Raw genomic sequence first — 144,179 nt, 5'->3', positions numbered from 1 at the left:
ACGGCATGCGGGATCTTCCCGGACCGGGGCACGAACCCGTGTCCCCTGCATCGGCAGGCGGACTCTCAACCACTGCGCCACCAGGGAAGCCCCCATGATTCACTTTTAATGAACACAAAGATCCAGAGACAAAAGGAAGACACCCTCTACAGCCACCAGAAATCTTTAGTATCTTCCTGGTCCCTTATGATTATCTTCAAGGTACACAATAAATCAGCCTCTGCCTTTAATGAACTGAGTAATGGGTAGGAATACAAGAGTACCTCCCTAGTGTAATACAACTGCCGACTTCTCAGAGCAAATATCATACTCTAGAAGCATGAAATTCTGCAAGTATTCCCTTTAACGTTCTAAGAGCAAAGCAAAAAGGGCACTTCTGGTAAACTTTTGTCAGTACTAGCAAATATAATCAGATAAGAAAAATAAGGGTTATAACAATTATAAAGGAAGAAATGAAATTATTATTTGCAGATAATAAGAATGTCTACACTTGAAAAATTTAGAGAATCCATAACTATCAAAATTCATAAGACTGTTCACTAGGTTGTTGGGTACACAGTCAATATAAAACCCCAAAACCTTTGCTAGGCACCAGCAACACCAATTGAAAAGGTAATTTTGAGGACTTCCCTGGTGGCGTAATGGTTAAGAATCCGCCTGCCAATGCAGGGGACACGGGTTCGATTCCTGGCCCGGGAAGATCCCACATGCCGCGGAGCAACTAGGCCCGCGAGCCACAACTACTGAGCCTGCGCGTCTGGAGCCTGTGCTCCGCAACAAGAGAGGCCGCGATAGTGAGAGGCCCGCGCACCGCGATGAAGAGTGGCCCCCGCTTGCCGCAACTAGAGAAAGCCCTCGCACAGAAACGAAGACCCAACACAGCCCAAAATAAAAATAAATTAATTAAAAGAAGGCTCAACATTTTTAAAATGTCTCTTCTCTCCAGATTAATCTACAAATTGAATGCAACTTTAACCAAAATCCTAACAGGATGTTTTTGTTTTGTTTTCAGAAAAGGCTCTTTTAAAAATACCCGTGGAGGAGTACAGGGCTACTGTCCGGGCCTCGCCACTCTGTCGAGTGCAAAGAAGAGGCCTCAGAGCTCAGGACCCTCCCTCGCAGCCCTCACAGCTCCTCCCCCACTTCCATCTGGCGTCTTTGTCGTCCAAACTGATCCCAGCAGGCCCTTTACCCAAGTTCAAATGCCTGCCCCCTGGGAGCCCACACTGTCCAGGTCGCCCGCTTCCTCACACAATGTGTAAATACCCCAAACAGACCACCGTCTCTTAAAACCTTCCTCCCTGTCTTCCTGAACTCACAGCCTATCCGTCAGCGAAGCCCCTCCCCCTCTGGACTTGCCCGCACTGCTCCGCCCTGATGCTGCTGCCACCCACCGTGGATCTCAGATCCCTGCCCTTCCTTCTCCCCGTAATGCCCTGCCTTTGACGTTCATGCCAGCAACTGTGCAACAGTAGCATTAGCCTTAAAACAGCCTTCTAGAACTCATATCCTCCTTCAGTGACCCTTCACTGTGCTCCCCGCCGCGCGCCCCCAGTTACAAAATTCACCCAAAAGAGTTTTCCGGTCATGCTGTTTCCAATACCTGTCCTCTTAGTCTCTCTTGAAGCTGCTCTTACAGATATGCTTCCCTGTCATTACACACAATCAGCTCCCTTCAAGGTCATCGATGTCGTCCCCTCCCCACTGCTGAAGAAATGGGCGGTTCTCAAGCCTCACCTGTCCTGAGCGCTTGGTAATGCTGGGCCCAGCTGGACACCCCGGCTTCCTGGACACCGCCTCTCGGGTTCCCTCCGAGCTCACTGGCCATCCTCACAGCCCCCCTGCTGTTGCCCTCATCTCCCTGACCTTGAAATGCTGGAGTGCCCGGGGCTCTGCACAAGGACCCCTCTCTTTCTGGCCACGTGGATACACATCACGTAAGCGGCAGGGCCCAGTGGCAAATGAAAACGCAGGCCCCCTGTTCAAAAATCAGTAAGCCCCCCAACATAGCAAGAGCAGAGCATGAAGACAAACTCGGGACTCTTCCAAGACTGGGGCCCGTGTGAGTCATGGTTACACACCCGTCCTGAGAGCCCGTGGGCAATCGTGAACGTCCTTCTCTGGTCTGGATACCGGCCTGACTCCACTCTAGGGTAGGCACTTCACACGTTCAAAACCAAATTCCTGACCACCACCCCCGCCAAAAAGAGAACCCTTCTCTTCCTGCAGCTCTCCCTATCTCAGTAAAGGGTACATCCTTCCAGTTTCTCGGACCAAAACCCCTCGAGCCATCTTTGCGTCTCCGCTCTCACTGAGACCCCACAGCCCAAGCATGAGCAAATGCTGCGGGCTGTACCTCCTAACACAGGGCAGCTGTGCCCTCACGTACACCTTGGCACCGACGCAGGGACCATCTGGCACCTGGACGGCGCCCGACCCCCAACCGGGCTCCCCGCAGCACGTCTAGCCTGAGCGCGTCAGCCCTGGGAGCCTCTGACACTGGGATTCTCCGCAAATGTCTCTGACGGCGCCCTTACGTTACTCAGGTTTACAAGACACTGGTCTAAACTGTCTGATAAGTTGTTTTCCTCTCACATTATTCAACTACAGGAATAGGAAAGTCACTTATTTTTATAGGCCTATTTTCTCCAAGAGAGCAAACAAAACCCACGATTCCAAGCGACCCCAGCTCCAAACCGCAAACCCTGTACCTTCCTCGTATCAGAGATGGACCTACAAACTTGCCAAGAGTCCTGAAACGGAATGAAATCTAATCCCTTTCCACCTCTCATTCCCTAAGGGTGTCGACAGCCCATCACGTATCACAATCACGTGACATCCAGCTCAACAAGGCTGGGGTCCCTAAACATGCTACAAAACGAACGCAACACGGCGCCTAAGGATGCGAGCGGACGGGGTGCCGCCCTGGGGGCACCGGGCGTGTGGCTCGAAAAGACCGGCCTCCGAGGCCCAGCCCGGGCGTCCCCAGGGAGGGGGGAGGGTCACCGGCTGGAGCGTCGCTGCGCGAGGCCCCGGGGCCCCAGGGAGTCACAAAGCTGGGGTGCCCCGCCGCCCCACCCCCCAGCGCTGCAGCAAAACGCGCGGCGCGGCGGCAGGGGCGAGAGGCTGGTGCGCAAACCGCCCCGAACCCACCGCGGTGGGGACGGGCACCGGCGGCGGGGGGACGATGGCGGGCGGGAGGGCGCGGGGGAGGGTAGCGGCCGCCCTCACGCGAACCCGCCCGGCGCCCGGGCTCTGACCGTGTCCCCACCCCCGGCCCAGGCCTCCCCGGTGTCGCGGCGCCCAGCCCCCGGCGGGGGCGGGGCGGGGGCGCGGGGGAGGGCGGGGGGCGGGGCGCTGGGTCCTGACCGCGCCCCCGCCCTCTCCCCCCGCCCCGTCCCCCCGCCCGGACCATCCTCCTCCCCACCCCACCCCGCCCCGCCCTCTCCCCACCCCCAGCCCGGACCGTCCCCCTCTCCGCGCCCCTGCTCTCACCTACGGACGTGCGGGTCCACGACCTCCGGGTCAGGGACATCCTAAGAGTCTGGCAGCGGCCGGGGCCGTTGGGCATCGTGCCCCCCGCTGGCGCTGCGCGAGGCTGGGCGCGGGGCCGGCGGCCCGAGGGCCATGGGGGGCGCGCCGGGCCGGGAGCGGGCGGCTTCCTGCGCGGGGCTGCGTCGTCCGCGCAGCTGCAGCGCCCAGTGCGGCGGCGCCGGGGCTGCGGGCTCAGGGCGCGGGCGGGCGGAGGGGGGGCCCGGCCTCCGGGGAAGCCTCTGGAACGTCGCGCAGGCCGAGGTTCCTTGAGGTGCGGAGAAGGCACGCGGGAGGCGGGATCGGTGTTTTAGGGGCTCGCCTAGGAGCCGGGCGCCCCTCAGGGACCGTTTCTCTCTGTGCCCATCTGCTACCTGGTTGCCCCGCCTGCCCCTTGTCAGGGGGTGCAGGTGGGAGTCGTTCGGGCTCCTACTTTCCTTTTTATCCCGCCGCAGTTTGTCCTTCCATGTCCAGTACGGTGGGACCTCTGCGAACAGGTATTTCTAAGGTGCCTGACATGTGGCCTGGAACTCAGGAAGGTCCTGGGTCTCTGGACTCCTCACCCCAGCCCTGCAGCCTCCCTACACCTTTAGCTAGTGGCGTGTTGAAGCTGTAAGAAATTCTGGGCATCACTTAGCGCGCGACACACACACACCTTCTTCCATAGCAACAGAATCGTTGAGAGGTGAGGTGACTGGTCCAAGGTCACTTGATCTACTTTTGCTTGTTTTTACTTTAATGTTAATTTTGAAACTGTGCTTGGTCCTGCTGGGCACCATTCCATAAAGAAAATAAAAGGAAAAAAAGCTGCATCTTTTTAATATCTGATAAAATTCTGACCTTAGAGTGAACACACACGAAAAAACAATTTAAGTAAGAGCCGGCCCCTGCGTTTACCGATGTGGCCGTGAAGCTTCACTGAACACAAGTTAAACACCAGGGGCTGACAAGGAGAGTAGGGTTCAGCATAGAGGATTCTTGCCCGGGAAGGCAGAGCCATGAGGCCCCAAGCTCCCCTCCGGCTGGCCTCTGACTCGCATCTCCTTAGAAAAAAATGCAGAAGGGATGGACAACTTGCTTTGAAAACTGTAGGCTGACAATTTCAGCTTCAAGTAGGATTCCTCCCTGACTATCTTGGGCCTAAAAGAAAACAAAATGGGTTCCTGATAAGAAATGAGTCTCTAGCAGGAAGCTAAGGAAGAAGAAATGTTCTAAATTGTTGAGCCGATCTTCAGGGCGGGAGAAAATGTTTCCTCAGTGGGTCGTCCCAGATGCTGAGGGTGATCCTAAAAGTGCCTAGCAATGAGTTTCTCTTTATAAATTTATACATAAGACTTTAAGCCATTTCCTAAGCCCTTCTTTACCGTAAGCTAAAACCCCATTTCCTTTTTAAAATGTTCATATATGTATACATCTGTATGTCTACCTTTTATATGTCTATGTCTGTCATGTCTATAGACATTTAAAAAAAATTAATTTATTTATTTTATTTATTTATTTTTGGCTGCGTTGGGTCTTCGTTACTGTGCGCGGGCTTTCTCTAGTTGCGGCAAGTGGGGGCTACTCTTCGTTGTGGTGCGCGGGCTTTTCATTGCGGTGGCTTCTCTTGTTGCGGAGCACGGGCTCTAGGCACGCAGGCTTCAGTAGCTGCGGCACACGGGCTCTAGAGCGTAGGCTCAGTAGTTGTGGCTCATGGGCTCTAGAGCGCAGGCTCAGTAGTTGCGGTGCACGGGCTTAGGGGCTCGAACCCGTGTCCCCTGCATTGGCAGGTGGATACTTAAACACTGCGCCACCCAGGAAGTCCCTCTATAGACATTTTTAAAGGAATGGCATATATATGGCACGTTAAAAGGTATAGATAAGCATATAGCTATCACTCATGTCCCTACTCACCAGTTTAGGGAACAAAACAATATAGACACAGTGGAAGCCAACAGTCCCTAATTCCTTTCCTTTCCCTCTGTCCCCAGACCAATTTCCTTTCAGACTTTCTTCACACGGCCTCTCTCCTGTCCTTATGTACAAACTAACACACTAAAGAGCCTCTCTGACAGGATTGGGCGAAGGGTCCGGGAAGGAAGACCATTTCGTGGAAATCTTTATTCTCCTTAGGTGGTCTCCTAAAGCACTCTGCGAATGCATTCTGATGACTCTTGTCCAGATTCTTCTCATTTTTACACACTGTTTTTAGAGAGAGTGGGCCAGACTGGACATAGAACTATCAACATCTATTGATATCTATTAGTAGAACCAGCAATATCTATTTTCCAATGACAAAGGGGCAGTTGTCACAGACCCTGTCCCCCTCAATCATTCACTCACTCATTCACATTCACATCCAGCGTGTGACACCGGCTGCAGCCGGGACCCCTACACGTGGCCTCTTCGGGTAGCCTAGGCTTCCTCACACCACGGTGGCCGGATCCAGTGGTGCCGGGAAAGAGGAGGCGGGTGAAAGCTATGTCAGCCCTTCTAACCTGGCCTTGGAAATCATGCAGCATCTCTTCCACCACATCCTGTTCGTTAAGGCGGCCACAAAGGCTGGATCAGTCCAAGGGGACAGGAAAGAGACCCCATTTATTGATGGAAAAGCGGCAAGATTCTGGAGGAGCCTGAGGATTGGAAACACTGTTGCAGCCATTTGGGGAAGTACAATCTACCAGAACGAGCAAGAAGCATTTTTAATTTTAATAAAATATTATTTATAGGCCTTCCCTGGTGGCGCAGTGGTTGGGAGTCCGCCTGCCGATGCAGGGGACGCGGGTTCGTGCCCCGGTCCGGGAAGATCCCACGTGCCGCGGAGCGGCTGGGCCCGTGAGCCATGGCCGCTGAGCCTGCGCGTCCGGAGCCTGTGCTCCGCAACGGGGGAGGCCACAGCAGTGAGAGGCCCGCGTACCGCAAAAAATATATGTATTATTTATAATGGTACCAAAATCATAAAATACTTATGGAAAAATTAATGAAAGATATGCAAGACCTCCACACTGAAAACAAGGCATCTGGGCTCCCAAAGGACAGAACAGAAGGACTTACACTGCCTGATTTCAGGTCTTACGCTAATGCTGACACTAACCAAGACACTGTGAGGGGACATGTGCGTAGACAGAGCACCGAACAGCACAGAGCCCAGAAATAGACGCTTGCACATAGAGGGAAATGATTTTGACAGGCACTAAAGCAATTCAATAGGGGAAAAGTAGTCTGCAATAAATGCTGCTGTGACAACTTGATGTCCATAGGGAAAAAAGAAGCCTTGACCCCTTAACCGTACACAGCAATTTACTCAACCTGGATCACAGATTTCAGTGTAAAAAACTAAGCACATAGAGCTTCTAGAAGAAAATGGAGGAGAAAATACTTCTTATGCAGGACCGTAAAAAGCCCTGAGCACAAAAGGAAAAACTAATAAATTGAACATCATCAAAAATAAACCTGCTCATCAAGACGCCACCAAGAAAATCAACAGCCCATCCATTGACTGGGAAAAGACATTCACGATGCATCCGTCTGGCAAGGACTTGTATCTAGAAGGTCTAAATAATTCCCCCAGTGCAACACTAAAAGAACAGCTTGTTCATCATCAGGAAAATGCACATCACAACGGACATCGTGTGATGTTGCTTATGTGTGGAATCTAAGACAATGGTACAAATGAACTTATTTACAAAACAGAAATAGAGTCACAGATGTAGAAAACAACCCTATGGTTTGCCAGGGGGGGACAGGGGGAGGGATGAATTGGGAGATTGGGATTGACATGTACACACTACTATATAGATAACTAATAAGGACCTGCTGTATAGCACAGGGAACTCTACTCGATACTCTGTATTGACCTGTATGGGAGTAGAATCTTACAAAAAAGTGGATATATGTATATGTATAACTGATTCACTTTGCTGTACACCTGAAAGTAACACAACATTTAACTCAACTATACTCCAATTAAAAAAAAACAACAATATTCCACCACACACCCACCAGGATGTTGAAATAAAGATAAGTGACTCCAACTGTTGTGGAGGGTGATGAACAAACAGAACTCAGACACCGCTGGTGAGAGTGTAAACTGTTGTGACCACCCTGGAAAACTTGCAGTTCCTGTAGAAGTTAAATGCCCACCTTCCGTAAACCCAGAAATTCCACCTCTAGGTATTTACCCCCAAGAAACGAACGCTTATTTACAAAAAAGACTTGTAAGAGAATATTAACAGTAGTTTTATTCATAATAACCTCACACTGGAAACCACCCTACAGGTAAATGGATAAAGAAATTGCAGTATATTCATAGGCTATGACTCCGCAGTAGAAAGGAACAATTTTACAATTACCAGTGTGTACAACAGCATAGATGGATCTCAAAAGGCTGACGCTGGAGGAAAGCAAGACACAGAAAAGTAGATACAGGATGGTTATGTTAAAGTAACCAGATTAGCCCCAAGATAAGTCGCTCATGCTAAACCCAACATCAGCAAACCAAAACTTAACTAAATTGCCATGCTCTATGCTTGGCTGTCCCAGAAAAGGAAAGCCTAGGCTACCCATCAGGGCTTGTCCGCTCAGCACAAGTCTCCTGACCCCTCCAAGACTTCCCTTTGCTCCTTATAGGTAAGTAACCCTGCTTTAACCAATCAGCAGATGCCCAGTATAACTTCCTTGTACCTGCTCACTCTGGTCGATAAACACCTCTTGCAAGGTGTTCAACATCACTGATCATCACAGAAATGCAAATCAAAACCACAGCGAGATCACCTCACACACGTAAGAATGGCTGTCACCAAAAAGACAAGAAATAACAAGTGCTGACGACGATATGGAGAAAAGGGAGCCCTCGTGCATCGTTGCTGGGGGTATAAATTGGGGGCGCCACTATGGAAACGGTACGGACGTTCCTCAAAAAATTAAAAATAGAGCTACCGTACGATCCAGCAACTCCACTTCTGGGTGTTTATCGGAAGAAGACAAAACCACTAAATTGAAAAGGTATATGCAACCTTGTGTTCACTGCAGCATTGTTTATAGCAGCCAAGATATGGAAGCAACCTAAGTGCCCATCCATAAATAAATGAATAAAGAAGATGTGGTATGTGTATATAAATATATATATATATAGAGAGAGAGAGAGAGAAAGATAATATATATAGGACGTGAAATATTATTCAGCCACGAAAAAGAAGGAAATCTTGCTGGTTGTGACAATATGGATGGACCTTGAAGGCATTATGCTAAGTGAAATAAGTCAGAGAAAGACTGTATGATATGATATCTCACTTATATGTAAAATCTAAAACAACATCAACAACAAACACAAGCTCATAGATACAGAGAACAGATTGGTGGTGGCCAGAGACGGGGGGAGGATGTGGAAAAAATGAGTGAAGGGGATCCAGGTACAAACTTCCAGCTGTAGAATAAGTGTCCTGGGGATGGAACATACAGCACGGAGACTATAGTTACTATTACTGTACGTATATTTGAAAGTTGCTAAAAGAGTGGATCTTAAAAGTTCTCTTCACGAGAAAACAAAGCTTGTAACTATGTGTGATGACAGATGTTAACTAGACTTATTGCGGTGGTCATTTTGCAGTATATACAAATATTGTACACCTGAAACTAATAGAATATGTAATTATATCTCAACTTTAAAAAAATCTCTCGCCTTGTACAGCTCTTTGGGACTTCTTTCCATCTGCTAGATTGGATGCTGCTAGATTCGTGAATTGTTGAATAAAAGCCTACTTGATCTAGTAAACTGATCTATAAAATGTCTGTGAAAATTTTTATTTTAACAATTCCATTTAAATGAAGTTTAAGAAAAGACAAAAATATATCTCAGGGCCAGGGTGTAGAAATTTACTGGGAAGGGTAACTTCCTCGGATGATAGAAAAGTTCTTTTTTTCTATAAAGGAGTAGATATTGGGTGTATGCATTTTTCAAAACTCATCAAACTGTACAGGTAAGATGTACATGTTTCACTGTAAACTATACCTCAACTTTTAAAATACTAATAAAGGGACTTCCCTGGTGGTCCAGTGGTTAAGACTCCACGCTTCCACCGCAGGGAGCACGGGTTCGATCCCTGCTCGGGTAACTAAGATCCCACAAGCCTTAAGGTGCGGCAAAAAAAATAAATAAAATAAAATAAAATACTGATACAGGGGAGTTCCCTGGTAGCCTAGCGGTTAGGAGTCCAGGCTTTCACTGCCATGGCCTGAGTTCAATTCCTGGTAGGGGAACTGAGATCCCACAAGCTGCGTGACGTGGCCAAAAAAAAAAAAAAAAAATTAAAATACTAATAAAGGAAGTGAAAATTTTAAATGCTTGTACTGGGATACTCATAATAATGTTATTTATAATAGCAAAAACCTGGAAAGCAAGGCCAATGGCAAAAGAATGAGCATTTAAATAATTTACAATTCTTTTTAGAAAATGATTCTCTTTAAAAGCAAAATTTTTGAAGACTATTTAATGGCTTGAGAAACCATAATATGTTAAATGAATGTCAAATGTTAAATGAACAAAGGGAAAATGCAACTGTATATGTTGTGATCTATTTTTAAATACACATATATATTATATATGTATGTATATATATATACACACACACACATCCGTATCTAAAGGGAGAGGTATTAAAACTTTAGCTGTTATTACCCCTGGGTGGTGCTAACTTAAAGAAATGCACAACATGAAAGTTGCGACTTAAGTTTTATTTGGGGCAAAATGAGGACTGCAGCCCGGGAGACAGCGTTCAGATAACTCTGAGAAACCACTCCGAGGGGGCGAGGGGGGAGCCAGGTTATAGAGAAGTTTTGCAACAAAAGGGCAGGTAGTCGGGAACATCAAAAGATTATTGTTAATTAAAGAAAACCAGGTATCTCAAGTTAAGGAATTTAGCGCTTTTCTATGTACAGGAAGATGCACGAGTCTGGGCTCACTGACATCGTTCTGTTGATGTGCACCTCAGCTCTCTGGGGTCAGTATCCTGTGTTTTCACATCCTGAGTTTCCTCAGGGCTCACCTAGGGAGTGGCTGCAGTCTGATGGCGGCTAGATGGCAGGTATTCTTTCCAGCCCTGAGTTTCCTCAGGGCTCACCGGCTCCCGCTGGAGGGCTGCAATCGTTGATGACTGTGACATCCTTTCTTTACTGATATGGCAGGGAATATTCCATTTATAAATATTCCACTTATCAGAGGCGTGCTGGCCAACCAGAATAAGTCTCCCTGGAAACTGGGCTTTACCTCCAGGGGAAAGGGTGATCCCAGCAGGGAAGCCAGAGGGCTTTACAGAGAGACACTTGAGGACAGAGAGGCTGTAGGAAGTTATAAGGAGGACATGAGTTGGGGGTTTCCAGCAGCCATCTTGGCACCATTGGGAGAGACCCTGTCTAGCGAGCATTTCTAAGATGCATTTCTGATAACATTGGGGTTTTTTTGGGGGGGTGCACCATGCAGCCTACAGGATCTTAGCTCCCCAACCAGGGATCAAACCCCGAGCCCCCTGCATTGGGAGCACAGAGTCTTAACTACTGGACTGCCAGGGAAGTCCCTCTGATAATATTGTTTGACCTGATCGGTTCAGCTTTTTCTGAAGCCCAGGCCACTCACTGGACTTCACGTGATTGAATAAATTCCTTTTTTATGCACTTCAGGTAATTGTGCAAAAGTTCTACACAGGAAGGATTTAGGGAGGAAAGGGCTAGGGAACATAGCTTGAACTGTGCCAAAGGCTGCATTCCTCACAGTGTAGATGTTGCGGGGGATCATGGAGATGAACGGGGGCAGGGAACTAAACTTTCCCCAAGCCACTCCTGAAACCAGCTACGTTAGTATCACTTGCAACCAAAATATTACTGATTAATACAAATCTCTGCACCATTTCTGCTTCTCTTCTGCTCTTTGTCATCAAATTTGCTTGGAACATGCTGTGTGTAGATGAATGAGTGTCAACTTAAAACAGCAAAGGTTTTTTAAAAATATAAATTTATTTATTTATTTTTGGCTGAGTTGGGTCTTTGATGCTGTGTGTGGGCTTTCTCTAGTTGTGGCGAGCGGGGGCTACTCTTCGTTGCAGTGCACGGGCTTCTCATTGCAGAGGCTTCTCTTGTTGCAGCGCACGGGCTCTATGTGTGCGGGCTTCAGTAGTTGTGTCTCGCGGGCTCTAGAGCACAAGCTCAGAAGTTGTGGCACACGGGCTTAGTTGCTCCGCGGCATGTGGGATCTTCCCGGACCAGGGCTCGAACCCGTGTCCTCTGCATTGGCAGGCGGATTCTTAACCACTGCGCCACCAGGGAAGCCCCAGCAAAGCTTCTTAAAGTGTCTCAATATCTTATTTTTTTTAATTAATTAATTTATTTATTTGGCTTTGTTGCCGCATGTGGGCTTTCTCTAGTTGCAGTGAGCGGGGGCTACTCTTCGCTGCGGTGCGCGGGCTTCTCATTGCAGTGGCCTCTCCTGTTGTGGAGCACAGGCTCTAGGTGGGCAGGCTTCAGTAGTTGTAGCATGTGAGCTCAGTAGTTGTGGCACGTGGGCTCAGTAGTTGTGGCTCGTGGGCTCTAGAGCGCAGGCTCTGTAGTTGTGGCGCACGGGCTTAGTTGCTCCACGGCATGTGAGATCTTCCAGGACCAGGGCTCGAACCTGTGTCCCCTGCGTTGGCAGGTGGATTTTTCTTAACCACTGTGCCACCAGGGAAGTCCTTAGACGAAGAATACTTTTTTACTTCAAAAATAAAATGTGTTTGTGAGCATCAGCTGGTGGTATATTGGCCATGGTGTTCCCATCACAAAAACCAAAAATCCCTAAACTTGTATCCTATGTGTATTTGGACCTTCTTAGGTCCATTGTGTGATGCTCTACTGGGAAGTAATTAAGACCATGGACATAGAGAATGCCTATCTACTAAAAATTCCCCATCAGTGTCTCACTGTCACTTACAAGATTCTCCATAAATCAGGTAACTACTTCCTAACTTCAAGGATGACACAGCTCCTCAAATACTTTCTCAAGTATTTCCTTTTCTTAGAGAAAGTTTAGGGCTCAGAGTCTAAGTAGCCAAGCAGTAGCCTTCTACCTAAGACAAATTTCAAATATCAAGAGGAAATTTCAGAGACTTATAAAAAGCTTTTAAATATGTGATTTCTATTAAGATCTGATTTCGCAATTTAAACTCAGTTACAAGGCCAAGTAAAACAAGTTTTACAGACTCGCTTTTGTGTCAGTCAGCGTTTTTAGTTGATCTCAGAATATTCTCTATCACCAGAGGAAGTTGACCTTTCATGTTTAGATGAATGTGAAAGATAACTAATATGTAATTCTTTTCTCCCTGTTTGCCTTCCACAATTCTTTCTCTGAGTTGCATTCTACCTTTCGGTGAAAGGCTTGTTGTCCCATTTGGGCAGCTTGAACGGATTGTGCTGTTAAGGAAACACAGTGGAATAAAGAAAAATGGGTTTCTCAGCCAAGCCACTACGTATCCATTGGCCTTATTTAGATGAGTAGTAAGTCTCTTTAAACTCTGAAATTCAATGATTACAAAAATAATAAAGTCCATTTGGTATAAAGGGTCTAGAGCCATACTTGTACTCTCAACAGCAGTCAACTGTGGACAGCTCTACACGTCCTTCTGTGTACCTTGGACCAGTGGGTGTAAAGCTTCTGCACAGAAGAGCACCTCTTACTAAACCCAGGAGCTTATGAACCGCTGATTGTCACCCCACCTGATTCAGTAAGTCGTGGATTCCAGTCCCAAAGGTATCTGCCTTTCTGCAAGCATTCTGGGTGGTTCTGATATGCATGGTCTCTGCCCCATTCTAAGAAAACTGCCTTAGATTCAATCCAACTGTCTGTGTTTTGCATAGAGCACAGCAGCCCTTCATCTGGTTGGCCCGTCAGGATGGGACCCGTGTGCCTGGGTTGCCGACTATGGTCACAGCCCTGTCCCCTCGTGACCTGAGAGTCAGAATTGCTCCATTTGGGCTCAGACGGAAAGAACCCAAGAGAGTGACAAGAGGGGGTGTATGGAGGCCCAGAGAAAGGCAGGCACTCAGGTGGGGGCGTGAGCACATGTGGTTGTGATGTAACACGCGTATACACGTGTGCACAAGGATGGGAAGCGTCTTGAAGCTGGCTCTCCTTCAGGCGTGGCGTTTGTTCCTCTAGTGATGAGGGGCCTGGAGCGCAGAGACAACCTCTCATCCAGGACGTCAAAGCCCAGGGACCAACTGAGGAGAACCGGCCTGGACCCCTCTGTCAGCCATACTATAAGGAAGGCGGGTCACTGGGAAACAAACAGTCTTGGAAAAGGAGCTGCCATCCCCCCTCCCACCAGCAGTCACAGCCTGAAAGGCAGTCTTGACCCTGCCCGGCTGCTTCTCAGGAAGACTTAGAGGAGTTTCTTCTCCTCTCTGCCTCCAAGAAAAACGAGACACAAAGGAAAGCATGAGCGTCCAGTGAGAAAGAGAGAGTGCAAGGGTAGATCATGGTGTGAACCGGGCCATGCAGGCAGAGCTTGTAGAAACAACGGCAGTTTGCTTCCAGTTTGCAATTAACAGGTGACTGCTGTGATTCTCGATGCTCACCCAGTGTTTTAAGCAACTGTTAACTTCATGAGTGTTAATTTAGTTAAACGTAGACACGGTCAGTACAGCCACATAACCAGGTATGAATGTGACTACAGGACATGCCAACTGATTTACAAACTCAGCGAGGACACTATAATAAATCTACATAGTACCTAGGAATAAGGTAAATGTCTTTTCACTTCATACATTTTAAAAGAATACTTTTCAACAAAGGATGCTGGAACAAATTGGATATCCATATACACCAAGGTGATTTAGACCCTTATATCTCACCTTGTAAAAAAATTAACTCATAATAGATCACAGAGCTGAATATAAAAACTAAAACCATAATACTTCTGTAAGAAAACAAAGAAAATCTTTGTGACTTTGGATTAGGTAAAGAATTCTTAGATAGGATACCAAAAGCACAGTCCATAAAAAGGAAATAGTGAACTTGACTTCCTCAAGATAAAATTGTTTGCACTTCAAAAAACGCCATTATGAAAAGATTTTCAAATCATATATCTGGCAACAGACTATACAGAACATTTCAACAAGACAAACAACCCAAGTTAAAAATAGGCAACAAGGGACTTCCCTGGTGGTGCAGTGGTTAAGAATCCGCCTGTCAATGCAGGGGGACACGGGTTCGAGCCCTGGTCTGGGAAGATCCCACATGCCGCAGAGCAACTAAGCCCGCGAGCCACAACTACTGAGCCCACATGCCACAACTACGGAAGCCCGCGCACCTAGAGCCCATGCTCCACAACAAGAGAAGCCACCGCAATGAGAAGCCCGCGCACCGCAACGAAGAGTTAGCCCCCGCTAGGCGCAACTAATGAAAGGCCACGCGCAGCAATGAAGACCCAATGCAGACAAAAATAAGTAAAATAAATAAATTTTTTTAAAAACCCTTATGAAAAAGAAAAGGGCACAGAAATGTAATGTGCTTTGCTTCCCCTGAGAGTAAATGGAGTAGCAAGACCTGCTCACTCTTTATGGCTAATTGCATTATGATAGTAAACTACTATACACACCGTGATTGTCATCTTAGCCACATGGAGAAGCTCTTGCAGGAGCCAGGGACACAAAAACAAGAAAGAGGTGAGGGTGGGGTGCGGGTCCCGCCCTGGGTGAGGGGGAGGTCTGGCCAGTTTATGTTCTTGAATTTGCTCATCATCTTTTCAATTGTCGTTTTTATAATGGATGAGGGACCTTATGCCTTACCATTGATAGATGATCTCTTTTCTCAAATCACAAGAATCCCTTTCTTTAAGGGATTAAGCCCAGGGCTTATTTCAGCTGCGTCAGAGCTACAGGTGTGGCCCGTTCTGTTACTAGTGTTGCTGAGACACGGGAACAGCGGCTGCTTGGAATTACGCAGGATTCAAAAGACACAATTTTACATGGTGGGGGGTGGGGGGAAGCTCCTAACATCCTTCCCTAATGGAGCAACCTTCATGAAAACAATACATAAGTTATGAAAAAATAGAAACATTAAAATAAAGCTCGTTAGCTTTTGAGAAGTTAACGTTTAATATTTGGTTTGCTATCTGCTTCATCACCTCTAAAAATATTTTACAAACATTCATGCTCATATAACGTTCATTTTAAACATTTTTTTTCCTCACTATTTTCTACTTCTTTTGCTCGGAGTTCTAAAAGGAGCGGCCACGACAGATGAATGTTTGGACCGAGGCTCTTCCTGAATTGTTCAACCACCAAGCGCTCTGGGCTGCATTTTGGCGGAGTGACCCGGGCACTCGGGCCACCGCGCGCCCCGAGGGTGAGGAAGGGGGAGCCGGCTCCGCCCAGGCTGCTCCAGGTGGGCGCGGATGGGGACGCGAGGGGACAGGGGACCCAGGTGGCGCAAGGTCAGGCTGGAGGGCGGAAGTCTCAGGGGCGCGCAGCCCTGCTGGGGAGCTATCAGTTGACGTAGACCCATTTACATCCTCCCGAAGAAGCGGCAAGATGCACCACTTGTGCCCGAACTTCGGAAAACAAGCCCATCCAATGTGCCCTCAGATGATGGAGAACGGGGTGCACATTTATGGATACAACAGAGCACCCTGCCGCTAAGCGCACGTACCCGGGTGCGCAGAGCCGCTCAGGCTGGGGCGCCTCCCAACAGGTGGTCCCGCGCCCCAGGACAGCCTCGGATACACGGTCACCCCGCTCTCTCCGGCCCCCCCCAACCCCCCGCTGATCTGACTGCCGGAGCCTGGAGAGGCAGGAAAGACAGACCGGGTAAAGGGACGAGAGAACAGGCGAGGGACGGCGGGCACAGCGAGGGCACGGGGCCCCTTCCGCGGCCTCGCCCCCGCTCGGCCTCCCCCGCCCCCCTCCTCACTCTCTGGATGCCCGCGCCCTCCCTCGCCCTCCTCCTGGCGCCTCTCCACACGCGCGTGGCCGCGCGCACCCCTCACCTGCGCAGGTAAGCTTCTCCCCCCCGCCCCCCTAATGGCGGGCTGCCCTGGGCGATGTCTCCCCTCCCTGTCCCGTGCCCGTTCCTTCCCTCCTGTCCTCCTCCCCTCCGGCCCACACCGCGCCCTCTCTTACCCAGGGCATCCCCCGCAGCGCCCTCCATTGTTTCAGGGGACCCGCGGCAAAGCTCCCCAAACAGAACCGCCCAGGTGTGCGCGGCGGCAGGCGGAGGCCGATCTGAGCGCCCCGGGCAGACACGCGCCGACCCGAGTTAACCCGGCTGCACGCGTCCTGACGCAGGCCCGGCCCGGCCCTCGGAAGGTCTCTCCACTGGGGGGCGGACGCCTTAGAGAAAGCGGAGAGCGCCGCGCGGGCCAAGGGTACCCGACGAACAGGGAGCGGGGAGACAGAACCACACAGCCAGCCAGGTTAAGGGAAGAGGGATGTTCACCGAAAAGATTTCCTTGAGAGGGACAACGACAGCGTGGGAACGCAGCCTGTGGCTGACTCTGCCACTGCGAAGATAAGAGGTGCTAAATACGTGATTGTTTAGAGTTTGCATAGCTTTGGTTATTAGAAAGATTAAACATCCTTTCATATGTTTATTGGTATTTTCCTCCTGTGAATTGGCCATGAACGTTCTGCGTCTGTTTTTCTCTGGTTGATCGTTTATCCTTACCGTAAATGTTTTTCCAGTTTGGTGTTTTTCTTTCAATTGCTTTAGAATGTTTTATGAGGTGAGAGGGAGAAGCGGGGCAGGGGATTCCCCTCTCCACCCCGCCATCCAGGTCCCTATTTCACTAGAGTCCTTTGAGTGCAAGCAATAAACACTGACCCTGGCTAACTTCAGCAGAATGAGAATTCGGCCTCGATGACCAAAGGTAGAAGAAGGAGGTGCAGAGCCTCAGGCAGGACAAGCCCCTGCGCTCCGAGGTCCAGGCACTGGACAGTCTCCTTAGGGAACCGTCCCCTTTTCAGTCCCCGTGTCCACAACTCCACATTCACACTTGGGGGCGGAGCCTGAGTGGCCCAGGGTCGGTCAGCAGCCCAGCCTCGGTGGACAGGCAGTAGGGGGCGTGGGGATGGGAGGGGCTCGCCCACCCAGGCCACAGAAACAGCCAGCCCTATGGGTTCAGGTGGTCAAATTGTTTCTAATCTTAGCCCTTAGCTTTCCGGATTTCATGACATTTCAAGAAAGCATTCTTTATCTCAAGCTTATACTTTTTTTTTAAATGACCCGTTTATTTTAGTATTTTTGCGTTTGCCTCTTTCACATTTGAATCTTCATCCCATCTGGAATTTCTTTGGCTTTTTCTAAGAGACGGGGGGGGGGGGTGTCCAGTTTTATTATTTTCTGAAAGGCAAGCAGAGTTGTCCCCACCATTTCCTGGCCTAGCCATTTCTTCCTCGTGGGCGACACCACCTGTAATGTGGATCTTTACTCCGTACGATTCCCACAGAGACCTACGGCTATTCCTGAACACCATCCTTTACTCCAGGGACTGGGCTCTGAGGGCTGGAAGATCCCATGGCCTCTGGGTGGGCTTGGAGGGGGACAGGGTCGAGGACAGAGCCTGTCTGCCTAGCAGAACCCAGGAAAGGTTCAGAGCTCAGAAACACGGACTCAAGGGATAGCGGATGAAAGAACTAACAGCAGGGGAGTTAGTGAACCCTGAGGAGTCCACACCAGCGTGTGCACACACGCTCCCGTATGCAGGCACACGTGTGGATGCACACGTTTGCATACCTGTACACACATGCACGAGCACAGACACAAACCCAGACGCAGACCCCAACACACATACGACACACCTGCCTACTCAACGCACAGAACTTCCAGCAACCAGACATTTAGAGAAATAAAACAGGATAAAAAAATTAGGACATCGATCTGATCGTTAATAGGGGTTCCAGGAAGAGAAAACTGAAAATATTAATAGGTGAAAATACTTTTTATAAAAATTTAAAGAGATATTTCTGGAGCTGTGTTCAAGGGTTTTCTCATTAAAAGGACCAGTCAAGTGCCTAACACAGGGAATTTCAAAAAACGAAAACAAAAACTAAAAACTCTACATCTATACAAAATATTGTGAAATTTTAGAATATTAAGAAAGAAAGGGAAGGAGCAACAGGCTCACGGAAAGGAATAAGCAAATTACTCAAAGAAATGAGATTCCAACAGACAGAGATAACTTTCCTCATCATTAACTTGATGCCAGAAAACAAAGGAATGAGGTCTTCAAATTTCTGAGGCAAACAATTTTTAACCTAAAATTTATACCAACCAAGCCTTTCCATAAGATGAATGAAGGTAAAATAATGCTATTTTCAGACTTGCAATGACTGATAAAGTTTACCTCTTATACATCCTTCATCAGGAAGTGACCAGAGCTTTTTAGGATGTGTTCCAGAAAAACAAGGGACTAAATTAAAAATAAGGAAGACAGGATTTAGGAAATCATAGATTCTACCCAGGAGATTAAGGGGGAAAATCTCAAGATGACAGTTGCGTGTGGAAATGGAAATTGATATAAATTGGTGCAACATGGTGGATGCTTCAGTAAGCAGATATGCAGGGAAAGGGGGATAGGAGAGCTTTGACTCTATTTTTGAGAACGGGAAAAACATAAGGCAGCAATAATAACAAAGAATTTAAAGGAAAATAAGGCAATTAGGATGTAAGAACTAGTCAACGTAGCACTTATAGAGCTTTCTGGAAAAAAAAATGCTAGAGATGAAATTCAAGCAAGCAACAGAGGAATCAAAATGGAGTGCAAACCAACAAAGACTGGTGAAGTCCAAATGATTTTATAATTACAACTAAATAACTGTGGAAGCATTGTTCTGGAAAGGTAAGTGATGTAAACCGTATCAACAAAAAATAGCAATATGACTGTTGTAATATAAAAATTGGGTATAGAAAGATGGGAAGTGAGAGGAATGAGATGGGGTTACTGGCTTTCTTTCACCCTCCACAATAGGAAGCTAATAACACTGTTTAAAATTAACGCATGCGGGCTTCCCTGGTGGCACAGTGGTTGAGAGTCCGCCTGCCGATGCAGGGGACATGGGTTCGTGCCCTGGTCCAGGAAGATCCCACATGCCATGGCAGCGGCTGGGCCCGTGAGCCATGGCTGCTAAGCCTGCGCGTCCGGAGCCTGTGCTCCACAATGGGAGAGGCCACAGCAGTGAGAGGCCCACATATCGCAAAAAAAAAAAAAAAAAAAAAAAAAAAAAAATTAACGCATGCTGCAAAAAATATATATAGTATAAAGACTGTAGCCTCTCATTATTTTTTCATGGTCTTACCTTCATACAAAAGAAATTGTTTGGAAACTAAGTCAAGAAGTTCCTGCAGTCAAGAAATATTTGCCTCTAGGCACTTCCCTGGCGGTCCGGTGGTTAAGACTTCGCCTTCCAGTGCAGGGGGTGCAGGTTCGATCCCTGGTCAGAGAGCTAAGATCCCACATGCCTTGTGGCCAAAAAACCAAAAAACGTAAAACAGAAGCAATTTGTAACAAATTCAACAAAGACTTTAAAAAAAAATGTTCCACATCAAAAAAATCTTTTAAAAACTTGAGAAGAAATATTTATCTTAATTTCAGTATTTCCATCCATTTTAGTTTGGTTATTTTTTTTCATATTGGGATATTTGATGAAACTTCACCACACGTAGCACACCCAATAGACTGAAGTCAGAGACTGGGCCTGAGTGTATGTCTGTGTGCTTCTTTCCCTTTAAAGAGTCCCAGCAAAACAAGCATTTTTTAAAAGTCCTTCCACTGGAAATGTAAAACCTTGCCTTTAAGAAACTCTTAGGTGAAAGGGGAAAATTTTTTTAACCACAAAATTTCTAAAGAATCAAGATATTGAAAAGCACTAAGTATCAGAATCTATGACGTACTGTTAAACATAATGATAAAATGTGTAGTCTTAAACACGTATACCAAGAAAAATAAAAATTGAAATAAACTAATTATCCAGCTAAATGCTGTTTATAAGAGACATGCCAAAAATATAAGCACACAGAAAGGCTGAAAGCAAAAGCAACATTTTGCGGATATTAATAAAAAGGAAGCAGGAGTGATTATGTTAATAAGAGACGAAGTAGATGATAGTAATATTACTAGAGAGAAAAAGGGTTCTACCTAATGAGAAAGATTCAATTTACCTACCACGATAGCCTTAGTACATATAATGAAAACCTGATAGAACTTTAGTGGAAAATACATACGCCAATATTGTGGGAGCTCAGAGCATGCCCTCTGTAGCCAGAAGGCCACATGTGATTCCTCACCCTGGTCCTTACTAGCTGTGTGACCTTGGAGATGTTACTCAATTTATTTCAGTTTCCTCATCTGTAAAATGAGGATAATAATAGTACTCACCTCACAGGACAGTTAAGATCACTACCTAGTAACTAATATAAAGACTTTGGAACGTTGCCTGGTACATAGCAAATGCTCTATGACTGCTATTTCATCACTGATAGGTCAAGTGGACCAAAAGCAAACAAACAAACAAGAGAGGTAGAGGATTTAAATAACACAGTTAAAAGTTTAATTTTTAATAGGCATTGAAACCTCACATTCAACGCTCAAGAGAATAAATGTTCTCTTCAAGTACACATTGTAAAAATGGAACAAGTGCTATATCAAAAATTTCAAAACATGTAATATTCAGATGACCACATTCTATGACCACAATCCAACTAAGTTAGAAATTCATGACAACAATAAATATACGTATTTTAAGGAATATGGTTGAAAATGTAGATTTCTTTCTAGATGATTCACGAATCAAAGAACTTGTGCTGAAAATTAATACTTAGAACTGAACATGAATGAAAATAAAGTATTATCAAAACTTGTGGGATAGGGCTTCCCTGGTGGCGCAGTGGTTGAGAGTCCGCCTGCCGTTGCAGGGTTCGTGCCCCGGTCCGGGAAGATCCCACATGCCGCGGAGCGGCTGGGCCCGTGAGCCATGGCCGCTGAGCCTGCGCGTCCAGACCCTGTGCTCCGCAACAGGAGAGGCCACAACAGTGAGAGGCCCGCGTACCGCAAAAACAAAACAAAACAAAACAAACAAACAAACTTGTGGGAAAATGCTAAACTGACACAGAGAGCTGTTAGAGACCTCGTGTTTATGTTAGAAAAAAAAATGAAAAAGAACCCAAAAATTAGTTAGCTAAAGGTCCATTTTTAGAAAATAGTAAAAAGAGCAACAGAGTAAACCCAAAGAAGATAGAAGATACTAAAAATGAGAACAGAAATTAATGAGATAGGAAAGAAACATACAAATCAGAGGATCACAAAGTCAAAAAATTAGTCCTTCAAAAGACTACTAAAATGGATAAACTGCGTGGGATGGGGGAATGTGGGCGTGGAGAGAGAGAGAGAAAGGATGAGAGGGTAGTTTGTAAAAAAGGTAATAACATCAAGACCAAGTTTGGCTTATCCTAGGAATGCAAGAGTAGTTTAACAGAAAATAAGTTAATACAATTTAGCACATTAACGATTAAAGGAGAAAACTATATTAACATTTCAATGGATGCAGAAAAAGCAAGAAATCCAATACCTACTCATGATTTTTTAAAACTGACTACAAGGGAACTTCTTTACCTGCATAAAGAGAATCCAAACCAAACCAAACCAAACAAAAAAACCCTTAATGGTGACATACTGACAGTATTTCCTTTAGGATCAGGAAAAAGACAAGGATGTGACTTTTTTTTTTTTTTGGCTCCGTTGGGTCTTTGTTGCTGTGCGCGGGCTTTCTCCAGCTGTGGTGGGCGGGCTTCTCATTGCGGTGGCTTCTCTTGTGGCGGAGCATGGGCGCTAGGCGCACGGGCTTCAGTAGCTGTGGCACGCGGGCTCAGTAGTTGTGGCACACGGGCTTAGTTGCTCCGTGGTATGTGGGATTTTCCCGGACCAGGGATCGAACCCGTGTCCCCTGCACTGGCAGGCAGATTCTTGACCACTGTGCCACCACGGAAGTCTGATGCTGACTATTATTTCCACTTCATTCAACATTGTACCAGCACACCCAGCTAGGAGAGTAAGAGAATAAAATCAAGTGTAAGAACAAAGGATTGGAAAGGAAGAAACAAAACTGATTATTTGCAGACGATACGATTGTCAAAGTAGAAATTTCTAAAACATATACGGATAAATTGTTAGAATTAATAAGGATTTAGCAAGATTGCTGAATACAAATTCATTACATGACGTTCAATTGCATTGCTATACAATAAGAAATGCTAATTGTTTTCTTTAAAAACTCGATACCACTTACAGTAGCAATAAGGGCTTGTGAATAAATCTAATGAATAATGTGCACGTACTATTATGGAAAAAAGTTCTAAAACTTTATTAAAAGATATTAAAAAGACCTCGCCAAAATAGACCCCTATACAATGCTCACTGGAAGGAAAACTCAGCGTTATATGATGTCATTATCCACAAATTAATGCACAGATTTGATCAAATTTAAAACAAGTTTCCAATAGGAATTTTCATGACACTTGAAAGGTAGATTTTCAACTTTATAAGAGCCAAGAATAAGCAAGATACCCCCAAAAGAACCAAGTAGGAGAATTTAACCTACTAGACTTATTATGAAGTTATAGAAATTAGGTTCATAATTTAGTCTCTATAACAGTTAAGTCAGTGTAGAATTGATGCTGGGAGAGAGAAACCCACAGAGCAGAATAGTGAGCCAGAGATGTACACACACAGGAAACTGGACCTATGACACAGGCTGCACTCCAGGCAGAGGGGACATAATAGATTATTAAATGAACAGTGTCGAGTTTCCAAGTGAAAAAAATTAGATTGTGTTTCTCACACCGTATACAAGTCAATTCCAGTTGGAGTGCCCTTTATGACTTCTAAGTAGGGAAAGACTTTTAAAATAAACAACAACAAAAATCCATGAGTCATAAAGGAAAAAGATGAATGATTTCATCTACTTTAAAACTAAGAACTTCTCATCCAAAGACATTATCAGACAAGCCACAAACTGTGGTTAAATATTGTTAACACATATAACCAACAAAGGATGAACAGCTAGAATTTATGGATTAATAAGAAAAAAAACACAATAGAAACACTGCGCAAAATATATCACAGGTATTTAACTGAAAAGAAAGCATGAATGGCCCGTAGACATACGAAAACATTTCCAACCTTATTAGTCATTTAGTAACAAAATTAAAACCACCAGGAGGTACCACTGAATACCAATTAGATTGGCAAAAATTAAGGAATCTCTCTTTCCTAATACTAGTGAGGATGTGAAAGAACAGGGGCTCACAAACACTGCCGCTGGGGATGGAAATCTACACAAGTCCCGCGACAACACTGACCTTCTACACACTCAAACACTCCTCACGCCTTTGGACCCTCAGCACAAAATAATACATTTCACACCCCCATCCAGAATACCCACGTGCTTACAAAAACAGTGCTGGCTCTTTCTGTGTGTGATACATCTGATGGGCTCTGTTTTTTCATACAGAAGTCTTCCCTTCTTTTATACCAACCCTGCACCAAATCTAACACAGCAGCTTAGACTTCTTACTGCGGGGGCCTCCCGTAAGGCACTTGTTTGGGGCATAGCAGGCGGGTGCTCCCCTGAGCCCAGGTGTCTCTCTCTCTCTCCACTTCCATTTGTGTCTGATTTTTCTTCACATTCCTGGAAGCTCCCTCTGTTCGTTTAAGTGCTTAGTAATTATGCACAAATCACACATTCATTCTCTTGCTAAGTATCTTCTTTGCCCCAACAGTTTCAGAAACCTGCTGTTTGATGTTCTGGATTCTTTCCGGCTTTGCCATGGTAACGTGTGTGAGGCCTTCCTGTTAGAACGGGCTACATTTCCTGGTCCAGAGTACGGCCTTTCTGTGGATCCCCATGTGTCTAACCAGGCCGCCTCCTCTGTTCTCCATTCGGGAGTTTACTAAAAGATGTCAGATCTGGTTGAAATCTACAGATGCTGGTTGCATTCTGCTAAATTTGTTTTCATGACTTACTAATGTATCGTGACCCACAGTTTGAAAAACACCACCCTGGAGACCCTCTTACATGGTGTGTCAGGAACACAGGTGGCAATGTTCATGGGTTTGTCATAGAAAACAGTGTAGGAATGCTAAAGTGCCCACCCTAAGGAGACGTGACAGTTACTTTCACACAATGAACGTTATGTCTTAGTGAAAATTCATGAACCTAGATATGCCTAGATATGGCATGGGTAAACCGTGGAAATATAATGATGAGTGAAAATAAGCAATTTGCAGGCTACATACAAGATAGCATTTTTGTAACACTCAAAAACAAGCAAAGGACTTCCCTGGTGGCGCAGTGGTTAAGAATCCGCCTGCCGATGCAGGGGACACGGGTTCAATCCCTGGCCCGGGAAGATCCCACATGCCGCAGAGCAACTAAGCCCGTGCGCCACAACTGCTGAAGCCCACGTGCCTAGAGCCCATGCTCCGCAACAAGAGAAGCCACCGCTTGCCACAAATAGAGAAAGCCCACGAGCAGCAATGAAGACCCAACGCAGCCAAAAATAAAAATAAATCAAAAAAAAAAAAAAAGGAAAAGGAAATGTTTATGGAAATATGCATATGGGATTTAAAAATTACGTTTAAAACATCAAAGGAAAAGGGGAGAATACAACTTAGAACAGTGGTTACTTCTGCGGGGAGCCAGGGAGATGGGGTCAGGTGAGAATACACAGGTAGCTTCAGAAACGTTGACCATCTTCTGGTTTCTAAATTAGATGGTGATTTCATGAGTGTTTATCATTATTACTCATAACTTATACTTTTATTATTTTTATATTTATACGTATTATGCATCCTAGTGGTTATATCATATGCTTGTTATTATTATAGACTTCTTATAGGATACCTGCATTTATTTTATTATCCCATGTAAACTGCTCTTCCTTTTTTTGTATGTATCAAAGATTATATAATACATTTTTTAAGTGAAGAAAACTGTAGATTTGGTCCAGGTTCCCGTGTACTAGAGTCCTGAGGGAGCCCCACGTGCTCAAAGGAAGAACAGCTTTGCCCCAGGCCACAGACCTCCCCGGCAGGTCCTGAGAGGCTCACTGGGATTCTGCAAGCTCCAGGCTGGTTTCCCAGTCCCACCACTCAACCCTGCAGCCCTGACACCAGCAGCACGAAGCCCGACATGCCCTTTACCCTCCTGCCAGACCCGCACTACCCCAGGGCCCCCACTTACCCCTCAACTCCCACATTCACACACATTACACCTTGCACGTTGACCCCTAGTCCCGTCAATCGCCCCCCCCCCCCGCCCCCAGTTCTTGAATTCAGTGTCCTCGGCAATGGAGGTCAGTCATCAGCAAGCCCCTTAGAGCCTCAGCTCTGAAGACCCCTCGCCTTCTGGCTGTGATGGAAACCCCTCTCCCCCAGGGCACTGCATCTCTTCCAGCCTTCCCCTCATCCCCTGCACCTGGCCAGGAGACAGTGGACCTGTCTTTCTCCCCCTCATGGCTGCTTCCGGGCCAGTCTCTCTCCTCTTCCAAAGAACCCCCGAGCTCCAGAGTTCAGGCCATCGGGCTGTACCCCTGGCTACCCTGGGTCATCCCTCCTTCTCATTCCTCAAAGACTGAGCTCCTGAGTGCCTCCCACTCTTTCCAACATTACTCCTGCTATGATTCTGGATGACTCCATATCCCTGCACGTGATCCATGCGGCGCCCCGGACTCAGGGTTCCTCAACTTCCCTTTCTCCACCCATTCTGTCAGCATCCACTCCCACGGGCACATGCCCGGCACCGTCCAGTAGGGAGGGCTGCGACGATGATGGAAATGCCCTATACCTGTGCAGTGCAATATGGTGTTCATCTGTCACGTGACTGAAGAACTGAATTTTCCCTTTCAGTGACTTTTAATTAATTTATGTAACCACTAGCCGAGGCTAGTGACTATTGTGTTGGCAAGCGCAGCTCTAAACTTGGTCATCACGAGTAACTGGAAAACCTCCCGAATCTCAACCTCAGTCATCACATCCTCCTCCATCATCTAGTTTGCCCAGCACATTTTCTTGAATATCAAATAATCCCTCCATTGCCATAGGACCTAAAACCCACTGATTCTAATTTCATTGAGTTCAACTCTTCATTTCCCTCCTTATCCAGTTACAATTCTACAATCCCAAACCCTTTGTCCTTCTCTACCTTTATTGTACCTGCTTGGCTAACCTAAAACCCGATTTTGTGCAAGTCTCTACCTTCCATACACTAAAATCTGAACATCTGAACGTGAAGAAAAATGCCCACTGAGCTGACTGGGCTTGTTGACTTCATGACCGCCAACCTTAAAGGGTACTCAGTACTGCCTGGCTATCTGATCTCTTCACTCTCTCGCTGTCATGAGGTGATTATTTCATAACTTTCTCTCAACCCTCCACACTTCCACCCGCATCACCACTCAGCTTTCACAAGCGCTCACCTGGTCTTCCCACCTTCCTCAACGGATGCCCGTAAACCCCGCTCCCCTTGAGTGACTGTGATCTGCTGTCTCCAATCTTAAGGCAGACCCCCCCTCTCCCCTCATTTATCCAAGGACATCTAACAATTCTCTCCTCTCTCTCTTGCATACCAATTTTTCTTTCTCATTGGGTCTTTTCAGTCAACATACAAATAGACCATTATTCTAGCATGTGAAAAAAAATTCTTGATTCTAATTTTCCCTCCAATTCTTACCCTACTTTTCAAGAATCTCCTCAAAAGGGTTGCCTTTTCTTGCTGCCCTAATTTCTTCCCATTCTCTCTCTCTTTTACTTTTCTGAGGTAAAACTGGTGTACAGTAGACCACATACACGTGAAGTGTTCAGTGTGATACGGGCTGGTAAATGCCTTTATCTGTGCGTGACCACAGTCAAGATAACAAACATTTCCTTCACCCCTGAAGTTTTCATCTGTTCCCTTCACTGCCTTCTCTTCAATATTTGAGCTTACTTAGCATTCCATCTCCATTTTAATTCATCTTTTGGCATTTTGCCTGTATCTTGTATTTCTGCATTTGGTGGTGGTGATTGCTCTAGGGATTATAATATACATCCTTAAACTTTCGAATCTATTTGGAGTTAATGAACTGTAGAAACCTTGCAACCACAGAGGTCCAATTCCTCCTCCCCCAAGGCCCTTGGCCTCAGAGTCATCGTAAGCATTACGTCCACACACATCTTCCTTCAGCGCTTTAAAGATGTGGTTCTATTGGCACTCGTGGTTTCTCAGGAGAAATCCATCATTATTCAAATTGTCATTTTCCTCTAGTAACTTTAAATATTATTTTATCTTTGGTCTTACGTAGTTTGACTATATCTAGCAGACCGTCTTTGAATCTGTTCGGCTCAAAGTTTGGTGAGCCTTTTGAATCTGTAAAGGTATGTCTTTCATCAAATTTAGAACGTTTCTGGCTATTCTTTCTTTCAGTGTTGTCTCTGCTCCAACATTTATCTCCTCCTCTTCTGGGACTCTTTTCACACAAATGTTAGATTTATAAATTTTGTACCACAGGTTCCTAAAACTCTATTCATATTTTTCCAATCTTTCTTCTGTTCTTCAGATTTGGTCATTTTTATTGATTATAGACTATGTCCACCCAATGGAATATTATTCAGCAACAAAAAGGAATAAAGTACTGATATATCCTGCAACATGGATGGCCCTAGGGCACATTATGCTAAGTGAAAGAAGCTATAGTCACATTTGTATGAATAGGATAGGCAAATACGTGGAAACACAAAGTAGATGAATGGTTCCCTAGGGCTTGGGGCGGTGGCGATGGGGAATGGGGAGTGACTGCTAACGTGTATGGGGTTTCTTTCTGGGGTGGCAAAAATGTTCTAGTATTAGATTGTGACATTGCCCAACTTTGTGAATACACTAAAAAACCACTGGAATGCACCCTTCATTCAACGTACGGTATGTGAATCATATCTCAGCGAAGCTCTTTTTTTAAAAAAGAATGAGTTGCATAAAGTTACACGCATTTAATTCACTCTACTTGGCCAGTTGTCTCTTGTATCAACTTTGCCTGTTCCATCTATGAATTTTCCACTACTCCTTCCATACACTGGATTAGTGGGCTGCTTGCAATCACTTTAAACATTCCCAGGATCGTATATATTCCATTACATTGTCCTTAAACAACAGGGGCAAGTTTTCTTTCCTGAATTCTAAAAATCTTGACCAAACACTCTACGACATGTAGTTCTGTTCTTAAATGAGATTCCCAAAATGATAATCAGAAGTTCCTTGCAAAGTAGATATTTGCTGATTCAATGCCTGCTCAGAACTGGATTTTTCTTCCTAGTTCATTGGTTTCTGTAACACTGGGTTTTCGAAATCCAGTTAAAACCCGTGATTTGTTGCCTGAGAGAAAAAGAAAAATGGTTTAGACTGTATTAGGAGAAGTGTAGTTAATATTTACTACATGCTTAGCTTACACCTTACATAAGTTAACTCATTTCAATTTGCACAATCAACCTGGAACACAGGTATTGGTCACTTTATTTTACTAAAGAGGCACAAAGATGTTAAACTAGGCCAAGGTCATACACCTACTAAGTGGTGGAGGAGAGATTCTACCCCAGCAGCATGGTTCCAACATCTAGACAGAGGTAGGTTGGCAATGGGTCACTGAGTTAACTAAGCTTTTCCCACTGCACTGCACTAATTACTTAATTCACAGCTATTTATGGAGTCCAATTAGATGATACGTATTGAGGATACAAAACCAAACCAAAACAAACACAAGACAGGGCTCCTCTTCTGGGATTACTCAATCTAACGTGGGCGACAAACAGACCATCAAGTAACAAAACCATGACGTGGGAAGCCTGCCCTCTGAGGCCCAAAGTCTAAGCAGAGTGCAAAGGTGTGTATTCACTTTGCAGGAGGAGCTGGGAAGGATGAGGCAAGATGGCACTGAAAAGCCAGCATTTACTCCAAAGAAACGGCTCGTGCACAAGCAGAGGGGTGGAAGGGATGTGCAGTTCTAGGAGGGCGTTGGTGTGACGATGCCCCAAGGGGCGGGTGAAAGTAAGGACGAGGCTGTGAGGGGCTTGCATTTTATGCTGGAGAGTTTGGAACAAAGAGTGCCAAAGAGCGCCAAAGAGCTTGGCTTCCCATAATCCTATTTGCATTTTGAGAAGGTAACTAGGAATTCTGCTGGTGGAGAGGGCAGAGACAATGAAAGCAGGGATACCAGACAGGAGGCTGTTACAACGATTGACCTCAAGATTATTTTAAAAAGAAGCATATTAAAAATCTGCAATTTATTTCTCTTCTTGGTGTATAATAAGCCATATATGGTCCCAGGACCATGGTTAGTATCATCTAAACCAGCACTGTCCAAAAAATATAAAGTCACATACGTAATTTAAAATTTTCTACTAGCCACATTAAAACAAGTAAAAGACATACATGAAATTAACTTTAACCATGTTTTAACTCAATATATTATCTTTTCGACATGAAATCAATATACAAATATTAATATTTTACATTTTTTTCACACTAAGTCTCTGAAATCCAGTGTGAATTTTATACGCAAATGCTTCTCAATCTGGATGCTAAATGTACCTTAGAACTACTTGGTTTGCGTTTAGGTTTTGTAAAATTTACAATTGAAAAAGTAGACACATGTACCCAAGTAGTTCCAGACACACTTAAATGTTGCCCAGTATTTGAACTGAACATCAGTTTTAAAATTTTAAATTGATTCAAATGAATTTTAAAATTCAGGTTTCCAGTCCCACTGGCCCTATTTCATGTGTTCAGTAGCCACATATGGCTAGTGGCCACCACTTCGGACGGCACAGATTAAAGCCTGCTTGGCTTATAATAGGTGTTCAAAAATATGTTATTATCTGCAAACACAGGATTTAAAAAGTGAAGAATCACTCATTCTAAACCAACTGTAAATAAAACATAGTATTTTGGAGCAGAAGGAATTCTTTTTGAGACCAGGAGGAATAAATACTCAACACATTACTGTTTTGGGCTGAATTATTTAAAAGAACCTTGCTCTTTAAACCAATCTTCTGTGCAGCTAACACAGAAGATGTAAACAATGATTGGAAAGAATCATTCCTTGTTATTAACGTACTTACAAAAGAGTAAAACACAAAAAACGTCTCATTACAGAAGGCTGTCATAACACAACAGGTTAGGAAACATACACTGTGCGCTGAGTACCTGTGCAGCATTTATAACTCGCCCTGGGATAGGAAGGAAACCACCCCTCCTGCCCCTGCTGCCAGCCGCCCTGCTCTGCAGAGCTCCAGATTCCGCAACTCTGAAACTGCAGAGCTCCAGATTCACCGCATTCAAAGTGATTGACATCAAGTGCTTTCCCAGCACCGAGGAATTTACTACACGTGAGTACATTTTCCTTCCTAAGGCTTATTGGAACTTTAATGCCTGTGCGTGACACCTGCCCTGTGTGAGTTGGTTTTCCCTATTGTGAAATGGAGAAAATACCTCCCCCACCCTCCTACACAAGTCATGGCACCAGTGGGGAGTGTGTGGAGAGGACTCCCGTGGTAATGAAAGCGGGAAGGAGGGGTGGACAAAGCCAGTGGCAAACAGATGATTCAGTAAGTAGAGTGATGTGAGTGCAGGAGGCGGTAGAGAGGGGTGGGGAGTGGGGCTAACTGGAGGGTGAGTGACAGCTGAAGGGGCAGCTCCCTCTGCAGGAAGCCTGAGGCACTGCTGCCAGATCCTTCCACTGAGTTCTCAGAAGTAAGAGATTTGGAATTTTATGTAAAATCTGGTTTTTAAAAATCAGCAAACATTCTGTGGACTAGAAAGATCAAGTGGCAGAACTCTAGTCTGTAACCTCTGAACGTAAAGTTACAGAAGCCAAAACTAAAGAGCAACACCCGAAACAGAGTGAAAAAGTAAAAGCCGGGTTTCCCTGGTGGCGCAGTGGTTGAGAGTCCGCCTGCCGATGCAGGGGACGCGGGTTCATGCCCCGGTCCGGGAGGATCCCGCATGCCGCGGAGCGGCTGGGCCCGTGAGCCATGGCCGCTAAGCCTGTGCGTCCGGAGCCTGTGCTCCGCATGGGAGAGGCCACAACAGTGAGAGGCCCACGTACCAAAAAATAAAATAAAAGCCAAGAGAAGGAAAGTTATTCTGAAGAAAGAATAATAGACTAGATCATGGACAAAGGAGACTAGAATCACTACTGAGCTCAGGTGCAGTCTAGGTCAGCTTACACCCAAATCAGGAATAAGAGAGATTCAACAGAAGGTAGGCCCATAAAAATTAAGTCAAAGCCCTCTATTTAGAACTGTACTTGGATTAGATGTCCAAAAATACAAAACAGCTGAAAGTGATGGATATAATTTTTAAACATGCCTTTTAAACTCACAGCTGAGTTAGCATGAAAATAACGTAAATTCTTAGAAGCCAGAAATGAAGTCAAAGCTTGAGGAAGGGGGGCCCTGAGACTGGTAGTGGCCCCTGATCCCAAGTCTTAGCAGCTGTTCAAGAGTCAAGCCGAGAGCCAGGAACCCTTCTTCCCTCTTCTCTGCCAACAGGAGTTTTAGGGGAGTGTGAGACCACCCACCAAAAGACATCCCAGCCTCACGTGCAGCTCTGCGAGGAGGTTCTGGCCAGTTGACATGAGCAGAAGTGACATGTGCAACCGCTGGATCACACTCTGCAGAGGAAAAGTGTGCCTCTCCTCTCCACCCTTTCCTTCCTCCAGGAGCTTGAGTGCAAATCCATCCCACCACGCAGACGGGGCAGAACCACACTGTCGGGAGTCTGGGCCCCCGAGCAGCCACGTCACCCCCAGACAGCTCCCTGCACCACCGTGTGAAAGAGAAACCATCTTCTCTAAGCCACTGTACCTTGAGTCCTCTAATAAAGCAGCTTGACCACACCCTAAGTGATGTAAGCCATGTGAGGCAAGGAGATCAAAGAACCCCTACAGAACAGGACTGTCAAAGGTCTACACTAGGAGTCTGCAGACATTCTCTCCAGTGGGCCAGAGACAGTGATTATCTTAGGCTTCACGGGCCATGCGGTCGCTGTCCCAACTACTTACCTCTGCTGTGGATGAGCAGAAGCGGTCACAGATGATCAGTAAACAAGTGGGCACGGCTGTGCCCTAGTAAAGCCTTATTTATAAAAACAGGAAGTGGCCTGGTTTTCACCCACAGGCTATAGTTTGCCAACCCCTTTCTTAGCACTACCATAGATAGATAAATAGATAGATAGGGAGATAGATAGATAGATAGATAGGGAGGGAGATAGATAGACAGATAATAGATAGATAGAAAGGATAGGCAGATAGACAGATATGTAGATAAAGTATCTGACAAAGAAAACTTGCCTCTTGTAGCCTTGGCTCTTTGAAGTGAAAGAAAATTCTGCTCTGAGAATTCACTGCTTAGAGCTGACTCTCAACAGGGACTATGGTTTCAAGTCACACTTCATACATGGTCCAAAACATCCTCAGAGTGAGACGTTACATTAAAGCGGACCCGGGCTGGCCATGCCCTCAGGGGCCTGACAGAAGTTCCTGTCTGGAGGAGCACATCTTCGGCCTCAAAGAATTGATAAATTCCTATCAAAGATGAGCTCACAAATAAAAATTACAAAACACAAGGAGAAAGACAAGTCACATGGAATAAAAGACAGCAGAGAAAACAAATAACAAAATCAGACCCTATTGACTTTAGGTATTGGACTTACCAATGACAAATATAAAATAAGTATGTTGAATAATACATAAAGGAAAGAAAGTGTAAATAAGGAATAAGAGATTACCAAAAAGTGACCCAGGCATACTTTTTAAAGGACCAATCACAACTTCCAGAAAAGAAAACTGAAATTTTAAATTAAATGAATTTCCAATAAAATTACCACCATAAAAAGATTAAAGTTTTAAAAGTGGCCTAAAACCACAGAGACAATGAAAATAGGAAAAGAGGCAACGACATTTTAGAAACTGGAATGGGAATAACTGAGTCAGCAAAATCAAGAAAGCTAAATGTGAAGCTTGCAGTGGGGAAGCCTTAGTATTTCTGCAAATAGCAGTGGAGGTGGGACTGGAAACAGAGTTGACCGAAAGCTTAACAAGGTCAAAACAGCCCCTTCGAAAAGGAGAGGAAGGGGAGGGTGCTGCTTTTGTAATGAACCTTAGAGAGACATCTGACTCTTTAAACCTTGTTATGTGATTCTGATAAAAAAAATAAGAATTAAAAAATGAAGACAAATCCTGCTATTTTCAAGGCTAATGAATTCCCTGGACTAATAATATAAAGTCAAATAGAGGGGCAAAATATTGATATACAAAAATATACAAAATACACCTTTAAATATTTACATATCATCAAAAATAGGGATGACTGTCAATGGCGTTTTATTCTGCTCATATATGAGCGATTTTAATTATATCTGACACTGGGCTGAAAGTGCTCTCCGTATGATCACCTGTTGCAAGAGGATTTCACTGGAATGACACCTATGATATTGGGGTTTGAGTCTTGGCATCATCACTCCGTACTTGCATAACTTTGGGCAAATTACTTAGCTTCTTCCCTCATCTGTAAAAGAGAAATTACCGTACCATTATTAAGGTTAACGTTAACCTTAATGTTACTGCAGGGCTCAAAAACTTCCTCGCGGGGTGAAGCCTTTCGGTCCAGACACGCCCATTACAATCTGACCCCAGCCACCCAGCTGAATCTTGTAAAGGCATCTTCATACCGTTATGATGTGTCAATGAAATATTAATATGACTTTATAAACTGTATAACTTAAAAGGTCTTATTCTCTTTTTTCCTGCCACCGAGTTTTCACTCATTCCCAGAAGTCATTTCAAAAGGACTAATAAATGTTGGCAACGTAAGAAAATTAAAATTTCTACACAACAAAAACAAGTGACGGTAAACAGACGTGAAAAGATTAACTGTGAAACATTTGCCATACATAAGACAAGTAATTTAAATATTAAGAATGTTTAAAAACAACATGAAATGGGGTGATGTGATTTTTTAAAAAACAGTCACACGAATCCAAGACTAAAGATTTAAAATTGTTAATTTTTCCAAACATTTCTACAGAAAGTGATTGCATCCAAAGAGCTCTTACAAATAATTAAGATGGCCGATACCCACGTGAAAATGTTCAAACTCACGTAAAGTAATGTCAATAAAATTGGATACTATTTTCACCTATCCTAGTAGAATCATTTCTAACAGCCAAAAAAACCCCAGAAACCATCTAAGTGTTCACCAAAGTAACTAGTTAAACAGGATACAGACATATATGCCACGCAGCTGTTAAAAAGAATGAAGAAAAGCAAGAATCAAGATGAAAAGGAACGTAGGAACTTCCTCTGGAGACGGGGGTATTGGTGGCTTTCAATTTTAACCCTTTATGCTGTTCACACTTACTTATGATTACTTTTAATTAAATGTTTAATTTCAAATTGTAAATACTTTATAAAAATAAATCATATTCATACTCACTGCTCAAAGTCACTTTCTAGTACAACGAATTTCTGACTCCCCCAAGCCTGAAGAATCTCTATTCCGTGCTCACAAGAACTTTCTTTGTATCTTTATCCCGTAACTTAGTAAGAGAGCCCACCCTGCATTATACTTATTTGCATCAAAGTCTAGACTCTGAGAAAACTGCCTGGGTTTGAACTCCGGCCCATCCACTTACTAGCGGAGTGACCGTAACTACTTAACTTCTGTGCCTGTTTTCTCATTTGTAAAAAAGGAATGATAGTATCCACCTCACAGGACTGAGGGAAACAAGTTATATCTGTGCCCGCTAAGCTCCCATCAGCGACTCACACACGGCAAATCTAAGTATTTACTGAGGTAAACTGACCTGCTACCAGGGGGCTCAGAGGGGTGAGGATGACAAAACCAAGTTCTCTGCAACTTAAATCTACAGCCTACCTTCAGCACTGCAACCTTTGTGACCTGGTAGGTTGTTTGTTTGTTTGAATTGACAGATTAAGAAGAAGAGAAAAATGGGCACTGAATGAAGGAGTGAGAAAGGCAAAAACATTCTGGGCCAAGACCAATTTTTCTGGTAATCCCTACCCTTTCCTCCATCTGCTGCTGTCTCTCAGCCCCTGCAGCCCATTTCCATGGTTTTCTTGGGCCACTGAGGTACATCTCCGCATGGCAAGAAAAGGATCCAGCCGCACTCAGTCTGAGTTTGTGGTGTTCGTTTCAGTTACAGGGGTCAGGCGAGCCTTCCTGGAAAGGCTTTCTTGTTAAACTTCTTACAAGATTCAAACAGCCCACCCTGCTCCCCTTACCCTGTCCGAGGTGGACAGACCACCCTGCCTGCCAGGAGCTGGGATGTCTTCCTAACACTCCTTACACCCTAGAGGGTGACTGTCCTCCCTCAGGCCCCAGGGCCCTCGGTACTTCCCTGACCTGCAGGGACCCAGTCTACTGTATGTGTACAATTGCCCCGTATAAATCATGTAACCACATTACCTTCGGTGCCTTCCAGAGGATGGGCGTGAAGGTTAGCTTGCTATTCCTGTTTCATAGAAATTCCCCAGCCCCAGGACTTAAGAGCTGTGCGGCCTTGGGGAAACTGCTTAGCTTACACCTCAGTTCCTTCACCTGGGCACACGGGATTTCTGCTTTCTAGGATCATACGGGGACTGAACAAGGTCAAGTATGTAGAGTTCTGAGTGTGCTGCCCAGACTACACACAACAAATGAGACACGACCGTGAGTGAGATTCAGATGAGACCCCGGGCCCACGTTAGCGAGCCCCCGAGTCGCGCCCCCTGGGCAACACCGTGTGACGCGCTCCCGAAGGCACAGTGCAGCCAGACTTACCCGCAGTGAGAGGCGGGGGCAAGGCACAGAGGAAGGAGATGCTGCCTATCTCGCGATAGACCGTTGCAACCCAAATATGTCGCACACGAAGGTATCCCGCTGCAGAACTTCTAAAGGCACTATTCAGCTTCCCTCGTTGTGAAAATCTCTATTTGAGATTAGCAGTACATTAATCTGGGCTTACTATGTTATCACAAAAGAACAGTTAATCTGCATTTGTACTAACTGTAGGATACACATCCTCACTGAAGGGAAAACCACCAGGGATCTAACAAGCATTGTAAAACCTTGCTGAAGTAAAAGACCTAATAAATGCATATACCATGCTGTACATGTGAAGATGTGAATTCTCCCCAGATATATATCTTATTTGTATAAACCTAATCAAAAATCCCAGTAGGATTTTTCCTAAGAAAAATCGAACTTGACAAAATAGGTACATCCTAAAGAGTATAAGGGTCGTAGAACAGCCACCCAACACAAAAACAGAACAAAGAAACAGAAAAACAAGATAGGGCAGCTTCCCCGTCAGGAACCGAAATAAAGCAACCAGCTATAGTGAGCAGTTGGGGAACCGGAGCGGGAACGGTAAAAGCCTCTGCAGCGTCAGAGGTCCTGCACCCAAGTGCCTTACGTAGACTTCACCTTCACACAGCCACCTGCCTTTACTGTCCTCACTTGGCAGGTGCTGAAGCTGGGGTGTAGAAAAAGAAACTTGCCCAAGACCACACAGGTTCGAGGCAGGGGTCTGGGCCCAGCTGACTCCAGAAGTCCAACCTGTCTCGTAAGAAAAATACTAGCACACATTGTCTACAGAGACCATAAGAAGAAACTCCTAAATGATCTGGTGTAAAAACGGACACAGGACATTACCATGCAACTAGGTTAATATGTAAATGGCTAACATGCATGCTAAAAAGTTCAACCTCACATGTACTTGTTTTAAGGACTGATACTACCTAGGGCTGCAGACAGGAAGTGGGTACTCACACATACCACAGGAGTGTCTGTTTATATAGCATTTTTGGAAGGCAGTCTGACATTAAAACATACAGCTTGTATGCCTCTTCAGCAATTCCTCTTCTACAATCGATCCCAGAGAAACATTAAACGTAAGCACCAAGAGTCATGTTCAAGGATATTCACTGCAGCTCTTCTGTGAAAGCGAAATACTGGAAAGAAAAGGGAACATTTGGAACAAATCACCGGGCGTCCATGCCACAGGACAGTAAGCAAAAAGTCAATCTCCATGGACTGACATGCAGAGAAGATACGCCACTAAAGGGGAAAAAAAGGAAGTCACAGAACACACAGACTATTAACCCATTTGTTTAAAAAAAAAAGAAAAAGAATCTAAGAGACAATAAATGTGAGAAAATGAGAGAGAGAAAAAGAATGAACATTTGTACACATGCTGAAAAGGCATTTTTAAAAAGGATCTGAAAGGATACACACCAAACCACAAAGAGCAGACACTGTGGGGAAGAAAGTGGGACTGGGGCCCAGGAGCTGAAGGCAACTTTCACGTTTTACTCAATATTTTTGTGTATAATTTAAAACGTTTTTGTAATTTTGAGAAGACAAAAGCAAGTGACAAAGAACTTGCTATCTTGTATTCAGCCTTTTGTTTTTTTTTCAAAAGAGCAAGATGTATAAACCAGTGAAAACAAAACACTAAAAACCAACCAGAGAATAGAAGAGGAATAATAAGAAAATTACATATGAATAACAACTACTGACACCTATAAAGATTCAAAGCAACTGACACAGTAAATTTTATTGTTTACATAATGACAGGCTCTGGACAAAGTGGAGACAATGGACACAGTGACGACACATTTAAACTCCTGTCACAAATTGATCTGTTACAAATTCCCAATGGTCAACATATTAAAATGTAAAATATATAAAGAAAAAAACACAAGAAATATAAATATCCAGATATTTGCAGTACAATGTGATGTCCTTTTTAAAAAAGCTTGTTGTAATGTGTATTTAATTCTGACAGTAATTCAAAACACAAAACCACATGTTTTCCTACCCTTCCCCAAAACCTGGATCTGGTGACTGCAGTATTTGGGAAGTATGTAAAAATAAAAACAACTTTCATGCTCAGAAACAAAGCATTTTCCTTATTTTAATGCATCAAGGCGCAAGAATTTCAATTCCAAAGCCAATCATCGCTATATGCAGATAAATAAAACAGATTTGACAACACTTTCATAATCAAACCCAACTAACGTTATACTAAAATATACGTGTGTGTGTGTATGTGTGTGTGTGTGTGTGTGTGTGTGTATATATATATATATATATATATATATATATATACGTAATACCTATTTTAGAAAAAAAGGTGCCTTGGTGAAAATGATTCTGGAAATATTCACTCGATGCACATTATGTACAAAACCTTCTATATAAAAAAATTAAACTATTTTCAATGAAATTCCATGTTCACATCCCATCTGAAAACTGCACTTGAAAGATAAAATAGGTCTACTTAACGGTTTCTGTCTGAAATCATGGCTAAGGCAGTTCTCTTTCCAAGGGCTCTCTTTTTCACCCACTCTCTGGCACTAATACTAATACAAATAGCGCACAGATGAAACCTGACATGTCTATATATGTTATTACCTGGAGCTCTCTGTTCACTGTTAAAACGGGGGATAGTTTACTGTTGCTACAAAGAATACTTTTTTTTCTTAAAATATACTGTTTCTTTATTCCAAATTAAGCACTTACTTAAGACATAAAAGAGGCTGATAAGCGACTCCATTTGGTGTCAATATCCATAGCCCTATAAGAAAGAACTCTCTATTGGAAGAGCTAGAAAAGTTTCCACTAAAACAATAGTGCATCCTTCACCTGCATAGAATCAGTTTGGCTTAATAGCTCTTTGCCCCCAGAACACCAGTCTGGAGTTCAAATATGCTCTTGAAGGTTCATTTCAGATATGAGGATACGTAGGATAATAAAGTTGTTGAAATCGGTTTGATGAGTCTCAGCAGCCCTCATCTGGAGTAGCTGCTAAGATTAACGTGGAAACAAAAACGGGAAAGACTGGGGGCAATGAAGTTGAGTTGGCCAATATTTACACCAGTAACCATTTCACTGAGTCTCTGAGCAAATAACTACAATGACTTGGTGCCTTTAGCTCCTTGTTCTACAAGCACTGAGGATCTGAAGCATAAAAGGTGAAAAGTGGAATACCCTTAGAAGAGGGGAACAGTCTGAGGCAAAAGTTGTAGGTCTGTAAATATATATTCTATGTGCACACACAATTGTGTGTATTATCCTGTATATATTTTACATACATATTCACAAGATGCCCTGCAGTGTAGTTCAGAAGGCCTTTTATCAAGGAACGAAGTGATTCTGGTATAGGCCCTAGAGTTCATACCATCTACATAAGGAACAAATGTGCATATATTCACATAATGTAAACCTTATCAACAAAAACATTGCTAAAACACTAGGTTAAATAGTAGTAGGTTTTACCAATCAGCGATGTAATATTTCTTACACTGAGAATCAAAATAATGAAAAGTACACAGCTAGGTTTCAAATACACAAGAGAAAAGTTGTTTAGCACGGCCAACGAGAACAGAGTTCAAATTCCAGAAGTAAGGAAAAACTATCAAAACTTTATAAATCTCCTGGGATGCAATTTAGTTACTGCTTCAACTTTAGAAAAATAGATTCAGAGAATGAACGATGCTGCTATGGGTTCTCTCGACACATCAACCCATATGTTTATCTTTTTCCTCTTTTGTTTCCAGCTGGAGGTTTCTTCAGCTGAAGGAGTTGTTCCTCCTGTTCCAAGCCTGCAGAGGCAGGATTGGACACCCCAAATGTCAAACCAGCTGACGCCGTGATGCCAGGACTGCTGAAGTTAAACCCAGATGTACTTGAGCTGCCAAAGCCTTATGTTTAGGGAAGAAAATATTCGTATCAGAAGTTAAATCACAAGAACAAACATAAAAAATGGGGCTGAGAGCTAAGTGTCTAGCTGAAAGAATATATAACCTGTGCAAATAGCAAATATCTTAGGGCCCTGAATTTCTAACATGGAATTTTACAGGAAAATAGTTTAGCTGACAACTGAGTGGCACCGTTACAGACGGACGGTTAGTGATCCAGACCAAGAGAGAAACCTTACACAAATAACTGAACTCGACAGAAAACTTCAAATTGGCAGCCACTTTCGTGTTAATTAAATATGCCAAGGTACCCTCCTCCTCAGCCCTCCAGAAACATTTTATCAAAATGTAAAGAAGAGACTTTCACAGCCTTTGGACCCACCCTTGCAATTCTAAGTCCTCCAGGAAAGCCTTAACCCACAATTTCCAGGACAATGACTACACAGAAGAGCAGAGCCCTCCAATAATTAAGATCAAATACTATTACTGCCTAGCTAACTAAATGTTAATATATGCATGTTATAATCCTGATACCACTGAACTCTATTATCTTACTCTCTAGGAACTACTGATTTTAAACACCACTTGATCTTAAATGGAATTTCCTTCAAATTCCCACAATTAAAAACTTTAATCGGTACTATTATTTTAGGCATGCTATTTATCCCTAAGAATTGCACGTTAAAACAAGTCATTATTTACAAATATAGAAACAAATGCAAAAGTAGATGGAATTTGGAAGTTTCTAGTAGAAGCATCAAGAGATTATACCTATGTCAAAAATGAACCAAGAAGCCAGTTAATCATCATTTTTAAGACTGGTATTCTTAAAATCAGGGGGGCTTATAACTAAAGAACACCTCTTCAGAAGAGAAACTATTCTCCTGAATGAATAATGATAAAACTTTCGCAATGGGTTCATTTTTGTAATAACGAAGAAAACTGTTTTAAACATAAAACTAGTCTTTGGGTTCAAATAATCTCTACTTAGTTAAAAAGAAGATGTAGTTATTTATTATATCAAACTTAAGTTGTTAGAAACGTTCTACAAACCTGACCTTCAGCATATGAGACAGAGAAAGCTATACATGATTACTAGGCTTGCAGGCTTCATCCAGTGGGTAGAAACTGAATCAGGCATCTTTTTTGGATACCGGAAATAACAACACTTATACTTTTAAAATTAAATAATGTGCACCTTTGAATCTGCCTGAAGTTCAGGCCAAAACACACAAACCTGCACTAAGACTTCCTGAGGGTTTATTTGTTGTTCCAAATCCAAATGTGGAGGCCCCTGTGGTGCTGCATCCAAAACCAGAGCTAGCTCCAAAGCCTAGTGGGGGTGATAGAGAGACACACACGGCAGGTAAAAACACAGGTGAAAGGATACTGACAAGTAATACCCAAATTATCAGTGGTCTAATAAACAGTGTTGAGAACCACGGCCTTACTAAGGAGATCTGCTTTACTCCTTTGCATAAGACTTTTGGAAGAACCAGATCAATTCTGAAATAAAACATTTAGATCTACTTAGACTAAGCTTATGACCCATCCGTAATTTTTAAAGAACAAAGCCATAAAAAACAAGGTCATATTAGTACTTTCTCTCCCAAACGGACTAGAGATTTCAGTGACCATTCAAGTATGATTTCAGTCGAACAGACAGACACGTATCTACTTAAGGATATTTCATTTCGGGAAAAAAAAAAAAGACTAAATTCATAAATAAGCAAGGCACGCACAACAGTTTCAATGCAAAGTACCACACACAGTAATTTTACTCTGCTTCCTGCGAAGACATTCTCACTTACGAAGTTTACCACTGGAACCCTGCGTGACTGCACAAGGGTCGGTCACTCTACAGCTACTCAGGAAGAGCAGGCTCCCGCCACAGAATCAGCAACGCAATGCTGAGAAAGTGGGAGGGGGAGCATCGAGGCTTCTCTCCCAACAACACTACAGTCACAATTTAAACGAAGCACGTGTCTTCATCATACAGAGTGCAAGAGGGGATTTTGCCAAGTGCTGGAAGCTTGGTTTCAAGTGCTCAGAAAATGAAATCCGATTCATCTTCGGCTACCCTGCAACAGCTTATCTAAGATACTGAGCCTGACAGTATTATTGCCCATAACTCTATGAAATATGGCAACAAACGGGAATACAGATCATAGGAATTACGCTGTCTGCCATAATCCTAATAATTCCTATTAGAGTGTAATATATTACATAACCATAATAGCTTATAGGCTTTCCCTCTTATAATGATATACTTTAATGGAAAGACGGGAATCTTATTCGTTACATGACAATGCACCCGTCAAATACAATCAACCTTCAATTATCCACACCAGAGAATTGGGAATGCATTTGTATTTAACATGTTTTCGCAGAAGACTTACCTTACTAGTTAGACTTAACTTATGAATCTACTGAAATAAACTTAATTGCCTATGTATACAAGTATGCATAAAGGCAAATATGCCAAAAGTGCTTAGGAATGGAGAGAAGTCAAGTTGTTCGATTTATAATACAATTATTTCCCCATTTAAAGTGTTCATTTGCAGAAAGAGAAGATGCTTACTTAGGAGAATGTATGTCCAGAAGTAGTTTGGACTCCAACTAATTTTTTTTAAGTTAATTTAATAAACTAAGTAATTTTCAAGTTCATATTTTAGCATATTCCTTTGAAAATATGAACATCCCTACCATTTGATTTTTAATACGTTTTTATATTTACTATTCACAGACGTGAAATGATTTTTTAAGTTCTAAATCTAATACTAGAAAGCACTGATTATGTTTGGAGAATCCTTTTTTTTGCCAGATAGAACCTTAACTTTCCAAAGAGCAGATCCTCTTAGAAGTGTTTACAGGCTGGTAGCAATTCAAATGTATCACAGTCCAATGCAATACGAGAAAAGTTAAAGTGTACCTCCAAGGTTTGAAGAACCTAGGCCACTTGACTGCAAGCCAGTGCCAATACCTGAGCCGAATGGCGCTCCAAAACTAACTCCCAGAGATGGCTGTGGCCCTGGTAATAAAAAAAAAAAAAAAAAAAATGGGGGGGGAAAAAAAACAAATTTGCCTTACTCTTTCAAGATTAAAGTTACTTTATGAAATTATTTTAAAAATGAACAGTGATTACTTTTAACAAATTCTATTTGCTAAAACTTAGTTTTCAGGATGTCCCCCCAGCCTCATTTATCTGTCCCAGCTGATTTACCTATCCAAAAATAAATTTTAAAAAATTAACTTGTTCACACTAGACAATTAAAGAGGCTTACCACACGGAAAGATGAGTGTTAGTTTAAATAATTTGAAATCTTTAATGTATTGTAAATTATAGTTCTTTAGTTTTACTTCTAGAATGGTTTTAGATCTCTCCGCTTGTTTTCTGATAAAACTAGTTGCTGTATTCAGTAAACGTTTTTACTTTTTTTCTTTTTAAAATAAGCTCCTTAACTGTTAGAGTCAAGTCTCAATTGATCAAAAGAGACTGACACTAACAAGCAAAACCATCATGTTACTCATAAGAGTAAGCACCAAAAGCTAGGCATGATTTCTCATGGAAATATAAATGATATATAAATAAATAGATAAAAAACAAGACAATGTTTTATTTATTAAATTTATTGTTCATCTTAAAGCAAATCAATTACACAGTAACATGACAATTCCAACTTGTTCACAAAGAGTGATAACTGAGTTCTACGTTAAGCTCTGCTACATTACACCACTTATCACCTGATGAAATAAGATAGAGAATGAACATTTACAAAGGCACCGCTGTGTACCTTGACAGATTCAATACATTCAAGATTTCACTCAGAAGTTTCTTTCCAACATCTTGGAAAATGTACTCAGATGCAGAACGATTAGTAATCCTTTTCCCATTTGTTACTTTAGAGATTTTGCTGAGTTTGTTTGGCAAGAATAGCATCAAAACTTACTAGCCTCCCTTTTTTAACTACCTTTTTTTTTAACTAAGCAGAATACAAAAATCTATAAATCTCTCATATCTGATAAATAATTTATGAAAATTATTTGATAAATTTCATAGTACAATCTTCAGTCTTGTCCTTTTTTCAAGCACAGTGATCAGTGCATCTCAGAGTTGAGGGAACTGCCAAAGTAATATACAGATTGATATTTAGACTTTTTTAAAGAAATCAAAGCCTTCAAGTTGTTCAATGAAGAATGAGGTTTGTATATTCAAAAAGGTAGTGTAAAATTATAAAACATTAAAGAAAAAGGAAAGAAAAGAAAAAAGAAACTAAGGAACTACATTTTGCTACACTGGGACGGAAACTGGACTTTCCCAATAGCTTCTACCCAGAAAATAAAGAATAAGGACTAACAGCAGCCAGAGTTCTTACACCGCTATTAAAAATAAATTAAAAAAGATTAAAATTTTTACATCCAGTTTGAGATCAGTTTGAGAATAAAATACCTGCTAGCAGCTCTTTTGTAAAATGTTACTACAGGAAAAGAAACTAAGCATATTACCCTCTTATTTCTAATGAGAGTAATATGTAGAAAACACACGTCCAGTTTCTTTAAACATTGAGAGACTTAAGTGTCACATGTTCACAGGAGGGCACTGCTGGTGGAAGACCCTAGAGCATAATGCACACCACAGCCCTCAGCCCTACAAGTCCTAAGAGTTACTCAAGTAACATGCTTCGTGTTGTGTGCGGGTCTGCTTTTAAGAGCAACTCTAGTCATGAATATTCAGGATCCAGGTGATCAAGAACTCTAACGATGACAAGACTTTCCATTGCACAACAGGTACATGATATTTTGAGTTTTGTACCTTTCACACAAATTCTGAAGGCAACATCATTTATAAAACTAGTAGCAAATGTATAACATTTTTAATAGTAAAAACTCATGATAAATATCTCCCATGCCAAAGTATCAGCATATATTACACTCTGGCCACCATTATAAATTATTTTCACTATTAGAAAGCAGTAATCTACATCCTTCAGGCAAATGTTACGTAAACAATTCAAGAAATCTGTTTTTAAAATCTGAATAGTCATTAGTCATTCAATGAGAGGCTCTTAGTTCCATAAATAAAACCAAGTTAGTAGTAACATATCCCAAAGATTGCCCAAGTGAAATCTTCATGTAGAGTAACATTTTACAAAAGTTTACTGAATAATATACTCACACACAAAAAATCAAGTTTAGCACTTGTAATTCATATTTTCCAGAATAAATTTACTTTCTTAAAAGTAAAAACTGCATTCACAGGAAAAGGACTAAAGTGCTAAAATTTTTTTTATAATTTTCAATGATCACTCAAATACCTAATGTCACTGGCATGGTTATTCCTAAGTCATATTTTTTTAAATAATAATTTTTCTTAAAAAACAAAAATGTCTTCCCCAATTTCAAATATTTTACTGATTTAATGGGGAATGTCCTTTGGTTATAAATATAACAAAATCATAAAACCACGAGAAAGTAAAATGAAGAAGTTTCCTATTTAACACTACACCTTAAACGTCCAAACATACACTTAAAGCTAGAAAGTAGGAATCCTAACAAAAATGTCTCAGCTCTCCTTAAAAACAGCAGCTAAGTCATATGAGAAAAGTCTTTTTATGTAAACATCAAGAACTTTTAAAAGTGTCAAAACACAACAGCAAAACTTAATCCCAGTACATTAGCTTAAAACAATCTATCCTAAGTTAAAATTATACCGAAAGCCTAAACGTAAATGTCTTAAGCTTTTTAAGAGGCTTCAGAAGCACTGGTGGACACGTGTACTCCAGATCTTGCCGTCATGCAATCCATGGATGATGCTTACTTCATACATAAATAGCCCGTGAGTTCTTCATCAGTTCTCTTCAGCCTTCAGAAGCAATAACCACAAATCACACAGGCCTAAGTTCTATCATATATTTTTTTTTTTCATTAAAAGACATCGAAGAAGGCTCAAGAAGTCACTTACGTCCATACTTCCACCTCCAAGAAAGACTACACAGAAAGCACCTTCAGAAGTATCAGCCTAAGAAGCTTGCCTGCTTTTTTACATTAAAAAGTCAAGAATCCATATGCAAATAGAAGCAAATCCCCCGACAACTCAAACCTTGCACACACCAACAGGGCTGTGTAAAAACAGCACACAAGCCTCACCCAGATTCATCTAGATGGTCCTCAAAATTTGTTACTGGCACTTAAAAAGGTTTCATCAGTCACAGGACAGAAGGAATAAGTCACTGGGTACAGAGCACAATGCAATAAAGAGGGGCATTCCTAATGGGCGGCATGCATCTAACGGAGCTGCTGCGTCTCACTCTAGTGGTGACAGGACTGAAATAGCTAGTCCTGACGGGGAGAGACAGAAAGGGATGGGCTGTGGAGCATGCGAGACCTTTAGAGAAAACAGGTGGGAAACAAGAAGACGATACAAAATGATCGCTATCGTTGGGCTTCTCAGTTCCCAAAATCCATACAACTCAAAATGCAAACACTGTAAGACTGTTTAAGTTAATAAATTACAATTCCTGCCACCTGATTAGAAAGCCCTTATGTGGGCTTCACAACTGCAGGGAATGTACAAGGGAGTCAGTTTCCCCAAAGCCTGGTTAAAGTCCACAAAAAATTGAAGCACGTGAGCAAAAGGCTCTTCAAGATGATGACTCTAAACTCAGCTAATATTCTCCACCACCACAGAGAGCAAAGACCATATCTCTGTGTTCACCTTTATATCCCTGGAGCCCAGCACACAGGAGGCACTCATATAGAATGAACGTATTTCTTCAGATGCCCATGAGCCCAAAATGTTGAGAGTGAAAACCTACAAACCTCTCCAAACTGCCTACGTAAGAAAGTGTATAAAACAAAAATCCGACAGGTGGTTCTGCCCTCAGTTTTAGCTGTACACCGCAGAACATAATTAAATTCCCTTACAGCACAGCAGCTCAGTTAACTGACTTTTCTCCAGTTTTATTGATTAGAATAGAAATCCCTTGTGTTTAAAGAACACCTAACCAAATCCTGCTTCTCTGATCTATTTTGGGATTAATAGTAACCCTAAAAAGTAAACTGGTGCTGTAGTCGGTTGGATGAGCTGGGTAAATAATCATGAGAACTGATGACCGTCATTATGGGGTTGATTTGATATCTATCCATCCCATAATGACCTGATAGGAACCAACTCCACAGTGACTTCTTTTCCCTCTGTAACTGGAGAACGCAACCCTGTACTCCAGCCAGCTAGAGAACCACTACACAGTCCTTATGTCAGCCACTATTCACATGGGTCCAGCCATGGAGCGCGGAGGGTTTGGCATAAGTCCATCATCAACCATTTACTGATGGTAAGTCAATTCTGTCATCTCCAAATGTGAAGAACAATTTTTTAAACTGCCAATAGTGAAACCCAGAGAATGCTTCCCTAGTAGAGGCAGCCTGAACGCAATCTAGAGATGTACGTTTTTTACTTTTTTGTACTATAATTTACTACTGGACTACAAGGAACTCTCAGAAACACACATGCTATAGAATAACTAATAAGCACTACACAAAAATTTATGAACAAGTAAAAAAATCAGTGCCATTAAGACTACATTTTTCTCTGTCACACTTCAAGCCTGACAAAATAGGGACCGCAGGAGTAAAAAGATAAGTAATCATCTCTGAAAGACACAAGACCAAACTAAACACTGCAGAACTAGACCACAAAAATGTTTCTCTCGTAAGAAGTGAAATTAAACCATGGTACTAAAATTATCTGCTTTCCAGTATATCACCAGTTATTTTCATCTGCTCAACCTCCCAGCTCATACTTCTTCACGTATAATCCAAAGCATCTCATAACATTTTTTCCTGCTCTTGCCACTGTTCTGTTCATTTTGAAAAGGTACAAATAATTCTAGCATGTACCTTCTTCCAAATTTGGTTAAGAAGGCCTGTTCTCTGATCAAACAAACCTATTGATCTTCAACACAACTTCAGTCGATAAAGACATACTTCATCCTGAGTGTGGGCATTCTGTAACCACTGCATGTGAGAGCACACCACCCGTCAGCATCAGGTACGAAAAGTGCCAACCTATGGCTGGTTTACCTCTGACTTTAAAACAATACACAATACAGTCACAATTTTAGAATCTGTTGCTCTTAAATGTAATTCAGTAGTGGAACACCATGTTCTAAAGGGCATTTATAGCAATACAGCAAATAACATTAATTCACAATATTCAGTATCTAATTGATGTATAATTATTGCTAAGACTACCCTGCATTTTTATCAGGTATATGGTTTATAATTGTGTCCATCACAATTTTTAGACTGTATTGGAACAGCTACTCATGGAAATTTCTTCAGTGCTAACACAAAAGGAAGACTCATAAAAATGCACATAAACTCTCTGCATTTTAACAGTTAAGAAGCTATAACTTGAATGCATTCAGACCTGTAGCAGGCTGTTGCTGCTGTGTAAGTGTTGCAGCCATGGCAACGGCTGCTGCGTTTGGCATGTTGCTGAAAGGGGTGGGTCCAGTAGTGACTCTGGGCGCATTCTGCCACTTCTTGGCTTCTGCTCGCCTGGCTTCAAACACATCCACAGCATCTCCCAAGAACATTTTCCTGTAGCCAAGGTACTGTTCTTTGAGCACCTACAGGAATGAAAAAAAGAAAAGATTAATCAAGTTTTGTGCTGACTTGGATAATATAGGGATGAATATAACCATGAAATAAGTTAGCAAAGACAGATCAAAAACACTGCCAACACTACACACTTCATCTAACCTTCAAATCAGAAGGATCTGAGTGATGGATCGGAGAGTTCTATCACACCTTTGTATACTGTGTTCCCTATTTTAGTCATATGTCTTTATGATCAACTGCCTAACATATTCTGACTTCAGGAGGCCCCCTTTAAAATAAGTTAGCTAAGCTTTTAGACAAGCAAAGTAGTATCTAAAATTCCATTTTAAATATTAAATATTCCAGTTTCTCATGAAAATTTCCCCTCCAAAGGCCAAACTTTGGATAACTTTTAGATTCAAAGAGCTTTAAAAAAAAAAAAAAAGCCCACTAAATATATATTTGTTAAATACCTTTTTTATCGGTATAAATAAATAAATAATAAAAGGCATGGGTGACACATACTAAAATAAGACATCACCTAAGCAGAGAGAGTTTGGAGGGTATAAAGAGGGCTCTTACTTGATCAACATTGTTTATTTTACAATGAGAATAAACTCATGTTGAGCTTATGTAACCAAACTGGAGGGAAAAGAAAAGAGAGAGTTTATAATTTCAGAGTAAGAAGAATTACCAACTTCATAAAGTGGGCTGGATTACCCAACACAACATTTTGCCTTAATTAAGGCCATTAATAGGAAGGATTCTGTTTCACCTTACAATTATTAAATACTTTAAGGGTTTAGCTTAGTTTAGATCAGTTTTATATTACTTTTGAAGAGACGTAAGATTTTCATATTTCCAACCTGTTCTTAGAGGAAATTAGTAAATATGAGGCTTTGGGTTGTGACAGGTATTTCCAGCATTTGAAAGCTGTCGCCTCCTTCCGTGTGGACGTCAGTGTATCATGCTCCAGTCCCAAGCTTTCCCACCTCTGCAACGTGTGCAAGTGGGCCTGCCAAGAGCTGGAAACTGGGGAAATACACTCAGAAGTGGGCCTGTGACATCAGAAACCACAGCTTACAAGAACAGATCTCCCCCAAACGCATCCTCCCTCTTTCTGTGCAATTACAAGCACATTACCATGCAGCGTGTTGTGACATCAATAGCCCATAAATTTTAAGTTCTACTTCAGATAATGGGAAATAATGACCTATCTTAGAAACTTAAAGAAGACATTTAGGGCTTCCCTGGTGGCGCAGTGGTTGAGAGTCCACCTGCCGATGCAGGGGACACGGGTTCGTGCCCCGGCCTGGGAAGATCCCACATGCCGCGGAGCGGCTGGGCCCGTGAGCCATGGCCGCTGAGCCTGCGCGTCCGGAGCCTGTGCTCCGCAACGGGAGAGGCCACAACAGTGAGAGGTCTGCGTACCGCAAAAAAAAAAAAAAAAAAAAAAAAAAAAAAAGAGACATTTAGTTTTTTAAAAAAAAAACACAAAAAACTGACACCAACCATTATCTACAGAATTAATAAAAGTTACGCCTAACTTTGTTAATGTTGTGGAGGCCTGGCTGATCAGGTGGCTCAAGCCTGTTTCAAGAGGTTATCTGTGTTGTTAATAACACCACAAAAGGAAAAAAAACCACCTCTTATAAGAGGTGAACAAGTCTAGAAATTACAGTTTACTAAACGCAGCTGAAAATAAATGTCAAATCTGATCATGGAACATCCTTTGTTCTTGGGATGTGTATTAAAAAAAGGGGTAGGTCAAAATTTCAGGTAAGTTTATCCAACATGAACTGGAGCTTTTTGTGCAAATCTCTGTCTCATTATGGCCCTGTTACCGAAAAAGGTAGTTTTCAAACCCAGAGAGAATAAACTGCCATTGAAAAAAACATCCTATATTTACAAATATGTCTCAGATCTCCTTTAAAATACTCCAGGGAAACCAACTGTACTTCAATGAAAAAAATTTTTAATAAAATAAAAATGTATTGGGGCTTCCCTGGTGGCGCAGTGGTTGAGAGTCCGCCTGCCGATGCAGGGGACGCGGGTTCGTGCCCCGGTCCGGGAAGATCCCACATGCCGCGGAGCGGCTGGGCCCGTGAGCCATGGCCGCTGAGCCTGCGCGTTCCGGAGCCTGTGCTCTGCAACGGGACGAGGCCACAGCAGTGAGAGGCCCGCGTACCACCAAAAAAAAAAAAGTATTAATTAAAAAAAAATACTCCAGGGGAAAAAAGCACGTGTGGAGAACTGATAAAACAACATCAGCAGGATCTCGATAATGGCCCAAGTCGGGTGGTGGGTACCTGAGCATTCATTATAATAGTGCTCTACTTTTGTGTGTATTTGAAAACTTTCATAATAGAACTTAATGGGAAAAAAACATCTGCAGAACACAGACTTCAAAGTGCCAACAGAGAATCACCTTTAGCACTTTAAAAAACTAAACACTTATTGCAGACAAAGTTTCAAGAGAATTTAATAAAAATTCCTCCTTTAAAACCAAATTATTTTAAAGATTTGGTTTAAAATTTTAAATCTATTAAGGCAAAAGGTCTGAAGTATGCTGTCACTTCAAAAATGGTATGATTTAAGAGGTTAACTTAAAAAAAATTATATTACCATGCATCAAGTGAAAATAAAAATGAAAATACTGGTAATCTCCATGGAGTTCTATTACAGTTAGGGATTGATTTAGACCCAGGCTTGGATGCTTTGAATTTTAAAGGTTTTCTCCGACTATACGTAACTCCAAGAAAGACTTTTAATTGTATCTGCTTGATGGAAAGTGTACGTGTATTAACATTTCGCCCCAAATAATTTCTAAAAATGAACATATTACACAAGGTTCAAAATATTCAGTGACAAATTATTTTATTTTTATTATTTTAATAAATACAGTTTCCTGTGTTTAGAAGGGACAAATGTTGTTTTAGCAAGTTTTTTTTTTATGTAGGGATCAATAAACATTTAAAACACACATAAAATTAAAGCAGTGAGACATGATTTTGCTACTAAGACTGCTTACTTCCTACAGAAATAAACTAAAAGAGATGGAGACAACCCAATGTCCAACAGAAGACAACGGGTTACACAGACTACGTACACACATGCAGTGAAATCCTGACTACTAAAGATGACGGTGAAGAAGTGTGTGTATGAACGTGGAATGTGGTTCACAATGATGAAAAAAGTTAAAATAACAGAGTGCACAGGACACTTGGATCTTGGTTTGTTTTTTTTAAAGATCTTACCCATGGTTGTGTCTGGGCATGACCTGCATTATTTTAGTTTTAGCCTTTTTCACTTACATAGAATTTTAGCTGTTTCTGTAAGAAGCATGGATACTTTTGTCCTGTGAATGAACAAATAAATACTTCACTTGGGTGTAGACGTCCAGATAGATGAACAGGCAATGAGAACTTACCTTCACATTTTCATGAATAGACTGAAGTTGTGCAGCTAAAGCTACAAATGTTTGATAAATTTTCTGCATAGCCATTGACAAATCTATAAAAGAAAATCATATTATCACACAAATATGTATACGACACAATCGATATTATTTTTCTATTACTTGAGTCCAATTTTTGGTACAGTTAATGTATAGGATGAATAAACTACACCAATACTTCCATGGATGAGAGAAGACAGCAGAACAGACTGAGAGGAGGATTCCTCCATCAGTAATCTGGGGGGCGGGGTGGGTGGGTGGGGTGCCCTAGGACATCTGCCATTACATCATAATAATTCATAACAAAGCATTTTATATTTATAGGAAATAAAGAGCTAATCGAGGACTTTTAAGGAAATTGTCTTATGGCAGTTTAAGACAACTACTAGTAATAATAATCTAGAATATCGACTATATAGCAGCTTAAGCTCTCTAGCTGAAAAAACAGTGCTATTAAAAAAAAAATTACCACGGAAAGCATGTTACCTTGAGGAGTGATGTGTGAATTGTTCGCTTGGGTGGCAAGATGGTTTTCCAGTTCTTCAATCTGTTGTCTGTACTGCTGGAGCTGCACCTCAAACTGCTGAACCAGGATTCTGAAGTAGCTATACAATAACATTTACCAAGTCAGATCAGTTTTAAAACACTGTTTCCTTTATATTCAAAATTCCAACAAAGATATGCCCCTGTTTATTTAAGGAGGGCCTTTGAATTAGTCTGATGAAATAATGTATCTTTAAGTGACAGAGGTATTATTGAAATAAAAACCCAAACTTGTAAGTTATCAAGGTCTGAAAAACAGATGCACAGCCTTACTCCAATCATGAAAAAATACCAATTAAGGGATAATCTACAAAATAATTTAATACTCTTCAAAAATGTCAAGGTCATCAAAGAAAAGGAAAGACTGAATAAATGCTACGGATTGGAAGTGACTAAGGAGAAATAACAACTAAATCCAGTGTGAAAAGAATCCTAGAACAGAAAAAGTGCATTAGTGGAAAAGACAGTAAGTTCTGTATTTTGGTTAATATAGTACCAATGTTAATCCTGTTCTTGATAATTATACTATGAGTATGTAATATGTTAACAGCAAGGGAAGCAGGTAAGGGATATAAAAAAATTCTTTGTACTACCATTTCTCCAACTTTTCTATACGTCTAAAATTCAAAAGAAAAAATTCAAAAAACCCGTGCAATTGTCAACTAGATTTTACAGCCAAATACTTACAGTTCTTATGTACAGTTCTTATAATCTGAAATACTATTGATATTTATAATCTGAAAACACTACAGTGTGCTACAGAAAGAGTATGAATTATAATCACTATTCTGATAAATTTAACGAGAGAATGCTAGAAAGATAAAAAGGGACCTTGAATAGCACAAAACGCAGTCTGAACACGACTCCACAAGAAACGGGGAACTGTGAATGCTTTTTCACAGCGGAAAATCACACAATTCAACCCATCTCAAAACTATCTCTGATGGCAGCATGAAGAACAAGACAGCAGAATAAAATACTGAGGAAGTCCAGCGAAGGAGCTCATCCCATGCTAATCCGAATAAGGTATCAGGAGTATCACTGTTATTGTCCATTTCCTGATTTTGATCACTGTACTATGGTTACGTAAGAGAATATCCTTATGTTTAAGAAATACACTCTAAAGTACTCAAGCATTAATGGGTATCGTGTCTGCAAACAACCCTAACTGTCCAGGGGGAAAATGTATTTACACATATGGAGAGCAAGGAACGAAACTGCAGTAGAAATGTTAACATGCAGGGAATCTGGATGGAAGATACATGAGAATTCTTTGTTTCATTCTTGAAACTTTTTTTGTAAATCTGAAATTATAATAAAAAGCAAAAACAAAACAAAAGGGTGAGGGGCCAGGAGTCAACCAGACCCCTACCGCGCAGAAGCTCAGGACTCTCCTCTTCATGCCACAGGCTCCTCATTTCTAAGACTGGAATGTGACAGCTGTGGAGGGTTTGTGGGAAAGCAGGTACAGCAGGTGAAGGGCCAAGCGCGCTGTGCGGCATATGGCAAGCATTTGAGAATATGAGCTATTACTCTCCTGCACGACACAGGCAAGACATATACCACATGCATGGAAACCACATGAATATACAAGCTGGGTACAGGTGGGTTTTTCAGGTTCACTTATCTACACTTTGTAATTTTTCTTCCTGAAGATTTATTATGTATGCAAATACAAGTTATGGAAATACGTGAAAGAGTTAAACTATACTTAGTATGCCCTGTTTAAGGAAGGGACTATCATAAAGTATTTTTTAATTGAAAGTCCTTATGGGTATAAATATAAGTTTCTACTACCTGCACAATGTAATCAAGTAGAATAGACCCTGTAAGTAATATGAAGTGCAACTACATAATAATGGGTAAAAGCTCAGACCTTAGCCTTCACTTACCCTTCAATAAAATGGGGATGATATACCCTCTGAGTTATTATGAGAATTAAATTTAAAAATCCACATAAGGTGCCCAGACTTGCTACAAAGTAAACTAAAAATCCCTACCCTGTATACTGTTTTTACTGTTCTGCTTTTTTAAAGAGAAAAACATTTGTTTAACTTACTCAGCAGGAGCTGTATTCTCATGTTGGAGTCCAGGTGGTGTTTTCTGGGTTCTTAAAGCTATTTCAGCATTTTTTAACTCCTGATATAATAGAGGTTAAGAAAAAGAAAAAGCCAATTAAAAGTTAAGCTAAAAATACCAACTACCTCTGGACTGAAACTTCGACAACGCCATTCCTAGAGCTTCATATGCTGTGAGAACTTATGGATGAAGCCGCTTTACAAGGTGCTAAAACCTTCCAGGCAAGACAAACTACACTTTTAACAAACTTTATAATAAATTTATATTATGGTTATGGTCTATTTTAAGAAACCATGGATTCCTGTAGGATTTGTGAAGTCAATTCATCCACAGTTAAAGACGGTGTTACTATTTTAAAATCTGTAATAATACAACTATAGAAAACACTATTTAAAAAAAGCAAGGTAGTAGTAATAACCCTGAGGTTGATGACAGCAGCAGTTAACATTCTGGGTATTTACTTACTGTGTACCAAGCCCTGTGCTACAGGCTCCCCTTCTATTATCACGGTCACTCCTCAGTAACAACTCTATAAAGTGGGTGACGAAGTTACAGACATTAAGTAATTTGCCAAGGCCACGTAGCTGGAAGACCTGAGACCTGAGTCTAGGGGCCCAATTTTGTATGCCTCACACACTTAACCTCCCTTCCACTCCTCTGCAGTGCCACTCTTATCTTCCAGCCAAGGTTTTTCAAGACTCATAATGCGTCTAACCCACTTACACTCCACATTCCTATCATTTCATTGCTTCTGCAACCTCTATTTCAACGTCTATTTAAGTTTCCCTTACTTAAAAAGAAGTCTCTTATCCTAACTTTATGTCCTCTGCAGCAACTTCTTACCCTCATTTTACTGCCCAGCTGTGAAGTCTCTAACGGTCTCTAACTGTCCTTTCCACCTCCGTGTTACCCTCCACCTCAGCCTTCCGTCCTGTGACTCTGGACACGGGCCCAGAGCCTGGACTGCCCAGCGCTGAGCCGCGCCTGGGTCGCACTGGCGGGGCCCCCTCCCGTAACACTTAACGGCCTGCGGGTCCTCCAACATGCCCTCTTCCTGCCTCCGCGCCTTCCCCGTCACCCTGCCCCTTCCTCGCGGCCTGGGAACCACCGCCACAGCTCTGGAGGCTCAACTCTTGAGTGTGCCACTACCGCTCCATCCTGCTCCGGAGGGGGGCTGGAAGCACCCACTGAGCCCTCTGCACTCCGTCACACCTTGTCCCTGGAACACTTACGTGAGTGCTTTAGCTCACTCTCCCTAGGATACTGTAAGCGTTTTGATCCCAAAGGCCAGAGGAAGTGCTCTGCACATAACAGGTGCTTAAAAAGGTTCTCTGAATTTGTGGATTCAGCAATATAACTTCAATGAACCACGCGGCACCTGCCCTGCCCATAGAAAACATTCACCACGCAACTTATCTGAACTCTTAAGTGATGTCCCCCAAACGGGGCATGTGAAAGACTTCGCTTCCATAAGGTTCTGGTCTTCACAACCTCAACGCTGCTCCTTACCTCAGAATTGCTTTTATTTCCCAGAAAAGCTTTCTTTGAACAAAAGGTTTTGGATTTAATAAGATGGATAACTCCTTCACTAAGGGAGTCAGAATGTTTCTGTTTTCAACTGGCAGTTCACGAGACTGTGGGTAGAGCACGAATCCCTGTGTATTTGAAATAAGAGAAACCACAGAGCAAACCCCTTTGAGTTCTCATATAAACTTTCCTCAACGCAACTCAGAAGCCATTTTCCCTCAAGGGAACTCTCAACTCCCACCCTCTTCTCTCTCAGTCTTTGAGCACTTCACTTACCCCACAAGACTTTAGTACTCTGGAGTTCTCCTTTTGTCTCTGAAAGACAAGTCTGGTTATGTGACAAGTGTCTCACAAGTGCTTGTGGATGGAATCACCCAGTGTGAGAGTTACAACGGTTCCCATTCTCATGTTCATTTTTTTCCCTTGAGTTTGCCTCCCCTATTACTTTGATAATGACCTTGTGCATATAATTTCATAAAAATTTCACACATGATGGGCTTCCCTGGTGGCGCAGTGGTTGAGAGTCCACCTGCCGATGCAGGGGACGCGGGTTCGTGCCCCGGTCCGGGAAGATCCCACATGCTGCGGAGCGGCTGGGTCCGTGAGCCATGGCCGCTGGGCCTGCGCGTCCGGAGCCTGTGCTCCAAAACGGGAGAGACCACAGCAGTGAGAGGCCCACGTACCGAAAAAAAAAAAAAAAAAAAAAAATTTCACACATGAAATTTAGAATTTCCTATAATGTTTAATCAGAGTCAAAACACTCTCCAGAGTCTAAAGGCTTAAGTAACATTCTGTTCCTCCTAGGAAATTCTGATATCTGAAAGATCTGATGATAAGGGAAGAATAAGTGGGAAGGAAACATGGGGGAATACTTTATTCATATTTAACCAAAGCATTTGTAAGTGACCAGGAAACGTGAAAGCAGACAATAAAGCCTTTGAATCCTCTTTAAGTATCATAGTTTAGATTAGCTTTTTCTGGTAACACATTTATTAAAAATGTCACAAAGTATTCTCCAATAGTTGACTTAAAGACACATAAGCAGGTACAAACTTCCAGTTACAAAATACTAAGTCCTGGGGATACAACCTACAGCCTGGTGACAACAGGTAACAACACTACACTGTAGATCTGAAAGTTGCTGAGACTGTAGATCTTAAAAGTTCTCATCTGAAGAGGAAAAAAATTGTAACTATTCGTGCTGATGGGTATTAATTAGACTTCTTGTGGTCATCATCTCACAACATACACAAACATTGAACCATGTTGTACACCTAAAATAACGTTATATGTCAATTACAGCTCAATAAAAAAACACAAAGCACTTAAAAAATTTTTACTTAAAATATTATCACTTAATTTATGACGAGCACAGCATTCTGATAAACCCATTAAAAAGGCGTATCACAGAAAGTTCATTAACAGATCAGGGAAAACTTTAGGGAAAGATGTCTAGATTGCCACGATCAGATCAAGTATACTGTATAACTGTGAAATATAAAACAAGTAAATCATCTATCATCATTCTTCCCCACTGATGTAAAGAAGGTATTTTACGTTATATATTATACCACTGGGACAAGAAGCAAGAAGACATTAGTGACAGAAGGTATTAGCCTCATTACCATTTTTATTAACTAAGACCTAACGAAACTAGCAAGTCACTGTAACTTAATATCTATAAAGCATGATATAATTTATATTTAACCACTGACAGATTAAAAAAATGTGTCTTTCCCTCTTGTATAATATAATAATTTAGGCAGTAGGCACGCTTGTGAAACAAAGCAGTCGGAGCATAAGCTTAGAGCTGGATCACCAGGGTCTGAATCTATGCTCTTAGAAACAGAGCTCTCCTGTTTTCTTGTCTGAGGTAATAACAGTACCTACCTCATAGGGCTGTTGTGAAAAATCACTAGGTTAATATATCTAAATTGCTTAGAAAACTGTCTCATACATAGTAAGCACTCAATAAAACCCAGTAACTATTAGTATAGTAATTTAAAAGTATATGCGCTGTACGTTTTCTTATAGCATGTCGGTATGAAACTCCATAATTTTAAAAAGACCTATTTCTACTTGAAAAACAAACAAAAATCCTACAATAAAATGACAGTTTACCTGAGCAGTTTCTATTTTCAATTTGTCAATATTGAGAGTGTTCCTCTGTAATCCACTGGCAGCCAATGACAAAAGCTGCTTCAGAGCTTTAATATCTTCCTGCACTTTAAGCATTGCTTTTGAAGACATTCTACTAATTTCTTCTTGGACTTGTTTTTGTTCCTTCACAAATTTCCTAAAAAAATAAATAAAACTCAGTTTTAAAAAAATACACCTTTGGTTTTATACAGAAAAAAAAAGTAGGCTGGTGAGAGTTTTAAGTCCAAGTGTTTTAAGAAGCAACTATTAAAAATTCACCTACAGTTCACAGAATGGCAGTCACAGAATTTTAATTCCTTTATTTATTTAATTCCATTGTTCTGCGTTCTCCCTGATTTCTAAAAGCACCACAATGCTCCCCAAGTTACAACGCTTAGGAGGAGGAAAGGGTCCCCCTGAAACACCTCCCAGCACTCCAGTCTGATTCATCTACTGATGACACCTCACACACTTACTGCAGGTTGTCCACGTCCTGGCAGATGACAGAAGGTAGAGTCTCATCCTTCAGTGCTTTACTATCCCTAAGAAAGATGCCACAGGCGCATTAATACCAGAGATCATAAAAAGCTGACGGCTATCTGTATATCTTCTTTGGAGAAATGTCTCTTTAGGTCTTCCATACCTATAGCTGATTCACTGTGTTGTACAGCAGAAATTAACACAACATTGTAAAGCAATTATACTCTAATAAAGATGTTAGAAAAAAAAAAGCTGACAGCTGAGTTCTACAACAGTATGTGTTAAGATACAAGAAAACAGAGCAAATATTCCCCATTTACAGTCTTCCTGGATGATTTTGAAGTTCTTTATAAAGAACAATAAACTTCATAATCTACAAAATAACTAACAATTCATCTGACATGGAGGTTTCTTTTCTAAGGAGATTGGCATCTATTATAAGTACACGTAGACGCATTTGACTAAATGTTCAAGAACAAAATAAGAAAATACTACAGACGGGATGAAATAGTAATCTAAGTTCCTCCAGCTCAAAAATTCCATGACTGACTTTTCATTCAGTTCAAAAATATTACAGCATTCACTAAAGGAAGTCTGAAAAACTTCTCACAATGAGTTGCTCACAATATTTTACAATGTCAATCTGTTCTTCAACAAAATAAGACCTAGGAGTAGCTTAAAGGATTGATGACTATTTAAGGAAGACAGGAATAAATGTAACTGGGCTGTAATGGGGGGAGCCGCAGATCTGTACAACTTCGGGGACATAACCCTGGGCAAACGGCAGGCTCTCGCTGCTTTCCCCTTTACGTAACAAATACACACAAGATGTTTGGGAGGCGGGAGCTTCGTCATTTATTTACAAATGTTTTATTTAATGTAATAGAAATTATGTGAGAATACAATTGGCAAGAAAATAATGATCTTCAAATGTATATATGACGTACATAGAGGCTATTCTCCCTCTTCAACATCAGTGAATGGTGCTGGGACAGTAATTTATATATAAAATAAACAGTATATATACATTTTTAATTTGTATATATAAATAAAAAGTGCTCCAAGAGTAAAGTTCCATGAGTTGTTCAACATTTACTAAGTTAAAAAGACACATACATATATTTGTGCTTATTTATATTATTTGGGGAAAAGCCAACTATTTCCTAGAAATCAATGGTTATAAATTTTCTTAAAGATCTGACCTTCCATAATCTCTCCAGAGCCTATGCTTATTATTTTATTTTTGACAAAAACTTTAAAAGAATTTTTCTTCTAAATACCTATAAGGTTCCATTTACTTCCAACCATACATTGGCCTATAGTTTAATAAGTAAAACTCTTTAATTAAAGTATTTTAAAAGTCAAATTGTAAACTTACTCTGGTCTTGTTCCTGTTTTATCACCTAGAAAATTCAAGAAGCTTCGTGTAAAAACAGGTTATTTAGCAATGTATTCCAAATACAAATTTTAAGTTAACACAAACTAAGGTATTAATAAAAATTAAGGATTTCTTAGAATGCCTCTTAAACAGCAGGTGATGTCACGACTTGTCACAAACTCTAAACACAGCATGTTACAGACATGTTTATGTACACATAAACACAGTTATGTAGCTGATGTGCATCTATTTCTTTCAAGGGCAAGAATCTTCCTCTTTCAACTATCTTCCCTGAAAAGTCTTCTTGCCTAGGAGTCTAACTCCTGAGAGCTTTATCTGACACTTTTTAAGGCCCTCTTAACAGGCTGCTCCACCTGAGAAAAAAAAATAAGTTGCTAAAACATCTAAGGCTATTTTTTGAATTATGGAGTTACTACAAAGAAAATTAAGTAAAAACAAGAGACAGGACCTTATGTTTAAAACTTTTCATTCAAAGAGAAATAAATCCAAATTTTCTAAGATTAAAAGGATTTTACCAACTTTTAGGATAGTAATTCACTCTTTAAAACAAGTACCTCCTACAATAAAACCCATGTCCAATTTCTGAAATCCCTATACAGATACAGGACACTGAATATTTTACAGCTTCACGCATCATGCCATTCTAGGCTCTTCCAAGCGGTCAGTGCAGCGTGTACGCACGCACTCCAGCCGAACATGCTTTCATCAGAAACAGAATAGGTGTTGCGAAACAAACAACAAGCAGATCACACACGCAGAACCAACCACCACAAAAAAACTGCAAAATGAATTTGGGTTGGAAAAAAATTTTTAAAGAATATTAGGCATGCCAAGAGCACAGCAAGAAGGGCATTTTCATACTGGTTGGTGAGTAAATAAAGTGGTAAAACCTTTCTGGAAAGCAAGTTCACGATATATGCCAAGACACTCCAAAATGTCCCTCCCTATAAGCCAATGATTCAATTTCTAGGTATCTGCCCTAAGGAAATAACCAAAATATGAACAAAATTTATAATAAAAGCACACAGCATCTTCTGTGTGCCTGGCTCTCCTAAGGTTTTACAAACAGCAATCCTCAAACCAACCCCATGAAGCAGCGACTGTTACTTCCCCTACTTTACAAAGCACCGAGATAGCCTGAATAAGCTCACAGAGCCTGTGAACGGTAAGCCAGGACCTGCAGCCAGCAAACCAGCTACAGAGCCGACACTTAACTACCATATACTATGTTGCCTCTCTCTACAAGGATACCCAATACGGTGATGCTTCCCAGAGCGAAGATCTGGAAACAAACACTAACCGCAGGATGGTGGCTGACTGCACGATGACACACCCATTCATAAAACTGACATTAAGCAGCATTAAAATATTTGTAAAACATTACGGACACTGACTAAAACTTGTGATATATTACACGAGAAAGAACAGGTTACAAAACATGTACAAGGTCCCGATTTTTAAAATGCATATTAAAACACGCATTACGATAGTTACATAAGACATATGCACATACAAATCTGTCTACAAAAATAAAATCTTAAATGCACAACACACACAAAATTTGTGAACTATAATGCAAACTTAAAAATAATACCTTTACTATTGAATATTTAACTAACAATCTTCCAGACATAAGAATTTAAGTTCCGTAAACAGGACTGTTAGAACGTGAAATTAAGAGTAACATTACTTACTCTTTTTATCCGATGAGCTGCTAAAATCTATACCTCCAAGGCCTTCGCTGCCAGCAGCTGAAGTAGCTGCTGCAGTTCCCAGAGACAGACCTAAAGCATTTTGTCCAAGTCCTGCAAACAAGCCAGATGCCACTCGTGAAGTTCCTCAGTCTTTATAATGATTTCCCCACTGACCAAAGCGCTCAAATACATTTAAGTTGGATCCCAGATTATTTTCATTCTTGATTTAGACAAATAGTAAGATACAAGTCTAGAGCATGCTTTGGACAAAGACTGATAATCTCGCTTGGATTCAATGGTATACGTAGTTTGAATGATGTGATTTTCTTTATTAAAACGGCCAGAACGTATCTGTTCATGGATATTTGTGGATACTCGATTTTATTTGTTGTTTTTAAACCCTCTCTATCAAAGCAGTTTTAGTTTGCATATTTTCAGGTGAATACATCTTGTCTTCCAATCATGCTTTGGAATTCTGTACTTTTAAAATCATGTAGCACTGGATGTGTTAATTAACTTGATGGGGGAACAATGTATACAGTCAAATCTTTATGTTTTTACACTTTCAATATCTCACAATTTTGTCAATCACACCTCAACAAAGCTGGGGGGAAATAAATAAAATAAATAAATTAAATAAAATAAATAAATAAAATAAGCAAAATTGCAAAGATCCTGCACTGGTCAATCACATAAGTCCATGCTTTCTCAAGCTGACACAATTGTTTTCTTCTTAGACAAGATGCTATTTACTTTAAAAACAGGAAATAGCAGGATATACTGGATAAGAGCATGGGATAAAAGAAAACTGGATTTAAATCCTGAGAATGTGTTAAAAAACATAGCTGAATGAATGTTATGAATTTTTTAAAAAATCAGTGGCACGTTCAGGTTAACATAACCATAAAGTAAGCATTGAATATTGTGTCAAAGAGCCTAAGAAAAATCAGAACAGACCTAAAAACTTAATAACAAGACACAAAAACTACCCTCTAACTCTTGTTTCTATTATTTTTGTGTTTTGCTCCCATGGGAATCTTTGGGAAAGATGTTTATTTATCCTGAAAAGAAATGTACGTTATAGTCAACTAATGATTTGGTTATTAGAAGACACCTACAAAATTGACTATAATAAAATCATTTAATACTTGTTTTTAATGTCCTGACTTCAAAGCACTCTAACACCCTTTCCTAACATCTATAACAGAAAGCCATTCCCAGAAGCCGGCTTATGAGGTCAAGTTGTGCCACAATGACTTTAGAGGCTAAACGATTCAAGACTATCCAACTGCCGTTTATTAAAAAGACAAATTTCTCTATAGAATAGTTTACTGACTCCGGAAACAGGCTCTTTCTTGCCTCCTTACCTAGTCAGTCAATGCTGAGAAAATGCATTTCTAAAATATGGCAATCATGTATGAACAACTATATTTTATAATTCAGTTTTTACACTAAAAGGAAAACATAAAGGTTCAAGAGACCACGTGATCTGCTCAAAAGACCAAAACAAAGACAGTAAATTTAAACATGAATATTTACTCTTCTGGAGAGTAAATATCACAGTTACCTGATGCTGCCGTGCTTGCGCTTTGGAAAAGCGGCCCTCCCAAGCCCGTCAAGGCTCCCCCTAAAGAGAGGCCTGCTGGTGCAGTGGTGGCTGCAGCTGCCGTCCCACTCAGGCTGCTCAGAGTGAATCCTGTGGACGCTATAAACAGTGAGCCCATAAGCCCCCAAGAGCGCGAGCATCACAGAAAACACAAGACACCTTCTTAAAAACTGATGTCACGATAAACCTGGCTCTTGAGAAAAACCACTCACTAAAGCTAACATTATACATACTTAAGAACAGAAAGAAATAGTACCTTTAAAGCAAAAACCAGTGACAGGAATAAGGGCTTTGGTTAATACCAGCATACCAGGTAAGTGACTCCAGACAGTAATAGAGTTTTCAACCCAGGCTACCAACTCCACACTCAAAACCGGATGAAGCGTAAGCCAAGCAAGGTTTATGCAAACTCTTTACCCTTCCCTGTCACCAAAGTGTGCCTTGAAAACAACGCAGACATCAATAGTTTCACGTGTGCCCTCTCACCCGCTCCCCTGCTTTGCTCTGTAAAGAGACCAACTTCCAAGAGGGCCTCTGCTGCTTTAACGCTCAAGGCTGATCTTCACAAACCAGTAATTCAGTAGGTCAACACTGCTGAATGACTGAAATAAAACTTCTCCCAAACTGAAGTTATCTTTACCAAAGGTGGATACCTACATTCACTGACCGAGTGAAGTAAGAACTCAACCAGAAAACGCCACCCTTCCCCGACACGCCTCACCTGCAGGAGTCGACGTCAGAGCGGACGAGAGCGTGAGACCGCCAGCCGAGGCAGACGTGATGGGCAGCGCAAACGGTGTGGCGGACGCCGCGGGTTTACTGAAGCCTAAGCTGAAGCCTGCCGTGGACGCAGAGGTGGTGGCCGCTGGGCCTGTAAAAAAATATCCCAGCTTGCCGTAGCTGCATGTGTAGTATACAGGTATCAATCAGGAGCCTAGAAGTCTACTTTTCGTAGATGGAACAAAGGTATATGTACTTATATACGTATGAGAGAGAAAAACCATTCACCAAATCAGGGTGCATACTAAAGATGAAAATCCAATCTATGTGGTAATACTGAAACTCAACTTCAGCCCTACCTCTAAATATACCTAAAACGGCACTTCCCCCTCCTTTCCTTTATACTCAACAGAAAACAGTCCTTCTTCTCCAAGACTATTTAAAACATCTTCTCTGCTGCTTGAAATCCTCCTCCTCTGCTTCCGTGTCTGTCAGTGCCCTCCAGTCCCTTCTGTCCATCTCCCTCCTCGGTTCACCTCTTTATTTTTTTAATTTATTTACTTATTTTTGGCTGCACTGGGTCTTCGTTGCTGCGCGCGGGCTTTCTCTAGTTGCAGCGAGCGGGGGCTACTCATCGTTCTGGTGCATGGTCTTCTCATTGCGGTGGCTTCTCTTGCTGTGGAGCATGGGCTCTAGGCGCACTGGCTTCAGTAATTGTGGCACGTGGGCTCATTAGTTGTGGCGCATGGGCTTAGTTGCTCTGCGGCATGTGGGATCTTCCCGGACCAGGGCTCAAACCCGTGTCCGCTGCACTGGCAGGTGGATTCTTAACCACTGCGCCACCAGAGAAGCCCTCGCCTCTTTTTTTAAATTGAAGTATAGCTGATTTACAGCGATTCAGCTGTACAGCAAAGTGATTCAGTTTTACACACACACACACACACACACACACACACACACACACACACACACTCTTTTTCAGGTTCTTTTCCATTATAGGTTATTACAAGATGTTGAATCTAGTTACCTGTGCTATACAGCAGGTCCTCGCTGTCTATCTGCTTTACATGTACTAGTTGTGTATCTCTGTCCACTTCTTAAATGCTCCTCCCGATGGCTCCATTCTTGCTCCCTCACTTCCTGAAACATCTCACCCACTTTCAGAATCTCACTATAGGTTCATGGGTCTAAATCTACATCTACCTGAGTCTCCAAAGGCTATAGCTCTACCTGGATGTCCCTCTGGACCCCTACACATCTCCCTATAAAAAATTTCCTAAATCCCCCAGGGTCAATGTGGTTGCTCAAGCCAGAAATCATAATCATCCTTGACATTCCCTCGCTCCCCCGTATTCTATCAGTACAAGTCCTGTCAATTCTACTTCAGGGATATCCCTGGATTACAAACATCCTCAAAAACCTTAGTTCAGGCCATCTCTCTCTCAAGAACTATTACAATAACCTCCACGATCAGTCTCCTCCAACCTCTAATCTACTCTTGAAATCATCTCAGTTACTTTAAAAAAGAACAAAATAATATGCTGGCGATTCCCCCGACCTAAGGTTCCCACTAAGTCTATACATTAGTCTTTAAAATAGATTCTAAAGGCTTGGTACCCAAAACCCTTTCCTATGTGGTCCTAACCCGCTCCGCCAATCTCCTCTTCCTACCATGCCTACCCTCAGAATCCTAAACTCCAAGAGCAAAGTACCTTTCCTGTTTCCCTGGATCCTCTGACGACTGGCCTCTGCGCTCTCCCTCCTGCCTGGAACAGTGCTTCCTGCCCCGCCGATCAGCAACTCCTCTCCTCCTCCTCAGCCTTCCTAGTGCCTTTCATGCGTCTCTTAGAGCGCATGTCAGATGACACAAGAACGCATCGCCTGGCCTGCCTGCTCCCTTTGCCTCACAACAGGCTGAAGGTCTTGCTCAGGCACCCAGCGGCCCCTGACCTCATCAGGGTCCTCCACCACCTTCCGCTGATACTCAATGATCAAGGCATTGTGTAGACTCCCGGCCACAGCCAGCAACTATTAGTTACGCTAAGTTACTAAACGGAGAAATTATGAATGACCTGCATTTTGGCTTCTCCTGAAGGCACTCAGAGAAAAGAAGTCAGAAACTATGCTTCTGGATCGTCCTTGCCACAAGTGGAAGTCCCTGCCAGAGTAACGTGCTGTGAAACACGCACAGGCTCTAAAATCTCAGGACAGGATCCAACTGCTCGCCCTTGTAACCAGTCCTGTCCGAAACTTTGGTGGTAGACAGACGTGCTTTCTGTTGATAACATGTAAGCGGCATCTAAGTGAAGAAAGTTCACCAATCTTTAATTTATTTCAATTTTAAGTTTACATTTAATTAAATTAAGTCACTTTAATTGCGGTTCCTCACTGTCCTCTCGTCCTTTCACGTCATTTCCTGGCATCCAGGTCAAGGTGCCGTCACCCTGGTTACCCACATTCCCTGCAGCATATCACGATAGAGAACCACGATATTTTTGAGCTGGAAGGGAATTCAAAACCTTTTTATTACAATACCCTCATCTGACATATAACTAAAACCTGCCAGATATGACCATCTAAGGCCTCACAATTATTCAGAGGTACAACCAGCGCTTAATTCCAAGACTTCTGGCCTGAAGTTTGGTTATTTTTTCACTAAAAGGGCTTAAATGACTGAAAACTATAAATGTGAAATAAATTTTGACAGAAAAAGCCAATTCTGTATTAAATTTTTTTTCTGAACTAAAAAAGGATTACATAATCATCGATTTTTAAAAAATAGTCAAATACTGAAAGGTTCTTTGAAAAGTCAGTATCTATGATCTATATTCAGTTCCTTATATGTTTCTTCTATAGCCCAGCTCTGTGAGAGATTAGGAAAGAGTAGAAAAACACAGATCTGGGACCTTCTCTCAAAAATTCCTACTCGGAGTTAATCCTGTAGTTACAGCTGTTGCTATTCCTGGGGACAAAAAGAGAAATAAACTTTAATCACCAGTGGCAGATGGCATTCTTTTGGCCTGTAACAGGGCAAGACTTGGAATCACCCTCAGGGAGTGATGACACTGCTGGTAAGACTAACGCGTATCACAGTATCTTCCACCACAACCACTGCCTAATACAGCGTTCCTTCTACAGCACTGGTTCTCGTATCATAGGCTGTGTATAATTTGATCAATTAGGGATTAAGAGTTGTAAAATGCAAACAACTATTGCCTATAACAAAATCCGACAAGGAGGAAAAAAAGCTAGTCCAAACAAAACACCGGCACTGTCTCAAGAGGCACACTGGCTGGTCTCACGTTTACGCCTGCAGTTCTTCCATGGTCTCTGTGTAGCTGTGAAAGTGCTGCAGTCAAGGCTGGCAGCTCAATGCAAAAGGTGGTTACATAGACCAAGAGACTCTGAGGGCAGAGAACAGAGGTAAATAAGGAAGTAAACTTTTAAAATGGTGGATCCAGTGAAGCATATTTCTGGCTTATAATAACAAAATATCTGTATTTTTTTATTAAATATCAGAAATAAAGTACATGCACAGACTCTAGACAATGCTATACTTTTTTTATTTTATTTTATTTTTTATTTTTGGCTGTGTTGGGTCTGTTTCTGTGCGAGGGCTTTCTCTAGTTGCGGCAAGCGGGGGCCACTCTTCATCGCGGTGCGCGGGCCTTTCACTGTCGCGGCCTCCCTTGTTGCGGGGCACAGGCTCCAGACACGCAGGCTCAGTAGTTGTGGCTCACGGGCCTAGTTGCTCCGCGGCATGTGGGATCTTCCCAGACCAGGGTTCGAACCCGTGTTCCCTGCATTGGCAGGCAGATTCTCAACCACTGCGCCACCAGGGAAGCCCAAATATCTGTATTTTTTTAAAAAACTTTTCATTATTGAAATGCCCACCAGAAACCTTTACCTCCTGCCCTTTTCCCAGTGCAACAACTGTTTTAATAATAATAAAATCTGAAACATCTCTTAGGTATGTAAATTATAATGTTATAGCAAAATAGGAGGGCTTCCCTGGTGGCGCAGTGGTTGAGAGTCCGCCTGCCAATGCAGGGGACACGGGTTCGTGCCCCGGTCCCGGAAGATCCCACATGCCGCGGAGCGGCTGGGCCCGTGAGCCATGGCCGCTGAGCCTGCGCGTCCGGAGCCTGTGCTCCGCAACGGGAGAAGCCACAGCAGTGAGAGGCCCGTGTACCGAAAAAAAAAAAAAAAAAAAATAGGAAGCTGACTGTCCCATATGCTAAATTAATTAATGTCCAAATTGTAAACTTGACTCAATCTTCACCAAGATAAAACACTGCATTACATAATCTAACATAAACTTGAATTACTTTAATTCATTACTTTTAAATAGATTTATTTCCTTTAATTCTTAAATGTACGTGTGTGTTGTCCTTCCTTACACTGAAGTAAGTCACAGCTAATGGCTGGCCCTATCTCTGACCCTTGATCCCACATCCCTGTCTGCATTTTCATCTCAGTATTTACCATTTTTTAGGTCTACCACCAGTGACGATCCTTGTAAAGGGAGGAGACACAGGACAGAACCTGCAAAGAATGAATACCCCAAACCCACTCCCTGAGAATCTGACAACCCTCCTTACCTGTGTTCGTTCCTCCTAGAGTGAACCCAGCGGCAGGTTTAGATCCAAAGAGCCCGGCTCCGAAACCAGCAGAAGGAGCAGATGCTGTCCCTGGAGCTGCCGTGCTCCCGAGGCTCCCAAGACTGAGCCCCACAGAAGGGCTGCTTGATCATAGAAAACACAAAATAAAGTCTACTAGAGCCAATACTTATTTAAGGGAAACGCAAGTTAGCTCTTCGAGGTTAATTATTCCTCCATTTAAGCACCTCACACATCTCCACAGGATACAAAAGTAATCACAACTCACCTTCAACCAACCACGTTCAAATATTTTTCTGTTCTCTATAAAAATAAATCCACATACAAAATTATTCTTAAAAAATGCAACACCAGTCTTCAAGAAAAGCAGAATCTATAGCATTTAGGATTTCAGATGCCAAGGAATCATAAACAAGATCACATATATCCTGCTTTCACCAGTTTTTGTTTGAAAGCTAGCGTATTTTAAAACAGCCATTGGAAATCCTACAAAAATGGATCATTTTCCTTCTGAACTATGTATGTACAATTCACACTGCTAAGCTCATTTGTTCTTCCCCGAATGCTAACATAAAGACATGCCCAGAAATAGGAACGTTACTCGAAGCTGTCCCCACCACCTCTCTGTTGCTGTATCGCCAGCCCTGGGGGTGGGGATGAGGGACAAGAATAGACATACCCTGGCACGAGGAAGCTGCAAAGCAAAGCTACCCTCTAAAAAGACTGTGTAAGATCAGCAGAAACCCTCTTCAGAGGTCCTGAAAGCTTAAAAAAGAGCAGCTGATAATAACAAGTGATGTGAACAAAGTTTACAGCTTTTCAACTGTTCTTAGCAAGCTGCAGAGGCTCAAATTTGCTATCTATAAATGGTAGAACAAATTATGAAAACAAGCCAAAAAATCTTGACAATTTGACACTTCAAAAATTATGTCGGAGAGTTAAGAGAGATTACAACATGTATAACATAATGGGAAATCCCGTTCATGCTACATACGTATCTTTATTACTTCTCTCCCTGGCCTTCCACATAGACGTAAACACCATGGCGGAACTGCATGTCAGTTTTTTAAAAAAGCTTCAAAGCCTGTGGCATTTCAATGGAAGGGGCAGGCAGTACTGCTCTGGCCAGGCTCCGGTACCAGCTCTCCAACGTGCTGGTACTTGTATGACATAATGTTTCTGGGCCTCTATCTCCTCATCAGCAAAATGGAAATAACAGTACCCACTTAAGATTTTTTGTAAAGATTTAGAGATTACGAAGGGCAAATTAACTTCACTCAATAAATGCTGTTGCTACTGTTATCCTAAGGAGCACTTATAAATTCAACTGAACATATCATGTACAAGGTTCTACACCAGTTAATCACTGTGAGGGCAACAGAGAGGGAGGAGTTTTCAAGGAAGGAGGACTTGAAATCAGTCATCAACACTGAGCAGGAAAAAGGAGAGGGTGCACCCAAATTGTGTCTTTCCCTATTAGCACGTGTGTATGTGCCCCTCTGTGTATATAAACACAGGGAGCTGGCAGAGCAGGGCTGCAAGGTCTCACCCAGAATTAAAGCACAACTGAACCAAAACGTATTTTTAAGAAACATTTTGTTGGCAAATTATGAAGAATCAAATTAAGGAAATGTTTATTATGCTACCCTTCCTCCCAAACAAGTCCGTAATCCCATGTTTTTACTGCTATTCCATAAATACACAAAAGATATACAGTGAAAGTATGTATTTTTAAGACAATTAAAGTATTTAAAATTTCTTGACAATCTAAGATAAGTAAAGATACAATGAAGTGTTTCACAAGTTCATAAAGTTGAAAACATTACCAAAGAAAATATATCAAAGTAAAATCTTACTTTACCAGAGAAGCAAAGGAGAAATTTCTGTGGCAGAAATATTCACTTAAAGAAAAACAAAAAGCTACCTCAGACCTAACCAATTATTGCCTCAACGAATATATCTGCCAATTCCTCAACAAGGACATGACGTAGAAAAGCCAGCAGACCCTGCCAGATGAAGAATGGAATCTTGCCTTACCGTGGACTTGGGAGCTAACCTAACCTAGGTGCATTTACCAAAAGAATGTTAGGCCTCCAAACCAGTACTCCAATGGGCAGGTGTTAGACCGTCTTTCCTTTTATTAATTTCCCAAGCCTTTCTACAGCATGTATACATTTTTCTAGTTTATTGCTAATAATTCATTTACTCAATCATTCAACAAGTATTTATAAAAGCCCTGCCAGGCACTGTCACAGGGACTCAGAGTGGCAGATGAGACTCAGGCCCTGCCCTCAGGAAGTTTCCAACCAGAGAAAGAGATTTATCAATCATTCATGCATTCAACAAATACATATTGAGCTCCACTGTGTCTCCTAGAAAACTAGCATGAAAAGATCTCCACCATCATGGAGCGTAAAGAAGTCAACAAAAAATGTGAGGAACTGAAACAACTGTGATATGTGCTATGGTACAGGGTAAGGGATGGAAACCTCTCTACATTGACAGGTCAGAAAAGGCTTCCCTCCGATGTAAGCACCTGAGTCCCACAAGCAGGCATCAGCTCAGCACAAGAGGTGGCAGGGCAATTCTAGGCAGAGGGAACTGCCCTAAAGTGGGAAGGGGTTTGGCCTTCACCTGAGGAACTGAGAAAAAGCCCAAGTTGTGTTTTTCAAACTAAGATCAGGACCCAGGAGATGAGCAAAAAATCAATTTAATAGCTCACAACCAGCATTTTAAAAAAAGGAAACGGAACAGAATAGAAAACATCAGGCCAAAAAAAAAAGAAAATATCAAAGTGCATAGAAAATATCAAAGAGTAAGGGTAGTATCCTTCGTTGAAACTGTGTCAGTTACTTATCTGTATGCCTGTAGATATTATTATTTTCTTTTACAGTTGGGTCTGGATCACTGAATTGGAGCAAACAAAAATGAGAAGATGGGCTCAGGATGTCTGAAGAGGTTCCAGACTGGGCCTTGCAGACCATGGTAAGGTTTATTTTTACTTCATTCCAAGGATAGTGGAAAATCATTGAAGGGAGGCAATGGGAATTTTTTTTTTTTTTTAATCTGGCTACAACATTGTTAAAAAAAAAAAAAAAGAAGAAGTTGATGTAAAAGCAGTTGAGACAGCAACTGGGATTCCAGAGAACTAATCAAAGTAGGAGGTGATGGGAGCAGTTTTCATCTAACAGGAGGTGGTTACTGATTGAGAAGCTGGCAGGAGTCATTAAGTATTACGATCTTTCATGTAAGCTTCAGGAGAGCAGGACTTATTTATCTTACCACCTAAAGGGGAGCGTACTACTTAGGAATGCGTTCAACAAACATTTGTTCCACGAATGACAAGAGCCTGCAACAGGGTGGCGGCCCTGGAAATGAAGCAAATGGCAAGTAAAGCATTAAAATGATCAGGCCACGGGGCTTCCCTGGTGGCGCAGTGGTTGAGAGTCCGCCTGCCGATGCAGGGGACGCGGGTTCGTGACCCGGTCCGGGAAGATCCCACATGCCGCGGAGCGGCTGGGCCCGTGAGCCATGGCCGCTGAGCCTGCGTGTCCGGAGCCTGTGCTCTGCAACGGGAGAGGCCACAACAGTGAGAGGCCCGGGTACCACAAAAAAAATAAATAAAAAATAAAATAAAATGATCAGGCCTTACTGATTAAGTGCACAGACTGACAGCATAGGAGCTATTAAGGAGAACTCCAGATTTCTGACTTCACTGTGTAGTCTTTGCCCACCCTACCCCCTCCCATACAGACAAAATTTAAGGGTTTTTGCCTTGTTGACCTACCAGCTTCGGCAGCTATCCTGTAACTCATTCTAGGCACACTATTTGATTTAACGATCTCCATTTTTATCTTCAAAAGTTTGAGCTCTAAAGAGCAAACCTCGCATCATTAAAATGATCGTTATTTTAATTGTCTCTTTCTGGACGTCTGCTGGCCAAATTGTTATCACTTGAAGAGATGAGGTAGCAGGCTGCACAAAGACGATGACTATGGCGCCTACATTTCACAATTTAAGTAAAAGACAATGAGAGTCAGCACAATATCCTCACCTGTGATATACTAATTTGCACATACTGTTCAAAACTACCACCAAAAAGTGCTGTAACAAGTATTTGAAACAAAAAAAACAAGAGGACAGATAGGGCCCCATAAGGCACAAAAGGTTTGAAAGCGCGTTTAAAATAACCACGAAATCATTAATGTCCCAAAACGTATATCCTGCAATGGCGTCTCAATTATCGGGGAGAAATTTGTCTTTGTCCCACTTACAATTTCCTATTAAGTCTCTTTTTCTAAAAAGAGCTTAGATCCGACAACCTTAGCTCCATTCATCCCTGCGACATTCACCGGGCGCCGGGATAGGCCCAGAGAAGCGGAGAAACCGCGGCCGGGCCTCCGCGTGGAAGCCGGCGGCCCCCGCCCCAGCCGCCCGCGACTCCCAGGCCACCCGCCCCAGCCCCGCCGGGAAGGAGGCCGCTCGCGGTTACCTAGACGCCGCGGTCCCGAAGGAGAAACCGCCTCCCGTGCCGCTCCCGCTGGCGGCCACGGTGGAGGAGCCCAGCGTGCTGCTCCCGAAGGAGAACCCCGTGGACATGGCTGCGGGCTCGGCGCTGCTGGCAAGCTAATGGCTCGGCTCGCCGCTCCCGCCTCAAGGCCCAAGCGGGCCGGGCAGCATCGCTCCCACCCAGCCGCGACCCTGCGCGAACACGGAGCCCAGCGGACGCGAAGATCGGCCCGACGGTGTGGAGACGGCGCAGCGCAAGTGTACTGCGATTGCCCGCACGCAACTCCGGAAGCGCGACCGTCACGCAGGGGCCGCTGGGAGTGAGCTGGGCCGGCGGCCACGCAGGGGCCGCTGGGAGGGGGAGGAAGGGGAGGGGACGGGGGAGGGGGGGAAGGGGAGGGGGGGAAGGGGAGGGGACGGGGAGAGGGGGAAGGGGAGGGGACGGGGAGAGGGGGAAGGGGAGGGGACGGGGAGAGGGGGAAGGGGAGAGGGGGAAGGGGAGGGGGAAGGGGAGGGGGAGGGGGAGGGGGAAGGGGAGGGGGAAGGGGTGGGGGAAGGGGGCGGTGCCTGGAGATCCTGATGGGACCGTGTCTCTCTCTTGGTTCTTCCCGTTTTGGCATCTGTGCTGACGTAATCTTTGCATTATGGCTGCTTAATCTCAGTTATTGCTTATATCCTTGCCTCCTAACAGGGAGGATACACAGACTAGACGGGATAAGAAAAGTACAGAAGCAAGAACGATGTAAGGGTTCTGTGAGCAACCCTTAAACATAAGGAAAATGGGACTTTAAAGAGGAGAGTCCCTCTGACGGGAGGATGAGGAAAGGCTTGCAGGCGGTGGTGAGTTCGAGGTGCTACCTTCACAATGTGGATGCTTATTTTCCCATCAGGGGTTGTTACATTACTCTCGCAGAGGGTTTTCCTACCTGCGATTTCTTCCAATAAGATACGTCTTAAAAGCAACCACCGTATTTGCTTTCCTAAAACAGTTCACACCAGGACACTGCCTTGATCAGAAACCGTGGGACTTCCCGTGTGGCGCTCAGAGTCTTACACATCACAGATCTTTCTAACCTGACGTCTCACAGCTCACCTTAATGCAGCACTTTCTCCTGCATTGATCTTGGGCATTGCCAACTGCTATGGACTGAACTGTGTCCCTCCAAAATCCACATGTTGAAACCCTAACCCCCCAATGCGATGGTATTTGGAGATGGAGCCTTTGGGAGGTAGTAAGGTTTAGATGAGGTCATGAGGGTGAGACCCTCATGATAGGATTAGTTCCCTAACAGTAAGAGACACCGGAGAACTCACTTTCTCTGCCTCTGAAGACACATCCAAAAGGCAGCCTTCTGTAAACCAGGAAGAGAGCCCATGAATACCTTGATCTTGAACTTAGCTTCCTGAACTGTGAGAAATGAATTTCTGTTGTTTAAGCACCCAGTCTGTGGTATTTTATTATTGCAGCTTGAGCAGACTAATACACCATCTACCATCTCTGTGTATAATTTAAAAATTAAATGCATTTCAAATATTATGGCAGTCACTGTGGGAATGATAAAAAAGAAAAGGGACATATTTGAACTATTGTATAAGGAAAAAGTTCATAATGATTAAACAGGAAGAGAAAACATATTGTGGGGTTTTTGAGCTTCAGTGGTCTAGAGAATGCTATTATCAGTGATGAGTATAGGATGGTCACTAAGAGAACTGGGGATATAAAATCAAAGGGTACTTTTGACTTGGAAACAAAAAAAGATAGATCCAGATGATTTTTGTAAAAAGGTAGAAAGTGGCAACCTATGTGTTAATTCCATTGCATATTCTTTCCAAAACTTTTGAAGAATACCAACATAAAATTAGTAAGAGCAAAATTCCTGGCACTTAAATGCATATATGTTAATTACCAACACATGTAAGATTAGCTGGATGGAAAGAGCATGTAAATATGTAGTAGGGATGAATATAAGACGTTCATAATAGGTGAAACTGGGTGTGGGGTATATAGGACCTCTCTTTGTAATAACTCTGTAAATCTAAAACAGTTCTAAAAATAAGTTTATAAAAGAAAATAGTGGGAAAATCACTCAGAGATGAGACTTTGGAGGGGAGCCACTCAAATTGACAAACTATTTGTTAAACTTTATTTTTAAAAAATTTTAGTACAGCATTTCTGTCTTGTATCTGTCAGAGTAGTTTAAGTTATTACTGCAGAAACCCCAAAATCCCACACAGAGGCGCACTGCAGAAATGGAAACTGGAATATTTGATAAACAGTATTACAATCTACCACATGCCTCTAGAGGCACCAAATGTAAGACTGGACCTCAAAGAGGCTTTGTAATCTTATATGCCTTCTTCTGTTTGTCCTATTAGCAAAAAGAAAAGAAATTCTCACCCATATGCTCTACAGGAATAAAATTCCAAAGAAAGCAGTTTCTGTAAGCCCAATTGTTTGTTTATTCAATTGAAAACTTCACAGTAAGGTGGCAATAATGTAAACTTCATGCCTGTGTAAGATAAAACCCCTTGCAGCCAGGAAAAACCATGGAGCCCTGGAATTTGGCTTTACCTTCCTTTCCTGACAAGAGTAACATCCTATTCCAAAGCATGTTTCCAAATACTCTTACTGGGCATTATGGAACCTGAACCCATGTATCAGTTCTATGTGAATCGCTTCTTTTTGAGGATGAAGCAAGTGATTTGAATTCTAAATTCGATAGCAAGCCATTTTGCTTCCCCTTATTTTTTATATTGTGAAAATTCTGTTAAGAAACCCCATCTTTTGCTGATTTACTGGCTGTATGATGACATTGTTAATGTTATAATCAAGCTGAATTATCCGAAAGGCAATAGTACTGTAAAAAATTCTAGGGGGTTTCCCTGGTGGCGCAGTGGTTGAGAGGCCGCCTGCCGATGCAGGGGACGCGGGTTTGTGCCCCGGTCTGGGAGGATCCCACATGCTGCGGAACAGCTGGGCCCATGAGCCATGGCCACTGAGCCTGGGCGTCCGGAGCCTGTGCTCCACAGCGGGAGAGGCCACAACAGTGAGAGGCCTGTGTACTCCAAAAAAAAAAAAAAAAAAAAGAAAGAAAGAAACTGGAGAGGGTGGTACCTTCTTCAGGCAATGAGGCAGTCTGGAGGTCCCAGAGGATGGGTGAAGGGTTAACTAATTGACTGAGTGTCCGAGGGAGAAAGAGGGGGCCTTCATACATCAGTGATGCCAGATTATAATGGAGCTAGCCAAGTAAGACCCGATTCCCAGGGAGCAGAGGCAGGAGCTAGCAAGCAAATGGGGGGAAAGTGGGATGAGCCTGTAGCTCCTAAAAATCAGATTGTTCTAAAACCCAAGAATGACCGGTCCTTCTCTACGAGCTCAAGTTCCTACTGAGGAGAGGGTAAAGGATAGCTGACAAAGCAGGCTTGGAGGGCAGCCGTGGAGAAAAAGAAAGTTGCTGCCCACTTCACCCCTGAAGAGCCCAGGCTTCAATAAAGTGGTTACACAGAGTAGGGCACGACCGGCCACTGTATAGACCAAAGTTGAGAGCGGGTACAAATGGACAGAAAGAGCAGACACATATGCCCCTGGGGTAAATCACCAAGATTCACTTATCTAAAGGATTCAGAGAGAAGGTCACACAGTTAGGAAAAGCAGAAAAATTACAAATAACTTTCAAGACAGAATAAGGGGCAAGCTTCCAAACACTCATATCCTGAGAGAGTGAGGTTCACATTGACCTGGAAACATTATACTAGGTCTCAACTTCAGCATGAGACTGAAGCAGCCCTGTACGTGGCCTAACCTGGAGGTATGCACTTGGCTGGGCCTCCTCAATCACAGGTTATAGAATACCAAATATGATCACTGGAATACAGTATGCAGTGCACTCAGTTAAGAACGCTTGATACACACGTACACACAACTGTTATTTATAGAATTTATTAAGGCCAGCTGCTATGCTTAACGGATTTGGGTTCATTATTTCACTTAACCGAAACAAATAACTCCATGGAGGGGATAAAGGTAAGCATTGCTATTTACAGAAAAGAAAACCATGAGTTGGAGAAGTTAAATAATTTTACTAGATTCACAGTTAATAAGGGGCAGATAGGAGATCTGAATTCAAACAGCTTTGATTCCAGAAAGAATTCTGAGCATAGGCTTCAGCTTCTGCAGTAATCCACCTAAAAATAAAAGCTGAGAAATGCAGCCAATTCTTGCTCTTTTAATGATTTATTTCTATTTAAGAAACATCCAGATTAGGAAGTGTGATTGCTTTCATAATATCCCATTAGACGGTAAGCAGTAAATATAATTATAAAAGCATTAACATTTAATTTTAAAATATGAAATGTTTTCTCACAGGACAATCATAGCGTCAGACATCTCTTGTGTATTTTATAGGGGAACTCAGTGGGTTTTTTTTTTTTTTTAAAAAGTGTAAAAATAAACACTAAGCATTAGGGAGAAATGAATGTGGAAGACTGATTCCTCATTATTTCAAACCATCATGATTGTTTACTTACTGCTTTTTGTGTATTTGTTAATTTTTGATGCAAAAAACCCTCCATTTTTAAATGCAAGGTCAATTAAGAAAATTATATTTTATTAAAGTCATCAATAACTAGTATGTTATTTTAAGTAGTCTTTGTAGGCACATATAAGGCAAAATCTAGGTGTCTCCTAGAAGTTGGATAATAAAGGAAATTATAAATACACACATCAAGACAAAATTAAGCAAAGCACAGATGTTTTAAGACTCCCTCCAAAAGATAGCATGGCTTCCAGGCTACATCTTGATAGGAACTTAGCAGACCAGGTGGCATTTCTAAAGAAATGGGGTCTCAGCGCAGAGATGTTCAGAAACTAGATTGAGGATATGTAACATACCCCTATAATAATGAGACCTCAGGGCTGCCCCCAGAGGCTTTCCTGGCCCAGAAACACTGCTCTCTTGTTTTGTAGTTGGTACATCACAACTACAGATGGGTTTACAGCTGCATCAGGATCTTGGCTGAATGACAACAGCCTGTCATATCATTTAGGTCATTTCCCTTGCCCGAATTCATGCTAAGTAAGCTTCTCAATGCAAAGTGTCCACTTAGCTTTATAGGAAGAGAATACGCTGACCCTCACTGCTGTCTGCTTTAACGTATGTTTCTCATGGCCAATGATCAAGCTGGTATTTTGATATTCACCAGTCTGACTAACCCTAAGAGACAGAACTCTTCTTGGCTGGCTGGCCTTCCCTCAAGTTAGTTTATAAGTCTCGGGGACTCCTCCGTTGGTACTGTAACTGGATTAAGTGACCTGTTTGCGTAAGTAATGTGATAACGACAGCAGAAAATACTTAATCTGGTAATTTTTACTGATCCAACTTTTTTAGGAAAGGTTAGAATTTAGGGACACTGGTGCCCATAGAGGTCCTCTTAAATTGGACCCTATGCTTTATGAACATTAGTAAGAATAAAAATGAGTCTCAGTGAACAAAACTCTTCTCCTTTATAGTGTCTATTCATTTCCCTTGAGTGAACCCACCCCTTCGTAGTGACACAGGAATTGGGGCTCTTTGTTATGTTGTAGTTCTCACCAGGGGGAGAGCTAGCAACAGAGAAGCAGATGGTCTGGATCATTTGCATCCTGTGTGTGGTGTCCAACTGGGGCTTCTACTCAGGCTCTGCTACTGCTGCTAACAGGACATCTGTTCCCAGGGCTCCTTGTGTCCATTCCCATGCACAAGACCTTCAAGTTGTGATGTGCGAGATCCCCAATAAGAGTGCCACATCGCCGCCCCATCATTCTGTAGCAATCCTGGCCAATTATCAAGCTCTCCAACAAAGATTGTTCTCAATTAACATTTTACTACTTGAAAGGATGATCAAAGATGATCAGATATTAGAGGAAAGTTCTGACATGAAAGTCAGAAGCCAAAACAACAAACCTAGAAAGAAACCTTGAGGGAATGGAGATAATTTGGGAAGCAAAAACAAACAAACAAACAAATACCTTATGTACCTAGAGAGATGAGATCCACAAAATCAGAACAAGGTGATAGGAAAAGAAAACAAACAAACAGAAAATGTATATAAACAAAAAGAACTCTTGGGGCTTCCCTGGTGGCGCAGTGGTTAAGAATCCGCCTGCCAGTGTAGGGGACACGGGTTCAAGCCCTGGTCCAGGAAGATCCCACATGCCGCGAAGCAGCTAAGCCCGTGTGTCACAACTACTGAGCCCGCGAACCACAACTACTGAAGCCAGTGCGCCTAGAGCCCATGCTCTGCAACAAGAGAAGCCACCACAATGAGAAGCCCACGCACCGCAATGAAGAGTAGCCCCCGCTCGCTGCAACTAGAGAAAGCCCACGTGCAGCAACGAAGACCCAACGCAGCCAAAAATAAACAAATTAAAAAAAAAAAAAGAACTCTTGCTAACATTCCAGTAGGAAAAGGCATACCTAAGGCCCAGATCTTGGATTCTAATATCATTCTTCAATAAAAGAACCAGAGCTCTTTAGAGAAATAGTTAATTCTAAGGGCTGGGGTGGGAAAGATGCAAAATGAGGTGGGAGCTTCTTGTAGTGCCAGAAAGTAAGGAAGTGCTAAAAACAAACAAAGAAAACCCCCAGTATTGATGGGGGTATGTCAAATGGACAGAGGAGCCAAGTGAAAGAGCTGCTAATGGCCAAAACTGGAACAATTTGAGCACGAAAATAAATGAAGAACTATCAGAATATAGCCTGAAGTATAAAATGAATATTCATGAGCCCATACTGATACAAACAAATGATGGAGTAAATAAGAAAATGGGAGAGAACAGAAAATTTTCTTGTGCAGAAGAATTTCAAAGAACTTATGTAGAAACTCAGCCCTCAAAGATGGGGAGTATAACTCCTTCCTCCTTAAGTATGGACTTTGAAGAGTGAGCTCCTTTGAGAGAGGAGAGGATAGAAATGGGGGAAAATAGTAACTTTACAGTGGAGAAAATTGACAAACACGACCTTAGCCAGGCGATCAAGGTGTACAACAACAATGATAAATCATATTGACAATATGACTTGATATTGTTATGATATGATAAGAATGGCATTGTATCTGTCTGGTATTCTCCCGCAAAGCCCTTAACCCTGGTCTACCTATGAGAAAAACTTTAGACAAATTCCAGTAGAGGGGCATTCAACAAAATACCTGACCAGTATTCCAAAAAACCGTCAAAACTGAGTTTTCTGTTCTGTAAACAAAGTACATCTCTCCATTTATTTAGGTCTTCTATGTGTGTATGTGTGTGTGTGTGTGTGTTTGTGTGTGTGTGTGTGTGTGTAATATCTATCTACCTATCTATGTATCTATCTCTTTAACTCTATCTCTCCATCCACCCATCCTTCCATCCATCCATCCATGTAATTTTTTTTTTTTTTTTTTTTTTTTTTTTTATGCGTTACGCGGGCCTCTCACTGTTGTGGCCTCTCCCGCTGCGGAGGACAGGCTCCGGACGCGCAGGCTCAGCGGCCATGGCTCACGGGCCCAGCCGCTCCGCGGCACGTGGGATCCTCCCAGACCGGGGCACGAACCCGTGTCCCCTGCATCGGCAGGCGGACTCTCAACCACTGCGCCACCAGGGAAGCCCTATCCATGTAATTTTATAACATGCTCTATAGAGATCTTATACACATTTTGCTAAATTTATTTATTGATATTCTTTTTAAGCTGTGGCAAATACATCTTTTTAAAATTCCATTTTCTCCTTATACTAACTTGGAACTTATGTGCTGTTTCTATATTTTAGCAGTTACCCTAGAAATTAAAACATATGTAAATATAACTTTTTAAGGCTAAAATTAACAAACACTCCTACCATCTTCCAAGAGAATACAAGTATTTTAGAGTATTTTATCTCATGCCTGACTCATATATTTGAATTCTTTTCTTTTTAAACTTCTTAAAACTTTATTAAAATTTTGTGCCATCAATATTTGTTTACATTTACTAATTTCTTTACATTAAAAGAACGTCAGGGCTTCCCTGGTGGTGCAGTGGTTGAGAATCTGCCTGCTAATGCAGAGGACATGGGTTTGAGCCTTGGTCTGGGAGGATCCCACATGCCGCAGAGCAACTAGGCCCGTGAGCCACAACTACTGAGCCTGCACGTCTGGAGCCTGTGCTCCGCAACAAGAGGCCGCGACAGTGAGAGGCCCGCACACTGCAATGAAGAGTGGCCCCCGCTTGCCACAACTAGAGAAAGCCCTCGCACAGAAATGAAGACACAACATAGCAAAAATAAATAAATAAATAAACTCCTACCCCCAACATCTTCTAAAAAAAAAAACAAAAACAAAAAACTTCATTTCTTTTTTATCTTAGATCTTCCATCTGTGATCATTTTCCTTATCCTTAAGTATACTTTTGAATAATTTGCTTTAATATGGGTCATGGCAAACTCTCTCAGTCTGTATTTTTTGTTTGAAAATGTCTGGGTTTTTTTTTTTTTTCCATTTTCATTTTTTGAAAGATAGTTTGGGAAGAGAATTCTAGATTGTCATTGTTTTCCTTCTGCATGTTGAAGATACTATTCCAATGTTATATGGCTTCCTCAGTTGTTGAGAAGTCAGCTGTCAGTTTAATTGTTAATCAACTGGAGGTAATTTGTTCCTCTTCTAGTCTGGATGATTTTAAGCTCTCCAGTTTTGTCTTTGGTGTTACCATAGTGAATTCACCATAGTGATTGGATTTCTTTTTATTTATTCCTCTTGGAATTCGTTGAGCTTCCATATTCTGTGGATTGGTGTCTTCCATGCATTCTGAAAAATGTCAGGTATTATATTATCTTTGCCCCAGTCTCTCTCTCCCCCTTCTCTTCTCATGAAACTGTGGCAAGACTTGTGTTAGACCTTTTCATGCTATCCTCCCTTTCTCTTAATTTTTGTTTCCTATTTACAATCTTTTTGTCTCTCTGTATTCCTTTCTGGGTAATTTCCAAAAGTAACTTCCCATTTTCTAATTCTTTCTTCTACTGTGTCTAATCTGTTAAACCCATTCAGTGGGTTTTCCATTTCAAGTTTTGCACTTCATTTATAAAAGTTCTATTTGGTTCTTCTTCATGTCTGCTCATTAAGACACTGTTTTTCCCAAACGCTGCAGATATTTTCATCATGTCTCATTTCTTTAAACATAATGAGCATTGAGCATAATTGTTTTATAAACTAAGCCTGATAGTTATAAAAGCTCTTATTGCCACTCATGCTGTTCTTGCAAATTAACTCTTGAGAATTGTTTCCTTGTGTGCTAGTTATCTTTTATTGTGACTAACAATTTTCCTTGGAAAGTTAATTGTAAGAATTATTTAAAACCTATTGTAGAGTGACATTCCACCCAGAAAGGATTTGAGTTTGCTTTAATAACATTCCTAGGCACTACTAATCCCAAACTTTTAAAACTATATTCACAACTTGAAGTTTTTCTGAAAGTTTTTTAGGTGGTATGAATCTAGGTTGCAAATTCATCTAATAACATTTTTGTGGTTATAATATTTGCAAGACAGGAGATTATTGCCCCCCTCCTGTTTCTTAACGTCAAGGTGAATTTCCCACAGTATTCTGGGCGTTGGATTGGTTGAGTTTCCTTCTGGCCCAGGCTTTATGTAGGGAGAGTCCCCCATTGTACTTCCTCCATGCGGTGGGCTCTAGACTTTGACTTCTGGACTTTAAGTCCTGTGAGAACATCAAAACAGGTACTAAATTCACCTGGTTTGGAAATGGCCCTCTTGCAGGAATTTCCGTATCCTGCTTACCTTTCTGGGTACACACTTTCCCTTATATTTTGCACTTGTGAGTCCTCACTCTCTTCTCCATTACATTATAGGTGCTTTATAGGATTTGATTTTCTATTTTATTTTAATATATTTTATTTATTTATTTATTTATTTTTTGGCTGCGTTGGGTCTTCGTTGCTGCATGCGGGCTTTCTCTAGTTGTGGTGAGCAGGGGCTGCTCTTCATTGTGGTGCTCGGGCTTCTCATTGCAGTGGCTTCTCTCATTGTGGAGCATGGGCTCTAGGTGCATGGGCTTCAGTAGTTGTGGCACACGGGCTCGGTAGTTGTGGCTCATGGGCATAGTTGCTCCATGGCATGTGGGATCTTCCTGGACCAGGGCTCAAATCTGTGTCCCCTGCATTGGCAGGCAGATTCTTAACCACTGCACCACTAGGGAAGCCCTGATTTTCTATTTTAGATACTATTTTAGTTTTTAAAAAAAGCAGAGTCATTTCCTAGCCTATCATATTACCACAACTGAAACTTTTATATGGATTTTGAAAAACAAAAAGATATAGAATAGTATTAAGAATACAGAATTAGAGTCAGACCTGTCTGGCTTTATCTCATGAATCTAGGCTTTATCTGCTGTGTGATATTGGGCAAGTTACTTAACTTCATTGTGTTTCACTTTCCTCATCTTTAAAATGAGGAAGGTAATAGTATTTTCCCCATAGTACAGGTAAAGCACTTAGTACTCTTTCTGCCACCTGGTAATCATTTAAGCGTTAGTTATGGTTATTATTACCCTTCTATGAGAATTGGTGAAAGAGACAAAGTGAGAAATGATAAGGGACGAGGGAGATAATGTTGTGAGGATAACGTGTTTGGGGATGTGGAAAGGAGAAAATGACAAAAATCTGAGGGAAAATAATACAAAAAGAGGTTTTATCAAGGAAGTCTTGATGTATGTCATGCAGTATAATTCACCCTTTTCTGCTTTTTCAGAAGATCTGCTGGAAAAGACCTGCTTTAGTTTTCTTTTTTTTTTTAGCCGGATTGTGTCTTTTGGATGTGATACTGTACGAGGCTGTTTTCTAGGTCGTGCAATCTTATCCTCATTATGTATTCCCCGTGAGTATCTCCATTGCTTTGAAAATCTGTCTGAAACATAGCCTGCACTCAAAACAAAGCAACACCAAGACGACTTGAATAAAATAAATGAATGAAACACTGGCAAAATAAAACATAATTTTTAATTAGGAAAGAAAATCTAGAGGGTAGAGAGGTCTTTGTAGCACCAAACATAGTAAGAAAGATGATGTAAAAATGGTGATGATGTTTTAAAAATAGCATTTTCTAGTTACAACAGAGTGAAGCGGCTTAGGACAGAACACTTGGAGAACATAGAGCAGGGCTCCCCCGCCTTGGCACTACTGAGATCTTGGGCTGGATAATTCTTTGGTGGGTGCTTGGGTGCGGGGTGTGTCTGGTGTATTTTAAGGTGCTCAGCAGCAGACCCAGCCTCTACCCACTGGATGCCAGTAGCACCGCCCGACACACACTCCTAGTTGTGACGACCAAAAATGTCTCTAGATGTCCCAAACGTCCCCTGGGGGCAAGATCGCTCCAGGCTGAAATCACTTCAGCAATCACTGAAACAGAGGGATTACAAAACTCACCTGTTATCCTAACCATCTAGAAATGTAAGTATTTCGGGTTTTTTTTGTTTGTTTGTTTTTTGCGATACACGGGCCTCTCACTGTTGTGGCCTCTACCGTTGCGGAGCACAGGCTCCGGACGCGCAGGCTCAGCGGCCATGGCTCACGGGCCCAGCCGCTCCGCGGCATGTGGGATCTTCCCGGACCGGGGCACGAATCCACGTCCCCTGCATCGGCAGGCGGACTCTCAACCACTGTGCCACCAGGGAAGCCCCAGTATTTCGTTTTAAATAAATAAAAATGACCCAACACACTCACATTGAACCTACCATTCTATAGCCGCTTTATGTTTCACTCAGTAATTCAGCATCAACACTTTTGTTATGTACTGTTCCTCTACAGCATAACTTGTTTTTGAAGTGTGAGTACTTTCTAATAAACTAATCTTAGCTTCTCCCTCCCGCCCCTTGTTTCACTGTTGTCATTAATTTCACTTATATGGAAGCATTTCACAGGGTACAAAATTCTAGGTTGGTGGACTCCTCTGTTAACCCTTTATTTCACTCCCCTCTCTTCTTGCTTGCACGCTTTCGGATGAGAAGTCAGATCTGATTCTTTTCCTCGCTCCTCTATAGATAAGGGTTTCTCCCGCCCCTGCCTTCTTCAGGATTTCTGTTTGTAATCTTTGATTTTCCATGGTTCGAGAATGATTGTAGTTTTTCTGGCATTTATCCTGCTTGGTGTTCTCTGAGGGTTTGGTGTATGACATTAATTAGGGGGAAATTTCCAGTCATTATTGTTTCAAATATTTGTTTCTGTTCCTTTCTCTCTTTCCTCCCCTTTAGATATTCCCATTACATGTATGTTACACCTTTTGTAGTTGTCCCACAGTCCTTGCGCACTCTGTTCTGTTTTTTTCAGTCTTTTTCCTTTCTCTTTTTCAGATTTGGAGGCTTCTATAGAGGTATCCTCAAGCTCAGAGATTCTTTCCTGCGTCACATGTGTTCTACTCGTAAGCCTATCGAAGGCATTCTTCATTTCTGTTGTAGTTCTTTTTACCTGTAGCGTTTCTTCTTGGTTCTTTCTTAGAATCTCCATCTCTCTGCTCACATTGCCTGTGTGTTCTTGCATTCTGTCTACTTTACCCATCAGAGCCCTTAGCCTATTAATCCTAATTGTTTTAAATTCCCAGTCTGATAATTTTAGCATCTAGGCCATAGCTGAGTCTGGTTTTTTTTTTTTTTTGCGGTACGCGGGCCTCTCACTGTTGTGGCCTCTCCCGTTGCGGAGCACAGGCTCCGGACGCGCAGGCTCAGCGGCCATGGTTCACGGGCCCAGCCGCTCCGCAGCATGTGGGATCTTCCCGGACCGGGGCACAAACCCGTGTCCCCTGCATCGGCAGGCGGACTCTCAACCACTGCGCCACCAGGGAAGCCCTGAGTCTGGTTTTGAGACTTGCTCTTTCTCTTCAAACTGTGTTTTTGCCTTTTAGTATGTCTTGTCTCCTGAATAGTCAGACACTATGTGCTGGGTGAAATGACCTGCCCAGCACTGGTTCCCAGAGAGGTTGCTGCTGGTGGGTTTCTGCTCCCATAAGGTGTTGTTCTCTGTACTTGCCTGTCTGTCTGTCTGTCTCTCTCTCTAATTTGGGGATCAGTGGTTTGCCCTGTGACTTCAGTTCTCTCATAGATCTAAATAAAGTTGCTGATTTTTCAGTTTATTCAGCTTTTACTTTTAGTCACATAATTTTAAAATAATTAATTAATTAATTTTTGGCTGTGTTGGGTTTTTGTTGCTGTGCGCGGGCTTTCTCTAGTTGCAGTCAGCGGGGGTTGCTCTTCGTTGTGGTGCACGGGCTTCTCACTGTGGTGGCTTCTCTTGTTGCGGAGCACAGGCTCTAGGCACGTGGCTGCAGTAGTGGCACGCAGGCTCAGTAGTTGTGGCTCGCGGGCTCAGTAGTTGTGGCGCACAGGCTTAGTTGCTCCACGGCATGTGGGATCTTCCCGCACCAGGGCTCAAACCCGTGTCCCCTGCACTGGCAGGCGGATTCTTAACCAGTGCGCCACCAGCGAAGTCCCTACTCACATAATTTTTAAGGTATGCTGATATCAACAGTGTATGGACATACCACACTTTACATAACAATCCCATAATATTGGAGATTGTGATGGATTCAAATAAGGCTACAATAAATACATCTGATTATTTCCTTAGAGTAGATTCTTGTGAGAAGAACTGCAGCTCAGACAAAGACGAAGTACTGAAATTTGGTGTCACCCTGTCTCGCCCTCACCCACCGAATTCTCTTCTCACAGCACGTCCACACGACCCTGTCCACGGGGGAGAATTGCTGGCCAGTTTCCCAGGAGAGGACCGCGCTCTCTCGGGGATTGGAAGGCCTCCACCGACAGGAGGCGCTGTGGTTCTCACGGCGGCCCCAGGCGATACCGTAGCCGCTCTCTCAGCGCCGCCGCCGCTCTGCCCACCGCGCAGCGCCCTCTCAGCGGCCCCGGCTTGCGGAAGTGTTTCCAGGAGACGACGAGCGAGCTGCGCGTGCGCGGTGGGCGCGGCCGGCTGGAGGTGGTGCCTGCCGGGTCAGGGGCGCCGCGGCCCGGGATATCCGCTCTATGGTGCGCAGGTGCTGCGGCCGCCGGCGGACGCGTCTTCGGGATGGAGCACATCCGTACGACCAAGGTGGGCGCGCGGAGGGCCGCTCGCCGCTGGGCGGTTTGACTGGCGTGGGCGGCGGGACGCGGCTGGGCGGCGGGACGCGGCTGGCCGGCGGACGGGCCGGGGACGCGGGGCGGCCTGGGCGGACGTGAGGCGGGGTTCTGGTCCGGAGTTGGGTGCGGAGCGTCTGGGGTCCGTTCCGTGGGGCCGGCGGCCGACCCCCAGCGCTGCGGCTTCCCGGGCGGAGTCGGGGCTGCTGCGGCCTGGTAGCCCGGAACACGCCTGGGCGCCGGTGCACCTCCCCTGCTCGGGTCCTGCGGTCCCGGGTCATGGATGCTCGGTGCAGGCGTCGGGGGAGCTGGGACCGGCGCTGGGCTCCACCTCACTTCCCTGGGGTTTTGGGATTTCCGGCTCCGTTTCACACTTGGGTGTCTTTAGTGGCAAGTCAGCTGGGCAGACGAGTTACGGAGGACGGCTGATGGAAATGCTGTCCAGCTGAGCTGATTAAATCCCGTGCTTCAGTTTTGTGTGTGATTTTCAGTTTTGTGTGTATTTACTCTGAGAACAAACATATTCTTATGATTCTGGTACAACTGTGAACACGGATGGAAGTGACCTCAAAATATTGCCAAGTTACTTTACCGACAACGTTGAAGTTCAGCTTCCACTTTGAGAGGGCAGGAAATAAGTCGAGATCAGAACTGAATAGCATGTTTTTAAGCTCCGCGCGGAGCCTAACAGAATCGGGACGAGGACCACTGTGAACCTTGACTCTCCGGGTTTTGCGGAAACCATCGGTCAGTTGCTGCCCATCCTCAAGTTATAGCTCATTTAGGGAAAGAGCAGACATCCGCCTTCTTCATTTGTTCCAGGGAAGACGTGAGATCTATGTCATTCACATGTTTCACAAACTTTTTTAAGATGGACATGGATTTATATTAAAACTTTTCTTTTAACATGGCACGTACTATAGCTAATAAAATTAAAGATGCTAAAAAGTAACCCCATTAAAAAAGTTTCTCTTTGTGTCTTTAAGAGCAGAAAAGTAAAGTAACTCTAGAATTCAAGTTGCTGCCGCTTAAAGTTTGAAGATAGAAGGGTGATTAAGTAAATAACCGAACTAGTAGAAGGTGCAGCGGACTAGAGTAGGCATCAGATCAGGGTCTGGTCCTGGTTCCCAGGTTCCAGATGTCTTTGTACTATCTGTGCACACAGATAGGAGCTGTATGCACGTGACTTCCTTCTGTGCCAAATTAAACCCCATCTTTGCACCTTTCATCGTGCTTGCTACAGTGCAGAACATGTAATAGGAAAACAGTAAAAGTGAGCTGAATTTAATCAGAACAAATCCCATTCCTCGGGATCGGTAAGAGGGAACAGAATGTTAGAAAATCTGTAGGCTCCCTTGGCTTATTTTAAGTCTTTCCATCTGAAATTTATGATGAGTATATATCTTTGTTTTTATTTCTATAGTCATAGCAGCCCTCCCTTATTCCCTTACGATTCTTTCTGGTGACTTTCATTTGGCCTGATGTTCCTCTGTAACTACCAGTTGATGGACTTCTCTTTAGTTTTCTGATTTAGTCTTACCCTTTCACAGTGGGCCCATGCTGGTGGTTTAGTAAGGTCTTTTTATGATGTTTTTTAAGGACTAAAAGATTTCTGACTAATTTCGTATTAAGATTAATTTTCTACTGTGCTCCTTTATTACTCTGGGTTATTTTTCTAGCATTAGACCACTCCTGCTCTCTTAAGTGGCTGTATGTAGACTACAATTAAATATTTACTAGGTACCTGTTATGTGTCAGGCACTTTACAGACACTGTACAGGCACACAGCAGTGAGCAGGGCAGGCATGGCCCTCACAATGCATTCTGAGAATTGTTGTGTAGACTATAATATTTTCCTAAATTATAACTTATTCTTAAAAGATTGCTTTGAACATAGCCAACGTTTGTTTCTGTTACGCATAGCCTTCACCTGGACAGTTAATTTGCTGCAAAAGTAATTGCATTTGAAAACTAGAAACGAATTTCTTTCCGTTTATTTAGCTGTTTTGAACTCTGTGTAGTTTAGTCACGATCAAGAATTGACTGTAAGTAGTGCTGTGTAACTAGTGACTCGTTCTGTGTTGTTCAGACCACTGTATTTGAAAAGTAATGATTGCCATTTATTGAGCAACCGTATGTCAGTATAGCCAACTCTACAGTATGATTTCACAGTGTTTACAGTTCACAAATATGTTAATTTATACAGAATTATCACTAATTTCTTGACTCTGCCAGTTGGGACATTATCTCCATTTACAGATGAGGAAATCGGCTTGAGTGCCCACTTAGCTCATGGGGGGTAGAGGTTTGTCTAACTCCATAGTCTACATAATGACTTTTCCATCATCTCTCTGCTTTCAGTCTGTTTTGTTCAAATGTATTAATATTAATTCAGGAATCTTAATAATAATTCTAAGAGCTTTTCCTTCCCCAAACCTCTTCTTGACATAAGTAAATCATATTTATATGCTGTTGTTTTTTTGTACTGTTTTTAGTCACTTTTAAAAATTATTGCTTACTAACCAGAGGTATATCAGATAGTCTTTTAGTTGACTACTAATTAAATGGCTTTATAGTTCTAAGATTCAGTAACAGATGTATCATTGTGTTTTGGTCACATTTGGTTTACAACTGTACAGCGTCAATAAAGATGTCAAGTCTGAATTGGCAATTTTTTTTTTTTTTTTTTTTTTTTTTTTTTTTGCGGTACGCGGGCCTCCCACTGTTGTGGCCTCTCCCATTGTGGAGCACAGGCTCCGGACGCGCAGGCTCAGCGACCACGGCTCACGGGCCCAGCCACTCCGCGGCATGTGGGATCCTCCTGGACCGGGGCACGAACCCGTGTCCCCTGCATCGGCGGGCGGACTCTCAACCACTGCGCCACCAGGGAAGCCCTGAATTGGCAATTTTGAAAGTGCATTTCCAGGCTATATGTATCAGCAGTGTAGCTGCTGCCTCTCACTTTGAGCTCAAACTTTGCCATAGGAGAGAGTCTTGCCAAGAAACAATGGGAGCTGTGTGTCTTCCTCCTTTCCCCGCCAGGCTCCGGTGCTTTGGCTGACATCATGTGTTGATGCCGATGGTATTGTTGTAATGTGAGTGGAACTTTACGGAATGGAATGGAAGGATGTTTTCCTCAGCTATCCGTGTATGAAAGACTGCTTCCTAGAGCTGGTTAAAGCATGGACTGTCCCATGAAAATCTGAGCCCTCTGGGACTCAAATTGAGTTATATCAACAGTAATGCTCAGTTTGTTCCTGGCTTGCTCCCCCTTTTTGTCGTTGGAGTGTGAGATCGGTCATACGTGTGTGTGTACAAATATATGTTACGTGTCATGGAGAGCGAGAGTGTGCAAAACTAAGAATGGATCGAGAACAAGGAGACCGATGATATTTTGTCTTTGAAATAAGAGCCAGCACGTTTTCAGGAGCACCTGAGTACTCCCGACGCAGAGTGCTACGTTGACTGCCACTGGTATTATCCCCTTATACAGCTGGGAAAAGTGACTCTTTGCAGAGATCAAATGAAATAGCCTGTCCCGGCTCAAACAGCTGGCTCCACCGAGGAAGAGGTGGAGCTGGGAACTTGAATCCAGGTCTGTGCTGTTCTCTTAGCTGTCACACTCCCCTGCGTCAGGTCAGGAGATTAGAGGAGGGAGGTGGGTCGGTGTGAGCAGGCAGGGAAGGGAGGGATGGACGAGCCCTGTGTCTAGCAGGTGGCTGATCACGAGGGTCTGGGGTCAGGGAGAAGGTGTACCCCGGAGATGTAGGCTCGGGAGTGGTGGGCGTTTAGGGGATCACTGAGATCTTCCGTTGAGGGTGCGTTTATGCCGGGAGAGCATGCAGAGACTGGAGAAGAGTGTGAAGGCCGAGCGCTGGGGATACTCATCAAGGGGCCAGGGAAGGAGTGTTAGGGACAGAGGGGAGAGGAGAGTCCCAGGTGGGCGGGCACAGCCCTGCCCGTTATCGTTTCCTTCTTTGCTTCCCCCTGCCCCCCTGCTCCCGCCTCTTGCTCCTTCCTTTTCCCAGGGCCAGGCACTGTTCTGGGTACTGAGGAGGTGGTGCTGAATCAACCACAAAAATCCCTGCCCTTTGAAAACTCATTTTCTAGCTGGGGAAGACAAAGCAATCGGCAAAGTGATGAGTCAGATCTGTACCGCGGTGGCTGGTGGTAAAATCCTGTGGGGCGTGCCGGGCCGGGCCTGGGAGAGGACAGCTGGAAAGAGGTGGTTAGGGACGCCCTTCCAGAGCTGGTGACCCCTGAGTGCAGCCCGTCCAGTGCTGCAGGAGAGCAGAGTAGGCCGGGGCTGGAAGGTGCCCCTGGGTTTCTGGTCTGTTCCGTTTGGTGATTTATGCAGCCGGACTGTGTCGTCGGTGCTGGGGAGTACGTGGCCAGAAAAAAGGTCAAAAGCCTCTGCCCTTTTGATGCTCACCTTCCACTTCACAAAGGCAACGTGACGCCCTTTCTTTTTTTAAAATTTTATTATTTTCATTTATTTATTTAAATTGGAGTATGGTTGATTTACAGCGTCGTTTAGTTTCAGCTGTACAGCACAGTGATTCAGTTACACATATGTGTATATGATATATATATATATGTATTCTTTTTCAGGTCCTTCCCCCTTATGGATTATGATAAAATGTTGAGCAGTGTCCTGTGCTGTACAGTAGGTCCTTGTTGCCTATCTGTTTTATATATAGTAGTGTGTACGTGTTAATCCCGAACTCCTAGTCTATCCCTCCTGGTGCTCTTTCTTTCTGATAGCTAATTCCTGGCACGGTGTGAGTGCTCTGAGTGTGGAATAATGATTACAGGAGTCCCAGGTGGAGGCCTGGCTGTCAGGAGGGACCACGTGGAGCCAGAGAGGACTTGACAGGGCGTTTCCTGCTTCCCTGGCCTCGGCCTGTAGCTGTAGAGGGGGTACATACAGCTGGTGGTCACAGAACTTTGGGGGAGGCCATTGGTCCCTTCTGTCCCAGAGGCCCGCTTATCCCTCTTAGGGGCAGATGGGTGTCTTGCATTTTCAGAATGTGATTCTGTGTATGTGTGACTCCCTGTGCTTTTCATGTCCAGCTTTGTAGTCAGCTGAAATGTGAACTTGCCGTAGACACCATTAGGCCACCTTTTATTGCAGGCCCAGAGTTGGCCACAGTTCCCCTAAATGGCCCATAAAGTGATGTGCTGGCATTTCCTCAGGGCTAGTGATGACGGCGGGGGGGGGGGGGGGGGGCGGGGGGAGAGAGACACGTGCCGCCTAAATGTCTGACTGAGAACACTTCCAGGAAAACACTGGGAAGAATCTGTAGCGACATCTGTAAGGTACTTTCAGTTCCTCGGTGAAGTGGGGAGATAAACAGCAGTTGGTGTTGAGAAACTGGCTGAGTCTGTGGTTGGAAATTTGTATGCTGATGGTTTTAGCAAAGAAAAGATCCGACTTCTGTGTTCTTAATATTTATCTTAGGATTTTCAGCCAAGAACAGAATAATCTGTGTTTCCTCAGAACATCTTTTATATTCTCCAGACCTTTAAGTAGTAAATAAATGTTTTTGAATAATTTCAGATTTATTATCTGTCACATCCATATAGAGGTTGCCATATGGAAGGAGAAATGTAATGATTTTCTGTTATACGGCCTTGATTTGAGTATAATCCTCCATTTACTAAGGTCATGAATAATCCTCAGATTATTATAGTTGAGATAGACTCTCTTTCCCTCACACCTACATTCCCTTTGATCCTCTGTCCTAGCGAATGGCCGCCAGTGACAAGCTAACATCTCAGGAAGCCCCTGTTTCTCCTCCTTTACTTCTCACATCCGTTAGTTATTGCCCCCAGGTGGGCTTCCTCTTTATCCTCCAGGCCCGTGTCACGTCTCTCCCAGGCACCCCTGGGTTATTTCAGCAGCCTCTCGCCTGGCCACTGCACTAGCAGACTCTTCCCAACGCAGCGTTCTCTCCATGTTGCCATTGGAAAGATCTTCTTAAAACCCCCATCTGAGCACAGACTGCCGTGCCTACAATCCTCCACTCGTGTCCTTTTACCTGCCGCAGTTTCTCTACCTTTACAGGTGTTTCTTTTTCACCAGGTAAAATATTATGTCTCCCCTTTTACATTTTTCCTCCCGTATTGAGAATTCTGTGTTTTCTCTGGATTAGTCAAGAACATTTTGTTGATCTTTGCTTTTGACGCACAGATTCTTCTGCGCATAGAGCACATTAGAATAGTGCGTTTGCTTTTGAAGTCCATGTCCCTCTTCCTTCCTTTCTCTGTTTGAACTTCACTGGGCAGTAGTTTAATACAGAGGACTGTCAGGGCTCGACTTAGCTTATCAGCTTACTAACAAGAGTAATTTGTTAAACATCTATTTGAGCACTTTATTGCTTACTATCTGTCAAGCAGACTTGGGGTGAAGTACCTGACATTTGTTATCCAGCCTTTCTGCAGCCCTTGAGGTTGAGATTATCGTCCTTATTCTACAGATAAAGAAAATGAAACCCAGAGAGATTGACCTCCAGCTGATAGCCAGTGTATTTCGGGGCGAATTAGCAGACTCTCTTTCTGTATATTTATGTGCATCTTCTTCCCAGGCTCTTCGAAGATGTGTGTGGGGTGTGTGCGTGCACACGGAACGCAGTGGTATATTTTAAATGGCTGAAGTTGTAAGAAGCTCTTTTAACAAGTGGGAGGATGAGGCAAGCCGGAGCCTTAAGTGTTTGGGGAGAGAGTGCAAAGATAGAGAAGGAACAGAGCCTAATGTGAGTGAAGAGCAAGGGGGATTCATTTGGAGTTGACGTTAGAAGGAGTATCAGGCGCACAAGGACAGTCTGGTGAGTTTCTTAAAAATACAGATTCTTGGTCTCCGTGTCCTGAGACGATTCTGTGGTGGGAGGTGGGAGGTGGGATTTGTACTTTTGTAAAGTTTCGGAGATGATTCAGATGAACAGCTAGGCTTTGAAACTTGTATGTTTAACCCAAATTAAAGCTCTAACCAAGGGAATTTCAGAAAATTTTGGATGTAGAAATTAGGAGGAATCAAGAAATAGGCTTAAAGCGTTAGGAACAGTATTATCAACCTGAATTTCCAATCTCGACAGACACCCAGCCAGAAGGAAGCATGGAATATTGTACAGCCCTAGAGGAAGAAATAAGGAGTGGGGTAGGGGGCTGAGAGTCCACACTTTTATTTTAAAAAAAGGAACTGAACTGTAACTGTACACTCTGTTAGTCATTTGTATACTTGCTTTAGATTTGTCCATAAGTTACTGAATGGGTGTCTACCGTTCACCTACTTTGTAGGGAAAAGGTGGCAGAGAGAAGTGAGGAACAGTATAATGTTATAAAGAACTCTTTTTAATAAATGCCTTGATGACTTCAGCAAGAGAGACCACTGGTAAATTTCGGGCACCTTCTGTTTCTCCCCGTGGGGAATTTCTCTGTGGCAGTTCACCCTAGTTCCACAAACATTTACTGTGTCCGGTGCTATGCTAGCCATTAGGTATTCAGACACAAATAAGAGACAGTCCTGGGACTGGGACATGTTACAGCCTTGGTGGGAGAGATGGACCCTTGAACAGACACTTCCATTATAATGTGGGAACACTTGAAAAATGGTGGATGGGGCAGAATTTAAACATATTTAGGCCGTGGGACGTCCCTGGTTGTCCAGTGGTTAGGACTCCTCGCTTCCACTCGGGGTGCAGGCTCGATCCCTGGTTGGGGAACTAAGAACTAAGATTCCTCATGCTGCACGGCACAACCAAAAAAAAAATATAGGGGCTTCCCTGGTGGCGCAGTGGTTGAGAGTCCGCCTGCCGATGCAGGGGACGCGGGTTCGTGCCCCGGTCCGGGAGGATCCCACATGCCGCGGAGCGGCTGGGCCCGTGAGCCATGGCCGCTGGGCCTGCGCGTCCGGAGCCTGTGCTCCGCGGCGGGAGAGGCCACAGCACTGAGAGGCCCGCGTAACGCAAAAAAAAAAAAAAAAAAAAAAAAAAAAAAAAAAAAATATATATATATATATATGTGTGCGTGTGTGTGTGTGTGTGTGTGTGTGTGTATATACATTCAGGCCATAAAATTGGTAGACGTTGTGATTCACTGAATGTTAGGGGTCAGGAAGTCATAGGATGGATCTGAGGTTTCTAGCGTGGGTGACTGGATGAGGATGCAGTACCATTAACTCAGGCCAGAAATACAGCACTAGGAACATATTTGTGAGAGGTCAGGGGAAATCCGTTTCGTTCTCAGTATGCTTAACATGCCCCTTAAGATGTCCAAGTAGAGCAGAATAGAGCGGCGGGAATCAGACCTATGATGTAGGGTTAAGACTGGGCTGTTCCACTCACCAGCTGACGCTATAGCACATTTCCCTAACCTACCTCTCAGTTTCCATGGCGATAGTAATAGTAGTTACCGCACGGGGGTTGTGACATTAAAAAAAGTCACGTATGTTCATTTAAACACTTATTGTAGTACTGAGCATATGCTAAGACCTCAGTACTACGTCAGGAACTCTTGTTGTTGTGTGTGCAGCGGACAGTGTGAACTCAGGAGAGATCAGAGCTGGACATTCGGTTTGGGGAGTCGTTGACATACAGACTACAACAGTGACAGTGGCTGAGATTGCCTATAGAGAATAGCGCCCTGAAGAGTAGTAGTAGCAAGTAGGGGGTGGGCAAGAGAGGGTCAAGATCCAGATGAAGAGGGTGTGATTGTCTTGCATGTAGAGGATCGTGTGTACACGGTTTTGTGCCTTGTAGAGAAATTATTATTTAAGCCTTGTGATTGGAGGACAACAAGAAATATTTATGATCTTTTTAAAATCCACAGATTTAAACCCTTCATGTGGACTTCTTTGTAAAAAACAAACTTACTGTTGAATTCAATGGTAATAAAATCAGCCCGCCACCCCCCGCCGGCCCGCCTTTGTAAACTACTTGTCAGTACACTTTTTTCTCTTCTCTGGGGGTATCCGAAGTGCTGCAGAGTGATGTTGGCACAGATTGTTTGCTTGAGTAGAGTTGATACCTTATAACATTTATTTCCATATATATTCATCAGTTTTCTTTTCTCTAGAGCCATTAACACTTTGTTTTAATTGCTGCAGGAAATAAGACAGGTGAGATATATATTTCTGGGGTCGCTGTTGGTTGGCCGGACTTTCCTTGCAGCCGAACCTCATACAGTGAACGAGTCAACAGTAGTTGATCCCATTGTTTTAACAGTGTTTAAGGTTTGATGAGAAGTATGTGGTATAATAAAGTTAGATTTTTATTTAAGGAAGAAATGGTCCTGAGCAATGAAATAGATGTTGATTTCCAGTCTTCATTCAGGTTTATAAGAAGGACGTTTTCCTGTTGTCTTAAAGGACAGTGTGTGACGATCTGACAGTTTTTGTGTCTCAAATCAGCTATTGGACTGGAGCTAGAATACATTAAGTTAGATCATGTCTCTAAGTTTCCAGAGGAAGGTGTTAAAACTCAATTCATTGCCGTACCCATGCAGATAAAGTTTTGTATCAAAACCAGATATTTTAATTTTACGTTTAAATTTTAACTTATTTGAATGGGTACTGTTATAAGTAAAAAAAAACTATGGCATTGAATATCTTGGAGGAGGAGCTGATTAGCCTTTTATTTATTTATTTTCTTTCTTTTAAATTTATTTATTATTTTTAGCTGCATTGGGCCTTCATTTCTGGGTGTAGGCTTTCTCTAGTTGCGGTGAGCGGGGGCTACCCTGCATTGCGGTGCGCGGGCTTCTCATTGCGGTGGCTTCTCTTGTTGCAGAGCACCGGCTCTAGGTGCGCAGGCTTCAGTAGTTGTGGCACGCGGGCTCAGTAGTTGTGGCTCGCGGGCTGTAGAGTGCAGGCTCAGTAGTTGTGGTGCACGGGCTCAGTTGCTCTGCGGCATGTGGGATCTTCCTGGACCAGGGCTCGAACCCGTGTCCCCTGCCTTGGCGAGTGGATTCTTTAACCACTGTGCCACTAGGGCAGTCCCTGATTAGCCTTTTAAATGGTAGTTATTGATTATTTTGGAAATCATAATTTCATAATGGGGCATTTTTTTCTTCAGTTTTAGTAAGAGAAAAGAAAATATATATGAGGTAAAGGCATAGAATTAATGAGATAATGGTTAGCTATGTGGTTTTGAAAACACACAATTTAAAGAACTGTCTATAACCTGCTGCTATAGCTGTGGATTAATGTTTTTAAGTTGGTAATGGTTATTTTACTCCCCCCCCATAAGAATGAATAGTAATAAATACTGTCTTTTCAAAACAGTGGTCTCCTGCACATTCTTGGCCAACTCTAACCCCTCTCTCCAGTGGCACCCGTGTGTGTGTGTGTGTGTCTGTCTGTCTGTCTGTCTGTCTGTCTGTGTGTGTTCGTGTGTGTATGTACTATCAAGAAAGATGTACTATGTACTTCACTGCCTCAGCTGTAGAGGGCAAGGGAGCAACATGCAACATAATCTATGCAAGGGAGTCCAGAGCCAGGAAGAAATACAAAGCTGACATTAGTAATTAATTAATTAACTGAGAAGCCTTCCTGTTAAGAGACAGGACATCAGTGGGCCCTGAAGAATGCTTCTCACTTAGCTGAGCAGGAGAGACTGTTGGCAGGGAGGACTGGGTGAGTAAAAGCACAGAGCTGGACACAGAACAGTATCCTGGGTGCAGAGGTGAGCAGAGTAAGTTGTAGGTTGCAACCTATTAACTGTTTCCTGATTGATTTTTTTCTGGTATTTTAGTTTCCTAACTCTAGATAATAACCTTATTTATTTCTTGACTTGCCAGCTTTAAATAAAAGATACTGATTCTTGGATACAAAAAACGTTTATGCTTATTTATACCATATCCTTGCTGTTCCCTTCCATATTTCTTTTTTTAATAAATTCATTTACTTATTTATTTTATTTTTGGCTGTGTTGGGTCTTCGTTGCTGCACGTGGGCTTTCTCTAGTTGTGGTGAGCGGGGGCTATTCTTCGTTGTGGTGCTCGGGCTTCTCATTATGGTGGCTTCTCTTGTTGCTAGAGCACGGGCTCTAGGCGTGCGGGCTCAGTAGTTGTGGCTTGAGGGCTCTAGAGAGCAGGCTCAGTAGTTGTAGCGCACGAGCTTAGTTGCTCCACGGCATGTGGGATCTTCCCGGACCAGAGCTCGAACCCGTGTTCCCTGCATTGGCAGGCAGATTCTTAACCACTGCGCCACCAGGGAAGCCCATTCCCTTCCATATTTATGTTACCTTTTTTACAGACTTCTTCTCTATTGGTTATATTTGTCACTGTAAATATTAGTAATACTTATATTGTTGGTGGTTTATATGTTCCCCAAGATATGTGCGATTTAACTTTCAATCTTAAATAAACTTACGTTTTTGAACAGAAGGAGAAAACATTTTGAAAATGTACATTTAAATGCTGGGATAACGGGAAAAGAATTTATGCGACTTTTGAAATGAGAAATAACACCTTTCTCTTTTTCAGGTTGAGCAAGTGAAATTGCTCGACCGATTCAGTACAAGCAACAAGTCGTTAACAGGAACCCTGTATCTCACGGCCACACATCTGCTGTTTATAGACTCTCATCAGAAAGAAACCTGGGTAAGGAAGACCTCTGCTGTGCTGTTTACTGTAATTATATTATTGGACATGGTCTAGCTCATGTTTTATTTTGAATATGCACAAAAAATTGTAATCGTTGGCTATCTGTCTCAACCAAAAAATTTTCAAAGTCACGTGTTCACACCTACCCTCCTATTTTAATAAGACAGTGATGTCATTGTTGAGTGGCATTCTTTCTCGGTGATGAATTTTAAGCAAAGGCCAGAAATAACACTAGAAGTTCCTGGGTGAAGAGGTAGGAGCACCGCAGTGCTGTGTAAAGGAGCTTGGTGCATTGGAAGAGCCAAAAGAAGGCTGTTGTCACCAGAACTTAGGGATGTGGCAAGGGACCTGAAATGAGGCTAGGGAGGCGGGAAATAACATGACTAGGTGGCTTTTTTATTGTTTATTTATTTACTTTTATTTTATTTTTTTGAACATCTTTATTGGAGTATAATCGCTTTACAGTGGTGTGTTAGTTTCTGCTGTATAACAAAGTGAATCAGCTATATGTATACATATATCCCCATATCTCTCCCCTCTTGCGTCTCCCTCCCACCCTCCCTATCCCACCCCTAGGTGGCTTTTTTTTTATTGCTTTTTATTTTATTTTTATAAATAAAATTTTAGAAAAGCAATTAAAAAAGAGCCATCTAGTCATGTTATTTCCCACTTCCCTAGACTCGAGTATTATTGATTTACAATGTTGTATTAATTTCTGCTGTACAGCAAAGTGACTCAGTTACACACATATATATTCTTTTTCATATTCTTTTCCATTATGGTTTATCAAAGGATATTGAATATAGTTCACTGTGCCATGCAGTAGGACCTTGTTGTTTATCCATCCTGTATATAATAGTTTGCATCTGCTAACCCCAAACTCCCACTCCTTCCCTCCCCTTCCCCCTCCCCCTTGGCAACCACAGGTCTGTTCTGTATGTCTGTGAGTCTGTTTCTGTTTTGTAGATATGTTGATTTGTATCATATTTTAGATTCTACATATAAGTGATATGTGATATATTTGTCTTTCTCTTAGTATGACAATCTCTAGGTCCGTCCGTGTTGCTGCAAATGACATTACTTCATTCTTTTTATGGCTGGGTAATATTCCATTGTATATATGTACCACATCTTCTTTGTCCACTCGTCTGTCAATGGGCATTTAGGTTGCTTCCATGACCTGGCTATTGTAAATAGCGCTGCGGTGAACACTGGGGTGCGCGTTACCTTTTTGAATTAGTGGTTTCATCTTTTCTGGGTATATGCCTAAGAGTGGGATTGCTGGATCATATGATAACTATTTAATTGTTTTTTAATGGTCACTCCTCTGCCTTGTAGAAAATGGCTTAGAGAGGGTCAAGCATAGGTGTGGAGAGGGCATTCGGGAGGCTCTTTACAGTAATTCAGGTGGGAAACAGTGGGAACATTGCAACTAGGGCCGTGACAGTGGAGATGGAGCAGAGGTATTTAGGAGATGCCGTTCTCGGGGTCTGATGGTGTGTGGAACATGTGCAGCGATGGGGAAGTATCAGGGTGTGTTTCCAGCTTGGGCATTTGGTCATTTAAAAGTTTAAGTTTGAGTGTGTAGCGTATAACCTCTGAGACTTTATTTGAAGAGGGCGTTTCTAACATTTACACACTCTGGGAAGCGAGTAAGATACTTAGTGCTTGTTTATAATGATGGTCAAGCGTTTTCTCATGCTGTAGATACTGCACCACCATATTGCCTTGGTGGAGAAACTAGCTCTCACGACTTCTGGATGCCCTCTCGTGATCCAGTGCAAGAACTTCCGGACTGTGCATTTCATTGTTCCCAGAGAAAGAGACTGCCACGATATTTACAACTCTTTGCTACAGCTGTCAAAACAAGGTACTGTTCTTCAGGGCCAAAGCTTACTTGATCAAATGAGGTGGATTATCTAAGATACTTTTAAAATATCTCATTATTGTTATTTTGTACTTTAAGTACTGTTAAGTCAAGGTCTTGTGCACTCTGTTCCAAAAAGTTTGGCCTAGAAATAATGAGAAACTTCTGATCTGAATTGTAAGAAGAAGGGGTAATAAGAAGGAAAGAAGGGATAATAAGAAGGAAAGAGCGAAACGTTTATAGTAGTACAGACTTGAAAAACCATAGATTTACGTGGATGTCTTTAAAGTTGATAAAACCAGTAGCACAGCTTTTTTTTTTTTTTTTTAAATGGTATCCCACAACTGAGAGCAATGACTTGGAAATTGATTCCTGAACGAGAAGTTAAGGACGGTCAGGCTCCTCTGGTAGCAGTGGGACTAGTACATTTAATCTGAGGGAGTGGAGCCTGAGGGGGTGAGCAGAGGGACGAGAGGGTGACCCCGGCTTTAGCAGAGGTGGCAGTGAGGGCGACATGGCCCTAGAGAGGAGTTGCATCACTGCTTACGCCCCTGAGATCTTACGCCCCTACGCCGACGTGCTGGACTCCACAGCTCTCTCTGGAGGCAAAGCGCACCGGTTCCTGAATGTTCCTTTGTGCTGAACACCTGGGTCGCAGTGGTCTGGGAGCAGGTCCACACTCACTCTGCTCTCCTAACCCTGGAAGCCTGTGCTGTCGGTCCCACTGTCCCCAGGGCAGCCCTTACAGCGGGGATGGTTCTGTGACTTTGGAGCTTGGCCTTGTTCAGAAGCGGGTGCTCTCTGGAGCTCTGAGCAGCCTTTGACGATTTTGGTCCACGCTGTCCTGTTGGGGTGTATGCAATCTCAGGTTCTGTGTGCCACCTCTAGCTTTCCATTAAAGCGCTGGGCTTCCGTTTTACATCTCATTTGGGAAAAGTGGTGGGTGGGAAGGGTCTACTTGTATCTTTAAATTTTTACTTTTAAGAAAAGGAAATATTGCAGTAGAGTGTTTAATGTATGAGTCTGTACTGTTTACTAGCTTTTGCCGATGGTGTGAATTGAATCTCAGATCAGTATGTGTGCCTTTAGGTATAGTCATCTGCATCAAAGAACTGAGAAAATATTAAGTTCAAGTATGTTCAGGTGTTAGCTGTCTCTCTGAAGATTTTTTTAAAATGGAGGGCTAAAACTGAAAAACTTCTTTCATTTGTAGTGTATTAAGTCCTATAAATTGCATCTTGACATTCATGTGTTTTGTATACCATAGCAAAATATGAAGATCTCTATGCATTCTCTTATAATCCCAAACAAAATGATTCAGAAAGGCTGCGAGGTTGGCAGCTCGTCGACCTCGCTGAAGAGTATAAGAGGATGGGCGTGCCGAATTCCAACTGGCAGCTGTCCGACGCCAACCGCGACTACAAGGTAAGGGGCTCAGAAAACGTTGTCACCTGTCGGAGGGGCTCAGAAAACATACTGGAGGGGAGGGTCAGAGACCGTCATAGCAGTGACTTGTCTATGTACTGCCAAGTACTGTTCTTGCATTTAATAAGTTTTCGTGGTTTTTAAAGGTGATTTTTAACCTCTTGGTTTTTGAACTATGAGTAGCATGGTTATATTTTATTTGATTTTTTACAGATTTGTGAAACTTATCCCAGAGAACTTTATGTTCCCCGAATAGCAAGCAAACCAATCATTGTTGGTAGTTCCAAGTTCCGGAGCAAGGGAAGGTTCCCAGTTCTTTCCTACTATCACCAAAATAAGGAGGTAGGAAGCTGTCTTTTGATTTTACAGATGGAGTGTAACCCTCTTCAGATTGTGTCCAAAAGAACACTCATTTTTACATTTAGAGGTCATTGTTGCAGTGTCGCCGATAGAGGAATGCTGGCTTTTCCCTTGATTACATTTTTGAAATTTTAAAACAAAATTATCTGAAACACAGAAACTTTCATACTTGTCGTCTTCCTCCCCTCCCTCTCATCCTTTCCTTCCTTCCTTCCAGTAGTGACTTGAAAATAACAGGATTTGTGAACAGATAGATTCTCCTTCCTTTCCTGTACTTCTCTTTTGATCCTGCTTGTTTTGGGGGAAACCAGATAGTTCTGAAAAGCCAACTATTGGGAAAAGGGAGAGAGCCAAGGGTGTTTGAGGCTCCCATTTTAATAGTCAGCTCTTCAGATCAGAAGGAGTTTTGCTGTATGAATAGGTGGAGGAGTCTTTTCACTGAGATTCTGTAATCGGGCTTGCCCGTCCCAGTACAGTTTGCCTTTGTGGTCTCCACAGAAGGCCAGGAGGTACTGCATATTTAGTGCCTTATACGCATGGGATCCTCATATAACTTTATAAGGTAGTCTCTGGGTATTATTCCCTGTACCTTTCAAATGGGGAAGCTGTGGTTCAGCGAGGGCGAATCATTTTCCTGTCCTCACAGCTGGTAACTTGAGGGATGGATGCCAGTTCTGACTCCCAGTCTTTTGTGGCCTGATTTTTTTCCTTGAGAAGGTTTTAGAATTTTCTTTTCCCCCAGCGTCCTGAAATTTCACAATGATTTCAGGCCTTGGCATGTTGTTTTAAATGCTACGTGGAAACTTCGGACTTAGTTTTGGGAAATTGCCCCTCTATTTCTTTGGTAGCTTCCTCTCTTGTGTTAATTTTCTTTGTACTTTTGTGTGTGTATGTGGACAAGTGGGCTTCCTAGCATAAACTTTCTATGCTAGGAAGTTAATACCCTCTAAATTCTCTCCTCTTTATCTCATTCTAGAAGATTCCCTCAACCTTATCTCCAGTCCATCTCCCGGCTCCTTTATTTTTGCTATAGGATTTTTTTGTTGTTTTTTGATTTTGTTTTGCTTTCTGTTTTCGTTTTGTTTTTGTTTTTTGGCTGTGCTGTGAGGCGTGCGGGATCTTAGTTCCCTGACTTTTAAATAGATTGCATGCACATTTGATTTTAACGGTGGGATTTTTTCCTTTAAGTGTGTCTCTGAGGTGTGTTTTAGACGTCTTTGGATAATCTATTTCCTCTTTTTAAAACTAGGCTGCCATTTGTCGGTGTAGTCAGCCACTGTCAGGATTCAGTGCCCGGTGCCTGGAGGATGAACACTTGCTTCAGGCCATCAGCAAAGCCAACCCAGCCAACCGCTACATGTATGTCATGGACACCAGGCCCAGAGTATGTGTCTTAAGTCTAGTATGGTCTGGCAGTTCACTTGCCTCTGCTAATTCAGTTAGTGGGAACAGATCACTTCGTCCATATTTAACATATCTGAATCCTAGTTGTAAATTAACCGAGGCTAATGATACTAAGGAAATCAATCTTTAAAGGATACCGACTTAGAATACCAATTTCCCAAGAACCCAGGTGGTGATTTCTTATGTCTTCTGATATATATACAAATTAGGAAACCTGAATTTTATATTGGGACCTCTAGATGATATGTAAGCCTTATGTTATTGTGAAGAAATACTGAAAAGTATGTGTTGTGAAAATCAGAAATTCTTATTACTTTTTTTGGTGGAATTTTTAATTGGCAAAACGCTGTTAAAATAATGGACTGTAATTTGGAATATTCAGGAAAATAAGGAAAATAGATAGTGAGCTAACTTAGGAAATATTGAACTAGGGAATTATAAATAGTGAACAGTAAATAGTTGTTCTGTTAGGTATCTATAATGTCAGGATAAATTTTTATCATTGGAACAAATGCTAGAATCCCTTTTTCTTTTTGTAAACACAGTTAAACAACCAATTCATGTAAGATACTGAAACTAAAGTAATTAAAATCCTCAATGGTAATAGCTAACATTACTTTTAATTTTTATTATAGCATCGCATGCAGAGCTGGTGGGCTACACAAAAGGACATTGGCAGAATTATAGTGAGAATTTCTTCAAAAATCTGGAATGATGAGAAAATAAGAGAAAGCGATGGGAAAAAGCGAGTGAGCGATATAGAACGCAATTTTAGGCAGCTTTGTCGAAAGGAATGGTAGTTGTTTTAGAAGTAATTCTCATCATTATGCAACTTCACAAAAGATAATGGAGAAAACAGAAGATAAGATTAATTTGCATAAATTAACAAGTATTAAAAATTAGAAATTGATAATTTGATATTCTTTTGTTTTAAAAAAAGACTTTCTTAGAATTCAAGGGTGTTGGTGATACCTCTTGTAAGAAAAATTTTAGTTTACTTCCTTGTATAATCTAGGTGGGTTAATTGCTTAGAACTATTTTTAGGTAATACTAGATATAAAAAGATGATTGTAACGTAAGACTTTCTGAACATGAGGTCTGAGGGTGATTTGTTTCTCAGGCCCTCATATCTCTTACTTATATAATTGGCTCCTACACAGAAAACAGATCTTTCTTTGATTGGTTCGTTTTCCTAGTTAAACTCAAGTGGTAATAATGTGGAAGCATTTAAACACCTAACTCTTGCCTTAGCCATCACAGGTCAGTAGACACAATTTAACTATACTTCTTACCAGCCTGGGCCCCAATCCACTGCATGAAAAGCAACTTTTTCTTCCAACTTAGGTTCTGTTTCATCCAAGTTTGTAAGACTATTTAGCAAATTATCATGACGTACCATATGAAATCCTAGTCTGAAAGAATTAAACATGCCAAATCTTAACCTCTGATAGCATTTGATCTAATAGCCAAAGACCGTGGGCCTATAGGCAGTCTTCTCTCCCTAGAAACTGGGCTATTTTTGACCCAGTTCTTGGAGATGTATCAGGCTAGCTCATCATATGCTGTGTCGTATAGGGTGTGGTCTTCCAGTAACCCTGAATATGGAGGACCTGGAACAATCTAGAGCATGTTTCAGATGTGATTTTTCAGGGTCCCTGTGGCTTTCTGAATGATTAAGTGCTCCAGGCTTGTTCTGAAGTGAATCTTCTAAGTTCATTCTGTAAAAACTCCCCAACTCTGCTCAACTCTGAATCATACAGGGTTTGGACAGCAGACATTTCTTTCTTTTTTTAAATTTTAAAATATTACAAACATATGGAAGACTGACTAAATACATATGTGAATTAGTTTCATGAATTATATGTGGGGAACTTCTTATCTGATTCTTATCTAGCAATCATTTTGTTACTTGATAGGATCCTTCTGTACTATGGATAACATATATGACACTTTTCACTTATTAAAACATGGTAGTATATTCAGTTTTGATGAGTTCCTTTAAACTCTGCTAGCTAAATTGTGGTTTATTTAGTGTTCTCATGATATTTTGGTAAACTAAAAGATAAAAGCAATTTGTCTCTAAATTTCTAAAATTTAAAATTTTAGCTGAATGCAATGGCCAACAGAGCAGCTGGAAAAGGTTATGAAAATGAAGACAACTATTCTAATATTAGATTTCAGTTTGTTGGAATTGAAAATATTCATGTCATGCGGTCCAGCCTTCAGAAATTATTGGAAGGTACGATTATTGCTTACCTTCTAGGCAGCTTTGTCCCATAGAAATGTAATGCTAGTCACATTATAAAATTTAAAATTATATAATTAAAAATTTTCTAGTAGTCACGTTCAGAAGAGTAAAAACCAGTTGAAATTAATTTTAATAATATACTTAACCTAATACATTAAAAACATGCTAACATGTAATCAGTATAAAAAATTAGTAATGATATATTTTGCTTCTTTTCCTTTAAGTCCTAGAAATTGGCTAGTGTGTCTCTTATACTTACTGTGGACTACTCACATTTCAAGTGTTTAATAGCTGTATTTCAGTAGTGGCTACTATATTTATTAGACAGTATAATTCTACTGGTTTTTACAAAAAATTGCTATTGTTAGATATTCTTGATTAGTCAGTACAGTGAAGATTAATTTATGACAGTGTTCCATTTAAATATTAAGCTATCTTTCCAGTTTTGGTGTGGAACTTAAAAAACTGGAATCTCAGACTTTTTTTTTTTTTTCTTTTTTTGCGGTATGTGGGCCTCTCACTGCTGTGGCCTCTCCCGTTGCGGAGCACAGGCTCCGGACGCACAGGCTCAGCGGCCATGACTCACGGGCCCAGCCGCTCCGCGGCATGTGGGATCTGCACGAACCCGTGTCCCCTGCATCGGCAGGCGGACTCTCAACCACTGGCCACCAGGGAAGCCCCTCAGGCTATTTTTAGTTACACATTTGTGTTGAAAATTTTTTTAAAAAGGGTATTGGAGCAATTTTTTTTTTTAAACACGAGGAGTGACAGAAAAATGTACCTAAAACTCCATTATTGAGCTTTTTAATAGCATGTGTTCATGTATAAAGAGTCTTGCCTGTTTATTTTGTCCTCTTCTCTTCTTCCCCACCTTGCTCCCCAGGAGTCTCTTGAATAGAAGTGGGCACTCAAGCTCCTTTCTAACTGAAATGTCTTTCCCCTTGCAGTCAACGGTACCAAAGGGCTTTCCGTCAGTGATTTCTACTCGGGTCTGGAGAACGCAGGATGGCTGCGCCATATCAAAGCCGTTATGGACGCTGCAATCTTCTTAGCCAAAGTAACCCTTCTTCACTCATGTTTGATCTGGGGTTTCACTGGTTGGGAAGGAATGGATTTATTCTGTTGGGTGCTGGTATCCTTTCCTGCCAGATAACTTTTATTATGTTTTACCTCTTTAATGAGGTTCACTTTAATATGAACCTTGAAAGTATCATGTAGCACTTAATATAGGAACTTCAAAAGAAATTCCCCGACACGTTGAAACGGCATTTTTGTCTGTGCTTTTTGTTTGTTCGCTTTGTGTTTTGTCCAGTTCCTTGGAGATTATGCTGTGACAACATAATCATTGCAATCCTAGTTCTTCTTTATAATGCAATACCTGCTACTTTGGTTTTTGAGTAAATAGCACTTACTGATTTACCTAAAATAGATTTTGCTGGAATCGAAGTGTGTGGTCTTTCTTTTCAGGCAATAATGGTTGAAAATGCGAGTGTGTTGGTACATTGCTCTGATGGTTGGGACAGGACTTCCCAGGTCTGTTCCCTGGGCTCTCTCTTATTGGATCCCTACTACAGGACAATCAGAGGATTCATGGTAAGGACTTGTTTGGCCAGACCACTGGTCTCAAATAGGAGTGATTTTGTCCCCCTCCAGGAGTCATCTTGATTGTTATAACTAAAGGAAAGGGTGTACCTGGGATCCAGCTGGTGGAGGCCAGCTGCTAATAACCTATAATTCACAGGACGGTCCCTACAACAGAGGATTACCTGGCCCAAAATGTCAGTACTGCTGAGGCTGAGGAACTCTGAGTTAGATTAATTTCCACTTGTGCCATCTCTTTGACAAAAAGTTTTAGATTAAAAGGTTTTTTTCCCCCATAAAATGTTGCAATAGAAATATTCAGTATTTCTCCCTCATTTTTATCTAACAAATGTAAATATTGTAGTAAGACAAGACATAGATAAGAGTACTTATAAATTATATTCTAGAGGAAACTTTCTATTCAATGCACCTTCACTTGTTAGTTGTAACTACACTTTAGGGAGCATGTTTTAAACCTGAAGGTGCGATTTCTAGTTGAGCAGATTCCCTGCTTTGTGGCGCCGAAGCCCTGGCTCCTGGGTTTTGTGTGCTTTTTAATGCACGAGCGTGGTCAGATTGACTCCTGTTTTCACAATTTGTCTTAACTCAGGGCAGGTAAAATAAATGAAGAGCTGGTAGGCAGTTTTTATTAGTTTAGAATTATGAAGCACAGTGCTGTCTTAAAGCAGGGGAAGGTTTAACACAGCCAGACCCCTTTCAGAACCGTTGTTTTCGTGGTGCCAGCATGTTGCATCTGGGACAGGTCAAATGCGAGGGCTTCTAATAAAGTAAGGTTCCGCTTGCCTTGGGCGTGTGAGATAGGGGTGTTTCCTTGGCCCTGTTTGGCTTTCACTGTCTGCCGGGCGTCCAGATGAAAGCGTGCAGTAAGTGACCGGCAGCCGTGTGGGAGCCTCGCAGGCTAGAGGAACGGTGAGGACTAAAGCGTGGCTCCTGCAGGTGACTGCAGCCGGCGGGTGATGGGTAGGGTGCAGGCTGTGTGAGGGGTGAGGCTGGCATAGAAGAACGGGGTGAGCTAGGGCCCGAGGAGGAGAAGTCTGGCAGGCAACTGGACGTCCCCCTGCTGGGGGGTGAGACCCAGTAACAGGCTTTTTTTTTTTTTTCTTTGCGGTACGCGGGCCTCTCACTGCTGTGGCCTCTCCCGTTGCGGAGCACAGGCTCCGGGCGCGCAGGCTCAGCGGCCATGGCTCACGGGCCCAGCCGCTCCGCGGCATGCGGGATCTTCCCGGACCGGGGCACGAACCCGTGTCCCCTGCATCGGCAGGCGGACTCTCAACCACTGCGCCACCAGGGAAGCCCAGCAACAGGCTTTAAACGCGGGAAACGGGAACATGCTCAGAGCTCATCTTTTTAAAAAGATGGTGTCTGGAATGCAGAGCGGTGGGAATGGAGGCTAGGAGACCCGCATAGAAGCTGATAGGATGACTTAGGAGAGAAAAGAGGGCCAGAACTAAGGCAGTGCCCCGCGGATGGAGGAGTGGGCGACGGGCCCCTCCAGGGAGGGCGAGACAGCGGAGTAAGCGTTGTTCGCGGACTGGGTGTGGGTGGGGGAGAAGACGCCTCTTCTCGGATTGCTTCCAGGCTCTGCGCTCAGTTGCCAGGATGGACTGTGCTGAGAGAAGCGACGGAGTGAGTTGAGTGAGAACGGTGTTGAGTTTCAGACGTGGGTGTGTGGCGGGATGGCAAAGATCCCACGGTAGAAACCGAGGCTACAGCCCAGACCACGTGCCCAAGGTTGCCGGGTGTGGAAGTGGGGAAGCTGGGATTTGAGCCCGTGCACTGTGACTCCAGAATCTTCTTTACCCACACGTGCCATGGCCTTCTGGAGAGATTTAAGGCAAAGTCAGAGGAGCTAAAAGTGGCAATTTTGACATTGAAAAGAATGTACTTGGTGATTATATAACGAAATTAGAAAGTATAGTAAATACTAAGAAGATAATGTTGTTTAGATTAGACCGAAAATAATTAGAAACCTATTATTTCAGTAGAGTTGTAACAGAAAAGAGTGCACTCAGGAGGTCGCATATCAACATTTGAATTTGGATATAAACTTTTCATTGGTTTCTTTACCATCCTTTTTTTTTTTTAAAAAGTATTACAGAAGTAACGTACAAGTAAGCCAAAAGGTTTAAACATCCACCCCAGTTTGCCACCCAGTAACCACTGGTAACCTTCTGATTTTCATTTTCCTAACCTTTTTTCTGTGCATACATCATCATACATACAAAAAATGTAAATGCAATAGTGTTTTATAACATGCACTTTTCACTTAAAATGTAATAAATGCAACTGAAGTAAATTTAAGTCACAAGACCTACTGTATTTCTTTTTATGTATCATTTTCACTCCTTGTTAAGCCAGCCTCTAACCCAGCTTCTTGCTGTCTTTTGCCTGTAATTTAAAAAATTTCATTTTGTTTGCCACCATAAGTGAAAAGTGTAAATGCTGTTTTTAAGATAATAGGATTTAATCCATTCTAAACAAAAAAAGAATTGTGGTTACAAAATGGATTTTACTTTTTCTCGTTAAGGTTTTAATAGAAAAAGATTGGATCTCCTTTGGACATAAATATTCGGAGAGGTGAGTCACAGTTATACATTTAGGCACTTGGTAAAGTTAGTAGAACTAATTTAGAGTACCTGAATGTTCCTGTTCTTCATGAACTCCCGTGTCTGATGGGAGGTGAGAGTGGTGTTTTTTTGTATGAAGCCTGATTTAATTCTTTTTCTGTCATTTTTTTCAAGTCTGATACTTTTGTTAATTTTCATAGCAGTTTATTACCTTCCGTTTTGTCTGCATTGTAGTAGTTAGAATGTAACAGACCTGTTAAAATTGTGGTTGAAAAACTCATAGGTGTAAATTGTTTCAATAAAAACATGACAGTTTTTTTTTTTTTAAATGCCAATGTAACAATGTTTTACGATTTTTTTTGGCGGGGGTGGGGGCGGGATATGTATTTAAATTTAACAATACCCGAACAGTTGACCTCTTTCAGTGGCATTTTTAAAAGCTTGTACTTTCTGGGGGGTTAGGTGTGGCCATTTGGATGGTGACCCAAAGGAAGTTTCACCGGTGTTTACTCAGTTCTTGGAATGTGTGTGGCATTTGACTGAACAGTTTCCACAAGCCTTCGAATTCAATGAAGCGTTTCTTCTTCAGATCCATGAACATATTCATTCATGCCAGTTTGGAAACTTTATTGGAAATTGTCAGAAGGAAAGAGAAGAACTCAAGTAAGGCAGTTGATTGAAATAGGCTTTCTTCTTTCCTATTTAGCTGAGGTCTAACATAAATCATAGTTGAACTTAAACTATCTTGACAGTATGATATGGAACTGAGTCTTATTGTAAAGATTTTTATTGTCTGTTTTTCTGAAGCTGAGTATGCTCTGAGTACCCCTCACACTCTCGGGTTAATAGTTAAAATTTGTTTTGAAGTGTAGCATACATACAGAAAAGTATGTACAGTGTAAGTGTGAAGAATTCAGAGGTGAGGCTAGACTGTGAATAGAAGTAAAAACTAAGACTTAAATCTACATGGGAAATGACTGCCTGCTTTACAAAAGTGAGGGTTAGCGTCTCTGGGAAAGATCTTCGTGTTTTTCTCATCACATTAGGTTAAAGGAGAAGACTTACTCCCTGTGGCCGTTCCTTTTGGATGACCAGGAGAAGTACTTCAATCCTCTGTACAGTTCCACGTCTCAGAAATTGGCAGTTTTGGAGCCAAATACAGTATCTTTCAATTTCAAGTAAGCTGGCATTATTGAAGTATTTATACTCAATTTTTCTCCAACACAATTTATTGAAGTATTTTTTTTCTATTTTTGTCATAAAGGTTTTGGAGAAACATGTACCACCAATTTGATCGAACGTTGCACCCTAGGCAGTCTGTATTTAATATAATTATGAATATGAATGAGCAAAATAAGCAGCTACAGAAAGATGTGAAAGACTTAGAATCCGTAAGTATTCTCAAGTATCTGATGTAATATATTTGGAATATTAAATTAGTTTATTTCCTTACTTGGTGCTCTCAGTGTAAATGTAGCGTACGTATCAATAGAAATCTTGTAAGTACTCATGGTTGCTTCAAAATCAGGTCTCCTCTGCTTTGAACAGGTTAGTTTAAATCGCTTTCCCTGAATTTTAAAATATATTGAACTATTTGAAGTATAATATATAGAGAAATCGAGATATAATATCAGGCTATTCACCAGCTGGCTTTGTGAGGTTTTAAGATTTACGGTATTTGATTCAGACCTTTCATGTTTCTGTTAGAAGGGAAGACACATTATCGATCTATTTGCAGACCCTGTGAGCCCTACTGAGTCTTCCCCACTACACTTGCTGCGCTGAATCTGGTGTTAGTCATTCCTGTGCCTATTTTTATACTTCCTCTATATATGTTTATATCCACAAACAATTTATAATATTGTTGCATATGGTTTGAAATATTATTTTTATTATATATTGAAAAAAGAAAGTAGTTATGTATAAGATGTAGAGGGCAACAAATCACATGAATGCCCAGGTACCCTTCACTCCGATTAAGAAAGCACGTTTTAAAGCTATACAAAGGCTGTCATGCTTCACTTCGCTCTACATTGTTTTGAAATTTATCCACGTTGATACACGTAGCTTTAATTCATCTGTTTTATCAGTAGCTACTGTATCGTATTCTCTTGTGTGACTGTATCACAGTCCATCAATTCAGCTGTGCTTGACATTTCAGTTATTTGCAGTTTCGGATTTCCATGACGAGTGAAGTTGAATTTTTCCCTTTCTGCGAATGGCCTATTCAAACCATTTTTCTGTTGGCGTATTTGCCTTTTTCTTACTGATTTATAAGAATTCTTTATATACCACACACTAATTCTTATTTAGTTAAATGTATCACCAATGGCTTTGTCCAGTCTTTTCTTATCTTTTCCATTTTCTTTATGGTATGTTTCATATAGTTACTGTGAATTTTAATATAGTCAAATTGCTCAGTCTTTATGTTTTATGCCTTTTTGTATATCTTGTTTAAGAAATCCTTCTCCACCCTAAGACGTTTCTTAACCATTATATGTAACAAAAAGGATCAGTAAGTCCATGTTTTAAGAAATCCTGGCCAATTGTTATAACTCAGTGAGACTATCCTGTCTGCCTCTCAGACAGGAGTGTTGCTGGTCACCTCTCAGATAAGGAGGTCATGACTGCCTGAGTGACCTGTAGGAGAGGCAAGCCCAAGATATAGACGGTACAAGAAGGTTGTCTGGAGATCAGTCCAAGGATCTAGAGAGTGTGGAACTCTGCCAAAGAATCCTTTTAAAATCTCTTAAAATCAAAAAAATTCTGTTGTATTCTATAGCCTGTCGTGCTCTGTCGTGCTCACCTACCAAACCATTGTAGGAAAACCACATAAGAAAGCTCTTCAGGCCGTCACACCTTCAACTAAATGAGTGTGTGTTTGTTACATTATATAGCTGTGATTTCAGGGTGACTGTCTCACTTATATTTCTCTCATTATAAAATGTTTGCTTTTTATAGTTTCTAGGAAATGTATGTGCTTTTCAGATATGAAGGCCTAGTGATCTTCTGTCAAATATGTTTTCCATCGCAAAAGTCGCACACAGTTGGGATTCTCAACCATGTCTCACCTACACTAGATTTTAATTTTTTGAGATTTAATTTTGCGTCGTACATAAAGAGAACATTTTCAGAAGCTCAATTTTTGTGTACTTTCATCTAACATATATTGAACCTGTGGCGTGTACAGTTTGTAATTTTTTTTCAAATTTGGATTTGTTTCTAGCAAATTAAGCAACATAAAAATAAGCAGACAGATGGAGTTCTCACCAAGGAATTGTTAAATTCAGTTCGTCCTGAATCACCTGCCCTCAGAACCTCCTTGTGTCTCAAGGAGCAGACTCTAGAGCTGCCTGTGAACGATGCTCTCCGAACTGTAGAGGGCAGCAGCCCCGCAGATAACCGCTACAGCGAGTACGCGGACGAGTTTTCCAAAGCGGAGCCTGCTGTGGTCAGCTCGGAGTATGGCGTGGCCAGAATGACGTGTTAGGCTCAGAGAGACTTTTCTGGCTGCCTGCGGTGCGAGAAGTGGATTATTGTGAGGATGGCCTGTGTGTGCGACCCAAGGAATTTGCCTAGTGATAATCTTAGAGTTTACCAGTAGGTTGATAGTTGAAGTCAGGATGCTAACTGCTCTTGTGAGAGAAGGCAGTTCAGCTGCATTTCTTGCAGGAAATGAATGGCCTTCGGCTCTTTAAGAAGCAGGTGGTACTGGCGGGTTTACTGCACACTCAGTTTGTCCTGTACACTAGTGAACTGACATGTCTATGAATTACATGTTAATTACAGTCAAATAGGAATAGCCTTCCATAAGTATGATTTGACTGCCAGAAAACAAAACTGACAAAGTGGTCCCTTACTTAATAATTGACACGGCATGTACTTTCAATTGTGTAACTACGAATATTTGCAAAATTTGCCTATTAGTGGTGTTTATTGTTGAAGTGCCATGAAAAATATTTCTAAGGAAGCCTTAAAGTCTCAGTTTATTCACTACACTACTCTTCAGCTTTAGAGCCTAGAGCAAGATGGTTGGTTGTGTGTTTCCCTTGGTCGGTCCGGTTGTATCTGTGAGCAGCTGCCCTGGCCCCCGCAGGAGCTGCATGCTGCAGTGCCCCTGTGGAAACAAAACGGTGGTCGAAGGACACTGCCAAGCTCATGTCTGGCTGGTCCCACTTTCGTGGTCAAAATTAACGAAACCGACGGTTTTGTTCTGCTTATAATTTGTTTAGTGCTACATTTAACGACTTATTATTTACGACTTACCTTGTTGATTTCCTGTATATGTGTAAGCACATTTGACTGTCTTTTATGAATGGATTACTGCATCCTGTTGATTCTTGTTTTGTGGTTGGCTTTATTCCTTTGATAAGTATGGAAGTTTACGAAGCTAAAGCCCTAAACTGTTCTTAGAGACAATGAATAGTACATATATGTATATTTTTAAACTGTTTTCTCTCTCAGTGAATTGTTCTTCCTAGAAGAAACTTTCAATTTACCCAAGAATTTTGGGGTCAAAAAAAGGGAATACGGATAGTTTAGATTTTGCTTGGTTGCATGAATTTTTCTCTGTGAAACATTTTTTTCTTCTCTGTTAACATAGAAGAAAAAAGAAAAAAAGGAAAATTAAGGATAGCCTAATACAAAGTTAATGTTTAACAAAAAAACTTAAATGCTAGGAAGAGTTTCATTTTGCCACGTTATTGATAACTTTATTCTCTGTACTAGTACATATTATTAAAGCACCAAAAAAAAAAAATAGAAAAGAAAGAAAGAAAATGACTTTCAGTTGACGGTATCACCCAGCTGGCTTTAAAATGGACAATTTAACATGGGTGGCACAAGATATGATTGAAGGGTACTAGGAAATCTGCATAGCATTCCTTATGCTTCTTTTTATTATACCTACATCTGTTATATTAATTTTGAACATAAATAACTTTTTCAAATGGAAGAAAAGGCTTTATTGTATGAGCTTATCCTATTTATTTTTCCAATGCTTTTCTGTAATGCATTATGTAATAAGAAAAATACTTCTTTTTAAACAGTGACCGAAATGCACTATAAAATAGAGTTTGTGATTTAGCCATGTCTATTTCCATATTTAAGCACTGGGACAAGAAACTTAAGCCTTGTGACCACAAAGGGAAGCTATTGTGCCTTGTTACTTGGTTCCAGTGACTGATTGTGGTTTTAGCATCTTCCACGGCAGACTTCTTACATTCAACTCTTTGGTTTATTATCTTAATCTTCAGTTTGAGGCATATATATGTGTGTGTTTATATGCTCACACCTGGGCTGAGAAACCAGCTAACATCCTAAGTGACCTACAGGGTATATGTTGGCAAAAAGTAGTTGTGTATATGTCTTATAAGATTGCATTTGTGTTCAGTGTGTTTGGGATTGTATAGCATGTACATTATTACATACATTGTTTAAAGGTAATTAAATGTTCATGTTTTACATTGAATTATTATTTTTTTTTTGAAAAAACAAATGGGATCCAGTTGTGGTGGGGTTTTTTCTCCCTCATGTAAGCAAATGGGCCTGCACATGACACGATTCATCACAGTATAAGGTTTGAGCAGTTAATTTTTCAAAAGGAGATGTTGATAAATAATCATTATTATATACAGAAGCAATTACCAAAATATTAAAAGAAGCATAGTGCGCTAAAAGGTTCAGCAGGTATAGTTGATAATGTCCCTCCATTTTCTGTGTGATCCTGTCACTTCCTGCTGTCATGTCAGTATTTTATTGTGTCCTCCTCAACTTGTTGGTAGAAGGTGGTATCCAACGAATTTGTACGTTTAAGGTGCAGTGTCTCTCCAGAGACGGGCCTGGATGTGATCAGACACAGGAAGTTGCCTGGCAGAGAGGACTGTGACTTTATTTGGGGGTGTTCTGAACAAGTTGCTTAGGCTAGAAGTAGCTTGGGGAATCATGGCTAAATAAAGATGGCTGGAAGACCTCTCTTTTTAAAAAAAATTATTTGGTGGGGTAGCAGGGCAGGGGGTAGTGTCAGGTTAACATCTTTTAAGCTCATTATTTTTGGGGCAGTTTTAGGTTCACAGCAGAATTGGAGGGGAGGTGCAGAGATTTCCTTATATACCCCTGCCCCACACACGCATAGCTTCCCCCATTATTAACATCACTCACCAGATGGTACATTTGTTAAAATCAATGGACCTATACTGACACATCATAATCACCCAAAGTCCATAGTTTACCTTAGGGTTCACTCTTGGTGTTGTATATTCTGTGGGTTTGGACAAATGTATAATGACCTTTACGTATCGTACAGAGTATTTTCACTGCCTTAAAAATCCTCTATGCTCCACCATCCTTCCCCTTCCCCAACCCCGCAGCAACCACCGATCTTTTTACTGTCTCCATAGTTTTACCATTTCCAGAATGTCATACAGCAGGAATCATACGGTAAGTAACCTCTCAGATTGGTTACAGATTCTCTCACTTAGTCATATACATTTAAGGTTCTTCCATGTTTTTTCGTGGCTTGGTAGCTCATTTCGTTTTAGCTCTGAATAATATTCCATTGTCTGGGTGGACCACAGTTTATGTATCCATTCACCTATCGTAGGACATTTGGGTTGCTTCCAGGTTTTAGCAGTTATGAATAAAGCTGCTATATAAACATCTGCGTCTGTGTTCAGATTTTTGTGTGGCTGAATACCAAGGAGCACGATTGCTGGCGTGTATGGTAAGAGTGTGTTCAATTTTGTAAGAAACCGCCGATCAGTCTTCCAGAGTGGCTTTACTGTTTGCATTCCCACCAGCAGTGAATGAGAATTCCTGCTGCTTCACGTCCTTACCGGTATTTGGTGTCGTCAGTGATCCGGATTCTGGCCATTCTTACGGATGTGTAACCAGTGTTTTCTGACTTTTTTTCCTTGTGCAGAAGGTCAGCTTCAGACTACTGGACAATTTCCAGTTGGCATTCCAAGTTGGAAGAAATGCCTGCAGTCACCTGCAGTACTACACAGAGCAGTTGCAGACTGTGAATGACATCGGTCCATTTTCATTACCCAGGTTTGAGATATTTTGTTGGCTGCTCTGTGTAGTTGTCCATTTGGCATCAGCATACCTCGATTAATTAAATAAAATGTAGAACCTCTTTTTAAAAATGTCACTATACCTATATGGGGAAATAATCTGAAATAGAGTGGATATATGTGTACGTAGAGCTGATTCACTTATCAGCTAAATCAGCTAAATCACTATAGCTGATTTTAGGAACCTGTACTTTAGGAACCTGTACTAGAAAAAAAGCCTGTAATTTAGAATGGTTGATTGTCTCTAAAAGAGTATACTATAGTGCTTGCCATCTTATTAAAAAAAAACCAAACAGGAATTTCTGCCATTTTTATAAACAGTATTAATGCTACTCTAGTTATCACTGAGCAAGTAAACTATCCTTTGCACGGCAACTTTTAGAAAATAGTGGGATGTGTAACTGAAAGCAGCCTTCAGGAGCTCTAAGACTTAGTAGTAGACTCCTAAGGCCCTAGCTTTGAGTTTCTGATGCAGCAAGTGTTGGTTGGGACTCGGGGGTTAAAAAAGCATTTACATAGCGATAAAGCATTTGCATTTTAAAATATCTTGGAGATTCTGATGCAGAATGGCAGGAGAATCACACTCCCAGGCGCACTGCCTGCAGCCACCTTCCCTGATCAGTAGGAGTCTCTCATTCTCAAAGGAAAAGCTGAATTCGTCTTGTACAAAGAGCAGTAGATCGGGGAGCATCTTACTTCTGAAACGGTGCTTCACGGATGGACGTGAGAAATAGACCTTCGTCCTGAGCCACTGAGAGTTTGGGCTCTTTGTTACTGTGGGTAACCTGGTCCATCCTGAATGATGAAACCACTGGCACACCTAAGAGGAGAACAAATCTGATTTCATCTAAAGACCAGTCCCTCACCGTCCTCAGGTGGCCTGTTACTTGTGCTTGCACTCGTGTCTGGTTACGGGTCATTGTGTTTGGCCAGAGCTCTTTCCTCTCTTTATCTCCAACAGTCGCCTCCCCTCTGCCCCTTGGCATTGACTCCTTGAGCCAGACCAGCTGTGAAGTACCACCCCGCCCTCTGTGCTTGTCTAGCTGTTTCCTCGTGGTGTAGTTTAGCTTGTTCCTCTATCTGCTATACCTCCTGTAAAGTAGGCACGAGATGAGATTCAGATTAACATTTCAGGAAAGATGCTGTGTACTTCACATTGAATCCCTCAGGAGGGTATCATGTCAGGCTGTTCACTTTTAGGATGCTGAATTTGGTCGCTTGGTTGATCTCACCGATATAAAGGTACATTTTTTCCCTTTGGACTTAGCAGGTGCTCTGCAGGGTAATGTTTTGGCATCAAAATGAACATCCTATTCCCTGACAACCTATCCACTGATATTTGCCTAGATCAGTTATTTCATGGGGTGTTTCAAAATTGTGATTTTTTTAATTTGTTTTTTTACCTAAATAGTTCAAAATGTGTGTGTATTTGTGTGTGTGAGTGTGTGTGTGTGTGTGTGTGTGTGTAGATATTGATGGGTAAGGCATCGATGGGTAAGGCATCGATTTTTTTTTTCTTTTTTTCTTTTTCCATATATTTGAGGTCATTTTTACTTTCTCTTCTCATTTTTTTTCCCCAGCAGGTGGTAGTGGTTTTTTTCTTTATTTAAGATCTTTTTTTATATTTTAGGGAGACTGACCCTTTCTCTATGATATAATGTGCTGATGTATTTTATCATCAGAATTTCAATTCATTCATTTATAATCAACATGGACTCGTGTCTGGTGTTAGCTCTGCCATATTTTACTGTCTTTATTGTGAGTATATTTAGTGTAACTTTGTATAATTATACTTTATAATTTTTGTCTTTATACTATGTAGTCTTATTTTTAAAGTATTTTAGAATATTTCTTTTGGTAATTATATATTTGGATTTGTGTCCCAGTAGTTGCCTTTTTACTCTTTGCAAGATTGTTTTGGTTGTTCGGGATCCGTTGGAATTCCATATGAATTTTTGGATGTGCTTTTCTATTTCTGCAAAAATGCTGTGGGATTTTCGATAGGCATTGCATTGAATCAATAGATTGCTTTGGATACTGTTGACGTCTTAATATTCAGTCTTCTTGATCTGTGAACAAGGAATTTCCATTTATTTGTGTTTTGTAAAATTTCTTTCAGCAACATTTTATAGTGTTCAGAGTACAAGTCTTTGCCTCCTTGGTTAAGTTTATTCCTAAGTATTTTGTTCTTTTTGATGCTATTAGAAATGGAATTATTTTCTTAATTTCCTTTTCAGATTTTTCATTTTTAGCATATAGAGACACAGCGGATTTTTGTGTGTTGATTTTGTATCCTGCAACTTTTCTGAATTCATTTATTAGCTCTAACCATTTTTGTATGTGGAATCTTTAGGGTTTTATACATGTAAGATCATGTCATCTGTGAACAGAGATAGTTTTACTTCTTCCTTTCCACTTTGGATACCTTTTGTTTCTTTTTTCTTGCCTGATTGCTCTGGCTAGAATGTCCAGTCCTATGTTGAATAGAAGTGGTGAAAACAGGCATCCTTATTGTTCTTGATCTTAGGAGAAGAGATTTCGATCTTTCGGTATGAGCTATGGGGTTTTCGTTTATGGCCTTTACCATATTAAGGAAATTTCCTTCTCTTCCTAATTGGTTGGGTATTTTTTTTATCATGAAAGGGTGTTGAATTTTGTCAGATGATTTTTCCGCATTAATTAAGATTGACTATGTGGGTTTTCCCTTCTTTCTGTTAATGTGGTATATTACACTGATTGATTTCTATACGTTGAACCATCTTTGCTTTCTGGGAATAAATCCCACTTGGTCATGGTCTATGATCCTTTTAATGTGCTGTTGAAGTAGTTTGCTAGTATTTGTTGAGGATTGTTGTATCAGTGTCCATAAGGGATATTGGTCTGTAGTTTCTTTTCTTACCATGTCTTTGGCTTTGGCCCAGCTGTTGTTTATGGTTGACTTTTGACATGCATTGGTAAACTAGAAGAGTGACCACCATGAAAACCTGACACTTCAGCAAGGAAGAGGACAGAAAAGCATTCCTCAGACTCATAAACCGAGCCATCATCCTTCAGCTCATCTTAAATTTTTCTTTTGATGTGGTTACCAAAAATGTGAAAATGAAAATCAGTGTGGCTAAAAGGGTCATGTAAAATATACGAGAAATTCTAGACTCACTCCAGCCATCTGAAAGCAAAGGCAGAATACTGTAAAAGACATGGAGTTGGAGACGTGTTCAACACCATGAGTGTGAAACTGGGCAACAGGGAAGCTATTATTCAGATTTCCAGATTGCCCTACGTTTCTATCAGAGGGTGTTCCTGTGGTAAAGCAGTGACTGAAGACGGTGGTGAGGGGTCCAGGCCAGCGCTCTCTAATACAAGTATAGTGCGAGCCAAGGATTTAGTGTTTCTAAGAAGCCACGTTTTAAAAAGTAAACAGGTGATAAATTTTATTTAACCCGATGTATCCAGAATATTATCATTTTAACAAGTGGCTGAGGTAAAAGTCATAAATGTGACATTTAGCGTATTTTTTGGTACTCAGTCTTCACAACCTGGTATGCTTTCCGCTTACAGCACGTACCAACTTGGACTTGCCGCACCGCAGGAGCTCAGGAGCCGCACGTGCCTACCTGTTTGCGGCAGCAGAAACCTAAGCAGCGGGGTCTCGCTTGTCCAGTTCTGTTCCTCTGTTTACTTTCCCAAAGCTTCCCAGATGAAGTGGATCGCTTTCCTGCCCTCTGTTCTTGAGTGATCCAACCGCAAGACAGTTCCTGTAGGAAGGTGGAAATCCTGAAGCCTTTAGTTTGTGGGATGACACGGTCTTTAGAAATAGCAGACTTTGGGCAGACTGTCAAGAAACAAGCCCTTGGCAAGCGGTCTTGGCCTCTGAAGGGGAAGGAGGGCCGTGGCTGAGTCGTTTGTGGCAGATGAGGGCCGGGGGGGATTTGTGGAGGGTCTTAGGCCCGTGGGAGCCAGCGGGGGCAGGGGGAGAGTTTGTGAGCAGCTGGTAGACGGGAGAGAGAACGTCAGGGAGTCTGGGGACAAAAGTCGATGGGCAGAGAGGCTGGCCTTTCTTTCCTTCTCTCTTGCCCGCGTGTGAGCGCGAACGAGAGCTCTGTGGGGTGGTGAGTTGGGTCGCACGTCACCAGCTGCTCACACAGGCCGTGGTCTCGTTCTGTGTGACCCTCTCATCTCCCTTGTATTCCTTCCAGTCCCCGCAAAGCAGCCATTTAATGTAGCTAACGTGCCTCTCAGGATGCTCGCCCTTAAAGTGTGTGTGTGTGTTTTAAACTTACACAGATGTACTCCGCCCACTTTCTGCCCTTCTCCCTGCCTTCTCTCACTCATGCTGTCTTCTGAGTTTCTCCCCTTTGACGCATTTTCCCCGGGTCTCGCTTGGCCCTTCTTGAGCGCCTGGTGCGTGCCAGGTAGGGTGCTGGGTGCGTCACAGGCACTGTTCCCTTAAAGTCTCACAGTGAGCCTGCGAGGATGGTGGCGTTTTCCTCATTTTGTGCAGGAACCAACTCAGAGCAGTTGGGGAACCTGCCCACCATCACACAGCCAAGCAGTCTGGACTCACACTTCCGTGTTCTGATTCCAAAATCCACACTCTTTCCGTTACTCCTAAACACTTCTTATGCTTTAGAAAAAAATGTACACATCCCTCTCTTAATGAAGAAATGATGCAAATTATTTTGGCTCTCTCTTGGGACGCAGATAGTCTAGCTGTTTGCAGATTTGGTGATGACACCAGCTAACACGCGTTCGGGGCTTATGGGAGGCAGTGGAGAGCAGTGGTTAGGTTCCCAGCTCCGCCCCGAAGCCCCTCCGTATCTGTGGACTTTGGGCAGGCTGTCAGCCCCTGCCGGGGGGAGAAGCCAGATGCTCTGTGCCAGAACGAGTGGATGCTAAGAAACAGGTGGCGTGCTTCCCACGCATTCATTCATTTGGCAAATATTCGAAGGGCCTGCCGTGGGCAGCTGGGGAGATGGGAGAGGACAAGGCACTGAGGGTCCCCGCCCTGCCCTCAGGGAGCTTACCTTCCAGTGTGGCAAGTAAGAGGGCTGACACGACAGGAAGGACGGGGACCCCCAGCTCGAGGAGGAAACAGTCACGGTAACTGCGGCGCACTGCTGTCCACCTTCTGTGTGTTTGTGCTCGCTTCCCACTCTGCCCCACTCTCTAGGGCAAGCTTCCGTTCTTAACAGCTTTATTGAGGCCCAGTTTACCTACTCTAAAATTCACCCGTTTTAAGTCCACGATGCAATGATGTTTAGGAAATTTATCGAGTTGTGCCACCATCCCCCCATCCGGTCGTAGAACATTCCCATCGCTCTATAAAGCTCATCCTCAGGAAGAGAAGACATTTTGTCCTGTTGGTTAGTGAGGGGAGGCTGTCTTTTGTGTGGAAGGGGCCCCGGCCTCAGGCCAGGAGAACCAGGACCTCGTCCTGGCTCGGCCACTGTGCCCCCAGGTGCGGCCCTTCCCCGCGGAGCCTCAGTTACCTCACCTACGAGGTAGAGGGCCATGTTACCAAGTCCCCGATACTTGAAAGATCTTAGGATTTTATTTAAGGAAGAGCTGAGTACTTGTGGTAGTTAAGAAGGCATTAGAGAAGAGATTTACAGTGTAAGAGGAAAGGAGATGTGGATGGGAGAATTACCAGAGGGCATTCAGGGTGCGGTGTACTGGGAATTAGGAGCTCATCTTTTTCTCTCACCACTTTGCCTGGGACATTAGGAGGAACCCTCCAGTGTCACTACATTCCTTAGATTTCCAAAAATATTTGAAAGTATCATGTACAGCCGTTCAGCTCCTTGCTCCTTATAAGTGGTTGATTGGGCATGTGCAAGGCAGGTACTTTGCATATCTCTATAAACAGTTCACCGCATGGACCATCAGTGCTCTCTTTACTACTGGGAACAGACTCATTAGCATCTTTAAATCTAGTCAGGTGAGAGAAAATTCCAGAATCCTAAGAACCAATTCAGAAAACTTATCCTTAAAATTCTGTTCCTCTAGAGTCGCTCTCGGTACCAAAATCTGTATTGTTTCTCTGGAGAACCAGAACCGATGTGGTTCACACAGTCATGGCGGCCGACATGTCCATCCCCAAGATCTGTCATCTCCAGGCTGGAGAACAAGGGAAGCCGGTGGTGTAATTCGATCCAAGTCCGAAGGCCTGAGAAAGGGGGAAAGGTAGGCTGAGGGTGTAAGTCCCAGTCTGAGTCCAAAGGCCCAAGCTGATGTCCAAGGGCAGGAGAGGACAGATGTCTCAGCTCAAAGAAGGAAAAAAAGTGAATTCACTCTTCCTCCACCTTTTTGTTCTATTCTGGCCTCAATGGATTGGATCGTGCCCGCCCACATTGGGGAGGGTCACCTGCTTTATTCAGCCCAAGGATTCAAATGCTCATCTCTTCCCGAAGTACCCTCAGACACACCCAGAGATAACGTTTTCCCAGCTATCTGGGCATCTTTTAGCCGGTCACGTTAACACATAAAATGAACTATCACATGGGGCAGCCTCTTAAGCGTCTTCAAATCCAGGCCAAGGATTTGAGGCAGCTGACTGTCATGGGGACGCCACTGAAACTTTTGGTGATTGCTTTCATATAGTAGTGAATGACCCAAGATGGTCACCTGGAACGAGGCCCAAGCTCGACCCCTGTCATCCCCATGCGTGAATCTGATCCAGCTAGTCTTTTGTTCCTTTATGTATAGATAATACCAGCCTCACTGGGTTTAAGACAGTTGACAGGTACGTGTGAAGCACATAATCGTGTTTGGTGCCAAGTACTTGATGTTTTAAAATTATAAAAGCTATTTTATGAATATCAATTAGGCGGCAACGTTTTGAGTGAATTGCAGGGGAGCCAGTAGTTCAGTGTTTTTCAAAATATCGTTCCTGGGTCAACTGTGTCAGAGCCGCGTAGAATACATCGTTAAGCAGGTAGATCCCAGATCCACACCGGCTGAATCTGGACGTTGGAATTTAACGTATTTCCAGGTGCTTCTTAGGCGCGTTTAGGTCTGAGAATCCCGGGACTGATGAGCCCGCGGTAAATGTTAGCTGTTGTTTTGTTATTTTTTGCTGCAGCTGCTGCAAATTGTTACCGTTACAGCCTGGAGGAACCCTAACCCAGCTTGGGGAGGGGTCGTCAAAGGCTTCCTTTTGAACTGTCTGCGCACCGGAGTGGGCTTGGGGTGAACCTGTAGGTTGTGGCCAGGTCAAGAAAAAAGTTATCCATTTAGAACAAGAGCACAGAAATACGGGAGGTCATGGCTTTTGTGGGGAATTGTAAGTAGCTCAGAATGTGAGCGAAATGAAAAGCATGATGAGAGACTAGTAGGAGGTGATGTTGAATGTTATGTTGGCGAAGACGGAAAGGCCGTTTGAGGCACGAGTGACATGAGGTCGGATTGGCATTGTAGAAGGGTTGCTCTGGACTGGAGGGGGTCAAAGGGAGGCTGCTGAGATCACGCAGGAGAGCAGTTATGAAGGCCTGAAGTCAGACTTGGATGGTGGAGAGGGTGGGGCTGAGCACTTGAAGGGCTGGGAGAGGCAGGGCTTGCTGAGGGGCCTGGGCTGTGCATAGATGCGAGTCAGCGTGACTTCCAGATTTCTCGTAGGGTCCCTGGGTTGGAGGGGACCACCACTCACCCAGGTAAGGGGAAGGAGAGGAGAAGAAGCAGGTGTGTGGGGGAAAGAAGCTCTTGGTTTTAGGTATATTACGTTGGAAATGGGACATCCAAATGGAGATATTTTATAAATATTGGACCATGGGACTGGTATTAAGGGAAGAGACCTCAACTAGAGAGGGAAGTCTGGAAGCCACCGGTTCCTAGTGGAGGATTAAGCTAAGGGTGTGCCTACAATTTATCGGGAGGTCTTAGAATGAGAGAGATCTGAGAACGACACCTTGAGAAGCAGACAGAAGGAAAAACAGCAAGAGGGAGAGAACACGCTCTGGAAAACCAAAGAGAGACAGGCTCCAGTGAGAAGAGTTTCAGAAAGTTCCTCACTATGTCAAATGCCACATAGAGGTCGTTTAATTTAAAGAGTAGAAATTCTCTGTGCCATTGTCATCTGGCGAGAGCAGTCTCAGTATCAGATGGCAGAGGCAGAAATCAGATTTCAGCGACTTTATAGTTGAAGGAGAGAGTAAGTAGAGACCATGGATGCAGACTGCGCTTATGACTGGGAAGAAAAGAAATTCTTTATCTATATAACTTTTCCATTAAAGGAATGGAAGTATATTAAAGACCAACAATTTAAAAAACCCGAGCACACATAGCCTATGGAATGGACACAGAAAAAGAACGTCTCCTAGGGGACTTGGTCCCGGACTGTCAGCCTTTAAAACGATGGGGCGTCTTCCTCTTTTTATCCGCCGTTCAGGGGCACGTGGCCGGGTAGCAGGCAGCTGGGCAGGAGAGCTTTATTGATCGGATGGTGGATGGAGATACAAGCCCAGCCTTTTTACGTTTATTTCTTTCTAGTTTCAGATGGAGTTAAAAGGAAGGGAATTAAACAGAATCATGTTAAAATATTGATACGTACCAAGAACGATACTTTTAGTTTTCAAATAGCCTGTCATTTTCCCCAGTTTGCTAGGATGATGCTTTTTCTCTTTTAATGTGCTTTCCCTTCCCTTCCTTATAATTCTAGCAGAGTAGTTAAATATTTTAGTATCTTACAGAGCTTGGCAATGGGTTAGGATTTTAAAATCTGAGTGTTGTTACCAGATAATGAGAACATAGGATCCTAGCGGGAATGTTTCACCACGGCCCTGAGCCCCTGTGCCGTTTGACAGCTTCCTCTTAGTCAAAAAACAAGACAAAACAAAACAAGAAACCCCAAAAAACAAAACAAAACAAAAAAAACAGTGATGGGAAGAGTGGGATGCAGGAAACAGGGGTGCTCTATACCGCACCTCGCCCTTGCCTTCAACAGTGTGGGGAGAGAGCTACCTAGGGTATTAGACACTGAGTTTGGCGTCCTCTCCTCCTTAGGCCTGGGAAGTGTGCTCTGAGGGCAGCCCCAGTAGCCGAAGGGCCGGGGCCACAGCTTCAGAAGGCAGGTCAGGCGCTCTCAGCCAAGTGGTTTCTGAAAACGGGCAACGTTAATAGACGTTTATTGTTCGCCTTCCTCAGCAGCTGCTACAAAACGCTGTCCTCTTTGCGGAGAGCTTGTGTTTGGTGCTTTCTTCCTTGGTTGCTGCCCCGAATGCTTTACCCTGATTTCCTATTCTCTCTTCATTTCCCCTCCCAGTTCTTTCTCTAAAGCATTTTCAGGTTCCTGGGGATTTTGAACTCATACAGTTTACAGTAGTTGCTCTCGCAGGACTATATTTTAAAGGGTAAAACGTGAACAGCAAAGCGAGAAAGCTGCTGTCTGTGGTGGAAAAGACAAGCGGTAGAGGGATGGGGGTCTTCAGCTGTTTGCATGTGCCCGGTCATGTTTGCCTGCCCTGCCCAACTGGTGGTGGCCTCCCAGGTGCAGTTTACTTGGGCAACTGTTTGATTCCCGCCTGCCTTTAAGTGACATACACATCAACTACTTAGCGAAGTGGCTGGTTCATTATAAGTGACAAATTCATGCTGTTATTCAGCAAACACTGTGTATGACCTGTGGGCCAAACCCTGTTTAAGGCACTAAAAATACAAAAATAAGACACAGGAGTTCCTGCCCTCAAGGGTAGCTGGTAGGGGAGAGACGGGCATGTAATCAAGACAGTGGACAGGTGGAATTTGAGTTGTGTGCGTTATTCCTCGTAACTGTGTGTTATAGGAACAAGTGGGGCGGAGCCTTAGCTGATTCTCTGTGGGCCTGGCGCGGGACGTGTGTAGGAGCCAGGAAGGTTCTACAGGACACGTGGCAGTTGGGTTGAGTTTTAGACGATGAGTGAAATCCACCAGGTGGAGGAGAAGAGGTGGACGGATGAACAAACACAAAGGGTAGACAAGAACGACGAGTAGTGCAGGCGATGCAGGTGCTCTGACACGGAGCCCGGGCGGTGGGTCTGGGGGGAGGGGCGAGGTGGGGAGGGCAGTGGTGGCCGGACCAGGCAGCCTTTATCCTCTAGTCCAGTGGGCGTGGTGCTGTGTTGTGAGCCTCAGTGAACTGGAGGGCTTTATGAAGGGAGGCTGTGTGAGCAGATTTCTATTTTAGGAAGACGTTGGGAAGGAAGGTGGATGCGATTGGGCGGGGGTCTGATGCCCCTGGTGCCTCGCTCCACTCCCCTTCCCCGCTCCTCCGAAGTGCAGGGTTTCACACCCTACTGGTGAAGGATGGGAGCCACTGGGTCAGTGCGTCTCCTGGTCCCTCCTGGGCGGAGGACAGTCCAGAGAGGCAACCTACGCATGCCTGACGAGTGGGAGGGGCCCGGCTGCCCAGCCAGGTGACCTCAGGAACTCATCCTTGTACTGGCTTTGCTCCGCCCACCTCCCTCCAGGCTCCCGTGAGCACCTCCCTCCAGGCTCCTGTGAGCACCTCCCAAAGCCGCTTCCCGCTCAACAGGTGTCAGTCAAGCCTCTATCAGGGGGAAAGTGGGGGGATACCCAGGCTGGGACAACAGGTCCCAGTGAGGAAGCCCGTGCAGTAGCTCAGGTGAAGGTGATAAAGGATCTGCTCAAAACGTTAACCTCGGGCTTCCCTGGTGGCGCAGTGGTTGAGAGTCCGCCTGCCGATGCAGGGGACACGGGTTCGTGCCCCGTTCCGGGAAGATCCCACATGCCGCGGAGCGGCTGCGCCCGTGCGCCATGGCCGCTGAGCCTGCGCGTCCGGAGCCTGTGCTCCGCAACGGGAGAGGCCACGGCAGTGAGAGGCCCGCGTACGCAAAAAAAAAAAAAAAAAACGTTAACCTCCAGGCCATCAACAGGGGAAGGAGTGGGGAAGGTTGTAGGGGGGAGAATGGAAAGGTCTCAAAGGCCCATCCAAGTGCGGTTGGGGGAGGGGGAGGGGTTCTGCTGACGGGGACGCTGGTGGTGTTATCAGTTTCAGTTGAGAAATAAAGCTGCAAGGGTGGGGTGTACAGGGGAGACCACAGGTTTTACTTTGCACGTAAGAATTTAAGAGGCCACCGTGGGAAACGCAGGCAGAGATGGTCAGTGGGAAGTTGGATCCGAGAGCCTAGGGCTCAGGAAAGAGGTCTGCGCTGGGCAGTTTGTGAATGATGAACAGTCGAGCAGTGGAGGGCACCCACTTAGCGTCTAATCGCCTCAGGCGTGGCTCTCTCCCCACACTGGCGGAGGGAAGGGCGAGGCACAGTGCAGGGCGCCCCTGTTTCCCGCATCCCACTCTTCCCATCACTGTTCCGTCACCTTTTTTTTTTTTTTTAAACTAAGAGGACATTCATTCATTAAAAGTCATATTATCATAGTCTTAGTTTTAAACTTGGTCTTCCTAAAAAGAGAACTCAGGATAAAGTAAAAAAAAACCTTTATCGTGTGGGAGGGTAGCGCGGGGAGGAGAGGTGGGCAGGTAGGCGCGGCCCTGGGTGAGGTCCTTGGATTTTACTCCAGGTGTGCTGGGGAGTCATTGGACATGGGCTGGGGGTTGAGGAGACCCGCCTGCGGCTGGGGGCAAGTTTATTGGTTACCAGTGTAACCTAGTCCTTCTTTTGGGCTAACTTCTACTCATCCTTCAAGTTTCGTCTTAGGCCAATGAATCCTTGAATTCATGATCAACAGGAGGACTTCCCTTCACTCCCAGTCGGGGCTGAGTGGTCCTCTTGTGATCTCCCAGCAATTCAGAGAGACCTCTGTTATCTTGAGCGTAGCACCGTGGGGTGAGATGTTTGCACACCTGCCCCCTCAAACATGTCAGCTCCTTCAGGACAAGAACTCAGGCTTATTTCATCTTTGTATCGTCAGCGTCTGACATGTAACAGGCAGAAAATCACTCGTTGTTGAAAAGAACTGAGGGAACTAGAAGGTATGGCTGGGGCAAGAGACACTTCAGGAGACTCAGAGGGGGCTGCTGGGGAGGAAGAGGCCATCGATAAAGTAAGACCGTTGAGGACTTCGCTGGTGGCACAGTGGTTAAGAATCCGCCTGCCGATGCAGGGAACGTGGATTTGAGCCCTGGTCCGGGAAGATCCCACATGCCGCGGAGCAACTAAGCCCGTGCGCCACAACTACTGAGCCCTGTGCTCTAGAGCCTGCGAGCCACAACTAGTGAAGCCCGTGTGCCTCAACTACTGAAGCCTGCATGCCTAGAGCCCATACTCTGCAACGAGAAGCCCACGCACTGCAACAAAGAGTAGCCCCTGCTTGCCGCAACTAGAGAAATCCTGTGTGCAGCAACGAAGACCCAACACAGCCCAAAATAAATGAATTAATTAATTAAAAATAAATAAATAAAACCATTGAAAGCAATGTGTATGTATGGTAGAAACTGAAGGCTGCGAAGACAAGCAGGGCTCAGGAGGCAGGGAGGCTGTGGGTTGCACAGGGTGACCATGGTGGGCTTCCTGGAGGAGGTGGCATGGGAGCCAAGATGGGCAGGGGAACGGAATTAGCCATGGAGTAGAAAGGCTCTTGGGCAGAGCTGCCTGGGAACTTCCTGGAGGAGAATGGACAGGAGCAGGCTTGGGTCCGCCCTTTTTGGTCCACTTGCAACACAGCTCCAGAGAGATCCTTTCATTTTATTTCTTTTTATTTTTTGGCCATGCCACGTGTCTTGCAGGATCTTAGTTCCCCGACCAGTGATTGAACCCGTGCCCCCTGCAGTGGAAGCGCGGAGTCCTAACCACTGAACCGCCAGGGAAGTCCCTGGAGAGATCCTTTTAAACCGTCAGCATCACGAGCGAGGACAGGGGCGTCCTGTGTGATGTCACTCAAGGGCCTGGTGCATGGTGGGCGCTCAGTGACGGGTCAAATGCAGGACTGATGCCGGGAGTCCGGGAAGATTTGGAAAGGAGAGGGATTACAATGCAAAAGGCAACAGAGTCACTTAAGAAAATAGGCCCCGGGGACCTTTGACTTTGGGAAGCTCTCCACAGGGACAGGTCACTACAGAGAAGAAACCCTTTGGATACAAGGTGAGTGCTCTGCATGGCTGTACAATTAATCCATGCTCATCCTCCCCCCGGCCAATTTATGTGCTCATGAAAGGCCATCTCTTCTGGCTCTGCCTCTTGATTTGAGTTCAGATGGGCCCTGTTAAAAGCTATAAAGAATTTTTTATTTATTTGGATTATCTATTTTCATCATCTATTTATGGCCTCAAAGGTTGCCCTGCAGGATGTTCAGTTGTTCAGCAGAATGTTTTCCTAGTGGGTTTGGGAAGAGGATGAGAATAAGCTATTGAAAGGGTTATCCTAGAGTCTGTCCAGGGCTCCGATGCAGCCGGTGCAGACATCCCCGCTCGATGGCGAGCTTCACGTCCAAAATCAAATACAGTCGTTCATCCTCGGAACACAGACCCTTTGTGTCTATTTCTTCCTAGGTAGACACCTCGTGGTTAACACAGACAGGAAAATGAATGTGGGTCAGGTAGTCAAATATCCTTTTGTAAATAGGAATAGGGTGAAAGCCCTTTACACGAGGATTCTAGCATCTGGCATTCACTCTGTAGATTCAGTTTAGAATTAGCTGTCTGCCGTGGGGACATAACATTGTACGTGTGAGAGGAGACTCTTACTCCTGGAAAAGGGAGGGTCAGTCACCGGAAATCAGTCACCAGAAAGCCAACGACAAGGTTACAAGTGTCGTCTGGGGCGTGCGGGCTCCAAGGGAAGACTTCAAGGTCTGGGATTCACTTCTGGTGGTAAAGTACAGCATTTTGACAGGGAAAGCCTGCTTTTAGCCTCATCAAATATTTTTGTTCTTGACTTCTTTCCAGCTTGCCCATAGGATGGGAGTACCTTCAAAGATAAGCATTGATGGGCTTCCCTGGTGGCGCAGTGGTTGGGAGTCCGCCTGCCGATGCAGGGGACGCGGGTTCGTGCCCCGGTCCGGGAAGATCCCACATGCCGCGGAGCGGCTGGGCCCGTGAGCCATGGCCGCTGAGCCTGCGCGCCCGGAGCCTGTGCTCCGCAACGGGAGAGGCCACAACAGTGAGAGGCCCGCGTACCGCAAAAAAAAAAAAAAAAAAAAAAAATAAGCATTGGTGGGGCTTCCCTGGTGGTGCAGTGGTTAAGAACCCGCCTGCCAATGCAGGGGACACGGGGTCGAGCCCTGGTCCAGGAAGATCCCACATGCCACGGAGCAACTAAGCCCGTGCACCACAACTGCTGAGCCTGTGCTCTAGAGCCAGTGAGCCACAACTCCTGAAGCCCGCGTGCCTAGAGCCCATGCTCTGCAACAAGAGAAGCCACCGCAATGAGAAGCCTGCGCACCGCAACGAAGAGTAGCCCCCGCTCGCCACAACTAGAGAAAGCCTGCAACAGCAACGAAGACCCAGTGCAGCCAAAAATTAAATAAATAAATTAGTTAATTAATTAATTTATGAAAAGATAGGCATTGGCCCACAGAGGGAAGCGGGGGTCTCAGATGGAGACAGCTAAAACATGTGCTCGCCAGGAGGGAGATGTGCTGTATTCAGCAAAAGCAAAACGGGGTTTGTTAGATAGCCTCCGCTAGCTTTTGCAGTTATACAGCTATATTGGAGGGGAAAAATATATTAGGCATCCACATCAGTGAAATTCAATTTCCAAACATATGAAGTCCAATTTCCTGATGGAAGATGAGGCCATATCTAGGGGATGGTTCTGCTTTGCTCAGGACCGGAGGGATCACAGTCCTGAATTTCCCTCCGTAGACCCTGGGACCTGGGGACCTTCCTGGTGACCCACGGTTCTCCTCATACTGGCTTTAGACTAGGATGCAATTTATCTAACTTGTATTCTTGCGTTCTCTGAAACAAACACACACACACACGTGCCATGGAGATTGGCTGCTAAAAAATTTTCAGACGTTCAGAAAATCTCAAAAAGTTGGCAAGCGCAGCAGAGGACGGTCTCTTTCTGGGTGGTTCTCACAGCCTCCTTCCCGCAAACCTCCGACTTTCCGTGGTACCTCCTTCCTCCAGGTGATGGCCGGCCTTCCCTGTTCACACCACCGGAAAGGGCTTCCCCTCCCGTGGCCTCCCTGTTGCCACCTCCAGTGGCCAATTCTCTTTGCCCCCCTTATCTGGTCTTCTAGGGACCTTGGACGTGTTTGGTTGTCTCTCCTTCGTGGAACTTTTCTTCCCGTCAGCTCTCATCAGCTCCTTGGCCCCTGTGTGTGACGGTGACCCTTGCTGCCACGTCCCAGCAGGTGTGCGCAGCCCTGGTTCTCCCTTCCCTGGCTTCTGACTTAGAGTCTAACGCCCGTGTCCTGACACAGGGGACTGGGAAGGCATCTGGGATTATCATTTAATATGGGTTAGGCAGGCTGTGTTCCATAGTGTAACCCAAAGTGGGGTCTGGCAGCTCGCTGCTCAAAAGCCAATGAAGAGGCAAGGTTGGTGGAAAGGAAAGTTTGCTTTGTTTCGGTTGCTGGCAACCAGAGCGGGGAGGGCAGACTCCTGTCCAAAGGCCGACTCCCCCCACCGACAACCAGCGGAGAAGAGCTTTTATAGACGGAGGGAGGGGCTACCTGCAGAAAACAGCACAGTCGGCTCTGACCGTCATCTTGAAATTGGTCACTGGTGGTCTGATCGGCGTCATCTTGATTGTTTTAAGTACCGTTAGTCTGCAGTTCCAGGGTCGGTTTGTGCCCATGTCCTTGAAGCCAGTTCTTGGAATTGTGGCAGCTTCTGTCATGGCTCCAGTCTGGTCATCATGTAGTTAACTTCTTCCACCTGGTGAGGGTTTCTGTATCTACAAGACAGCTCACAGGATAGGGCTCAGAATATTCCTTGAGGAGGAACTAAAGGTCCCTGACTTCACTTACTGACTAAACTATTATTATTTTGTCTTGTTGGGCTGTTTTCCTTTGTTTCTGCATTTTCTCACTTCTCTGATTTAAACTTATTCTTTGCCTACAGTTTTTCCACAGACAAGAGGAAGGCTGAGGACATGGGGGGCGAGGACCACAGGGTCCTGCTCTGTTTCAGTAGGGTAGAGAGTTACTCAAAGGGGGGAGGGTTCAAAAAGAATCACAGTTGTCTATGTTGGACCTTGATCTAGTGAACTTTGGATCCCTGATGTTAATGCCCTAACTGGCAATGTCTGCTGAAACTAAGGTTTTGCCATCTATCAGATTTATAGGATACACTGAAATCTCTAAATGTTTTTGTTTTTAAAGAAAGCAAAACACGAATGAGCTAAGACTCAGAAGAGAGCAAAAGGCACAGAATGTCAAAAGAAAAGTAGACAGAAGGCAATCACAGAGGCTAAAACGCCATTAAAGAATTTTCGATAACAGAACATCAGAAGAGTGAGTACATCAGGAAAGCCAAGAGCTGTTTCTTAGATGAAAGCAATCAAGCAGGCATACTTCCAGAATATCTGCTCAGGGGAGAAAAAGAACAAGCAAAATGAGAGGAGGGATATGGCAACACCCTCACCTCCTGCCCATGCAACGCCTCAACCCTGAACTAGTCTCCCCGCAGCCTCTCTGGTTCTCTGCCCCAACACCCCTACCACAGCCAGACTGCTCTTCTGAAAGTGTGCGTGGATCCTGTCCAGCCATGCGAAAAGTCCTCCAGCATCTTCCCGTTGCCCTTAGCAATCCATCCAGCCTTCCAGAGATACCCAAGAGGGACTTCACCTGTGCCTGTCTCTTGGCCTCCTTGCTCATCACCTGCCTGCCTTTCCTTCCTGCCCTTCTCTTTTTTTAATTTTTAAATTTCCTTTTGGCTGCCTCGGGTCTTCGTTGCTGCACGTGGGCTTTCTCTAGTTGCAGCGAGCGGGGGCTACTCTTCGTTGCGGTGCGCGGGCTTCTCATTGCGGTGGCCTCTCCTGTTGCAGAGCTCGGGCTCCAGGCGCGTGGGTGCACAGGCTTCAGTAGTTGCAGCACGCGGGCTCAGTAGTTGTGGCGCACGGGCTCAGTTGCTCCGCGGCATGTGGGATCCTCCCGGAACAGGGCTCGAACCTGCGTCCCCTGCATTGGCAGGCGGATTCCCAGCCACTGTGCCACCAGGGAAGCCCTTCCTTTTGTCCTTTAACCTACCACGCACGTTCTGGCTTTGGAGCCTTGGCATTGCTGGCCCTTGGCCTTCACAGGCCTGCTTCCCACGAAACCCCAGCTCCTCTGAGCACTGTGTCCCAGGCAGCCACGTTCTCCTGTCCCCATCACATGCCCTCGCTTTGTCATCTTCCTGTCACTGTCTGCTGTCAATTTGTTTACTTCGTCTATGGTTTCCCTCACTAGGATGGAAGCTCCATTAGAGAAGATCTCTGGGTATTTTCACGACTGTATCATCAGCACCTAAATCAACACCAGGCACAGTGATTTAATCCCTAAAATGTCAAGTCTCCCTGGCAGAGTCCTTATTATGAATTGAGTTTATAAAGTTAAACACAATATTTATTGAAGGAAGGAATGAATAAGTATGGAGGAGTTTTAAAAGATTATAAAATACAATAAATGCTAATAAATAGAAAAAATTTTAACTGGACAAAATGGAAAACTTGAATAGTCCAATAATTAAAAATTTTTTAAAAATTTGTTAGAGATTTATTTTCCCCAAACTTCAGAATAGAAATCTGTAGATCAACCTGACCTTTTAACATAGGTGTGAAATCCTACATAAGATACTAGCAAATTAAATTTAATAGCACATTTAAAGAATCATTTATTATGATCATGTAGGATTTACTACCGGAATACAAGAATAGCTACACTAATACTAACATATTAATAAATCAAATCGGTAACTTAAAAGGAAAAGTTCATTAGATGCTGAAGAGATTTGTGAAGTTCAAGGCTCTTGCCCTATTGAGATAAGAAAAAGCCTTAAAACACTAGAGATAAGAAGGTGCAAATTGGGGATAGAATATGTAGCTTTATTGAGTAACAGCTGACTTAAATGTGAAACCCTAGAAGTATTTCCATTAAAACCGTGGGTAAACCAAGGATGTCTGATATCGTTATTATTACTCACCATTTCCTGGAAGCTCTGGGCAATGCACTTAGATATCAAATGGAAATAAGATATGTAATTACCTAAAAGGAGGGGGAAAAAAGCACAGCCAAATATTGTTGACTACCTAAGAAAACCCCAATCAACTGAAGAAGCATTTCCTGATAAAGAATCAGCAAACTGTCTGGATGCAAGATAACTAATATCTAAAAATTGATAGCTTGCTTCTACACCAGCAAGCTGCTGCATTCTTTATCTGGTCTGAACCAAACTGTTTGTCTTAATTCAGAAATGGGACCAGAACCTTCTTCATTAAGAAACTATTGTAGTTTCCCATCGATGTGGTTCTCCCTCTTCCTCACTCTGGGAAGTCTACCGCACAGCACCTGCCCTCGGGGAAGTGCACGGGCTGAGGAAGCTGCCCCGCTTGAAACTGATCTTAAAGGTGAGAGTCACTTGGATAAAGCTGGGGTGTGCAGGGGCGGGTGAGGAGTGGGGTGATGAACATACGGCACGGTGTTCTCGTGCTGTTTAAAGGGCGGCTTGACAAGAGAATTACTCAAGGGGTCAGTATCACTTGGCGCGAGTTGAATAATTTAAAACCTTTAAGCTTTAATTTTTGGAAAAGAAATTAAGAGTTAATTGGTCTCTGGAAGTGATGGATCGCATGAGTGGAACTGGACGGGAGAAGGGGGTGCAGGTAGGTGGCAAAGGCATTGGGAGATTGTGGTGACTTTAAACGCCCTAACCTCTCCCGGCAGCGACATCCCAGATCAGAGGCTCAGCTTCCACGGAAAGAGCAACACACACGCTGGATACAAAATTCTGTCAAAGGGTTTCTGCCAGGAGGGTCACCTTCTGGCCCAGTGGCTGCAGACACCTGTGAGCCTATGGCTGCTGCAGGCCTCAGGCCATGGTAACGCTTTGGCAAAATGAATGGAGGGCAGTGTAGTGTGTACACGTGTTGGGATCAGGTACTTGACTGTCTTCTCTTGGGATGGATGATCTTTGTTTCTGAAAATCGCTACTTATTTTGCTGTTATATTTTCTTTGTGTGTGTTTGTTGATTGCCTAATGATCTTCCTTGGAATGTTAGAGTGCTACTGTTCTGTCTGCCTAACTCTGCTCCCCCTTTTGTGCTGGGATCAGGTTGTTTACCGTCTTTGGCATGGATGATTCTGAAAATCTCTACATTTTTTGCTGTTATAATATATTTTCTTTGTGAGTGTGTTTGTTGATTGCTTAATGACCTTCCTTGGAGCACTAGAATGCTACTGTTCTGTCTGCCTAACTCCCCTTCCCTTTTTGGGCTTTCCGATACATCTTATTGCTTTATTTTATTTTTTGTTTGTGTGTTCATTTATTCTGTTATTCCACATATATTAACCACTTACGTGGAATTTAGGGGAACTTAGGCCAAAACCATGAAAACAACTTTGCCCCTCATTGCAGCACCCTTTGAGCTTCATTAGTTCCTTAAATCTCGGTGTGGGTTAAGTTTCAGATTCTTTTCCTGAGAGGATGGAGTGGGGAGAGAGAATGAGAGATTTTGGAATCCTCAAGAGAGTGGAAAAGACATAGAAAGATGAACAGGGGGGGTTCACCAAATCAAACTGTGAGTGCCCCAACTTTCCGGGCACCTGAGTGGGTGGATGTGGACCTTGGTTAATTCACTAGCGCCAACAGAGTTGTTCTTAAATCACAGACACTTTAAAGATGCTTGAAGGAGTGTTCACCACGTAAACAGCTGCAGGATCTCAGTACCAGGGAAAATGTGGGTATCATTCTGTAGATGTTTCCACTTGGGGTGAGTTAATAAAACTTATCAAAGCCAGGTGAAATTGGAGCAAATCTTTTCCAACCAGTACCTGTTACTGCCTCTCTCCAACACCAGGCTATAAGCATCTTAAGGGCAGGGGCTGAGTCTTGTTCACCATTATTCCTAGTACAATACCAAATCAATATTTATTAATTAATTAATCATGCTACGTGATGGCCCAGAGTGCCAGGACCCGCTTCCCAAATTAAAAGCTGATTCCATCTTACCGTGGGAAATTGTTTCTTTTGACCCTAATTTTCTACCACGCTATGAAAATTTATGAGGGAGAAGATAGAGCTCATAAACTTTCCCCCAGTTCCAGGCAAGCCTCTTGTGTTCCAGAGCACACACCGTCCTTGAATGGCTGCACCTCCCAATGACTGCCCAGCTCACTTGGAATAAAATTTCAGCCCCTCGCTGGGGATGTAACCTCTTCCCTGCCAACCTCCCCAGAATGGGATGAAAGGAACCTTTGTCTTCATCACAAATCCTTTCTTAGGAAGACAAAATCAAACACACTGTCAAAACCCTGATGTTACCACTTTTAGCTTATGAATGCTTGCTTACTGAAGGCGATGGGAAATGGAACAGCGGGATGCCTGCCGGAAAGAGGGCGATTTCACAGCATCCGTGGCCTTGCCCCTCCCCCTTCCTCGGGAGGCCTGGGAAAAGAGCTGCGTGTATTCCTGCCTCAGCCTTGAGGACCAGGGCTTTCATTGTGCTGAGCTGGGTTTCCCACTGAGCTGCCACTCAGACGCAGCGGTACTGGAAGTCGGCAACCCCGCTGCCAAGGCCGAGTGAGCATCCAAGGACCATCTCCGCGGAGAAACGGCCGTGGGAAAATGCGGCCCCTCCCAGCATCACCCACGTCATCTTCACCAGCACCTTCCGAGTTCAAGCTCCAAAACTGTAAATCCCCGTTCAGCTCCCACAACCTAGGATTCGCTGCTGCTGCTGCCGGTGGGTTAGGTCCCATCAGGTAGCCGAAAGCAAAGAGAGGAGAAGTGCGGGCTGGTCATCCCTTCCTGGAGGAGAACTTTCTGATTCAAATTCCTCGGGTGTCACTGCCAATTCAATTCACAGTTCACAGATAGATTCAACCGGGATTCCCCAGGAGAAAAGGCAGCAAGATTTGAAACTCAAATTTATTTTTAACATCTTTATTGGAATAAAATTGCTTTACAATGCTGTGTTAGTTTCTGCTTTATGACAAAGTGAATCAGCTATACATATACATATATCCCCATATCCCCTCCCTCTTGTGTCTCCCTTCCACCCTCCCTATCCCACCCCTCTTCACAAAGCCCCGAGCTGATCTCCCTGTGCTATGCGGCTGCTTCCTATTAGCTATCTATTTTACATTTGGTAGTGTATATATATGTCCATGGCACTCTCTCACTTTGTCCCAGCTTACCCTTCCCCCTCCCCGTGTCCTCAGGTCCATTCTCTACATCTGCATCTTTATTCCTGTCCTGCCCATAGGTTCTTCAGAATCTTTTTTTTTTTCTTTTTAGATTCCTTATATATGTGTTAGCATACAGTATTTATTTTTCTCTTTCTTGATTACTTCACTCTGTATGACAGTCTCTAGGTCCTTCTACCTCACTACAAATAACTCAATTTCGTTTCTTTTTATGGCTGAGTAATATTCCATTGTGTATATGTGCCACATCTTCTTTATCCATTCAACTGTCGATAGACACTTAGGTTGCTTCCATGTCCTGCCTATTGTAAATAGAGCTGCAATGAACATTGTGGTACATGACTCTTTTTGAATTATGGTTTTCTCAGGGTATATGCCCAGTGGTGGGATTGCTGGGTCGTATGGTAGTTCTATTTTTAGTTTTTTAAGGAACCTCCATACTGTTCTCCATAGTGGCTGTCTCAATTTACATTCCCACCAACAGTGCAAGAGGGTTCCCTTTTCTCCACACCCTCTCCGGCATTTATTGTTTGTAAATTTTTTGATGATGGCCATTCTGACTGGTGTGAGGTGATACCTCATTGTAGTTTTGATTTGCATTTCTCTAATGATTAGTGATGTTGAGCATCCTTTCATGTGTTTGTTGGCAATCTGTATATCTTCTTTGGAGAAATGTCTATTTAGGTCTTCTGCCCATTTTTGGATTGGGTTATTTGTCTTTTTGATATTGAACTGCATGAGCTGCTTGTAAATTTTGGAGATTAATCCTTTGTCAGTTGCTTCATCTGCAAATATTTTCTCCCATTCTGAGGGTTGTCTTTTTGTCTTGTTTATGGTCTCCTTTGCTGTGCAAAAGCTTTTAAGTTTCATTAGGTCCCATTTGTTTATTTTTGTTTTTATTTCCATTTCTGTAGGAGGTGGGTCAAAAAGGGTCTTGCTCTGATTTATGTTATAGTGTTCTGCCTATGTTTTCCTCTACGAGTTTTATAGTGTCTGCCCTTACATTTAGGTCTTTAATACATTTTGAATTTATTTTTGTGTATGATGTTAGGGAGTGTTCTAATTTCATTCTTTTACATGTAGCTGTCCAGTTTCCCAGCACCACTTATTGAAGAGGCTGTCTTATCTCCATTGTATATTTTTGCCTCCTTTATCAAAAATAAGGTGACCATATGTGCGTGGGTTTATCTCTGGGCTTTCTATCCTGTTCCATTGATCTATACTTCAGTTTTTGTGCCAGTAGCATACTGTCTTGATTACTATAGCTTTACAGTATAGTCCGTAGTATGGGAACCTGATTCCTCCAGTTCTGTTCTTCTTTCTCCAGATTGCTTTGGCTATTCGGGGTCTTTTGTGTTTCCATACAAATTGTGAATTTCTTTGTTCTAGTTCTGTGAAAAATGCCATTGGTAGTTTGATAGGTATTGCATTGAATCTGTAGATTGCTTTGTGTAGTAGAGTCATTTTCACAATGTTGATTCTTCCAATCCAAGAACACGGTATATCTTTCCATCTGTTTGTATCACCTTTAATTTCTTTCATCAGTGTCTTATAGTTTTCTGCATACCGGTCTTTTGTCTCCTTAGGTACGTTTATTCCTAGGTATTTTATTCTTTTTGTTGCAGTGGTAAATGGGAGTGTTTCCTTAATTTCTCTTTCAGATTTTTCATCATTAGGAATAGGAATGCAACAGATTTCTGTGCATTAACTTTGTATCCTGCTACTTTACCAAATTCATTGATTAGCTCTAGTAGTTTTCTGGTAGCATCTTTAAGACTCTCTATGTATAGTATCATGTCATCTGCAAACAGTGATAGTTTTACTTCTTTTCCGATTTGGATTCATTTTATTTCCTTTTCTTCTCTGATTGCTGTGGCTAAAACTTCCAAAACTATGTTGAATAATAGTGGTGAGAGTGGACAACCTTGTCTTGTTCCTGATCTTAGAGGAAATGGTTTCAGTTTTTCACCATTGAGAACAATGTTGGCTGTGGGTTTGTCATATATGGCCTTTATTTTGTTGAGGTAAGTTCCCTCTATGCCTACTTTCTGGAGGGTTTTTATCATAAATGGGTGTTGAATTTTGTCGAAAGCTTTTTCTGCATCCATTGAGATGATCATATGGTTTTTCTCCTTCGGTTTGTTAATATGGTTTATCATATTGATTGATTTGCATATATTGAAGAATACTTGCATTCCTGGGATAAACCCCACTTGATCATGGTGTATGATCCTTTTAATGTGCTGCTGGATTCTGTTTGCTAGTATTTTGTTGAAGAATTTTACATCTATGTTCATCAGTGATATTGGCCTGTAGTTTTCTTTGTTTGCGACATCTTTTCTGGTTTTGGTATCAGGGTGATGGTGGCCTCGTAGAATGAGTTTGGGAGTGTTCCTCCCTCTGCTATATTTTGGAAGAGTTTGAGACGGATAGGTGTTAGCTCTTCTCTAAATGTTTAATAGAATTCACCTGTGAAGCCATCTGGTCCTGGGCTTTTGTTTGTTGCAAGATTTTTAATCACAGTTTCAATTTCAGTGCTTGTGATTGGTCTGTTTATATTTTCTGTTTCTTCCTGGTTCAGTCTCAGAAGGTTGTGCTTTTCTAAGAATTTGTCCATTTCTTCCAGGTTGTCCATTTTATTGGCATAGAGTTGCTTGTAGTAAGCTCTCATGATCCTTTGTATTTTTTTTTTTTTTTTTTTTTTTGCAGCACGCGGCCGGCCTCTCACTGTTGTGGCCTATCCCGTTGCAGAGCACAGGCTCCGGACGCACAGGCTCAGCGGCCATGGCTCACGGGCCCAGCCGCTCCGCTCCATGTGGGATCTTCCCGGACCGGGGCAAGAACCTGTGTCACCTACATCGGCAGGCGGACTCCCAACCACTGCGCCACCAGGGAAGCCCTACGCCACCAGGGAAGCCCGATCCTTTGTATTTCTGCAGTGTCAGTTGTTACTTCTCCTTTTTCATTTCTAATTCTATTGATTTGAGTCTTCTCCCTTTTTTTCTTGATGAGTCTGGCTAACGGTTTATCAATTTTGTTTATCTTCTCAAAGAACCAGCTTTAGCTTTATTGACCTTTGCTATAGTTTCCTTCATTTCTTTTTCATTTATTTCTGATCTGATCTTTTTTTTTTTTTTTTTTTTTGTGGTACGCTGGCCTCTCACTGTTGTGGCCTCTCCCGCTGCGGAGCACAGGCTCCGGACGCGCAGACTCAGCAGCCATGGCTCACGGGCCCAGCCGCTCCACAGCATGTGGGATCCTCCCGGACCGGAGCATGAACCCGTGTCCCCTGCATCAGTAGGTGGACTCTCAACCACTGTGCCACCAGGGAAGCCCTCTGATCTGATCTTTATGATTTTTTTCCTTCTGCTAACTTTGGGGTTTTTTTTCTTCTTTCTCTAATTGCTTTAGGTGTGAGGTTAGGTTGTTTATTTGAGACGTTTCTTGTTCCTTGAGGTAGGATTGTATTGCTATAAACGTCCCTCTTAGAACTACTTTTGCTGCATCCCATAGGTTTTGGGCCATCGTGTTTTCAGTGTCATTTGTTTCTAGGTATTTTTTGATTTCCTCTCTGATATCCTCACTGATCTCTTGGTTATTTAGTAGTGTATTGTTTAGCCTGCATGTGTTTGTATTTTCTACAGATTTTTTCCTATAATTGACATCTAATCTCATAGAGTTGTGGTTGGAAAAGATACTTGATACAATTTCAATTTTCTTAAATTTACCAAGGTTTGATTTGTGACCCAAGATATGATCTATCCTGGAGAATGTTCCATGATCACTTGAGAAGAAAGTGAATTCTGTTGTTTTTGGATGGAATGTCCTATAAATACCAATTAAGTCCATCTTGTTTAATGTGTCGTTTAAAGCTTCTGTTTCCTTATTTATTTTCATTTTGGATAATCTGTCCATTGGTGAAGGTGGGGTGTTAAAGTCCCCTACTATGATTGTGTTACTGTCGATTTCCCCTTTTATGGCTGTTAGCATTTGCCTTATGTTTTGAGGTGCTCCTATGGTGGGTGCATAAATATTTACAATTGTCCTATCTTCTTCTTGGATTGATCCTTTGATCATTATGTAGTGTCCTTCTTTGTCTCTTGTAATAGTCTTTATTTTAAAGTCTATTTTGTCTGATATGAGAGTTGCTACTCTGGCTTTCTTTTGATTTCCATTTGCATGGAATATCTTTTTCCATCTGTTCACCTTCAGTCTGTATGTGTCCATAGGTCTGAAGTGGGTATCTCGTAGACAGCATATATATGGGTCTTGTTTTTGTATCCATTCAGCCAGTCTATGTCTTTAGGTTGGAACATTTAATCCATTTACATTTAAGGTAGTTATCGATATGTATGTTCCTATTACCATTTTCTTAATTGTTTTTGGTTTGTTATTGTAGGTCTTTTCCTTCTCTTGAGTTTCCTGCCTAGAGAAGTTCCTTTAGCATTTGCTGTAAAGCTGGTTTGGTGGTGCTGAATTCTCTTAGCTTTTGCTTGTCTGTAAAGGTTTTAATTTCTCTGTGGAATCTGAATGAGATCCGTGCTGGGTAGAGTAATCCTGATTGTAGGTTTTTCCCTTTCATCACTTTAAATATGTCCTGCCACTCGCTTCTGGCTTGCAGAGTTTCTGCTGAAAGATCAGCTGTTAACCTTATGGGGATTCCATTGCATGTTATTTGTTGTTTTTCTCTTGCTGCTTTTAATATTTTTTCTTTGTATTTAATTTTTGACAGTTTGATTAATATGTGTCTTGGCGTATTTCTCCTTGGATTTATCCTGTATGGGACTCTCTGCACTTCCTGGACTTGATTGACTATTTCCTTTCCCATATTAGGGAAGTTTTCAACTATAATCTCTTCAAATATTTTATTAGTCCCTTTCTTTTTCTCTTCTTCTTCTGGGACCCCTATAATTCGAATGTTGGTGTGTTTCATGTTGTCACAGAGGTCTCTGATACAGTCCTCGATTCTTTTCTT

General features: G+C 42.9%; 2 protein-coding genes across 13 annotated transcripts; one reads left to right on the top strand and one right to left on the bottom strand.

Moving 5' to 3' along the window:
• Positions 1-38,137: 38,137 nt before the first annotated feature.
• NUP58 (nucleoporin 58) lies at positions 38,138-73,981 on the bottom strand. Of its 6 annotated transcripts, none has more exons than XM_032610814.1 (15): positions 73,675-73,981; positions 69,165-69,307; positions 64,565-64,714; positions 63,805-63,942; positions 62,238-62,348; positions 60,523-60,547; positions 59,141-59,206; positions 58,647-58,821; positions 54,979-55,058; positions 52,863-52,981; positions 52,350-52,432; positions 48,747-48,948; positions 43,248-43,346; positions 41,553-41,648; positions 38,138-40,318 (listed from the first exon to the last, which is right to left on the bottom strand). In XM_032610814.1, exons 1-15 carry the CDS (start codon positions 73,779-73,781, stop codon positions 40,149-40,151), a joined length of 1,764 nt encoding a protein of 587 aa, XP_032466705.1. In that variant the 5' UTR covers positions 73,782-73,981; the 3' UTR covers positions 38,138-40,148. The 6 variants fall into 6 exon arrangements, 5 of the variants coding, with proteins under 5 accessions (XP_032466705.1, XP_032466707.1, XP_032466706.1 ...); XM_032610816.1 differs by having other exon boundaries at positions 63,805-63,933; XM_032610815.1 differs by having other exon boundaries at positions 69,165-69,304.
• A 13,659-nt stretch (positions 73,982-87,640) lies between these two features.
• On the top strand, positions 87,641-138,931 carry MTMR6 (myotubularin related protein 6). Of its 7 annotated transcripts, XR_004346664.1 has the most exons (17): positions 87,641-87,791; positions 99,299-99,415; positions 101,126-101,288; positions 102,553-102,710; positions 102,924-103,052; positions 104,320-104,454; positions 105,110-105,223; positions 106,581-106,713; positions 107,670-107,779; positions 108,190-108,315; positions 110,852-110,901; positions 111,354-111,554; positions 111,938-112,069; positions 112,156-112,282; positions 117,811-117,941; positions 136,252-136,407; positions 136,724-138,931. XR_004346664.1 is itself a non-coding variant. In XM_032611131.1 (16 exons), exons 1-16 carry the CDS (start codon positions 87,768-87,770, stop codon positions 136,289-136,291), a joined length of 1,890 nt encoding a protein of 629 aa, XP_032467022.1. In that variant the 5' UTR covers positions 87,641-87,767; the 3' UTR covers positions 136,292-136,414. The 7 variants fall into 7 exon arrangements, 6 of the variants coding, with proteins under 6 accessions (XP_032467022.1, XP_032467025.1, XP_032467019.1 ...); XM_032611131.1 differs by lacking the exon at positions 136,724-138,931 and having other exon boundaries at positions 136,252-136,414; XM_032611134.1 differs by lacking the exons at positions 136,252-136,407; positions 136,724-138,931 and adding an exon at positions 129,599-130,081.
• The last annotated feature ends 5,248 nt before the right edge of the window (positions 138,932-144,179 follow it).

Source organism: Phocoena sinus, chromosome 18 (genome assembly GCF_008692025.1).
Source record: "Phocoena sinus isolate mPhoSin1 chromosome 18, mPhoSin1.pri, whole genome shotgun sequence".
In the NCBI taxonomy this organism is placed as follows: Eukaryota; Metazoa; Chordata; class Mammalia; order Artiodactyla; family Phocoenidae; genus Phocoena; species Phocoena sinus.
This window is presented reverse-complemented; position numbering and strand designations above follow the sequence as displayed.

Coding starts and splice junctions, on each gene's coding strand:
- NUP58 (XM_032610814.1), bottom strand. CDS start 73,781: ATGTCCACGGGGTTCTCCTTCGGGAGCAGCACGCTGGGCTCCTCCACC. Junction 48,949..52,349: donor CTATTCATGAAAATGTGAAG/GTAAGTTCTCAT, acceptor TCATTCCTGTAG/GTGCTCAAAGAACAGTACCT. Junction 41,649..43,247: donor AGGTTCTTCAAACCTTGGAG/GTACACTTTAAC, acceptor CACCCCCACTAG/GCTTTGGAGCTAGCTCTGGT.
- MTMR6 (XM_032611128.1), top strand. CDS start 87,768: ATGGAGCACATCCGTACGACCAAG. Junction 104,455..105,109: donor TCATGGACACCAGGCCCAGA/GTATGTGTCTTA, acceptor TTTTTATTATAG/CATCGCATGCAGAGCTGGTG. Junction 106,714..107,669: donor CCTTCAGAAATTATTGGAAG/GTACGATTATTG, acceptor TTCCCCTTGCAG/TCAACGGTACCAAAGGGCTT.